General features: G+C 38.4%; 15 protein-coding genes across 19 annotated transcripts; 11 read left to right on the top strand and 4 right to left on the bottom strand.

Annotated features, from left to right (window-relative positions):
- The first annotated feature begins 293 nt into the window (after positions 1-293).
- LOC141903923 (ER lumen protein-retaining receptor 2) lies at positions 294-5,487 on the top strand. Its single transcript, XM_074792306.1, has 4 exons — positions 294-426; positions 2,369-2,628; positions 3,081-3,333; positions 3,591-5,487. Exons 1-4 carry the CDS (start codon positions 336-338, stop codon positions 3,623-3,625), a joined length of 639 nt encoding a protein of 212 aa, XP_074648407.1. The 5' UTR covers positions 294-335; the 3' UTR covers positions 3,626-5,487.
- Positions 5,488-5,925: 438 nt separating this feature from the next.
- On the top strand, positions 5,926-14,681 carry LOC141903727 (uncharacterized). Of its 2 annotated transcripts, none has more exons than XM_074791985.1 (5): positions 5,926-6,228; positions 6,821-8,075; positions 10,002-10,062; positions 10,580-10,623; positions 12,433-14,681. In XM_074791985.1, exons 1-5 carry the CDS (start codon positions 6,095-6,097, stop codon positions 13,984-13,986), a joined length of 3,048 nt encoding a protein of 1,015 aa, XP_074648086.1. In that variant the 5' UTR covers positions 5,926-6,094; the 3' UTR covers positions 13,987-14,681. The 2 variants fall into 2 exon arrangements, with proteins under 2 accessions (XP_074648086.1, XP_074648087.1); XM_074791986.1 differs by having other exon boundaries at positions 6,128-6,228; positions 6,825-8,075.
- Positions 14,682-16,548: 1,867 nt separating this feature from the next.
- LOC141904503 (hairy/enhancer-of-split related with YRPW motif protein 1-like) lies at positions 16,549-19,818 on the top strand. Its single transcript, XM_074793093.1, has 4 exons — positions 16,549-16,676; positions 17,195-17,296; positions 19,051-19,147; positions 19,241-19,818. The coding sequence occupies exons 1-4, from the start codon at positions 16,626-16,628 to the stop codon at positions 19,816-19,818; spliced, it is 828 nt and encodes a 275-aa protein (XP_074649194.1). The 5' UTR covers positions 16,549-16,625.
- A 2,081-nt stretch (positions 19,819-21,899) lies between these two features.
- LOC141903114 (alcohol dehydrogenase class-3-like) lies at positions 21,900-25,213 on the top strand. The gene is made up of 8 exons (XM_074791083.1): positions 21,900-21,986; positions 22,272-22,515; positions 22,975-23,062; positions 23,186-23,318; positions 23,705-23,921; positions 24,147-24,277; positions 24,705-24,979; positions 25,075-25,213. Exons 1-8 carry the CDS (start codon positions 21,966-21,968, stop codon positions 25,097-25,099), a joined length of 1,134 nt encoding a protein of 377 aa, XP_074647184.1. The 5' UTR covers positions 21,900-21,965; the 3' UTR covers positions 25,100-25,213.
- Positions 25,214-25,727: 514 nt separating this feature from the next.
- On the top strand, positions 25,728-28,338 carry LOC141903867 (uncharacterized). Its single transcript, XM_074792222.1, has 3 exons — positions 25,728-25,878; positions 26,059-26,274; positions 26,518-28,338. Exons 2-3 carry the CDS (start codon positions 26,115-26,117, stop codon positions 27,570-27,572), a joined length of 1,215 nt encoding a protein of 404 aa, XP_074648323.1. The 5' UTR covers positions 25,728-25,878; positions 26,059-26,114; the 3' UTR covers positions 27,573-28,338.
- Positions 28,339-33,050: 4,712 nt separating this feature from the next.
- LOC141903153 (uncharacterized) lies at positions 33,051-37,208 on the bottom strand. Its single transcript, XM_074791154.1, has 7 exons — positions 35,208-37,208; positions 34,997-35,133; positions 34,472-34,631; positions 34,293-34,388; positions 33,810-33,941; positions 33,621-33,725; positions 33,051-33,305 (listed from the first exon to the last, which is right to left on the bottom strand). The coding sequence occupies exons 1-7, from the start codon at positions 37,159-37,161 to the stop codon at positions 33,124-33,126; spliced, it is 2,766 nt and encodes a 921-aa protein (XP_074647255.1). The 5' UTR covers positions 37,162-37,208; the 3' UTR covers positions 33,051-33,123.
- Positions 37,199-43,895, top strand: LOC141903154 (transmembrane channel-like protein 7). The gene is made up of 17 exons (XM_074791155.1): positions 37,199-37,510; positions 37,818-38,232; positions 38,357-38,426; positions 38,509-38,590; positions 39,015-39,364; positions 39,703-39,866; positions 39,955-40,102; positions 40,405-40,566; positions 41,169-41,335; positions 41,414-41,516; positions 41,606-41,700; positions 41,782-41,895; positions 41,984-42,059; positions 42,265-42,395; positions 42,480-42,647; positions 43,266-43,344; positions 43,424-43,895. The coding sequence occupies exons 1-17, from the start codon at positions 37,480-37,482 to the stop codon at positions 43,493-43,495; spliced, it is 2,427 nt and encodes an 808-aa protein (XP_074647256.1). The 5' UTR covers positions 37,199-37,479; the 3' UTR covers positions 43,496-43,895.
- Positions 43,896-44,079: 184 nt separating this feature from the next.
- Positions 44,080-45,647, bottom strand: LOC141903155 (large ribosomal subunit protein bL27m-like). Its single transcript, XM_074791156.1, has 3 exons — positions 45,523-45,647; positions 45,076-45,257; positions 44,080-44,404 (listed from the first exon to the last, which is right to left on the bottom strand). Exons 1-3 carry the CDS (start codon positions 45,572-45,574, stop codon positions 44,195-44,197), a joined length of 444 nt encoding a protein of 147 aa, XP_074647257.1. The 5' UTR covers positions 45,575-45,647; the 3' UTR covers positions 44,080-44,194.
- Positions 45,648-45,779: 132 nt separating this feature from the next.
- LOC141903806 (uncharacterized) lies at positions 45,780-50,437 on the top strand. 4 transcript variants are annotated; one of them, XM_074792128.1, is made up of 12 exons: positions 45,780-45,976; positions 46,150-46,223; positions 46,445-46,504; positions 46,975-47,040; positions 47,183-47,271; positions 47,349-47,473; positions 47,574-47,682; positions 47,894-48,090; positions 48,576-48,654; positions 49,032-49,136; positions 49,706-49,826; positions 49,963-50,437. In XM_074792128.1, the coding sequence occupies exons 1-12, from the start codon at positions 45,915-45,917 to the stop codon at positions 50,001-50,003; spliced, it is 1,128 nt and encodes a 375-aa protein (XP_074648229.1). In that variant the 5' UTR covers positions 45,780-45,914; the 3' UTR covers positions 50,004-50,437. The 4 variants fall into 4 exon arrangements, with proteins under 4 accessions (XP_074648229.1, XP_074648228.1, XP_074648226.1 ...); XM_074792127.1 differs by having other exon boundaries at positions 46,445-46,558; positions 48,579-48,654; XM_074792125.1 differs by having other exon boundaries at positions 46,445-46,558.
- A 722-nt stretch (positions 50,438-51,159) lies between these two features.
- Positions 51,160-55,989, bottom strand: LOC141903505 (uncharacterized). Its single transcript, XM_074791625.1, has 6 exons — positions 55,866-55,989; positions 54,739-54,842; positions 53,983-54,111; positions 53,266-53,393; positions 52,582-52,733; positions 51,160-52,396 (listed from the first exon to the last, which is right to left on the bottom strand). Exons 1-6 carry the CDS (start codon positions 55,885-55,887, stop codon positions 52,368-52,370), a joined length of 564 nt encoding a protein of 187 aa, XP_074647726.1. The 5' UTR covers positions 55,888-55,989; the 3' UTR covers positions 51,160-52,367.
- Positions 55,990-56,673: 684 nt separating this feature from the next.
- LOC141903749 (CDP-diacylglycerol--glycerol-3-phosphate 3-phosphatidyltransferase, mitochondrial-like) lies at positions 56,674-61,560 on the top strand. The gene is made up of 9 exons (XM_074792026.1): positions 56,674-56,783; positions 57,650-57,857; positions 58,039-58,116; positions 58,199-58,479; positions 58,789-58,970; positions 59,260-59,645; positions 60,012-60,237; positions 60,707-60,789; positions 61,152-61,560. Exons 1-9 carry the CDS (start codon positions 56,722-56,724, stop codon positions 61,269-61,271), a joined length of 1,626 nt encoding a protein of 541 aa, XP_074648127.1. The 5' UTR covers positions 56,674-56,721; the 3' UTR covers positions 61,272-61,560.
- A 455-nt stretch (positions 61,561-62,015) lies between these two features.
- Positions 62,016-64,615, bottom strand: LOC141904050 (protein SPMIP2-like). Its single transcript, XM_074792500.1, has 5 exons — positions 64,346-64,615; positions 63,826-64,049; positions 63,638-63,696; positions 63,481-63,548; positions 62,016-63,123 (listed from the first exon to the last, which is right to left on the bottom strand). Exons 1-5 carry the CDS (start codon positions 64,485-64,487, stop codon positions 63,074-63,076), a joined length of 543 nt encoding a protein of 180 aa, XP_074648601.1. The 5' UTR covers positions 64,488-64,615; the 3' UTR covers positions 62,016-63,073.
- A 264-nt stretch (positions 64,616-64,879) lies between these two features.
- Positions 64,880-76,835, top strand: LOC141904025 (phosphatidate cytidylyltransferase, photoreceptor-specific-like). Its single transcript, XM_074792465.1, has 11 exons — positions 64,880-65,033; positions 65,530-65,678; positions 68,312-68,408; positions 68,775-68,951; positions 69,230-69,349; positions 70,073-70,155; positions 70,235-70,391; positions 70,817-70,951; positions 71,456-71,590; positions 72,101-72,204; positions 72,612-76,835. Exons 1-11 carry the CDS (start codon positions 64,953-64,955, stop codon positions 72,745-72,747), a joined length of 1,374 nt encoding a protein of 457 aa, XP_074648566.1. The 5' UTR covers positions 64,880-64,952; the 3' UTR covers positions 72,748-76,835.
- A 464-nt stretch (positions 76,836-77,299) lies between these two features.
- On the top strand, positions 77,300-80,525 carry LOC141903474 (proliferating cell nuclear antigen-like). The gene is made up of 6 exons (XM_074791593.1): positions 77,300-77,716; positions 78,213-78,313; positions 78,709-78,776; positions 79,172-79,316; positions 79,799-79,969; positions 80,292-80,525. Exons 1-6 carry the CDS (start codon positions 77,496-77,498, stop codon positions 80,366-80,368), a joined length of 783 nt encoding a protein of 260 aa, XP_074647694.1. The 5' UTR covers positions 77,300-77,495; the 3' UTR covers positions 80,369-80,525.
- Positions 80,526-80,962: 437 nt separating this feature from the next.
- LOC141903901 (calcium uptake protein 1, mitochondrial-like) lies at positions 80,963-86,948 on the top strand. The gene is made up of 12 exons (XM_074792276.1): positions 80,963-81,021; positions 81,423-81,728; positions 82,056-82,206; positions 82,530-82,695; positions 83,064-83,101; positions 83,290-83,398; positions 83,500-83,582; positions 84,107-84,301; positions 84,777-84,920; positions 85,064-85,172; positions 85,765-85,854; positions 86,320-86,948. Exons 2-12 carry the CDS (start codon positions 81,448-81,450, stop codon positions 86,484-86,486), a joined length of 1,533 nt encoding a protein of 510 aa, XP_074648377.1. The 5' UTR covers positions 80,963-81,021; positions 81,423-81,447; the 3' UTR covers positions 86,487-86,948.
- The last annotated feature ends 27,777 nt before the right edge of the window (positions 86,949-114,725 follow it).

Here is a 114,725-nt window from a genome sequence, read left to right as displayed (position 1 = left end):
TAACTCTATGAAGCTGGCCCTCTGGATGCGATGGTGCGTCGTATGCTTCCATCATCATAACCTTGAACTTAATGGCGTCTATTTTACAAGCAAAATTTAAGTTTTGCGCTCATTTTTCGGAAAAAGTGCGGATCGTGTCGGATTCGAACCTTCCAAAGTGTTGAGGTACCTAACCCTGAGCCATCTGAAATAGTCAATCAACACGATTCCATTTGACAACCGGTGCCACGTGCGTTTGTTTACTTCCGCCTATACCCATTGAATTGTGGGTGGCCACGTAGACTGGCCGCCATATTGGAACGTGGAATAGTATTGCTGTCAGAACTCGCGTCAAAATGAACATTTTTCGGCTCGTTGGCGATCTTTCTCATCTTCTCGCTATTGTAATATTGTTGATCAAAATATGGAAGACCCGTTCGTGCGCAGGTAGGAAACTGTTACTTCAAATACCGCAGAAATTACTGAAAATCACTAAATAATGAAGCCGGTCGGCCAACTCAATCAAAATAAAATAGTTTATTGCTTGTTTCGTGTGTATATGTTTATTGTTTTCGGGGTGAACTGTGCTATTACTGTCCTGACCGCATAGTGATATGATAGGAAGGTTTTTGAACTATCATATTTGTGATTAAAGCTGCTAATTTTCTGAGCTGAGTGACTCCGGAGGACTTGTGTAGTAACTAGTAACTGCACCAATACCACTGGCAGCGGGCATATTTTGTTCAAATCAAAAGACGATAAGAATTAGTGAAGTGGGAGACCAGTGCAGGGTCACGTTTGTGAGCTAAAACCTTTAAAAGTAGCTTATACACAATATTTGGGTTGAGCTTTTAAAGCTTACTCTCGAAGTCTCAAATAAACCAAGATTACTATAATCTTGCTTTTAATTAAGTATTGAAGTCAGTCATATTAGTTATGCCCTTATTTTCTCTGAATTCTTGTTGTTCTATGTCTGTGTGATCATCATCTCTTTCCTGCACCAATGTGTCGAGTTTGCGTTATTTGTGCCAAACCAAGACTGAGAGTAACGCAGTAATTTATTCAAAAGCTGATTGTGCAAACCTGAAGTTGGAACGCATGGGTTTGAACCTGTCAGGGTGAAACACCCTTTATCCATCAAGACACCAGGACTGGAAAATTTGTCCTGTCGTTCAGACCGACAAACCGAAAAATTTATGTTGGGCTAGGCCTTTAAGCTAGTCTTAGTTGTAGTTCTAAAGCTCTTCTTTACTCAATTTATGACTATAGCTGAGTTTCATAGATTTGGAAGCAAAAAATGTATCAGAATTTAATAGGCCCTACAAGGGTTTGTCATTACTTTATATCAGTGTTCTACACGCTCTCGAATTTGAAAGGGGCTGCATTCAGAGAAAGGTTGCCCTGATGAGAATATACTTGTCCCGTGCAATCGGACAAGTGCTTAGATCGGACCCTGAAGTCTATGAAATTGGACCCACATTTACGATTTACCCGGAGGGGGGGAACTTTGATACTAGTCTTTGAAATCGGGCCCGGTTCATTTAGTATCGAATTGCGTATTCACTCCTCTATAATATTAGATTTTTATGCCCAGTATTCTATTGATTATGAATGAGAGTGTATGTATCTGATCACAGGTACCGGTAGTTGACTATAGATAGATGGTTAGTTAGTGTTAGCAGCTGGTATTCATTTAGAGCCACGTACATACTTCCACGTGTGACACATGCTCCGGTTTTTGTCAGGTTCCTCAAGATGTTACAACCGTCTATTTATCAATTAAAACGGCGAGTCTAAATACAATATTTTATTAGTCGTGTCCCTCATAATGCGATATTTATTGAATATGATAATTCAGTCTATTGACAGTACCAGCATCTCTACCGAGTGTCGTCCTATTGATTGACCTACATGTGTTACAGACGCTGCTACTTAATGTACTCTTCGTATAATTGATATCATTGATTCAATCATTATGAAGAAATTAATCTGAATGTTTATTTTTTCCAATCCACGGATGTCATATTCCAAAAACGGTCTGAAATCTTATATCATATATTCATACAGAAACAAAACAGCCTCAAATCCGATGTCTTGACTGCGTAACTGAGTTCTTTGTTTACCTGTAATTCAAAAGATGTCAAATTCAGTTAATTCCATTATCAGCGGATTAATGATGACATTACTTTTAAAGTCGGTCCTCGATATTTTGAAGTCCTAATTTGTTCTTCTGATTCAGTAAACTGAACGTTAAGTCGTCATTTCGATAGGGGGTATTAAAGTCGTCTTCATAATGATCATCCGTCTCCCAGCCATAACAACTTTAAAAGCGAGTTCAAGTCTATTTTGTTTTGGTAATTTATTGATCGATTTGCTCGAATTATTTCAGGTATCTCCGGAAAGTCGCAGATCATGTTCGCGATGGTTTTCCTGACGCGATATTTGGATCTGATCACTAGTTTTGTGTCGGTTTACAATACGTCCATGAAATGCGTGTTCATCGCCTGTTCGCTGGCCACCGTGTTTATGATCTATTCCAAGTTCAAGGCGACGTACGACAGCAATCACGATACCTTCCGCGTAGAATTCCTCGTTGTTCCAGTCGCCGGTTTAGCTCTGCTGGTGAACCATGATTTCAGTCCACTTGAGGTAAAGCTAATGATGCAACCAGCTATTCGGCAGGGTCCCTACGACTCCTTGTGTTTCCTCCTTAAAAACTCCTTCAAAGCAGAAAATGCTTTTACATGTGTTTGAAACTCCTTTCGATCTAAGCAGAATTAAAGATGTTTGTGTAGTTTGTAGTTGTACAGACTATCTCTAAATCGGACTTGGTTCGGGCTCATGTGTCAAAAGAAAGTTTGATTTTGTGATTCATTGTGAATTGATTCATTTATTTACAGGTCTGTAATGGGCTCGAGGGTAGTATTAGAGGGACAATACAAAATTTACAGATTTAAATTATGTACAAAATTATGATCATGCAGGACTTCGGCAAAATATTTTGTTCCTTATGCACACTTTCGCCACCTGGTGGATCGGCAATTGCCACATTCAATTGCAAATTGGATTGTATTAATCGTGATGTTTACGCTGTGTTTCAGATTCTGTGGACGTTTTCGATCTATCTGGAATCGGTGGCTATTTTACCGCAGTTGTTTATGGTCAGTAAAACCGGCGAAGCTGAAACGATCACCAGTCACTACCTGTTCGCGCTCGGCTCCTATCGAGCCCTCTACATTTTGAACTGGGTTTATCGATATTATTTCGAGGGATTCTTCGACCTGATAGCGATCGTAGCCGGCTGCGTTCAGACGATTCTCTACTGCGATTTCTTCTATTTGTATATAACTAAAGGTAAATATACTACAATCATCCGTAACGAGTTATCAGTGAGTTCATTTTTACTGACCAGAGTTTTGACTACATTTGCATGGTTGTGTCCCTTGATGCAAATTACGCAGATTTTTTGTGAAAATTACTGCAATTTGAGATATCAGGTAGTCTAGACTGGATAATACTGAACTAAGACTATTATCAGCCCCCCCCCCCGCCACTACAGTGTAGTTGTAATTGGAAGCTATAATATTTGTTGTTTTTTTTTTTCGTTTCAGTTCTGAAAGGCAAGAAGCTAAGTTTACCAGCATAAACTTTTGTAGCGAATATATATATATATATGAAAATTGATAAATGCAGGTTTTAAAACAAATGACCGAGAAAAAAGCCTAGTCATGCTTCAAATAGCGATAAGCGAAACAAAGTAGCTACCAGCGCAGGAATGATTACAGGATGAGGTACCACGTACTTAAACAACTACACGGGCAAAAGATGACAAGATTTAACGAAATGAATCTCGTCAATTCGTCAGACAAGAATCATAGCAACTGCTGCTGTATTTTTAGCATGACTAGTTATAGTTTATAAGCAGTGTCTGAAAAGTTCGACTACTACTGAACTTTATAATTTATATTTCCGAATCTAGATCATTCTTATCATTACATTCGTTCGTCATGTATATAAAATACATTTTGACCATTAGTAGAATATTTTTTTTTTTGTTTTCGTTGCATGCGACTTGTAGACAAACGTTGTACGTTACTGACTTATAACAAAAAACGTTTCAAAAATGATATTGATCTGTAACGAGAGATCAAAACCACATGTAGAATTAAATGATGAGAGAATAGATCCGCAGTTTCGGATAGTTTTGTCGATGCTGATTGTCGTTACCTGAACTGTGGCTACGCTTTTGTTATGGTCAAAATTGATTTTCTTTTTTCATGGGTGAAAAGTTTTACATTTTCTCTTAAAACGCATTCTAACTTCAAAAAGAAAAAGATTGGTCCATAAAAGATTATAATTATTATTATTTGATAGTTATTGTATTTTTGATGAAATTCAACATGGCGTTTAACTATTGAATTACCGAGAAATTTCATGAATTACTGTGCAATTTATATGTAATATTTGGAAGTTCAAAACTGTCATCAGAGGTTTGAGTATCGGAAGCTGGAGGATCGAAATAGCCATGTTTAACACTAGACAATACTGACATCTACACTGCAGAATTTAGAACAACCTGGTTTGATAATGATATTAATAATGAGAATTTCTTACGTAGCACATTCCTACAAATTGTGATCACTGCCCTTTACATCAGTATGAAATAAACTTGCACTGGTAAAATAGTAATTAAAACATTTGGAGAATAAATGTTGGTTTCTTCAGCTATTTGTAGAAACGGTTGGAAGCTTTGAAACCAAATCCAGTAGTGTAGACATTATGCGTTGTCAAGTGTAGACTGGCTGCTGAAATAGTGTCATTTTTCACACTGATGTTTTGTGTTTTCTGTCTGTATGTACTAATTTTGTACAGGAAAATGTGTACATAGCATATATTTGTTAAATATACAGCACCGCTGACAGGCTGCGTGTCGCCTGTCACCAACAGCACGGCTGACAGGCTGCGTGTCGCTTGTCACCACCAGCACGGTTGACAGGCTGCGTGTCGCCTGTCACCAACAGCACGGCTGACAGGCTGCGTGTTGCCTGGGAAGACTTTGTAAGCTTTGAGTATGTGTGTGAATGTTTTACGGGGTGTAGGAAATCTTTCTTTGTGACTATGATATATACCATCATAAATGTGTTGAATTCGTTTATAACTTGGAACAATCTCACTGGACGATGTTCTATTAATTGGCTCTTTAAATCAGGTAATTGAAAATCGCATTCTATCTTGCCCGATATCAAACGAACTATTCGATTGTAAGCTTAAGATTAAACATTAAATGTGTATCATAGAAATTGTTAACATTAGTTTAAAGGGGTATGTTTTATTTGTTTCTGAAAAGTTAGTAGATTCTCTTTTCTCCTGATAAAGTGTCTTCCTCTTTTTGAATTTTCTTTTCTCTATCAGCAGCACCTCAATGATGTATTGTATAGAGCGCTCTCTTTCATTCTGTTCTAACCGTTATTCATGTCTCGTGGAACTTGTGAATGCAAAAATATATTAAAGATTTATTATATATGTTTCGTGTTGTGTGTTCAATTTCTTCTGTTGTTTTTTTTTTGTGAGGATTTAATGGAATATATCAAGAGAGGTGCTGATGTGGAATCAAACTGACGAAATATAAATGCGTCCTCGCTCGCCATGGCCTGGTAGCCTCCATTCGAAAGTACGTCATCGCGATGCCGGTCAGTGGGAATACGCGCTTAGAGACTGGTGCTGCAATCATTCGACATGGATCTATCGGATCATGACCGTCATGTGCTGCCTTAGTAACTGTTGGCGGTGAATGTGCGAACTAATTCATTACTCGCATGCCACAGAATATTTACTATAGACTGGTTACCGGTCTGAATGGGATAAGCAACCAGTCTAACATGACTCATTGGATTATTGGGAAATCCGGAAAGGAATTCCGGGGAGGAATGCTATTGCGTCAAAAACCTTTTTTAGTCTTTACTCTTATTGGACGTAAACTAGATAAGCTAGAATAATCGTCGTTTGTTGACTCAGAAGATATGAAGCGTGAAGTAAAAGCGTAGAGATTTTTCAGAATGAATATAATTTCGGATAATTCAATAAGGAAGGGTCTAAAGGAAATTCTGCCAAAACGATGGCTCAGAAATTGTCGTTACATCGCGATGAAGGCAAATCCGAACGAGAATGGAAAGTAAAAAATCGCCGTTCAAAACGCAATAATTCTTCAATAAATGAGCGCAAGACAAAGAAACCAACTTCATTATTACGGTAAGATATAATCGTATATTGTGAGTTATTCGTATTGAGCTGTCATTTTATCTTATTTAAGAATTTATGCCGGCATAAAGGTGTGGTCTGTTTTTAATCCAATCACAATCAATCGATCGTACGTGTCGTAGGTGTATATTCACTCCTAAGCCCAGCTGATTACAAATGCTTACAACCAACGATTTGGCAACTAACGTTAACAAAATCCATCAGATTTTGTTCTGATTCTTTTAAACCAAATCAAAAACCTATGAATAAATTTTGAAATGGAAAATCTCATTCTTCACCGTCACTGAGTATAGGCTAAATAAGGTTTTCCCTAAAAAATATAGCTAAAGTCTATCTATTTTTATCTGGGATCAATATTTTTGATCAAGCTTTTGAACACATCTCAATTTGGTCTCAATATGACCAGTGAAACTGCAGTGCAGAATAAACCATTGTTTTTATGTCCATTTTACACTGTATTGAAGGATTGCTAAAAGTCTTCTTTTTCTCATATTGAAAATGATCGGATGAAAATAAGCAGACTTAAATATTTATATTCATATTTCAATGGGACATGAATGAATGTGTATGATTTTTGTTTCAGAAAGTTGATGGTTAAACGGTACAAGGCCGATATGAATACATCAGTTCAGGACGTTTATATCGGGAAATTAAACGCGCGTAGTTTAGTGAAGAAAGACGCTAACGGACGCCCGATCGACCGCAATATCGTTAAAACATTGAACTGTCAAAACAACAAATTGAACTCCTGTCTTCACGAATTCAAAACTTTCAAACAACTGCGAGAACTAATTCTCGAAAGTAACAATCTCTCCGATGATGACATTAAGACTCTGGTCGTGCCGGAAACGTTAAAAGTTCTCGATCTATCGACGAATAATTTAGTCAGTTTACCGATGAATAGGAATCACGGATTGCGCAATATCGAGAAGTTATTGTTGAAAGGAAATAAGATCGACGCCGAGGATGTCATCGATAATCTCCACGGTTTTAAAAAACTGAAACATCTCGAAATCAGTTTCGCGAAAATCGATCACATCCCGCTGCACATTCGCCGATTACAGAGTTTACAGTTTCTCGATATCACCGGAAATGATTTACCGGAGAACGAGTTCCCGCAGTTTATTTGCTCGTTGAAGAATCTGAAAACGCTGCGTATGGACTACTACGGCGAGGCGATGGAATTCAAAGAGAATGTCCTCGAAGAGTTCCTGCAGGAGCGCGTACGCGAATTCTGCAATCTGCAACCGAACGAAAACCACGAGATCGTGTGGAGTTACAGTCGCGGCGCGGCGCTGCAGTTCATGAAAGACGGGCATAATTTGGAAAAGAAAAAACAATGGCCGGATAAAAAGGTTTTGAAGCTGTGGTGCAATTCGGCGATGCTCGGCGATCTGAAACCCGAGGATCGAAACACGATGAATTTCTATCTGAAAGTTTTGAAAGGTTTACGCGACGCGACGCTGCTGTCGTTGTGTACGAATAACTTTTCTCACATGCCGAACATCGGTCAGTTCGAGAATTTACAAGAACTCGGACTCTGTCGGAATAACTTCAAAGAAATTCCGAGTCAAGTTCGCGCGCTCCCGAACCTCACTCATCTCTACATCACCGAGAATTTCATCGATCGAGTCGTATTTAATGAGGACGATTTCGCGAGTTTAAAATTCCTCGATTTGTTGGATAATCCGATCTGTTACTCGTACGAAGCAGCTCTGGCATGTAAGGAAAGTCGCGTGAAGTTGGCGCTCGGAGAGAAGTGTCAAGTGAAAGGTTTAGACGCCGTAATCGAAAATGGATGTGATTTGAACATCGGAAACGACACAGAAGAAAATCTGGTAAGAATTTACCGTCTTCAATTGGCCGATTGCTGGCGTGGTTCCAAGAGGAGGGTGTAGGGGGCTAAAAATGTCAAGTTGCCAGGAAAGTGAAAAATGTTTAACTGATACCTAAGCTCATAAACTTGTGCTCCGTATTTCCAAAAATGAGTTAATGTTTTCCAATGAGTTTTCTTTCTGATTCCTTTTAATTGTATGATATTATATTATTATCTGCTCGAACTGGTGCTTTTATACTTGAAAATAACTACATGGCCCCTAATATCCCGGAAACCTATACAACAAACAGGTGTATAGCTATACTTGTGGCCTCCACCGGACATCTTCAGTAGGTGAAGGACCCAGTCTCGACGGGGCATCCAAGTTCCCGAGATCCCACGTGGTTGGTCTCAATGGTCTACTGGAGATCAAATATCAAATTCATACATTACAAAATGCTTCTACTAAATTCATGTGTAATTAATCAAAAAGTTCTGTGTTAGAATACAATTAATGGTTTCCGCAGGTTTTTCTCTGATTATTGTTGCTGTGAATTCTATCATATCTAAGTCAATCTAACGTGGTCTATCAATGTATGACGTCAATTAAACTCAAAGGTCGTTAATACATACAGCCTATAATCATTACTGCTGTACTTCAGACCTCGTTGTTAGGATATTCATCATTTAGAAGTCTTTCCATTTATTTCAGTAAGTTGGCGGTGGGGAATTTGCCCAATCCTCTTTAACTAGGATAGATGTTGTTTTGTTGCAGAGGCGGATCCTGGACTAAACATGAGGGGGTGGATTGCAAGGTTAATGTTAATCAGCTGTGTAGCTGCTAAATTGTTTTTGGACCGGACGGGGGCCTAGAAAATAGAAGCCTCCGGATGCATTTTCCTGCTTTTAACCGATGAAATTTAAGAATGATTTGGAATAGTCGAGTTAAAAGGAAAACAATTTTTTCAGAGGGATTCGAGACATCCAGGAATCCCCCTGGATCTGCCCCTGGTTAGAGACTACTTTTCTTCGGCATAGGGCCCTAGCTCTACTAGCAGTCTGTCTTATCTACGAGCAATTATCTAAACAATTGCTCGTAGGTCTTATAGAATGTATTGTAGTATTGGAAGGGTTGATAGGTGAATACCTACCATATAGATATCACTCTGCACCGTGATATTTTAGTATTTTAAAAGCGATGTTATCTTTATCATTTTTGCTCAGATGGAAGTATTTCTTGTATACGTTTCGCATCACAGTTCACGGAAATAAGAAAAAATCTTCGTTGTTCGTTGTTAACTTCTGCGTAACTAATCATCGATTTTCTTCGTAATTCTGTTTAATACACTCGATTTTTGTTCATTTACGCAAACGAGGAATTGATTGAAAATATCACATGATGTGCAAGAAATGAGAAGTCATTATCATAAATAGTACATTTACGCGAGCGAGCGTGTTAATAAATAATTTTAATGAGGGTTGTTTTACGTAGGTTTATTGGAGTCGCTGTGACCCTGTTAGTGTTTGTGATACAGGATGCTTTATGAATGTCTGATAATGTTGTACGTCGTACAATAGATTTGCTGACATATATTCCTATACTGAACGGATATAAACCGGTGTCGTGTTTTTACTGGTTTTATGTTGACAAAGAGAAGTATTTTGAGCTATATATATGAGTGTTTCGACTTGTTCGTGAAGTAGGAAAGTTCTGCGCAAATCCAGACTAGATATTTTGGGACATCATTCGGTTATAACTAGATATTTTGGTACACGACAGGACATCCTTCAGTTAAAACAAAAATCAATAGGTACGCGTAGTATAAGTTCAAAGGAAGATTGTAACGGAATGAAACTTCTAGAACTTTGAGCTAGTAGCCGCTTGATTTCATGTTGTAACATTCAAAAAGTTCATGAGATTAAAGCTTCATTGTGTTTTATTTTACAGGATGAAAATGGCAATAATAATGAGGATGATGGTGATGATGATTTGATAGATGAATTAAGTGGTAAGTGATCAGAATTAGAAACAGGCTGTCTATGATTGGCATTGAGTTTTCGTTTAAATATTCTCGTTCGACCTACTAAATATTGTTAAGATCTAGATCAAGGTTGGAAATAATTCAGCTTCTATTGGAATAAATGGGAGGGAACAACAATATGAGCGTTTCACCACCGTTTCAACATGTTACACTATCCAACCATTATTGAATAGCCTTTTTATAAATCACGGGAAAAACCCATTGACAATCCAAGGTGTATTGACAATCCTTCGTAATTCTCACATGGGAAATTCCCAAACAACATGCTGTGACTAACCGCAGGGTCCGATCTGGCATTCTTGGAAAAACCACCAGCAGTAGAGCAGTGTTGACTTGTAGTGCGCGGTGTGGTGAATAGTTCATATTATTGATACTATAGCTATGCAAACAATCCTTCATTCGTGGTGATATCTGTGCGTAGTAGTGTCGAAGTTCCGTGGTTAAATATTATTCATTGACGCTTGGAAATTATTCATATTTTCAGGAGAAAACGCGCACTCATCGGACACAATGAAACCTATGATTAAGGTATGTAAAACTCGTAAGTGCTGAGTGTCATGGTGGACTATATAAACCCACTGTAAACCCACAGAGTCGTTGGAGAGAGTTATTATTATGAATGACGCATCTGTTACACATTGACGTGTCTGATGTAGTTGTCTGATGTAGTTATTTGTTTAATATGTTTATTTTTTGCCAATCTCCCATTGCAATATGTTTTGAATTACGGCACGAGTTCAAGGACTCGGAATGTTATTGCAGCCATCGTGAACCATAGTATAATCATATCTATCTAGAATATTTCGTTTATCTATATATCAGACGGTTCATTTAGCGTTTTCCTGTTCTACTATTTGAACTATAAAGATCAGTGTCATGTCTGATTATCTGCATTTATAAATTTGATATATTATATATTGAGTCAACAGTGATAAGTTATAGATTACTTTAAAACCTTAACAGCCTACAGGAATTGGTTATTAGAGAGGCTTTGGCATTCCAGTGGTGACTCCAGAGCCTTCCCCCTTTTCTGACCAAGTGCCTTTTTGAAAATCCACTTTAGGCTGCATATATTTTGTAACAAGAAAATGAACTAATATTGACCCCTCACAATCAGGTTAAACCCACACTACTGGCACTTTGCGTTGTTGGGTTTTTATGAAGAGATTTTTACTCTGGAACTTTCGACGAGGAATTAATTAAGCGACAGGGTAACCGCAGACCGCGTATGCTGCTCTACTGTAATGACCTATAACTATCTCTATTTACTTTCATCGAAATCAGAATTGATTCGTCGTAGAAAATGATGTGATTCAACGTTCATGTGATATCGACGGCAGCTCGAAAAAATAAAAGCGATTCGCTCTCGATATGCAGATCTCCCAGGGGCGCGTTCTCTTGCGATTAATACACTTAATACCAGTCGATACTTGGAATTAGAAATAAAATGTTTCTATTGTAAACACGAACAGTTAATTAAATGAATATAATGCACGTAATACATATAAATGCCTTCCGCTAAGAGCTCTGAAAATAACTTCAAGTCGTAGAAGGACATTTTTATTAAATTCCATTAGAAACAACAACAGAAGTTCTTCCATTATTCCCCCACCTGTTTCTGTCTACTGTTTAAGGGTTTTTTCATGCCTGCTGCTTAATCTATCTTATTATCAATAGCAAATTTCTAGAAAGTAGTTATTCTTGAAAGTGTTGAAGAACGCAGCTTCTAGGTCTAGCATTATCTGAATATTAGAATGAAAGCCTTTTTTAGAACTGATATTTAGTCCACAATAATCAGTCGTCCTGTCTGGTATCACCTAGTGGTAGATAATATCCCATTGACTCTTGTTTTTTTTTTTTGTTATAAATAAAAGGAAATGTTCATAGTTCATAGTCCAGATAGTAATTGCTGCATTGACTGATAAACTTTGAAGCAAATGCTACAGCTAAATGAAGAGTAATGTTGTGTGTGAGTCAATGTGCACTATGTCATCAATATAAGCGTTTAAAAATAACAATTGTGAATTTAGGCGTTTATTTTGTGATTAAGTGTACTTCTTCATAACTCTTATTTCTTTTTAGATAGATTTTAACAATTGATTTTTTGAGACCATACATACTACATCATCGATATATCAGTGTTAGACTGGTTGCCGGCTAATTCAATTCTTCAATTATCGATATATTCAAATCCAAAATAACTTCATTGATCCTTTATATTATCACATGATTGATATTGTATTATGTATTGTCGACGATATTACGCAATATTTGTGATATTTTTGAAGGCGTTGATAAACTTTCAAGTAAATTTTCTATATTTCTGTCTCGTTTCAGGATATAAAGGGTGTTCCTGTAGCTGTAATCCGGTCGGCGAAATTATGCGAGATCAACAAAGATACTCGTCGTTCGTTAAAGATGAGATTGGATCGTACTACCGGTGCCGGCACGGCTGCTAACTGGGAAGATTGGGCCGAAGGGTTAGGAATACCGGCCGATTATATCAGCTATATTCGCGATTTCCTCGTCAAGAAACAGGACTCAAGTCCGACTGATTCCGTGATCGAATGGGCGTTAGATCAAGACGCCGATTTTACCGTCGGTCAGGCGTACGACGCGCTCGTCAAATGTAAGGCCGCGGCGAAACAGTTACTGGATGGCGTGGCGACGGTGCTCGCCGCGAAAAATAGATCTGAAATACAGCGTTTCCAAAATGAGCAGCAATATCATCAAAATGCTATGGTGCATGAGTACGGGACGTCGCAGTACCCCGGTGCGGGGATGTATCCTCTTCAATACGGATACCCTCCGTACGTTAATCCCGCAGATAGAGGCACGTTCCCGCCTGGTCCACCTCCGGCGAGAATGCCTTATGAAAACTTTCCGTATAGCTACCAGCCACAGATTCCCCCCGGTGGCCAATACCAGTTCTACCCGGTAAATTACGGCCCTCAGCCGGTTCAACCACCTCCCCCTCCGTATTCAGCCGGAACAGCAGAAGAGAGTTTGCCTCCGAAGAAAGAATGTCTAACATCGGCTCATAAAGATATTCCAAATATTGCGTCGTTGAATCTATCAGTCAGAACGGGGAGCACATCGAGTTTACAAGGTTTAGAGAGATGTGAAGAGCGGCCGTCTTTAACTAACTACTGCGCTCAACCAACACCTTTACCAACACAAGGTCATCTAGCTAGTCAACCAGCTAGTGTCCAAAGATATACCGGACCGCCTGCCCCGGGCGGTTACGGGCCACAACAAGTCGCTAGTAATCAATACGCTAGTCATCATGGTTACAGCGTAGACCAGCAGACGGCTTATAAACAATACGATATGAACACCAGTGTACGACGCGTCAGTGAACCGGCTCAACAACAACATCATCAGTTCCATCCTCAAGTCGCCCGGGCTCAAACATTCCATTCCATTAACCCTGAACAACCAGGCTCATACCATTCACAACCCACAGGTAACTACCACCAGCCGCCGACTGGGTACCAACCCCAACCGCCAAACACCGGTTACCAAACGCGAACGGGTGCCGCCTATCAACATCCTCATCAAACTGTGGTCGAACAGCGAGGAATTGAGTGCAGCGATGAAGAACCGTCGGTCAGAACCAAACAAGATCGTAGTTTATCTCTACCGTCAGAACTCGGGTATCCGTCGATGAGGAGTCCTGAAGAATCGTTGGAACCGGGATTCGGACCGTCTGAACAAGCGGAGCCAGCAACGCAAGCGCCATCTACAACAACTACTAGTACAACATCATCCGGTCACCGTAGCTCGGTTCCAGAATCGGGCGATGAGAGTCCGTTATCTATGTCGGATATAACGTTACTTAGAAAAGTTTCACAATCCGGAACAGATCAGGTGGATAAATGCGTCGACTGACGTTGTAAATTTAAGGGAAGAGACTTATTTCCTAGATCTGATCCGTTGTGAGAAACAATGGGCATTTTGAGTGAAAATTTCAATTTTAAAAGAGCCGTATATGTTTATTCTATGTCTAAATATTTTATGTTGAATATTAATCGAATAGAAATGTTTAATCATGCGTTTGTTTCATTAATGATATTGAATTGGTTGTATGAAAATGTTTTATTTGTTATTAGTGCTCGCTATGTATGAGACGTGAATTAAGCCTTGTTGTTGAACATTCAAAGCGCTTACTAAAGATGCTTTAATGCGTGTACACGTTATTATTGAATGTGAATTGATAATGAAGTATCAAAAGGCTGTTGAAGATCGAGTTTCATCTATGCGTTGATTCGATTTTTTAAATCTGCTGAAAGTCTGTGTTGATTGTTAATGAACACTTTCTATGCACTGTCTTCATGTCTTGGATTATTTAATGTGAATTTTAATATGGCGACATCGTTGTACATGTATAAAATGATGTATATTTCCGCTAGATGGCTTCCGGGTGAAAACATTTTTGCATGCTTTATCATCTGCCATAATATGTAACCCTCGTATTTAAAATGATTGTCATCTTCGTTAAGATTATGTGTAATTTTTGAAATGAAAATATTGATCGAAAAAAGTTGAAAAAATCATGTTCTCATCGTGAAAATACAAAACTCATTTCTCATGCAAAAATCTCGAGTTTTAGTCTTCGAAAATTCTGACGGTCGATTGTAGTTACATCATATGGTTGAAAATGATTTTCCGGCCTTTGCTAACTTCTCTTGGGAAGTGACTCCAACGCTAGACTGAACGCCCTATAATGATACTTACAGATAACTGACGCCTCTGCTTGATGTCCTCCTGATGTAAAGGTTGTTCCGCGACTATTACGTATGCTTACGGAACACTTCATGCATATTAAGAATGACAACACCCACTTGGCACAAGAGGAATATATACGGCCAAAGATAGTTTGGCAAAACTTTGGATCATGCCCCTCCCCATCCTTTACCAGATGGTGCCGCTCTGTCAGGACCATTGAGATAAATTTGAAAAAAAAAATTAAACGCGCCTGTCATCACCTACGCTACAAAAGGTTACAATCGTATCTATTTACTATACTGTCCAAATTTCCACGTGCTTTATCAACCTGTTTAAAACTAGTTTTAATACCATGAACCTTCCCCTCTTCAACCCCTGATGGTGATCGATTTGATTAGACATTTGCTGAATGGCACAAACGATTAGATAATTGTACACAACGATTCCGCCAGAATGGATTAATGATGTTCCATTCAATTTCGGAAGGTGGACCGCCGGTGGATTTAGAACCAAGCGTTTAATTTAGCTCCAAGTTTTTCCTTCAGGATTTGATTCAACTGTAACTCAAACCTCACGGGCATATAGAACCTGGTCTGGGAGACATTCACAATAAATCTAAATTTCTTATTTAATCACAGTCTCACTGATTCACGCACAATGCACTCCAGCCACGGACACCGGGAAGATGGCCATAAGCAACGATTGTCTCATGCATATTTGGGTCATAGGATCTAATTATCTAATGCGATCAAATCAATGATGATAAGAGAGGAAGAGCTGGATGATGTGATGACGCGCCATGCGGTGTGCGCAGTGTGCGTTACCATGCGTGTTGCAGACGATAGCACGTGTCTGCTACAACGTCATGCATTTCCTTCTCAAAATCAATTATATTTTATTCTGAAATATCACAAAACCCGGTTGCCGAGTTCTGAGTTCTGAGCGCTGTATCTCGTGTATTATGAATGATGTTGGCTTACGTCCAGGCCGCTGGAGACAGAAATACTAGTTGATATAAAACAAAGGGGTCGCCTGATGCAACTTTGCCAACGAGCTGACGTCGGCACCTGATACTTGGGGGGGGGGGGGGGAGTTAAGCTGAGTCTCGTTAGGGCAGTCGTGTAGAACATAATTAAGTTTGTGTAGCGAGGTTTAGAAAAATTCCACAAAAAGAAACGCAAGTATAGTTGATAAGATCTCACGTGTTATTTTTTCGCTGTCCATTCAAATGCGATATATAATTATACGTCAAAGTAATTTAGGAAGCACGTTCTATGTTTGTCACGTGTTCAGAAGCCAGAAGAGACCGATTTCAATCACTGAGAAGAAACTCAGAGAACCTTCTCAATAATGAACTAAGATGCGCGTGAGGAGAAAATTTTTCAAGAGAATGAGAAAATTCTATCGGAAAATGTAAAAAAATAATTTGCGGCAACGCGTCTTATTACGAGCGACGCTTCGTAAATGGACCACCTTTAACGACACACGTGACACTAAGAGCTGTTAGTTTCATCGCACGTGACGGCGCCCAATCGCTCACGTGACTAAGATGGCATCATATGCGCAGACGAACGGCCGTCGTTCGAACACGCGCCACATATCCAAATGTCACTCGACGTGTTCTCTTTGTCCAAACACTGATCCCTCCCATCTCAAACATTCGATCAATATATAAATCACTTCAGTCGAGAGATCTTTCCACATTTTAATTTCTGACGATAGTTGAGTTAAGACCGCAAAGCGGATTTCTCTCGTCTTCTGATCTACGGCCGTAACCGCGAAGGATCTTATAAACCTTATATATGGATGAAGTTTTCCAAAACATGGCATCTTCAAGGAAAAAAGACAAAATGGTAAGTGCACTAAACTGTTTAATTTAAATCATTTATATATTTAAGCGAATTTGAACACAGCACTTTAAGTGTTATTTCTTAAATGTTACTCGGTATTCGGTACAATTCTAAATCCTTGTAGTTTTTTTCACCTATTTAAGTTTTTAAGTGTGACGAGTTTATACATTGTAATCCTGGTTTCACAATCAGATTGAAGTCGTTGAGAATACGATGTTCGCCGCAAACAACTAATTATAATTCAAATTTATCAAACAGGGCCCAGTTTCACAAAGAAAGTTAAACTCAAATTTTTGGTGTAATTGCCATTAGTTACTTCATGTTTTCAATGAGGACAACAATTCAAACTTAACCGTTTTGAGCTTAAACTTGTTCGTGAAACTGGACCCTGGGCAACTTCCGTAGAGAATACCTTCACGCGCGCAACTTAGTTGTCGATGTCAGGAAGTTTACATCGATATTCCGACAATATATTTCTATCAACGAACGTTTGAATTTTCATATCTTGTTGTTTTTTTTAGGAACAAACGTCACATAAATTGATTGAAAAACGTCGGCGAGATCGCATAAACAATTGTTTAGCGGAATTAAGTCAATCTGTACCCGCAGCATTCGCAAAACAGGTAAGCATTCTTCATTGATTTTATCATACGGCACAACTATCTTTTATATGCTTTAAGTAGATTCTTATGGATTCGGAATCCATCGTACTAATAAGTAAAATCCCACTGATGATTAAACTATTCCTCAGACAGTAGTTTCGGAATTTTGACTAAACCCCCATCATCAGCTAGAAACCGAAATTGATACCTAACTCTAGATACTGAGAATTATATCAATCAGTCTACTGTCAATCCATCGTACATTGCCTCTGCGCACAAACCATGTTTGAATTAGTTGGCTCCCCAGTTTGATTGGGACCACAGGCAACCGCGGTGCAACTTCACGACCCACGCCTTGAAACAATACACGACGCGCGTTCCCCGGGTGGCTACCTAACGTGTTTAAAAACGCAGCTCCTGTGTCTGATGACGTTGATCAGATTACAGCGCCAGCGTAACCGCCGTTACGGTCACGTGCTGATACGTCTGCCAGTCACGTGACCGGCAATCACTAGGCGGAAACAAGTGTACCGGTGTTCGTCGCTGAAGCACGTTTCAAAGTCTCTTTGAAATCTATCTCTTTGTATAGAGTAGCCATTGTTTTTTATCCATTATTAAAGTTGCTTCAGAGAATAAGTGGGTCCGAATGTTATCCGCCCAATGAGGTTTTTTTCTCTCATTGGTGAGATAACGTACGAACGATTTATGAGAGGTTGATACCAATACTTGACAACACGAACTCCGAAGATTTTACAATAAGAATAATGCCATCAACATGTCTTAGCCCAAACACAAAACATTACATATTTGTTTCTTGTGTTGAGATCCGGGAAAACTTGAGCGAAAATCCGCTATAAAAATCTAAACAACTGCTATTGTTTTAGTCCTGAGGTTGAGTGGTAGTATTCCACCCGAAACGTAAGGAAAAGTAACAATAGAAGATCTTTTAGATTTATATTGTGGGTTTCCTCTCAATGACATCTCAGATATTTGTAAATCGTATGGTTCTGTATAATGTTTCAATACGTATTTGCATTTTCATGAAGACATCCATGTCAATCTGTGTATCTAACCGTCTAGATTCACCTACGTATTTACCATACACAGCTTGTCGAAACTTTGCTTTAGGGGCTGAGATTTACAGTAAAGATTATAAGGCAGCATCTTCCATTGTCACTTCACCGGCTGTTGTATCTTCAACAAACAATTCATGCGCAACAATCATCGCGGTTTGTTGTATCGTATATACACGACGCAACATGTGGCGTGAGACGCCATTCAAAGTCAATCATTTAAGCAGACACGGCTTTTGTGGACGTGTTAAATCAAATCAGACTTTTTACACGCTATTTTGGGCCCGCATCCGCGAAAGGCGTTCGCTTTAACGACGACTTATATCATAGAACAGCTCGGGGTGTTATTGAATGTACGTCTGTCATGAAAAGCCTAGTATCGCCACAGCTTGCTTTCTCTATTGTCTTTAGTCGATTGTTTCTGAAAGAAATATCGTGACGAAACATAATTATGTCCTAACCGAACACGTGCCTCACTCTTCATCCAAATTGCCACGATAAATATTTCTTAAAACGTAATGCTATACATACATGATCCAGGGTGCTGGGTTCTCCTTGGAAGTGCGCTTAAAGTCGTGTCACTGACGATTTGAAAAGAAAAATACTGACGATTTCTAAAGAATTTGTCGTGCCTACTAAATCGAATCTATTTAAATAGGTTCTCAATTTTCAAGCTGAAATGTACGTAATTTTTATTTCTAGTCTTCGGGAAAATTGGAAAAAGCAGAAATTCTGGAAATGACTGTTGAATATTTGAGGGCGATTCAAAATACAGAAATCGGTTGTCGCTTTGAAAACGGTAAGATTTATAGTTGATGAATGAAAAGTATTCGAAACACGTAAAGAAAAGATTTCTTATTCTAATAAAATGTTGGTTATTTCTTCGATATAGGAGAATGGTTTGCGGCTGATATCTGGGCAGATTTTATGCATCATTACCAATGTGGATATAGCGATTGTATGCGAGAAATATTGCGTTACATGACTGACGTCGAAGGAGTTGTCGCAGACGATTCCAGATCGGTGCGCATCTTGACCTATTTACAAACTAGATTCAAACCTGATAGCTCAGTGTCGAGCGGTGCAGCATTCCGGGATACAGTGGCCAGAACTACGGCATCGGAACGGTCGGGATTCGTTTTACGCCATTCTCGCAATGTCCAAAGACCGGGACCCTATAATTTAGTACATTCTCGTGCGCCAGGTAGCAGCACACAAACCGACCCTAAGGACGTTATTAAACCATCTCCGCAGATGCCAACACCTGTTCTACACGGAGCAAGACTTTCTAATAATTCTGGAATTTTGGCTCTATCAGCCGCTCCATTCCGACCGTACTTATTAACATCATCTGCCCCATCCTCACTGCCACCTACCCCGCTTCAGGTGGGCTTAACGTCGTCGAGCTTCGGAACAGTTTTGTCAGGGTTAACTGCATCATCGCACCATGTAACCACAAGTAGTAAATGAATAAACTGTAGTTTTGGGCCCAGTTGTGTATAGTTTCAAGATCTTAATTCGTTAAAATTGGCCTGTATGGTACTTGGTCCCTGGATAGTATAAACACCATTCTAGATAAATATAGTTCAGTCTTCACTATAGATTCGTAGTCGAAAAGCAGCGGTAAGCTCAGTTTCTAGAGGGGTTGTAAGGGTTCAATCTCAGACATGAAAGGGTAGGGATGAGTTAATGGCTAGTCATAGTGTAAATATTCCATGATGATGTAATTTATAGATTCTGGTGTATGAATTTAAGTGTAAATAAACTAATAGATAACAAGAATTTAACTGTTGCATTTATGATTCTTATTCTTTTTCTTTGCTACTCGAGCATATCTATACCATCTCATCGAGAACTGTTGTCGGAGTATCAAAGGAAATGTCAAATCACAGGAGTCGTTTATATTGCATTTCATTCCGAAATTCCGAGGATCGCGTTTTTACGGGAGGAAATGTAATACTGCTTCAAAATAATTATTGAATGGATACTTTAGTTATATTTGGGGAGGGCATGTCTGGACAAACTAACTTACTCCAAAGTCCTTAAAATTATCTAGAAAACAATGATACGCGCAACACCTTAATAATGTTACCAAAGACTTAAGATCGCACTGAAGATCCGAACATGGATTTACACAAGCCACTAGACCAACGACTTGCCAGGTGTTTTTTCTATTCGTTTTGATTTGGTGTCCCTTATAAACCCATCACTACTCCTGCCGGCAGCGAAACAGGGCTTGATTTTGAAATCGGAAATCGAAGTATTTTAGATATAGATGCGTGATCGGCGGTCAAATTTACAGAATTGTTTGAATTGACCTACACACATAGCGCGCGGTATGTGACCAGTCGGGTATTGGGATTGTGTGTCCAATGCGCTTCTACACCCTAATGCCGAATTTTCAGATACAGGTTTTGCTTTCCAGAACAGATGGGAGTATAATATTGTCATGAAACTCAATTAAAATATTTTTGTACAGCATCTTTCAAACGGATATTCAAACAGCATCATCCAAACATATCAACAAAGCACGTACCATTATGATTCATATATACTGACTCAGTTAATGTTTTGCAGAATAGAAGGCACTTTTGGCGCTTACAGAAGAAGTTCCTATCAGTGATTGAACCTCCCTGGATGCGCGAGAATATACGTGAAACCTGATATCTGAATGGTTTGACGTGATTTTACCCGATTAACACTTGATTATAGGCAATAAGTTGAATCTGTCATTCGCACGCGTTTAGTCTGTTTTGGTGAGGTTGCATCCTATTAATATCTCACAAAGAATTCATCAATAAGTTGATTATGAAACGGATCAGTTCCGCTGTCTGTTGACGAGCTAAGGTGACACGTGATGTTGACAGTCGATATCAGAGACTCCAATAACACAAGTACTGGTGTCAAACACAAATCGATTTGCAGCTGAAGTGGTGGATTAATCGCAAGCGCGTACTGAGAAATACAATCAGCACCCGAATCCCAACATTATAAGTTAATTAATACGATTTGAAAATTCCGGCCCGATCTTCTGGTCCAAATTAACCATTGATGACTCTGTCCAAAATCTCTGAATGAGAAATAAAGTCCGAAGTGTTTCCTGGCCCGCTAGTAGTTAAGATTCAACGTTTCGGCCTATTGAGATCACAATCGCAGTAGTTTTGCTTCCAAATTCTAGCTAGGACTCAAAAGCACAGTACCGTAGAACGTTAGACATTAATAAAACAAGAAATCAGGAAAAAAAACTCTGATCCGTATTCAACCCGTCTCGATCCCCGGGTTCCGAGTGTGCCGGGCGGCTTTTTTGTTGGAACTGATGCCGAGACTCGAGAATAGAGATTTAATGGTGGTAACTGGCGGCTATGATTTGCCATTTACCCGGGTCGCGTCTTGGATAAAACTGGCTGGTGATTTGAATCGACCACACTCATTATGCCACGCCGCGTTCATTGACCGCCGGGAACTCATACTATCGTACAATAAATAGCTATTTGAATTGAAATTATGGTACCTACCATATTAAATTCAATTCAAAGCTCGGACGCTGGAAACCGAGGTTCTCCACGTTCTCGCTTCAGTCGCCATCTATCGGTCAGTTGTCACTTTTATACCGCAAGATGTCTGACACAGTTGGAAAGGTAAAAAGACTCCAAATAAATATTGATAAATCGGCTTGAAATCACTTTGTCATCGTGTGAAATCTATTTAGAAAGATAAAGTGTAAATTATTGTAGCTGTTTGAAGTTCTTCGGGTAATGTAATTTAATGTAGAATGCCATATTGGATACGCCGCAAACTCCCCAACCCAAGCAAGAGAAGGAGGACGTTTGTTTGAATGTCATTGTGTCATTGTCAACTAATCGTCCATAGCTGATTATATGATATGAGGCTCATATGTTTTATAACCGGTATTCTATTTTCAGCCCATTCAATGCAAAGCTGCCGTGGCCTGGGCGGCGAAGGAGCCCCTGGTAATTGAGACAGTCGAGGTCGCTCCGCCGAAAAAGGGCGAAGTACGAATAAAGATTCTGGCGACCGGTGTCTGTCACACCGATGCTTATACGTTAGGAGGCTCTGATCCAGAGGGACTGTTTCCTGTCATCCTCGGACATGAAGGAGGTGGAATAGTTGAAAGTATTGGAGAAGGTGTCACCTCTGTGAAACCAGGTCAGACTGAATTATTTCTTATCTCCGGTTTAGACCAGTCAGACTGAAATCCTTCTTATCTTCAGTGCAGTTCAATCCAGTATTCATAGGTCTTATCCAAATTTGTACAAATTGTAGCTTGTGAAATGAAGTATTCTATGATAAATAATAATCATTATCAAAATTATCTACAAAATGTTTTATAGAGCATTGATTTGATCACAGGGGCTTGTAGTTGTAGTTTTGGGTTTAGAACTGTAGCTTAGATTGTCCAGTATCCCAGGTTCTATCCGGGATACTGGATGATCTAAGCTACAGTTCTGCCCCAAGCTTCAGCTAGCCCCTGTAGATTGGATAGTAATTTGTCCGCTTCATATATTTGAATGTAAATAAATTAGCTAAATGTTATTGACATGTTGTGAAAGCTCACAATTACATTTTATCCTTACCACGTTTTTGATATAAATTCTTGTTTTATAGGAGATCATGTTGTTCCATTGTATATTCCCCAATGTTACGAATGCAAGTTTTGTAAAAGCCCGAAAACAAATCTTTGCTCATCAATCAGGTAAGCTTCCTTTAACTATCAAAATCAATTCTGATGATATTCCCAGTAGTATTTTCAATACTGGTCTTTGACATTAACCTATTATTCTAATAGCTTGACCTGAATCTTTTTTTAAATTGATAGGTCGACTCAAGGGAAGGGGGTTATGCCGGATGGAACATCTAGATTTACTTGCAAGGGCAAAACTTTGTTCCACTTCATGGGTACGAGTACTTTCAGCGAATATACAGTTGTAGCTGAAATATCTGTAGCGAAGGTGAATACAATTTAACATTTAAGTTGAGTTAACTGTTTCATTGATTTCGGCTGGGATTGATGTGAAAATTTGGGATAAGTGGATGATCGATTATCGCTAAAGAATGTGAAAATTTCTGGAATAATCGCAAAGATTTGTGAAAAAATTCAAGAAAGTGTTAGTGAAAATATAATATTGATTGCCTTTTTATGCAAAATACCTCGGAGCTCGAATGTTGATAAATTCTATGAACAATTTTGAATGTTTTAGAAATTTTGAATACCTGAGCATGAAAAAAAATTGTGAAAGATCTTGAAAAGTAACGTTAAAAAATGTAATGGAAGCATTACTTTTTTTTCACATAATTTTTCCTATTTTCCAGAGTTACGTAAAATGTATATTTTTAGGTAGCTGAAGATGCACCTTTGGACAAAGTTTGCCTGTTGGGCTGTGGTATTTCTACCGGATACGGCGCTGCATTAAAAACTGCCAAGGTCGAGAAGGATTCTATTTGTGCTATTTGGGGCCTAGGAGCTGTCGGTCTTGCGGTTGCGATGGGTTGTCAAGCTGCTGGTGCTAAACGAATAATTGGAATTGATATAAACACTGATAAATTTGAATTAGGTAAAATAGAACTACAGTCGAGTCTGCTTTATTTGTATCACTTGCGCGACCTGTGAATGAATGAGTGGAATACAAAATTCATGAATGCTACATTTTAAAGCAAAGCTGCTTACCTGGCAATTGTAGAAAAATTCATATAGACAGTTCTTGAAAATCGGCATCATTGAGCATGTAAACTTTTTTTAGCAATTTTTATAGCAATCCGAGACATATTCTTTATTTCAGGAAAGAAGTTTGGTTGCAATGAATTCATCAATCCCAAGGATCACGACAAACCGATTCAACAAGTTTTGGTGGAAATGACAGACGGTGGTTGTGACTATACATTTGAATGTATCGGTAATATTCATACAATGGTAAGGGATCGTCCATTCTGCCGCCTGGAGCCTGCAACCTCTTCAGACATGTGACGCTCATTGACATTCTTACATGCATGATTATCCACACTTCACATGTGTTCACATGGATTTTAAAATGAACATCAATTGAACTACAAACTCCGGACATTAGATATTAGATAGCACACTTTGAAAAACTGATCATCCACACTTTTCATGTGTTCATAACTTATAATTATTATCATTATTAAAACTTCACCTGAGACAATTTTAATCGAAAATGAACTTCCAACACCACATATTAGATAGTTTATCAGCCCACTTTCAAAAACTGATCGTCCACGCTACACTTGTGTTCAGTATTCTAACAGGAAGATTTTGATTGAAAATGGACTACAAACAGAAGGCATTTAATACTGATGATTTGTCATATTCTTTTCCGCAGAGAGCTGCTCTGGAAAGTTGTCACAAAGGTTGGGGCGAATCAGTGATAATTGGAGTGGCAGCTGCTGGTCAAGAGATATCAACTCGTCCATTCCAATTAGTGACCGGTCGAGTCTGGAGAGGAAGCGCTTTCGGTGGTTGGAAGAGTCGAGAAAGTGTCCCAAAATTGGTCGATGAATACATGAGCGGAAAGCTGAAGGTTAACGAGTTTATTACTCATGATTTACCTCTGGATAAAATCAACGAAGGTTTCACACTGATGCACGAAGGAAAAAGGTAAAAATTCGACATTCACGCACTGATTTACTTTATGAAAATATATATATATATATGTATATATGAAAACTTGGGCATCTTTTCTATCTTTTTAGCATTCGATCAATTGTCCATTTCTAACGACTAAGGAATCGTGATGGTATTGATGCTCTAGAAACTATCTACAACCAATCAATTATTTATCGAAAAGTAGACAATGTCGAGTGATGAAATAAATTGATTTATTTCCATCAATTGTTTGTTGTTTCCTAATTTATCGGTGATCAGTACTTAAGACGTTCGACCATGGATGATTTTAGTCAATGAGGCATTTTTATTAATTACTTGTTACTAGATTGAAAATCAATTAGGACGTAACACAAAAAAATTAATTTAGTGAGTACTGCATAGATCTGGGGGTCGGATCCGGCTTAATCGATAGTCGTTATTGAGTTTTGCCTATAGCCCGGATTTATCCCGAATTGAATGTAGTCCGAGTGACCAGCTCGTGCTGCCATCTGTGGGGAATTGGAAGCACCGTTCAGTGCTGCCATCTGTGATGATGCAATCAGTTTTGAGCCGAATCACCGTATCCTACAGCTTCAAGAAAAAATCCTTAAACATATGTTTACGAGGCAAAACACTTTTACAGTTTTGGGAACTTCTAGAATATATATGCTAAACATATCAAGATGAATCGTACTTGAAGTCATTTCTAGAAATGGTCTATTAACGAATTAAACAGGGTTTAACGATTTCGACGCGGACAAATACAGATGTGCTGCGCCCAAGTTCTTTCACTTCCTCAATCTCCATGAAACGAAAAAGAATCCAGATTTATCAACTTAAACGCGTCAAGATGATTCTTTAGTGATTGTTTGCACCAGCAAACTGTGCAGAGCTATGCCTTGCACCATGGAGTAAGTAATCGTAGTAAATTTATCCGGTGTTATACCTTAGATTTGTCTAAAATCACCAATTTGAAGTTGACCTATCTCGCGATTTAACGAAAACATCGAAGTTCAATTCAATTAAAATTTATTTCAAAATCTTAGCTTTCAGCGCGATTCTAAAGTTATGATGTCTTTGTTCTCTTTCAGCACCTTACAAAATGCCGTTGCCTTTGCGCCTCCAACGTTCACCTTGAATAAGGGAAATGAGTTTATACGTAGAGAATTTATTAGCCGGGGCTCTGCCCCAAACCTCGCTTAAATGGGACCCTCATCATGAAGATGCTCTGAAGGCCATCCCATCGATCACTGGTCAGAAAGTTCCAGCCAGCGATGATTTAATGACCAGTGATCCTCGTGATGCCGGTATGTATTTAAACTAAACCACAGTTTGCAGACAGTAATATGAAATTTTAAGCAAAAGTCAAATTTTTAGTTTAAGCAAAAGACAAGGTTCTTACAGATAAGGGGAATACTTAATATATTTAATTATTAAATTGAATATCTTCGAATGGTGAAATCAGAAATAACTAGTCATTTAATCCAAATGAAAAATGTAGTAGGTTTAGGATAGTGCCGTGACTTGTCATGTGCATAATGTATTTTCAGGATTAACTGATACCGATTGGCTGGAACAGCAGTTCGATTTGAGTTTGTTCGATTCACTCGCCGACGTACAGCATTACGACAGCGCCGAAGATGAACAGCTCGACCCGGAACTCGCGATCGCCGAGTCGACGATCGATGAACAGCTATCGTTCATTAACTCTCTACCGGTCGATGGTATTCTACCGTTACTCGCCGGTTCGCCAGCAGGTGGCGACTTCGAGAAAGTCGCCCGGGAGTTAATGCAGACGATTGCCGAGCAGGATTTCCTATCGGACACGTGTTCAAGTTATGATTCAGCTGATTCGAGTTTGTTACCACCGTTGAGTCCGTGCAGTTCTGGATGGAACGATAGTTTTTCTCCGCTGTCACCGGATGAGACGGTCTTCAGTTACGCTCCTTCATCACCCGAGGAGCTGCTCCTGAGTCCTGGCACTCCTGAGGAGCTTCTTTTAAATCCGGGTACAAGTGAGGAGCTTTTCCAGAATCATGGCACTCCTGAGGAGCTTCTGAATCCTGGTATATCCGAACCCGAAGAGCTGCTCCTGAATCCTAGTGCTCCTGAGGAGTCTCACGATTTTACAGCTATCAATTCAGTTGTTATCACCGATGTTCCTCTAATCCGTGTGGATCCGGAACCTGTTGTAATCCAAGTGTTAACTGATCCGCCTTCTCCGTCGTTCAGTTCTTATTCCGACGATTCGAATGATCCCGATTTTATTCCCGCAATTCCTACTCCGTCGAATAAACGTAGAATCACGCCATACTGTCGTCCGGGCGACGTCAAAGTCGTCGTGCCGAAATTGAAATCGGCGACGACGAAAACCGGCAAGGCGTCGCCGGTCGATAAAAAACAGCGCAAGAAACTTCAAAATAAGAACGCGGCGACTCGGTACCGCGTTAAGAAGAAATCGGAGGCCGAATTGATCGACGTCGAGTACCAAGAGTTGACCGGTCGTAACGAGGAGTTGACCGAACAGGTCGATCAGTTAACACGTGAGATTCAATACTTAAAAGATCTAATTCACGAAGTACAGAAAGCAAAGGGTATCATTTAAGCTTGGTTTTTGTTTTAGTTTAATTTTGTAAATAACGAAATTGCGGCCGCCTGTCTCTTTTCCAATTTGTCTAATTCTATTTAATCGGGGAACCGGGTTTGGATTTTAATTATTTAATCGATTAATGAATGAAAATTGAATCGGCAGAAGATTCTTAGTGTAGCATTTCGATATGAGAATCTTAGGTCGGATTCATGATTCATATATTTTTAATATGGTGCGGTTTCTTTTCCGGGCAGGTTGCACAATTATGTATACAGTAAACCCCCCCAAAAAAATCATAAAAGAAATAGAAAAATCCGAAAAAAAATTATATCCATATCATAGTGGTTAAATCATCAGTCATGATCTATTATATTGAAAAAAAAATCGGAAAATGTATTTTCTGATGGCGATTGGATCTCGAAATTGATAATGGAGTTTATGAAGCTGATGTGGCACAGCTGAAGTGATTGTTTTCCAGAGATTGATTACGAGATCTAATTTCCGAACACTCTATGATAAGATGTGTGCACCATCTATTCATATAAGAGTTTCATAATCGTATTTAAACATCATGTCATCTTCATTCATCTATAGAACATATAATAATCGATGTAGTATAAACACAGTGAATTGTATCTGGTATGAAACCACCAACTGTCAGCCATACAAAGCTTTGTCTAGGCCCCTAAAAATAAAAGCACATATTGTTTTGGAATATATTTATTTTGTTGAATTTTTGGGCTGAATACATGTATTAATCCCACTAGAATATGAATGTTTGTTTTTTATTTGTCGGGATCAATTTCTCTTGGTTTTCACTTGTCAGGAGGTCTGCAGATTACTCACGAGATCTCTGAGGACGTTATTTGCTGGATATGTTAACTATCATGTGTATAATTTCGGGCTTTTTGGGGTAAATGCTAATTGAAGAGGATAAGAAGTGTGCTAGGTTCGAATTTAGATATACGTTTCGTATCCGTGTACAGAATCGACCGGCCCAGGGAGTTTGGTGGCAGCACTGTACGGTCCCCAAGCGGAGGTTTTGTGAACTAATATAATTATGGCCGAGTTACTCGACTCGTCTCGAAATCCAGATACATAGTCATGTTCAATTCTAAATAAGATTGAAGGTTACAGAGCAGGGTGAAGTTGAATAAGCTTACTTGTGTCTATTTAAACTACCCAGGTATATTACGTTAGTTCACAGAAATTCCGCTAGGGGACCGTACGGTGCTGCCGCTAAACTCCCTGGTGTTTTTTCTATAAACTAAAGTGAAGCCCGCGTTAAAATATGAATTGTGAATAGCATGGGACCAGGGGGCACTTACACCAATGTCCAATATTTGGCCTACCTAAAGAAATCTTTTTAATGAGTTTTTCGAAAGCAGCGAAAACAGTGCAATAGCACTAAGGCTAATGTCAACAGGTCTACAGAGGGGGCCTGGCTATTTATGTGGAAGGTCGAATTTACACGTGGTAATACTACAGTTGACGGATAGATGCTACACAAATGATCCCAGTCACAGCTGTACTGACCCTGCATTGGCCAAGTGTCCACCAAGAGTGAGCAGCACCTTCACACACAGGGCCGTAGGAACGGGGGAGGGGCACTTTGTCTAGGCCCCTAAAAATAAAAGCACATTGTTTTGGAATATATTCATTTTGTTGAATTTTTGGGCTGAATACATGTATTAATCCCACTAGAATATGAATGTTTGTTTTTTATCTGTCGGGATCAATTTCTCTTGGTTTTCACTTGTCAGGAGGTCTGCAGATTACTCACAAGATCTCTGAGGGCGTTATTTGTTGGATATCTTGTTCTATCATGTGTATAATTTCGGGCTTTTTGGGGTAAATGCTAATTGAAGAGGATAAGAAGTGTGCTAGGTTCGAATTTAGATATACGTTTCGTATCCGTGTACAGAATCGACACTGATAAAAGAATCGGCCCTGGGAGTTTGGGATTCGAACACGCAAGCTCGAGCGTACGAGCGTAGTACTCTAACCACTGTACCAACGTAGTTTGGTGGCAGCACTGTACGGTCCCCAAGCGGAGGTTTTGCGAACTAATATAATTACGGCCGAGTTACTCGACTCGTCTCGAAATCCAGATACATAGTCATGTTCAATTCTAAATAAGATATGAAGGTTACAGAGCAGGGTGAAGTTGAATAAGCTTACTTGTGTCTATTTAAACTACCCAGGTATTACATTAGTTCACAGAAATTCCGCTAGGGGACCGTACGGTGCTGCCGCTAAACTCCCTGGTGTTTTTTCTATAAACTAAAGTGAAGCCCGCGTTAAAATATGAATTGTGAATTGCATGGCCGTAGGACCAGGGGGCACTTACCCCAATGTCCAATATTTGGCCTACCTAAAGAAATCTTTTTAATGATTTTTTCGAAAGCAGCGAAAACAGTGCAATAGCACTAAGGCTAATGTCAACAGGTCTACAGAGGGGGCCTGGCTATTTATGTGGAAGGTCAAATTTACACGTGGTAATACTGCAGTTGACGGATAGATGCTACACAAATGATCCCAGTCACAGCTGTACTGACCCTGCATTAGCCAAGTGTCCACCAAGAGTGAGCAGCACATTCACACACAGGGCCGTAGGAACGGGAGAGGGGCACTTTGTCTAGGCCCCTAAAGATAAAAGCACATATTGTTTTGGAATATATTTATTTTGTTGAATTTTTGGGCTGAATACATGTATTAATCCCACTAGAATATGAATGTTTGTTTTTTATTTGTCGGGATCAATTTCTCTTGGTTTTCACTTGTCAGGAGGTCTGCAGATTACTCACGAGATCTCTGAGGACGTTATTTGTTGGATATCTTTACTATTATGTGTATCATATTGGGCTTTTTGGGCTAATTGAAGAGGATAAGAAGTGTGCTAGGTTCTAAATTAGATATACGTTTCGTATCCGTGTACAGAATCGACACTGATAAAAGAATCGGCCCTGGGAGTTTGGGATTCGAACACGCAAGCTCGAGCGTACGAGCGTAGTACTCTAACCACTGTACCAACCCAGTTTGGTGGCAGCACTGTACGGTCCCCAAGCGGAGGTTTTGCGAACTAATATAATTACGGCCGATTTACTCGACTCGTCTCTAAATCCAGATACATAATCACGTTCAATTCTAATTAAGATTGAAGGTACAGAGCAGGTCGAAGTTGAATAAGCTTACTTGTGTCTATTTAAACTACCCAGGGATTACATTAGTTCACAGAAATTCCACTAGGGGACCGTACGGTGCTGCCGCTAAACTCCCTGGTGTTTTTTCTATAAACTAAAGTGAAGCCCGCGTTAAAATATGAATTGTGAATAGCATGGCCGTAGGACCAGGGGCACTTACCCCAATGTCCAATATTTGGCCTACCTAAAGAAATCTTTTTAATGAGTTTTTCGAAAGCAGCGAAAACAGTGCAATAGCACTAAGGCTAATGTCAACAGGTCTACAGAGGGGGCCTGGCTATTTATGTGGAAGGTCGAATTTACACGTGGTAATACTGCAGTTGACGGATAGATGCTACACAAATGATCCCAGTCACAGCTGTACTGACCCTGCATTGGCCCAGTGTCCACCAAGAGTGAGCAGCACATTCACACACAGGGCCGTAGGAACGGGCGAGGGGCACTTTGTCTAGGCCCCTAAATATAAAAGCACATATTGTTTTGGAATATATTTATTTTGTTGAATTTTTGGGCTGAATACATGTATTATTCCCACTAGAATATGAATTTTTATTTTTTATTTGTCGGGATCAATTTCTCTTGGTTTTCACTTGTCAGGAGGTCTGCAGATTACTCACGAGATCTCTGAGGACGTTATTTGTTGGATATCTTTACTATTATTTGTATCATATTGGGCTTTTTGGGGTAAATGCTAATTGAAGAGGATAAGAAGTGTGCTAGGGTCGAATTTTGATATACGTTTCGTATCGGTACAGAATCGACCGGCCCAGGGAGTTTGGTGGCAGCACTGTACGGTCCCCAAGCGGAGGTTTTGCGAACTAATATAATTACGGCCGAGTTACTCGACTCGTCTCTAAATCCAGATACATAGTCATGATCAATTCTAATTAAGATATGAAGGTTACAGATCAGGGTGAAGTTGAATAAGCTTACTTGTGTCTATTTAAACTACCCAGGTATTACATTAGTTCACAGAAATTCCGCTAGGGGACCGTACGGTGCTGCCGCTAAGCTCCCTGGTGTTTTTTCTATAAACTAAAGTGAAGCCCGCGTTAAAATATGAATTGTGAATAGCATGGCCGTAGGACCAGGGGGCACTTACCCCAATGTCCAATATTTGGCCTACATAAAGAAATCTTTTTAATGAGTTTTTCGAAAGCAGCGAAAACAGTGCAATAGCACTAAGGCTAATGTCAACAGGTCTACAGAGGGGGCCTGGCTATTTATGTGGAAGGTCTAATTTACACGTGGTAATACTACAGTTGACGGATAGATGCTACACAAATGATCCCAGTCACAGCTGTACTGACCCTGCATTGGCCAAGTGTCCACCAAGAGTGAGCAGCTCATTCACACACAGGGCCGTAGGAACGGGGGAGGGGCACTTTGTCTAGGCCCCTAAAAATAAAAGCACATATTGTTTTGGAATATATTTATTTTGTTGAATTTTTTGGCTGAATACATGTATTAATCCTACTAGAATATGAATGTTTGTTTTTTATTTGTTGGGATCAATTTCTCTTGGTTTTCACTTGTCAGGAGGTCTGCAGATTACTCACGAGATCTCTGAGGACGTTATTTGTTGGATATCTTAACTATCATGTGTATCATATTGGGCTTTTTGGGATAAATGCTAATTGAAGAGGATAAGAAGTGTGCTAGGTTCTAATTTAGATATACGTTTCGTATCCGTGTACAGAATCGACACTGATAAAAGAATCGGCCCTGGGAGTTTGGGATTCGAACACGCAAGCTCGAGCGTACGAGCGTAGTACACCCTCTAACCACTGTACCAACCCAGTTTGGTGGCAGCACTGTACGGTCTCCAAGCGGAGGTTTTGCGAACTAATATAATTACGGCCGATTTACTCGACTCGTCTCTAAATCCAGATACATAATCACGTTCAATTCTAATTAAGATTGAAGGTACAGAGCAGGTCGAAGTTGAATAAGCTTACTTGTGTCTATTTAAACTACCCAGGTATTACATTAGTTCACAGAAATTCCACTAGGGGACCGTACGGTGCTGCCGCTAAACTCCCTGGTGTTTTTTCTATAAACTAAAGTGAAGCCCGCGTTAAAATATGAATTGTGAATTGCATGGCCGTAGGACCAGGGGGCACTTACCCCAGTTGTGGGCCCGCAGTTGCTTGTACAAGATCCCCAGCACCCTCTGAATCCGCCTCTGCGACCAGACCCTCCACTAACTATATGATTCACAATTTACGCGAGTGAAATGAGGAAACATTAAATTATGAAAAATGTACATTTATTTATGAAAAAATCTTCCAAAGGTGTGTGTGTATATACAAGTAATCCAAAACATAGTGAATACATCGAGACCCAGCATCAAAAACAATAGTCTATTCTTTGATGAGGTTGTAAAGTTTTTTAATTTCCGTAATATCATCAACGTTCGCCGGAGTTTCTAAAATCATCGGAATATTTGTGAATGTGTGATCGTTGACAACTCGTTCAAATCCTTTCAATCCGATTTTACCACGACCGATATTTTCATGTAGATCTCTGTGACAACCGCAAATACCTGAACAGACAAAATAAACGTATCAGACAACATTAGGTATAGGCTAAACAAAAATGATACCTTGTTTCTCCGTAGCGGCCGGGTCATTTTTGTAAAATATGATAAAATTTATAAACAGTTCATTTCTATAGCGGCCGGGTCTGTTATGGTAAAATTGATCACGATTTTAAAAAAGGTAATGTATAGGGTAGGCCGGCCAGGTCAACATTTAAGCTCAGCAGAGCGGAGAAACAAGGTATCAATTTTTTTTAGCCATAACAGGACCAAATTCCGCCAATTTCTCTCAAGTCTATCTATTAGTTTTAATTCACTTGCCCACAGAATCGTTAAGATGCAGCGCTTTCAAATATTTGAACCCGACAGTTGTCTCGAAGTCATGCATCATCTGTTTGAATCCAGATTCTTGACTGAGATCGTATCCTTCAATAAGAAACAATCATTTCAAGGCATTTTCGATGTAAACGGTTAAAAATAACAATTACATGTACTAACGCGACCTCTTACCTGCTGCCATTGCATGGCAAGTATCGAGACAAACACCAATACGCGATTTATCAGTGATTCTATCAATTATTTGTTTCAGTTCAGTAAATCGCCCTCCTATTGTATTACCCTGACAGCTCATATTCTCTAATACTGAAAACATTGAGAAAAGTTGACGAAGTACCGACCGGTAATCTAGCAAGGGCAAATTTAGGCGACTATAGTCCACTCCCTTCAAAGTTCCATAAATGATCTGGAAAGTTCTTTTTAATCTAAAAGGACATTAAAAGGACAAAAAATTAATCGAAATGGGTCATGATGAGGGCCAGAAAAGCCAATTTTATCCTAATTTTTCTGTGGAAGGCCACCAGAATTCCACACCAATTTTTGTCCTTGTAGCCCTTACATTGCCAAATTTGTCAAATCATAAGTGGCGCCCATTTGATCCTTGGAAAAATCCTAAATCCACCCTTGTGTAGTAATAAGTCAGTATTTCCTACTCGCCTACTGTAACTGTAGACGTTTTCTCCAATGCTAAATTAATACTGCTTGCTATTTTATTAATACATTCTTCTGTACTGATCTCACCACACGACGATCCTATCAATAAACAAATGAGTTTGATTAACATTCAAAAGTCATGTATGGCTCGATCCTCAACTTCTCATTGAATGATCTATTACCAGGATGTAAATTATAGAGCGTTAAACCCAACATTTCACATCGCTCTAATTCTTCCAATAATAAAGTTCGACTCTTCGCTAGTATTTCCTCATTAGGAGCGCCGCAGTTCAATATGTACGGACCGTGTGGAAGGATAAATGAAGGCTTATAACCGTGTTCCTGGAATTATCATCATAACAATTGAGCAATCATAGGGCACTTAGAATTATGCACGGTAATGTATAAAGAGTAAAAATTGAGTCGGGGGATGGGAAAAATACTGATACCCAAGTTGATTCAGGGGCGTCTTTTCTAATCTTCGAATACAATGTAATGTCAAAATACATGCATGCAATTTTGAAACTCATCCGCACAGGAATTGCATAATTTTTCTTTGTATATACTGCATATATGCATATGCTTCTTCAAAAATAACCAATGTACTGAGGGACAGTTATGACATGGCTGCTTTATCTGAAAATGCCCTTTCTTTTCTTCTGGGTCCCTGCCTTCCAAATTTTCTAGATTCACCCCTGTGATTTTACCTGACAAGCGATTTTAAACTTCTCGGCTACTTTCGGATCTAAAGGTTTTGCCAACCATCTTCTCTGCGATCTGAGGAATAGTGCAAATGCTCGGGCTCCAATTGTTGCAGCATTTTCTACTGCGTTTACTATACTTTCTGTAAGAGACAACGACTGATGAAAGAAATGAGAAATCAATGCAACAAGCACTACAGACAAACGGTTTACTAACTAGAAGCAGAAACATGGGCTCCAATAAACATATCACTTCTTGTTACAATCTTTACATCAGTGCAGCCTGTAGCCATCAGTTCTTCACTCTGTTCCTCAATCACTTTTTCACTCTGTTCCATCAATTTTTCAGGCAGATTATCTCTTTCTTTACTTCCCTTTTTGGTAATTTTCTCTGTTTTCATTGGTTTAGTGATTTCACCAGGCTCCTCAGTTATTTCTTCGTCAGATTCTACTGCCATAGTTGGCTCCTTTCCTTTCCTTTTCCTTGGTTGACGAGTGACTGGTGGTCTATCCACCACACTGGTAGAATCATCCTGCAAGTCCATGGATTCATCAGTCATTATTTCAATCTTTATATCACCGCAGTTTGAATTTATCGGTTTTTCACTCTGTCCATCCTGTTGTTCTTCCAGCAGTTTCTCACTCAGTTCCTCAATCATAATCTGTTTTTCAGGCTGGTTCCTTCTTTCTTTGGTTCCCTTTTTGGTGAATTTCTCTATTTTCTTGGTTTTTATATGTTTTGACATTTCATCGGATTCCTCGGTTATTTCCTGCTCATCAGGTTCTACTACTGCTGGCTCCTTTCCTAAATTCCTTTTTCTTGGTTGACGAGTGACCGGTTTATTTACTATACTTGTAGATTCACCCTGCAAGTCCATGGATTCAATCTTTATATCAATGCAGTTTGAATTCATCAGTTTTCCACTCTCTTCAGTTTGTTGTTCCTCTATGAGTTTTTCACTTTGTTCCTCTATCAGTTTTTTGGACTGGTTCTTTTTCCCTTCACTTTGCTTTTTGGTAACTTTCTCTTTCTTCTTGGTTTTCTTAGGTTTTGTGATTTCACCAGATTCCTCAGCTATTTCCTCTTCATCGGGTTCTAATATTTTTGGCTCCTTTCCTTTCCTGTTCCTTGGTTGACGAGTAACTGGTGGTTTATCCACCGCACTGGTAGAATCATCCTGCAAGTCCTTGGATTCATCAGTCATTATTTCAATCTTTTTATCACCAAAGTTTGAATTTATCAGTTTTTCACTCTCTTCATTCTGTTGTTCCTCTATCAGTTTTTCACTCTGTTCCTCAACCAGTTTTTCAGGCTGGATCTTTTTTTCTTCACTTTGCTTTTTGGTAACTTTATCTTTTTTCTTGGTTTTCTTAGGTATTGTAATTTCCTCCTCATCAGTTTCCACTACTGTAGCTGGCTCCTTTCCTTTCTTTTTTCTCAGTTGACGAGTGACTGGTTTATCCACTACACTGGTAGATTCATCCTGCAAGTCCACAGATTCATCAGTGATCTTCATGTTACCAAAGTTGGAATTCATCAGTATCTCTCCCTTTTCCTCAATCAGTTTTTCACTTTCATTTTGTTGTTCCTCTATAAGTTCCTCAATCTGTTTTTCAGGCTGGTTCTCTTTTTCTTTATCTCCCTTTTTGGTTACTTTCTCTTTTTTCTTGGCTTTCTTAGGTTTTGTTATTTCACCGGATTCCTCAGTAACTTCCTCACCAGGTTCCACTACTGTAGCTGGCTCCTTTCCTCTCCTCTTTCTTGGCTGACGAGTGACGGGTTTATTCACTACGTCGATAGTAAGAGTAGTATATTCATCCTGCAGTAAGTCTAAGCAGGATTCACCCATTTCTTCAGTCTGAGGTTTTTTCTCCTTCCGCCTCGACATAACTTGTGGCTGTGATTCCTCAGGTTTTTCAGGCACAGATTTTACTTCCAGCTTTGGCACGTCATCTCCCTGTTCCACAGGAGCTAGAGGAGGAGGCTCCTTTATTTTCCGGCTTCTCGTCTTCTTCGTTATTGTTGACATTTTCACCACCGTGACGTCAGTTCTCTCCTTTTCTAGCTCAGTAGATGCATCATCAGTGTTAGCATTACTATCTTCAGCGTTCTGGATCAATTTAAGTCGTTCAGATGCGCGAGTTCTGGTCACTCTCCTAGTAATCTCCATAATTACTCAGGCGATCGGAACCGCCGCGCGTGGAGGGACATGACAGAAAAACGGACGGCTTCGTCTAAAAATAGAACGGGACATATGGGAATAATGGACGGCTGCGCCGCGCGATCTGTCAAACTGAAGGTCGCTGTGAATAACTTCCTGTTGTTTCATTTTTGTTTTGATGACTATTACCTGATTACTGGAATGATAACTACTGTCACTCACAATGGCCAACAAAAGAATTACATTAGGTAGGTATTTGATATGTTTGTTGAAAGACGAAGAGTGGCCACACACAAAATTGATAGCTTTTCCTGAGAGTATCGGATTATGATGGTGAAAAATAAAAAAGCAGTGACAAGTAAGTGTGGTGGTCTGAAAAGCCTTCTTGAAATACACGGCAATTTATGATGATGAGGGGTGTGCGGGCTGGCAACTATACTTTGAAAAATGACCCTCAAATTTGGTGATCATACCCTCAAAAGCCCCTCAAATTTCATATCGATGGTCCTGTAGGAACCATGGAGAAACGTCTTAGTAGTCGGCCAATTCATTGAGGTAGAATCAAACAAACCAACAACAGGGATAGTCTTTGAGGAAAGCCCGAGATCTGTATTAAGATACAGTGAAGAACTATCTGTAATTCAATAATTGGTATTCTTCTTCAGAAAGAAATGCCGCGCTGCACGATCGTAACGCGGTTACTTTAGGTCAAATCACGAATCAGCAAGATTTACTGGCATTATTACCGAGTCATGGGTTCGGATTCGATGACGATGGCGAGTTACTTCAGCGTGGCGGAAACATCCAACGAGCGGGCGCGACGGTACGTCGGCGTCGTACGACTAAACGCCGACGCGCCAGTGAGTCAATTTACGCGACGATCCGCAGCGCGAGTCGACAGTCGACGATCGACGGAGGAGGAGAGAGCATCGAGATGGAGACGGCGTTCGGAGCGGATGTCGAAGAGCAGCGAGATGAAACGGATTTAGTCGACGATGAAGTAGACGAAGATGAACAGTGGAATCAAGAACAAGCCGTTAAAGATATGGCGACATCTTTAACGATCAAACGAGAATTGAGGTTTGATTAAACGATCAATCAGATTTGCATGTATTTGTCTAAAATTATCTGAAGAATCAAAATCAAATATGAAAGACTCAACATTTCGGACTCTAAAATTTAATGATGTCATTGTTATGTAAAGGATGCAAATACAGAATGCCCCGATGAAGAAACTGAAAGGTGTTGCTGGTGTGAAACATAGGAATCGAGTGGTAAGCATCAGATCAACAAAAACTAATCCTCATCAGTTAGTGAAGTGATTTAGATTGTACAGGTTGTCTTTCTATTCTTCAGAAATGGCAGAATTTTAAACGCGATGCAAAAGATGCTATGTACAAACTGAAAGTATGGAATAGTTCATTTAAAGCCATTGAAGGTACCGGATACCTAGAGGGCAGAAGTATTTTCATTTTTGCAAGATAACCTTCAGTTGTTAATTGAAGAGGTCCCACAATTCGAATTTATATGAAATAATTGATTAAAGCGAAACCACAACGTTTCAGCTGTTGATTAATATCTGATTCCACCTGATGATGGCTGTTAGTCAACAGCCGAAATGATGTAGTTTCGTTTTGATAAATTATTTCATAAAAAATTCGAATTGTGGGACTTCTTCGATCATGTACAGTGTACACAGATTAGAGTGTTTCATTTGACTACAGCCTTCAGTTGTGTTATCACCTGAGAATTACATTTTGGTTAAGCCCATGATTTAAAATCCCACGTTTCAAGTCTCTTAAATAAGATAAGTCGTCAGAAAATTATTAATGTTAAATAATGATGATTTTAAACATTTCCAGGTGGATTCGGGATGGGTGTCGGTTCGTTCTTCCGATTCCTGAAATGGCTGTTTTTTCTGAATATTTACATCTCCGTCATAATGATCGCCGTCGTTCTGATTCCGCAACTCATTTTAAAACCGCACAATTTCCGCGAAGCCGTCCGTCTTAGCACCGGCGATAATCTGACGTCGATTTCGGCGGTTTGGAACGACTCCGCGACGGCGAGTGCGCTTACCGATTACAACACTGAGAACATCTCGTTCGTCGAACAGTCGGTCGTCTGTTCGAAGAAATACGAAGATTTCATCAACAACAAGACGCAAGTTTCAACTACATTCGATAAAGTATTGGATCTTTTGAAAGGGACGGTAAGAACAATTAGAAGAACAGCGCGGAGCAAAACGTGGAGAATAGATAATAGGATTAGATAAAGCCCACTTCGTACGAATTCAAAAGATTGAAAACGAAATTCATTGATCAAAAATTGTGAGAAACAAAACCTGGAATCAGTTGCGGGTTAGAATTAGTTCACAGCAGGCAAATCTTAACGCGGAACTGCAGAGCTGGAGTCAGAGTTTCAACCAGATTTGATACATTTCTCATTCATGTTTCAGACTCTCTGTAGAGACCATTTTTCAGTAAAAAGACCTAATGCAATTTTCCCTGAAAAGCGAAGATTTAATACGTGAATGCTTCTGTCTTTTAGGGTTGGTTGGAAAGAACGATTTTGTTTTACGGTTATTACTTCAATAAAACCTACATCGACCAAACTATAAAACAGGGTCACGTTACGGTCTATAACATGCCTCTCGCGTATCTGCTGGCAACTGGGGCTTATTATCTAGTCAGCTTACTTCTACTCGTTATAGCGTAAGTTTAAAATAAGCGATTACTGAATCATATTTTATTCAGATCTGGGGATCCGATTGTTTTGTTGATTATCATCTATCTCTTATAGAACTGGTTCAGGATTTAAGAGTATGTTCATCGTCGAAGGTGACACGTACTTTAAATATGCAAATACAGTTTTCTGCGGTTGGGATTATTGTATGACCGATCTGCAACTGGCCCGGGAGAAACAGGCAAAACTTCACCGTGAATTTACGGTAAATTTAGTTTTCTTGAAACCATTCATAAAATGCCACTTTCAAGGGTGTGATTGATCTTAAAAATGTAAAAGATTCTTGAAGCTAAAATTTCTGTGAAAATGGTGAAAAATATGTTAACAAATTTTCAAAAATGTATGAAATTAGTTCGCAGAAAATCTTGACATACTTTTTTGCTTATTTATTTATACTTTGAAAATTATTAGTTGCAAAAGGTGGATTTTTCACAGTGAAAAAGTAAAGAATGATAATGTGAATAGATGTGAAAATTCCACTATACACCAATTTCACCAATGTTTCAGATTGATATGGAAATTGAGCGTTTGCAGGAAGAAAGAGAAAATCGAACGTTTGGAAAGAAACTGAAAGTGATCATCACGCGTATTTTGATCAATATGATCGTTGTAGCTATTCTCGGAGCAGCTGGATATCTCATATTCTGGGTTAATGGCAAATCATTAGAGGTTTGTATATCATCTACTGGAATATTTTCTTAAGTCTCCCTGGACAAATTGGACAAATTGGACAAATCTCTCATTAATTACATTGTGAATTTAACCAATACTCTTATAAAACGTTTGCAGTCAATTCAAAATAATGCAACACAATTGATTTCCAAAAGATCACATAACACCATTTTTGATTCCTCATCATTGGTTACCAGTTGCTATTAGAATTGAATATGAATTATTGATACTTGTTTTTAAAATTCTTCATAACCAATGTCCATTCTACCTAAAATCACTACGGTCTCCTTACGTAGCAGCTTGTTATCTACGGTCTTGTCAGGATCCTACTGTTTTAGTCAAGCATGTGCAAATAGGAAATTATTGAAGCTTTTAAGATCACAGCACTCTATACCTAGAACTGTCAGGGAAAGCCCGTCTATTGATGCTTTTAAAAGTAATCTTAACTTTTTAGAAGAATTGAAGTGTGATTATCTTTTTTATATCTAGTTAATATCTCAATATTTTATGTTAATGATTCTTAAGTTATTCGTATGTTAAGTGGCGTGAGAAATTAAACAATCATTATTATTATTATCATTACTATAATTAAATTTCAGCTGTTGAAAGAACCGAAACAAAAGTCTGAAATAGTCTTGCTATTGATAGAGTACATGCCCGCTGGCGTCATCATGATTTTGAACTTTGTAATTCCGATGTTATTTTTGAGTATCGCCGAGTTAGAGGATTATAGCCCTGAAGCTGAAATTCGAATAACTCTCCTCAGGTTTGTAGAAATTTAGATGTCATCATCTATTTACGTATTATGTACAAGAAGAATCTCATGAGTATGATTTTCTTTCAGGACTGTTTTTCTGAGATTGGCATCGTTAGCCGTTCTTATCGCGTCCCTGTACGGACAAATCACCGGTTGTAATAAAGAATGTGGCACTTGTCCACAGCTGAAGGTTTGTCTGAAATGTGTATCTATTCACTGATCAAAAAAGTCCATATTTTCTATGTGTTATATTTTTCATTTACTGTCAATGTTTTTCAGTGTTGGGAGACTTATGTCGGTCAATCGTTTTACAAACTTGTCATACTGGATTTTGCTGTGCAATTTTTGGTCACAATTGCATCTTTCATAAGATAGTAAGTCAATAATACATACTATCATTATTTCTTAAAGCGTAAAACATATGCTGCATGATTTAATGTTCGCAATATTCACAGTTTTGTGGTATCGAGACTCGAAGACAAATCAAAGTTGATAAAATGGCTGGGTAAAGAGGAATTCGACATTCCGAAGAATGTTCTGGATATTGTTTACGCTCAAGTGCTTTGCTGGTTAGTCGACTTGTCTATTGAAATGTTGATTTATGAAGATATAAAGGCCTAGAATACGGCTATGAAAAAAATGATGTTGCAATTTTAGGATTGGTGGTTTCTTCTGTATCTTAATACCAGCAATTACCGTGTTGAAGCTATTCTTGCTCTTCTACTTGAAAAAGGTAAGACTTTCGTTCCATCAGATATTCTTAATTGATAAATTCATATACCAGGTATTGATTTCGAAACTAGTCTAAAGCGCGCGCTACAACACAGTTAATAAACTATGTACAGCTAACCAGTGAAGATACCGTCACTCACTTGATTATCAAGTGAGTGACGGTATCAGATACCAATACTGATGATAATTTTGTGTTTATTTTGAAGGTGACTGTTATTTATTGGTGCGTATCATCTACTAGAACTTACAAAGCTTCCAAATCGCACAAGTTTTTCCTGTACATTCTACTGATTTCGTATATACTGACGTTGATTCCTGTTGGTTATAGTATCGGGCAGTAAGTCACCACTTATCATTTTCATCCGTTTTTAAACGATTCCATCCCCATATTAAATGATGAATTGTTTTTTTCAATATTTAGGATCCCGCCGTCTCAGGGTTGTGGTGCGTTCAGAGTTTACAGCTCACCCAATCACACGATGTTCGACACTATCGAAAATACAGTGAAAACACTGCCTAATGTCATCGGAAAACCGGTCCAGTTTCTCGGTTCTCCTCATTTCTACGTTCCTCTAATCATTCTTATGTGGTAAGTATCTGCCGCTAATTCTATTCATATATGGGTCCAGAAGTCAATCCTGACTGTTGCGCAAGTCGTAGCCCACCTCTAGGCAATGACGTGCAGAGTAAGATACTAAGTTTTGGGGTTCTTGGAATTTTAAGGGCATTAAGAGGCTTAATTCAAGTTGGGAAAAAAATCTTACTTTCTCAAGCATCTGCCTAGCAGGGTCCCTACTGACAGATTAGTCATTCCTGGATATACAGAGTTTTCAAGCAGAAAATTCCGTGGAAGTGTCCGCATCCCTTTCATATCGCAATCAGTGTATCGTAGACTCCTCCTTAATTGGTACTGTTTATCTAGGTTAATTTGGTGGATGTGTAAGCAAATATCTTTTCTATACACTACATGTATATAAACTCAGTTACCACCTAATTGCGTAATAAGAAATCCTGGTCCCAACTGCGACGATTTAGGCCTAGTTTCCTATAGAACTACAAACGTTTCTAATTCCCTATTTCTCAAAATTGAAGGAGTTCCAGGTATTTTGCTCAAATAAGAGGAGTTTCAAGCACCTGTAAAAGCATTATCTGTTTCCTGTCCGATAATTGCATTAAATATTCATCATCTCGTAATTTTCTACTGCAGTTTATTAATGTACTATTATTATGCGGTATCTGCTGGACGAAAGAGAATGATCGAGTTATTGAAAGAAGAACTCGTTTTGGTAAGATCCTGTTATTCCACAACATCTAAGGCATATTTCATTTTCTTAATAAGAGAAACATTTCTGTATTTGATTATAGGAAGGAAAAGACAAGCAGTTTCTATTGAGCAGAGTCAAAGATGTTTTGTTCGACGGTAACTCGCAACCTTAAAGAGATGTACTCGCGCAACTTGTACTTAAAGAAAATTAAAACGATGTGCAAGTTTTATGCAAGTTGTGCCAATTTGTACACAATAATAATAAACTCCCTAGTAAATATGTAATGATTACTACCCGGTATGTATGTTATATTTATTCAAGAAATGTAAATATTCTCTTTGCCTTTATATATACGTGTACAAAATAATGGATATACGCGTTATTTTTTCGATGCTTATATTATGTGTTTGATTTAACTAATAAACCTGACAAGAGATTAAAATATGAAAGATATTTATTTAAACCAGAGAGTTTAAAGTTTACGATGATGAATACTATGTATGCATTATTTTTGACAGTATTAAAATTGAGATTTTTTTGTGATTCTTTATAAATGATTTCTTAATGCAAATAAATGCGAATTAGATAAGGAATTTAACAGCCTTTTAGTAATATCTTTTGAAAGCAATTGGTGATCCTGATTATTTGAAAGGTTATCTGTAATCGTGATATTTGTCTTGGCTATGGTTGCTCTGTAATCGTAATCTTCACCCCATTGAATAGAGAGTATTTATCCACTATCAAATTGAGTTGAATGTGATGAAAATCAACTAGCAACGATAATGACAGTAATTGATTGACAAACAAATTTATGACAATGTTTCGTATAAGATAATGACGCTACTTGACAAAGATCTAGAGGCCAAACACATCACGATTCTAATGAAACAAGTTTAAATCGTCCAACTTTAGTCGAAGGATGTTCCAATACGTGAACGAAGTGCTTTTTGATGACGACGCCTTGTTCATTGACGGGTCGATATAACGGGCTGTCCGGGAACGGGGACAACGTCTCCTCCGATATCAACACTCTGCCGTCCACGGTCGCTGATAATCCGCAATACCTCGGATCACAAAAAACCTACAAATATACCATCAATCTTCTATTATGATGATTGTGAGGGTCGATCATTGAGTAACCGTGATCCAGTAGCCGTTAGACATCAAATACGTGACTATCTCGTCATGGTGGATACGTAGAAGGTCTAGGACGATATAATTAGTTCAATATCTATGCTGTGTCAGTTTTAATGGACAAATAACTTTGGGATATTAAATTTTATCTATGATGGCATTTTGAAGTCGGCCAGAGTAGACACATGCACCATTTTATGATACATTGTGGTACTAGAATATAATAGGGGGATTGATAGCATAGCATGTTTACAGGATTTACAGTTCAACTCAGGGAGCTGGGAGTGAACCCACCTCCCTCTATCTAACTACGCTCAACTTTAACTATGCTCAACTTTAATCCTGTTTAAGTTTATCAACATTTCATATAGCAACTTGCTGGTATTAACGAAAAAAAAGAAAATACCACATGTAAAACCATTATCAGAAAAGAGTTTGCTGCTTGTCTCCATCACCTGAATGTCAGGGCACGTGGTGATCTTGAGTAATACTCCTTGCTGGAGGTTTAGGTCTCCACGGGTCGGGTTACCTACACGTTGCTTTCATGAGTATTTCACTAGTCATTCAATTATTACAATCAAGAAAATAACACAGACTACCATCGGGCGAAAAACTTACATTCTCTCCAGGCCAATATTTCATTCCTAATTGTTTTACTAATAATTGACCTTTGTGAACTAACTGTCCTTCTTTCACTCGTATGCCTCGGTTTTTCCCGCGTGACGTGTGTTTTTTATTTCGTGAACTGCCTCCCGATTTTTTAGACGCATATCTAACGAACTGATTACCAAACATTGAATCTGGAATGAAAAATGTTGCAATTCGTAGACAGGTTCAGCTTCAAGCCCAGGATCATATTTCTAGAACAGGTTTGTGTCCTTTAGGAAATCAAAATGAAAATCAATACTATTTGTATTCAATGTCAAGTTATTTCAGTTCAGGCCCATTTTCGTTTTTGGCCCATGACGTGTGGAGGATTGGATTTGTTGGGGAGGGCAAGATTAGATCCAATTGTTCGAGATTATTGAAGATCAAGTCATCATTTCACTATAAACTAACACCCACCTAAATTCAGCGTATTTGATAATACCAATCGTGATAACAATTGAAACGACATTATTAAGATAATTATCTAATAATTAAAATAAAATATATTTTAGAAGGATGACGCAACGACCTTGAGTATCGATTCCGATTTACCATCAGCTGGTGCTGCCATCTAAATATGTATTTGATTTTGGAGGGTAGCTCCGAGAATATCCAGGGAACCCAAAACAAGGGAATCCATATCGCTAGATCTCAAGGTCGTTGAGCCGAGTGTTTTGACATTTCATTTTTTGGCTTTCATTTTTGTAGCAAAAGGGTACAAGTAGTAGAGCGGGACCGAAAAAAAGGATCCATACTCATGTGCTGTGGGCTGATGTGATATCCTGTGCTGCTGTTGTTCACTGCTTAGAATGGCTGAAATTTCCCTCAGAACAAATGACGGGGTGTATGATCCCGGTGATACACTTTATGGGTACGACTTTCATTCACTTTGAGCTCAATCAATATGGTTTCTTTCGTCCCGTTCCCGATCTGATTGTCTCGCAAGATTTACAACAACCCGGAAATACCATCATAGCCAAGATAAAAATGCCTGTTTATAATTCATTAAAAAGGTTTCATAAGTTTGTTTGTTTTGATTTTCAGAATGATTTATTTGAATGTGCATCAGCCGATAGCAGGCCAGTGTGTGTCATTAAGTTTCAAGGGATATGAAAAATGTAAGCGAAGCCTGGTCATCATCGTACAGGCATAATTCCATATCTTAAATTCACCAAGTCTTGGATAAGCTGGGGGGTTCTTGTCGCTAATTCGAGCTGATTGGAATCTAAAGCTAAGGCCTCGGAATGCATAAATTTCTGAACACAGCTGGATAGCCGTGTTTCCACCATTTGCCTTTGAAAAATGTTTTACGTATTCCAAAAAACCTTTTTCGATCTAGACAAAGTACGAGCGCCAGTGATTGTTGATGGAATCGTCAAGAAATACGTGCAGAAAAGCGGTAAAAGAATGTTATTGGACTGTAGCGATGTGACTGTATACGAAACAAATGACGGTAACATTACAATTCGTAATACAGTAAGCTTCGTTTTTGTCCGAGTTGGTCATGTCCAAATAAGGCAAGGAAGGTTTACTGCACTCAATTCTATAATGTAATAATCAATCAAAGGCTAGAATGAATTGATACCTTGTTTCTCATTTCTGCTGGGCTTAAATGTTGACCCAGCCGGCCGCCCATCTGCCCTGTACGTCACTCAATTTTTAGAATCATCGTCAAGCTAACCATACCAGACCGGCAGTTATAGAAATGAACTGCAAATCTTATTGCAGTTTAAAAAATGACCCTGCCAATTAGGAGAAACAAGATATCGTTTTAGCCTAAGATAATATGTTTTTATCTATGATTTACCGGTTGTAATTTTGAATTTTATGCGCAAACTGGAATTGAAGAATGTAATATTATCATTTCAGGGTGTCCAATACCATTCGGTTGTTACATGTTCCCATTTAAATTTAAACTAAATCTAGATTTGCCAGGTGATTCTTTTAATTTTTCTGTAATTTGATATGTCCGATATTTCTCTGCAGAAAAGTACTGCTTAAAAGATTGGTCACGCAGGCCAGATTGGAACAGCTTGATACGGATAATTTAGGACTGACTCAATTCTTTTAATCGTAGGTTCATGTAGTTATACATCTGGGTCATCAAATAGGGTAGTGGTTCAATATTGCGTAATAGCTCAAGTTGTCGGTTGCGGCAGAGTGAAGGTATAGTTATGATCGTTTAGGGCAAATTTTTGAAATAATTTCTATGCGTCAACACTATTGTTTATTTATCTATTTAGGCGAAACAAGAATTTTTCATTAACCAACGAACTGAAGTTGCACCGACGCTGTCAAGTTCGCAGACATTCGGGGTGCGAAGTTGGACAAATTTCTTCAAAAAACAGTTTGTGACACTTCGAACGAGGTAAACTGTATTTAAGTTAATTCTACCTGAAATCAGTGGACCCGATTCCATCGTTTCGTCGATTCGGCGTGGATTGATGACTATTGTTTTTATATTTCAGTATTCTGAAAGGAAATTTTTCGACTGACGACCATATTCTACTTGATATCGGTTCAGAGGAAATAGAGTGTTTATCTAATAGACCTTCCGATCATGAGATTTCTATTCAGGTAAAGAAAAGCAGTTTTCATTGAATTATAATAAAAGATCGAATCGAAATTGCATCATTCCGACATAAAGATGGCTGTCCTATTTTTGTTATGAATTACGAGGCATGTAGAAGGTTGTACATGTGCGTAGTTGAATAGCTACACTCAAAATAAAACCCACTACAAACAGATTTAAAAGATATTATATGTATATGGTATTTTCGATTGGCAGGTGTTACACGATGTGAAAGTGATTTTACCGCGATGGCGCAGTAAATCAATAATCAATCTGGAGTCGTCTGCTCTCAGCGACGAAGATGATGACGAAATAGTCGACGAAAAGAATTTAGCCGAGTTTGTCGACGTTGTCAAGGAAATGCCGGTGTGGAGCGAAACATTACGCAGTATCGACATTGATATCTTGAAAAGGTAAGCACTTAATGTTAACTTAATGTTGAGGGGACTGTACCTTCTACTGTGGCAATCGAGGATTCCGTTTGTGGCAAGTGAGGATCCACCAGGTTGGCTAGTGAGCGGTAGGACAATAATAAGAGATTTCTTCTGTTTCGATTGAAATCTATCCGTAATTTCTCAAATCCTACGAATGACAAATAGAACGCTCAGATCAATCAGAACTAGAATTCTACCCTAAAGATCGATAATTGTAAACTAACTAGTAAAGACTCCAAGGGCCAGTTGGTTAAAGATCACCAGTGTATGAATACCATAGTAACATAGGCCTATGTCAACTATGTATTCACTGGTCAACCAATTTTTGAGCAACTGCAGCCCCTGGGCCCAGTTTCACAAAAAGGATTAAGGCCTTAATCGATTTAAGATAAACTAAATTGATGAAAAAATTAACTTTTTATGAAACTGGGCCCTGTCGATTAATTTCTGCCACTGCGTTTCAGAAGTTGTAGAATACGCATTCCTATCGATCAGTTCAACGGTTCAGTCGTCTGCCCGAGCACAAACGGAAAACACATTTTAGTAAGTAGAAGAAACTCGTCATATCATTCGTATTTCGGTATTTTCGAATTTCAAGAACGCAGGTGTTAAGTTTATATTAGGATATTTTTCAATGTTTGAAGTCAATTGAGTCACATTTATCCAAGAACTGTGGAACTTGATCGTAGACCAGTTAAATTCTTGAAAACACTAACTTTGTACCCAGTAGTTAAAGGTGAAATTACCTAGGTCATTTTGAAGTCCACTTGGTCATCGAACTTTAGGCTAAAAACAATAATACCTTTCATCTCCTAATCGGTGAGGTCATTTCATAAACTGCATTAATAATTGTAATCAGTTCATTTCTGCCATGCTGCGGTTTTATGTATCATCTATCTACTTAAAATCTATTTTTCCAGTCCGATTATAAATTGCGAACAGAATTTCGTCTATCTGATGAGAATCCAATTGTTGTGATTCTTCCCATTCCGAGCATTCACTGGTCACGGGATGCTAATACACAGGTTAGTAAAGTACCGTAGTTACTCAAAACATTCATCTAAACAGAACAAAAATCTCTTTTTGATGTCAAATACCGGGGTGCAAGATTAGTTAGTTACCTAATCGTTGGTGGTAAGCTTAAATCGGATGGGTTTATACCAACCTTTTGGTTTGTGAAAATATCCGATCGTGAAACTAAACCACAGACAGACAGGGTGAGATTCATGTGAAAAATACCTGGTAGCGAAAAAGAAAAACATTGTGCTTGTATTCTTTTGCTCCCCTTCATTTTAGGATAGACCCATTTAATATGGAACTGCAGTTTCATGGACTGTGATGCCTTGTGGTCATGACAACCAAGCACTATATTGCCCACACTGCACTCGGACTAACGCTCTGTAGTTGCGAATTGTCGAGATGCATTCCGAGGGTTTTTGTATGCATCCATCTCCTGACCTATCACTTTTCCGGGATAATGATAAGGGCTAGTTGAAGAAACAATTTCTGGTATTCAGACTACCTCCTGGTCCTGCGCCTGACCAGTGATATCAAAATCAAATTAATTTTTCGTCGTCTGAAATTGATTTTCTAGTGGGCTAATTGGACAAAAAAAGTGGAAGATTGGTTCTATGGTTGTCAGATGGTAAAAGGCGATCAGGCGGTAAGACCAACTAAAGCTAAAAGGGTTTGTGCCGTTCCTGAAGACGAATTAGGTACGTAAGTCTTACTCTTTTCAGCTCGGAGGTTGCTATGAGTTAACAGGTCCCTACACAATCGGCCTATACTCGGTAGTTGCTTAAGATTTCTTCGAACGACTCCTTTGAAATAGCATGTTCTTTTCTATTTCAGGTACAGCATTTACAGGATATCCTGGGTTGCAACCAAACTAACAGAATTGCTGCGGTGAAATTAATTATCGTCAAGGTGCTGAATTAAAGTATTCATTTGTATTTAGGCTAAAACAAATGATACCTTGTTTCTTCTCGGTCGGGTCATGTAGTAAACTGCAATAAAATTTGTAATCAGTTTATTTCTTTAACTGCTGGGTTTGTTATGGTACACGTTAATATACAGGGTATATAGGAACATGGCTGGGTCAACTTTAAAGCTAAGCAAAAAGGAGAAATAGGGCATGAATTTTTTAGCTTATGCTTTAAATGCATGAAAGAAAATACGCGCTAAAGAAATACTAAAACTTAAATTTCCATTCATGGGGTTCATTTACTTAATGACACGCACAGAGATTTTTACTCAAAATAGAGAATTTTAGGTTATTTTGTTAAGAGATCATGAATGGATGGGACCAATGATTTTTTGCTTATCCGGTGCAGATTCAATGAATTGTATTAATACATATGTCATTTCTATGGAAAGATCTTTGTCTTATATCTTCATTGATTGATGGAAAAAAGACTCCAGCCCGAGAGGACTTTCAGATCTACTGGCAGGTTATGAATCTACAGCCCTGAACTTCCCCCCCATCAGAAATTCACTTTTGATCACACAATTTGGAAGGAATAGTGATAAAATATCTGATGTTTCTAGAGTAAACTCTGCCTCATTCGGTAGTATTTGGACTGCTAATATTTCACTGATTTTGGAATCAAGGAAATAGGCTTTTTCGAAATAAATTTCTGTAAAATTCACAGACTTGAACGGCAGACTGATGATATCAAGTAAGGCAGAGTCTATTGTAGTTTATGTTCGATTAGAATTATGTGGTGAAGTCCTGCATGCATGAAGATGAAGCTATTGATCAAGAACAATGCAGTCCTGGGCCCAGTTTCACAAAAAGGTTTAACTCTTAAATCGATTTAATTTCTTCATTAATTCAGTTTATCTTAAATCGATTTAGGCTTTAATCCTTTTTGTGAAACTGGGCCCAGGCTGCAGATTGATAGAGAGATACTACAGCACGTCTAACTGAAGGAAAAAGGTTTCAGGAAAATCTGACACGGAACCAATACAAGTGAACCAGTCTCATAATTCAAACTTCTAGAAATTACGTCATACTTATTCATATCAATCATAATATTAATATTATTATTATAATAATAAGTTTTAAACACTAGGCATTTACAAAATGAATGTAATTGATAATATTATTAGCACAGTACGAAAGTGAACATCGCGAACAACTATTGATGAACGATAACTATTTCAGTCGGCAGTCAGGCCTGTACATTAAAGCATAATCATCCGCATGATTTATAGTTCAGTAAACCTCGCCTTACTCATACACGACAAATTCTGACTTTTGACCGACTTGACAAGAGTTCAAAAATTGCCTCAAAAAGTTGAATAAACACAGTTGAGCCCGCTTGATGCGGATCAGTTTTATCCAAATTTCGATCTCATTCGATCAGATCCATCTAAACAGAATGCGTGTAAAATATCATTTTAATCGGGATTTCTCGTAAACCAGATGAATTTCATCTGTCCTAAAAAAAAATGATTCGAATTAAGCGGGTTCTACTGCTGTACATTGTAACTAGTTACATTTACATGCAGTAAGATTATGAAACTGTATCAAATCATACACGTTTTGGACTAGGCAAATCTTAACGTAGGTTGATAAGGGACTGTTGGGGAACTGCAACACCAGCTATCTCGACATTGCCAAAATCAGTTGATTATCGATCAACTTTTAACTGGATTTTTAGGCTCCCGAATGCATAAAATATCACAGGACCCACCAAATATACGTGAAATTAATTTTTATACTAAGTGATCGGTAAAGTCTTCGTTAATAATTGATTTATTCAAGAGAAACTTTCAATTGATTTGAACTGAAATGTAGGAGAAATTGATCGACGAAGACCCGAGTAACTACCAGCAAACCTGGAAGTGGAATCGTTAAATGGAATCCTTGATTGCCACAGTGGCATTAACAGTTCCCCTTAGCCATTTCTCCTTATGTACATAGATAGCTGTTGAAAATCCGAGAAAAGGTTTGTATGTACTTATTGGACAGTTCTTAAGTAAATTCCAAAAGGGTCGGACTAAAATTACTCTTGAAAACACTTTCAAGATTCAATGACAAGATTTTTCGACACAAAGTTTTGATGAAATTTTTTCATCCGTTTTCGGAGGTCACCGGATGATGTTGCGCGCCGTTCGAGGTACAAGTCCTACACGGCAGAACAGAATCAAACTGCAGCTTCACGTGTCCCAATATTACGACGACGTCACTTTCAATGTTTTTTTTTCATTCGTTTTCAATAAATGCGGCTAAACAATGTTTTCAACTTTCATCATCGTTTCCCTTTTTGCGCGTCTTTCACTAGAAAAAAAATCGAACATCGCAAAATTGATAAAGAATCTGACACTTCAATAATCATAGGACTCTTGCTTATTTTGTTCAAATTAAAGCAGTTTAAAAGCATTTTCTGTTCAGGAGTTTTTAAGAAATCAAGGAGTCGTAGGGACCCTGCTGTTTACATTATACGCTATTCCGATATTTCTTACTTTTTTTCTCCTCGTCGCGTTTCTTCGCTGCATCTTCTCTCTGTTTTCTAATGATCGCTAACCGAGCTAAATCGGCGCGGGCCTCGTCCGTTTTACCTTCGGAATGACGTTTCTCGTAATCCAAACGCTTTCGCTCTTTTTCCAGCACCTCCCTGTAAAGAGATGATATCGTCGAAGAAGGTTACACCTTTTTGACGGGTTGTTTTCAAACGCGGCTATACCTCCTCACCGGATGGTGACACTGACCATACATTAACCATAGAGTTAAAATCAATCAACTTTGAAATGGCTTCCATAATGAGATGCCAGAAATACATAAAAGATTGACTTTTTTTCTCAGTATTTGGAATTTTGCTTGTGGTGTTCTGTTAAGATTGATGGTGTTTCTTTCAATGGCGAGGTAGGAAGCCTGCAGCAGGAAACCTGTCACAGGCAGATCCAGAGGCAATATTCAAGGATCTTACCAATTGTCTAGGTTAAATCAGATTTATTCATTAAATGCGCCCGCGTGCTCTTTCACCAGAAAATAATCTTTACCAGAAATTTCTACCAAACTATTTTTTCAAGTCCTTTTTGACATGCGTTGTTACCACCTACGGATGATATCTTGGGTCTTACGAAAGTCTCACAAGATTGACCCCCTAGATTGACCCAGCCTTATGCGTATGGTCAGGATTAACATACCTTTCACGTCTGGAAAGTTGCGCTTTTGCGTTAACATCGACTTCCGTTGCCTTTTTTGCATCTTTAGTTTTTACTCGATTTGGATTTTCAATTTCTATAAGATGTGAAACGCCTTTCTTTTTATGAAGCTAGAAAGATAAGACGTTTTAAAATTGAAAATGCCACTCGTAGTAACAGTCGACGTTTAAATCAACGCCGTCAAATTCAGTTCACTCTCTTTAAAATCATCTGATGCTGTATTTATGAAATCGTGTAAAATTTATTGTAAAAGGATACGAATAATGAAATATTAATCAAAATCTCTTTATCAACTTAGAATTGAATCTTCAAGTTTGCTGAATCTAAATATTATAAAACAAGTTTCCGAGGTACATCAGATTCAATTCTCCTCTACATTTATTCATACCAGTAATTGATGTGGGAGAATAGCTGCAGCGCCATAAACCAAGTACTAGCGGTGGATTTTCCCTTGCCATATTGAGTGTTACAATAGTTGAGGTGCTCTTATTAAAAATTTAAGGAATAATACGCTACTGTCACAAGCACCATCTTGTAAATCGAATCAAAGCGTCTCGAGGAGCGTTTGGAACTCGCATTGGCAATTTGAGTAAATAAATAGATGTGGAAGCGAGTTTGGGAGTGATACCGGACCTCTGGCAAGCGAGGATGTTAGTTACTGTACACTAGTGACACCTGGTGGATCGGTCAGAATCTTACCTCCTCATCGCTTTCATCCGAAGAAGATTCTTCGCTCGAGTCCGATTCAGTTTTCTTCTTCGCCGCTCCTCCTTCTCCGGCCTGTTCTTCCTCCTCATCTTCATCATCAGTATTATCACCTTTTTTCGCCTGAAAAGGTAGAAAAGAAATTTTAACCCCATCGGTAAGAATTCAAGTGTATCCTTAGGAGCGTTCACAGAAGACTGTCCATAAAGACGTCCAATGTCGAGAGGGACGGGGTTTGTGAACTTGAGAATTTTGTGGACGAGGGCTGTTTGGGTGTAGACATCCTTCCTCAAACCAGTGAGGTTCACTCCCACGTCCCAGCTCAAACGGATCACCAATGGGACATCTTTTATGGATAATAATAATGAAGACTATCTGTCTTCTCTACTGACTGAGTTCTAGCGCATTAGATGAATGATTCGACTTCGAATTAAAGAAATAATCTTTCAAAACAATGTCATCATCATCAAAGTCTCCACCAGCTGCTGTTCCGGTCTTGGGCAACGTTGACTATATCTCTTTGATAGAGATAATGTATGGAATACAAAATGTTATTTTGCATGCTTGGTTTTTTGCAAAAGTACCTTCAGATAAATGGGCATTTAAAGATTTTAAAGAGGGTTTTTTGAGTCTCAATCCTCCTTATCCACAGTACCATTTTACAGAACTTGACAACAATGAAGAAGAAGTTGAGACGGCGACTTGTCACTCGCAGCCAGTCAGAGGGCTATGGACACGCATTTTACTTACCCTCCATTCTAGTTCTTTTCTTCGTAACTCTGCTTGCTGTTGTAATTCTTCCGCACTAGTGAAGTGACGTCTCTGACCTTTATGCAGACCTTTTCGTCCTCTACCTGCATTGATGTAATTAGTAATTAGTTTTTATCTCTAATGAAAGATGGAAGTACACGTCAAACGTTGTAACAAATATTTGTATTGGTATTTAAATATTAGTAACTACCGATACAGACGCATCATAGTGGCATGCCTGTTAGTTACTGTCAGACTGTGGTCATCCTCGCTTGCCAGGGGTCCAGTATCACTCCCGAACTCGCTTCCACCAGCGCCCCCTGGCCTCACGAAGCGTGATTTCATTACTGGTGCTGTTGCGCATGACGTCATATATCGATTTGCGAAATACTTCCTTGTTCGGTAAAACGTTCGCTGATTGGTCCATTTAACGGGAAAACCAACAGAAGTCTACTGTCGGTTTGTCACAAGCGCTGTGATTGGTACGACCGGATTCTGGTCGGCTAGTAACGACTCCAACGACTCGTGAGGTCAAGGGGTTCGCGGAACAGCTTTGGCGTAGTGGGTTCGAATCCCTTGACGGGTGAAGATGGACTGTGGTGGAATTTTCTGAAAATGTTAATTTTATCCCCAGCGCTTTTTTGGGTATTGTTAACTAGTCATCACTGCCCGAAAGGGTTTGCCCCATATCCTCACAACTTGGCACATTTAATTTGTTTGACAGATTGAGTGAACTGACAAAAATGCTCGGGGAAGAGATTTTTACCGAGTAGATCAATAATGACCAAGATGGCGGCACATTCAAACACAGAATTTGATGTCCGTCGTATTTTACTTCAGCCTACTTTAGTAACAGAACACCTAAATTACATTTGTTTACATACGCCACATAAAGCGCTTTACCCAGTAAACTAAAACTATCAGTTGGTTCTTAACAGATGCACCTCATTGTTACCCTCACCCATTAGTCACCCTATCGCTCTAAAACGGTTTCTTTCGATACTCAACATCGTCGACGATTCAGACAAGTTTCTCTTTATTTTAGTAACATTCATTCCGTAAATTCTTAAATGCCAGCTTTCTAAATAATAAAATTCTATGTTGATAATTTAAAACGTCTATTTTACCTCCTCCTCGTGGTCCCGGCATTATAGACTATTCTCGAAAACGAATAAAAACAGGTGTAAAAGCAGCTGGTAGCGAAAAAAAGCGTTCCAACCCAATGACGAAATCACCATTGACGCATGCCCGTAAAACAAGACGGTGCTGCCCCCTATCACTATTGAAAGATTATCAATATCTCTATTTCCGAAACGGAATATACAGCAATGGATAAAATTTCTTAATTTTATGTGCTTTATTTATTGTCGGGATAACAAAAATTCCAAAAATTCGAATCAAATGTAGCAGTAATATCGTAAATCCGGATTAGGATTCTTGAATGGCATATAATCCAGAAACCAGATTTCTGCTTACCCTGTCGCCAGAAAAGTTGGAATTATTGAAATTCCAGAAACGAAATGTTTTAAAACAGTTTGTTTAGCAGTTTTCAAATTGTTTTTAATAACAACATTAAGAAAATGAATATTTCTTTTTTTCAAAGTTATACTGTTATTGATTTGGCCCTGAAATAGTGTTGATTTTGGGTTTATTTTTGAAATGGTTTCAGCATTATGGTTTCAGGAATAGGATTTTTTTTATGAATAGATTATGCATCAGCTCTTTACCAAATCTCTTCTAGAGCCTAATATCATTTTCATGCTAACGCGTAATTAGAAAAGCGTAATTCGTAAGTCGTATGGCCCTTGAGGAATTCCATAGATTCGCAGACTTTCTGTGTTGAAAATATATATTTTTGGGAAATTGATAAATTTTGAATTGAAAAATCGGTGACGAAGACATTATCAGGCATTTTTTCAAGGTCGTCGACTGTACTAAATTTCGATACTCAATATTTCCAATTTTCGCGAATTCTTTTCCTAAATGAAGTTTCCACCACTTTCTGAACAACGATTAGGTCATATTATACAGAAAATCCCAAGATTGTAAGGATATCTTCATGTTTTATTTGATTCGTTTTGAAAAGAGAAGCCAGATTTTTCCCCGTTTGTTTTAAAGTTTGATACAAGATTTACAACAAGAGTCCTGACGACGACCTACGTCCCTTTTTCTTGGCTTAACCAACCAATGACAATAAAAGAACCCGAGTCTCAAAAGGGCCCAAAAAATTTTTGAAATTAGTTAGTCCATTTTTTTCTTTAGGCTACTTAAAATTGTATGTATAGGAGAGGGATGGGATATGAATTAGTAATAATTTGTGTTTACATAACTTAAGGAATGGCCTAATCCCTTCGCCTTACCTTTCAAAATTTGCTGAAAATTTCAAACTAGCAAGTTTCCTAAAAAAAGCAACCTATCACCAGTTTTTGATATCAGTCCTTTTTAGTTTGGTCTCTAAAAATGCCATGTTAGGCTAAAAACAGAACATCAAAGTTTGTTCTGATAACCCAGTTCTTCATCAAGATAAGATAATCATATTTAACACCTCTTTTAATGTTTAATTGATAATTTTTGACGAACTGTATTTTTGCCTATGTAATGCAGTCTAGCGCAACCAGTAACAAGGAATAGAGTATGATATGTCAACAAGGCTCAACATATACCTATTAAACCAAAAGTACTGATTTTTGGTTTCATGGTTTGGCTAAAATGTGTTGTTGAATTCAATAGTAGTTGTGTTTAAGGGGAGTTATTCGTGCAAAACAAGTAAAAACTCTGCTTAGGTCAAAGGAATTTTTTTAGATTTGATGATTTGCATACTTGAAATTCTAAAACTTCACAATCCTGTCCGGTTGAGTCGCTGTTTTTGATGTAAGTGATCTTCGTTAGTTCAACCTGCAGCCATTTATAGTTTCAGCAATAAAGTGGCAGTTCCTCTGCGTGAAGTCCAATCGGAATCGGAGAATAATGCGATGATGGCCGCCGCCTCGGAGGTGCGGCAACAGCGCCAGTCTTTGAGAAATTTCGGATGGATCGGTAAATTAACGCCCTGTTATGGTATCTCTGGAAATAACGTCGCAGTAATAGCTGATCCTAAAGATTTCTATAATAAACTGAAGGTCAGTTATTTTCTTTAGCTAGGCCCCAACATGTTTTCTCACTTGTTCGTACTTGGGGATGCTAGGTCATTGCGGAGTCCTTACAACTCCTTGATTCCTTGAAAAACTCCTAAACTGAAAATTTTGAAAACCTTTGTAAATTTTAACTAACTAACACATGGTTGATTTGATTTGTTAATAGGAAGAGGCACAGAATGCTAAGAAACGAATTTGTCTCGCGTCATTATACCTCGGCACAGGCAAATTGGAGAAAGAAATGGTAAAAGAAATCACACTTTATTTCGAAAAATTTTCTTTCTCTAATTTGATTAAGAATTTTCTCTTTGATCGTTTGGATTCAGGTTGAATGTTTACGCGAAGCCGTAAATAAGTCCAGCGACCCGGATTTCAAGTTAACCGTACTGTTGGACTATACGCGCGGATCGCGAGGCGCGTTTTCGTCGCGTTCGATGTTCTTGCCGATGATGCGGGAATTCGGCGACGACCGCGTTCAATTGGCGTTGTATCACACGCCGAACCTGCGCGGATTCTGGAAGAACGTTCTACCGGACAGATTCAACGAAACGATCGGCGTTTCGCATCTTAAAGTTTATCTGTTCGACGACAATCTAATCCTGAGCGGGTATGTACATTAATGACGCCACTTCTTGAAATCGCTTCTTCATTCCTCAAAAACTCACTCCTCTGAATTGAGGAAATATTTTCGTGAACCCCAAATCTCGTCTTGATTTTAGAAAATACACTTTACTCTGAAACTTCTAAAACAATTTCCAAAAAGTTAATGTATTCCATTCAGTGCCATGATGACTATGTAATTTCAATTGTCACAATGGCATCTTTTCAACGGTATGCTTTTGAGCAACTGGCCCCTGAAATGCTGGAACCTAAAACGTCTCATTTCACGCTGTTTATTTCTCTGTTGTGATTTCAGCGCGAATTTAAGCGACTCGTATTTCACGAATCGTCAAGATCGATACGTCCTAATCAAAGATTGTCCGCAATTAGCGGATTTTTTCCACGGATTAGTCGACACGGTTTCGTCGATGTCGTTTCGAGTTTTGCCCGACAATTCGGAGGTGATGTTCGACCCGACTATGCCACATCCTTACACAGGTCAATATTGATGATATTCATTTTTTATGCAGTAAAATTCAGATTTCGTCATTCAAAAAAATACGAAGCCGACACAAAAACCAGTTTCACTGTTCTAACTGAGTTAAGATTTGACTTAGAGTTGACTCATTAGGATGCACCAATTTCAATTCGAAATGGAACAGAACTCTAAATGAAAAATGCTTTTAAACATGCTTGAAATTCCTTTTATTTGAACTGCTTAACTCTAATTCGCAACGGGACATGTATTTTTGAAATCTAGCTTTTGCATTTGGTGTTTTCTTTCCAGAGGCCGATGGGGGCGAAAATTTCAAATCCGAAGCACAAAAACGGATACTCGATTATGTCGCGAGTAAAATACCACAAAAATCCATCGATTTTCGTGAACAATTAACTATCAAATCGGTGTCTGAATTAGCGGCCGCGGAACAAACTGTAGATGATGATGACAGTGGAGAGACAAGTGGAATAGACACATGGGTTTATCCGCTGATTCAAATGGGACCGCTAGGTATCAAAGATGATGAAATAGTGACACGCGTCCTAATGAGTTCAGCGTCGGCAGAGTCGAGGCTATACCTGGCGTCGGGTTACTTTAATTTGACTTCTGACTATATGAATGTGATACTCAACAATTCGAAAGCTAAATATGACATCATAATGGCGTCTCCTCAGGTATGAGTATAAATAGTTGTAACAGGGTGCCTACGACTCCTAGATTCCTTAAAAACTTCTAAACAGAAGATGCTTTTATAGGTCCTTTAAAACTCCTTCAATTTTTAGAAATCGGCAATAAGAAATGTTTGTAGTATAGAGTAGACTATGACTAAATCGACACAGTTTGGACCAGGATTTTTTACCCAATTTGCTCCCAATTAGGCGCTTAATAAATCAAAAATCGAGTTTACAGACCACTGAATTACCAATTCTCAAAATCTTAATACACAATTTCTGATTCAAAAACTTACAATAGTTACATTTTCAATTAGATGTGTAATTATGATAACCTGGCTAAAGATGATTTAACAAATTATTTTCAAGGTTAACGGGTTCTACGGTGCTAAAGGTCTCTCAGGAGCTATACCTGACGCGTACACTTATATAGCGAAGAACTTTTACGAACGCGTCTGCTCGCTGGGTCAGACGACACGCGTCGAACTATACGAGTATTATCGAGATAAATGGACATTTCACGTGAAAGGATTGTGGTATTATTTACCTGGACAAACGCTTCCGACTCTAACGCTTATAGGTTCTCCAAATTTCGGTAAGTTAGTCGCCAGGGGCTGGTTTTATGAATCATTTTCAACACCTTCAAACCTGAGGTGTTAGTTCCAGGGTGGCATCTGACCTGGAAATCTTGAAAAATCTCAGAAATATATTCAGAGACTTTGACAAATTTTGCAAAAAAAATAACGCTGGAAAACTCAGGGAATTTGGATGTGGTTGACCGCGCATTTCTCTATCAATATTGAATTCATTAAAATGAATGAATTGTATCATTCGAAAACCAAAAAATTCCTCCGATTCACTCAGAGAATTTTGTGTTATAACATGGAAAAATCAGGGAAAATGTGAGTTTGCGAATGGGGGTGAGGAGATGAAGGAGATAATCAGCACAATTTCGTGTACATACGGTACTTCATGAGCGTCCCTAGCATACCATGTGATGTCTACAAAACTGGCTGAAAATACCATGTTATGATTGATGATAATTTTCTTTGTTTTTGTAACAGGTTATAGATCAGTATACCGTGATTTAGAAGCACAAATAGCTCTCGTTACGTGTAATAAACAATTACAGCTACAACTCAAACAGGTATGTGTGAATCAGGAATAATACACCAGCTGTACCTTTCACCAGAGTTTCCAACAAAATTGTATGTTTGTTGAGAGACGGGTATTAAAAGTAATCCCTACCTAGATCTGCACCCGACCTCTAATTCTTGTATCATATCATATCTGCATTGGTACTCAAGGCCCAGTTTTATAACCCAGGGGCTAACTCAGTCAATTCATTTTCAATTGAGTTAGCCCCCGGGTTTAAGTTAATACCAGTCTGTAAAACTGGCCCCTATCATTCAAGACTTAAACCAGTAAAGGACGCTGCAATATTTGATGGTGCCGTTTTATAAATTCACTCTGTCCGCTCTCATACTTTCTACGTCTGCTATATTTCAGGAACACGTAAAAATGCAGAATCGATCGCTACGAGTTGATAATAAAACGTTCGAAAAACCGGAAAGATACATTCCTGTATGGGTGACTTATGTGACGGACTACATTAAAACATTCTTCTAGTCGTCAAACGGATTCGCATAATGAGGAATCCAAAAAAAAAAACGTTCTTGTGAAAATGTGTGTGAATTTTAGACATTTTGATGTACGGTTGACCTCACTTCATTCGGATCAGTTGAATCTTGATTTTGATCAGTTCTGATCTGGGCTGAAATGTATGTAAACCACGATGTTTAATCTGGATTTCTCATGAACTGGTTCAATTTTATTAGTCATGAAATGGTCCGGATTAACCGAGATCTACTACTGTACTAAATGTGTGTAGGAAAATTTTTTATTTATGATTTTTTTTAACGCAATAAATCAACCATGATATTATATTAGATTTTAACCTAAATCAAATCTTACTTCTTACGAATCAACTTTTGACATTTTGTAGCGTTTGCAAACACCATTTTACATAAGAAATAGCTTTATGAAATTTTGCCGATATCTTGAAATGCAGGGTTTCAAGTGCCAATAGAGGATTTGCACATTATGTCATAATTTGTCTGCCAATAAGTGGAGACATACCACACGTAACAACAAAAGATCATCAGGGGATTTACAAACTTCGAGGGTTTGTCATATGTTGATGACGGAGGTCTTGCTATTGTTTCCCAACCAATTTGCAGTCGGTCACTTAAAACAAAAGCATATGACTGCACGAACTCTGATTTCTGTGACCCAGACGAAAATCAACTTAAAACCGACTTCAACTTTCTTTTCAAATAATGATTTTATTTTTGGTCAATCATAAAGCACATTTTTGCGTAATAATTACAAAATTTGAAATCATTTAATCATGATTCATAAAAAAGGTGAACGACCGAACTTAAGCGTCGTGTGAAATTGTATAGCAAAAACAACAATTCATAGAAAATAGGAGAAAAAATCACAGCAAATTAAAACGATATTTTTATCACAGTCTTAGAAATAAATACTGGAACTACTCTCAATCTCTAAAATCAACACACACACATACATATAATTCAAAGTTTAAATCATCGATCAAAAGGCACTAAATGTTTCGATTTTTATGGTACATTCGATTTATTATCTTAAATTTCATCTGAATTTTTCATTCTAAAATTGTTGCCAATCTCGTGACAAAAAAATCTAAATTTGAATGATTTACCATATAGAAGATTTAACTCTTAAATGAGAAAATCTGCAAATTATCTGTTCTCTTGAACCCAGTTCCACAGTTGTGAGAAGGAGTTGAGATTATTATCTGGACAGCTCTAGGCTCATCCCAGTTCCACAGTTGTGAAAGTTGAGATTATTAGTTCCATTTTGAATTATTCAACTGTTTTTAGTTCTATTCTTAACCAATAACTATAGAACTGGGTTCTGAAGTATGTAGTAGTGATATTTTAGGGACTGTCCATAATTCATGTACGCGCAAGCCCTCTTTTACCCACTCTCCCCATGTACACAATTTTAAGTATGTACATTAGGGAGCAGTGGTCAATTTTGACCCATTGGAAGAGTACGTACTTTACGAATGGTCCTCTACCTATATTTCACCCTCCCCCTAAATTAGTAAATTAAATTGATAATTTAATTGTCTATTATTATCCACAGTAAATAGGTATGAGCACATAATCAGTATTGAAACAGTTAACCCTAATGACTAGCGACCATAATTAAAATGCATCTAAAAAACCATCAACACCAAAGCCTAGAAATATACAATTATAGCTATTAGAACTACTATTCTTTACACTCTAAATATTTGTGAAATAACAAATGAAAATTTCATAAAACTTTTCATTGGTAAATATTGTGATTGGATTGAGAATATGAAATCAATGGAAACTATTTCAGGCACTAGGTCTCGCTGTGTTCGGTCTGCCATCTGTATCGTAGAGATCTGAAACATTATGGCATAGATCATTTTACACAGGATTTAAAACTAAAATGGACAATACTTACTTATGTAAAAGACTTAAAGGAAAGCAAGATTTCTCATGATAAACTTATGATTAATTTTACAAAATAGGTTGAGGATAAGTACACTGGTCAAAACTGGCTGGAATCGAGGCTGGTTGTTGAGTCATGAATTGAATCCAAAAGTAGCATTAAAATCTTAAGACTAATATTAGTCTTAAGTTGTTAGATTGTCTACTGAACTTAGATGGTCTTAGACTGGTAGTGCGACTGGCCCTAGGGCGTTACCAGGCAATAGAGTGATACGGATTGAATCGGTCGGTAGATTTTTTAACCTTACCACATCTGAATCCATTTGTACCGTAACCAACGCGATATGTATCCTCTTCAGATCTCGGATCCGGATACCTGCCAGAGAGATTTATATATAAACACATTGGAATATTTATGAGATTTAAAAACGGTATTCAGGTATCCATCAACCCTATATAACTTACCATGGATTCTGGTAGGCATGAGTATAGCGTTGTTCACATTCCTGTCTGAAATCCCTCAACTTGAAACAAAACATAGAACATCAACATCAATATTATTAGCCTTAGACTGCAATGCGGTGATCGCCTGGTAGATGTGAAATCAGTTACTGTGAGGCCCCTGAAAATAATAGTTTATTCGATGACGATACCTTTATCTGATTACCAGTTTGCGGAACTGACCAATCGGTAAGCCAAGGGACACCCCAACCTATCGAGCCTACAGCAGCTGTTTTAGGTCGAGGAGCTGGCTGACTTCTAGGGGCGCGCCATAAATACGATACGTCGCTGGTGCCTTCCGACGACATAGTTCCTTCTCCTACGTAACGATGTTCCGATTCTATCTTCATAACGTGATTCCGCAAGCCATCGGGACCTTCGAACGAAAAAAAAACCATAGGCCTATTGAAAAATCAGATTTTCATAGGAGGCACGTGGAACAGCTTGTTCACTGTTTTGTGGCTCCTAACCTTACTGCCCCAGAAGCTCATTGAATAGATCAAAATTCAATAACTTTCTCTGAGGAGAGCTACACAACAGGACCAGTTTCAGTTGATTTTGTGATGTTTTTGAAAGCAGAAAATGATTCAAAACTCGCTCTATTTCTTGGTGGAAGGTTGATATACAGATACACAGCAATTAGTAAGTGATGGTTACAAATAAAATAGAGACCTGAAAATAGCATTGCACCAGTTCCAATTCTATCTGTACCATATACAGAAACCCTATCCCACTGTTGTTCTTCATCTTGATTTTCTTCCTGTGGTCCACCAGCAGCAGGGTCCTCCGGATTCGAATTTTGACTGTTCATCATCTTTACAAGTACGAATTAATGTTCAGGTAAGTGATAACGTTCTTTGTTGGGCCTGATTCGAGCTACGAAAGCGTTTAATTCAGTTTCTAGAGGCTTGCTAGGGGAGTATCAATATCTACATGTAGACTGACATTTTACAGGCGCGTGTCACATGTAAACAAGTCAAATGTAGCTAACGACGGCATACGCGCGCACGCGATTATTCGACCAATTTCAACAGGAAAAGTTGTAAGAGAATATTTAAAATAATTTGAAGATTATGAATATATATGATCAGTTTAAGATAATAAACTTTCGAAAATAGATCAAAATTAGATTAGAAATGAATCTGATAAGATATTCTTTATTCTCGCGATATTCGACGAGATGTCAACAAAATGTTGATAATCCGTGAAGCGATGTGATTCGATCTTGTTCTCTCTCGTTTTTTGCCGTATTTGAACGAATTTGTACCGGGAATTCGAGATGACTGATGTTAGAAGAAGAGTTCAGGATGATAGCGGTCTGAAGGGTAGCTCGGAGAAACTGTCAAATGATGCAGATGCGGTAAATATAGCTATTTATTTGACCTACCCCTGAAAATGTAGTCTGTTTCACTTCCGCTAAGTTTTTTCGATTGGTTTTTTTCGATTGATTCTGGAATTCTCTTCTGAAAAGGATTCGATGGGAAACATTTTAGCAAGGTGTATGGGAGTAAATGAAGTTTAATTTCTAGGATCCAAGAATTTTTTAAGCAAAACTATCTATTTTACTTGTTGTGGTGTCTTACTCTTGAACACTGACTTAGGCTAATAAATAAGGCTAACATAACAGTTAAATTGACTAATATTCTAATTTTAACAGACCAGGGCAGGTCCTACCATAGAATAGGGCTTCAATCACTGGTCCATATACCCATGGCTACAATTATTTCATCATTGGCTCTTAGGTTTTAGGGTTCAGGGAAAGTGCATTGTCAGACATAGTGCTTCAATAAAGCTGGAATTTTTTACTTTCTTACAGGGCCAAATTCATTGACCTAATAATCTATTTTCTTTTCTAGGGCAAGTCTTCGATGCAAGAACAAGAGGAGTCTGGGCAGGATCCGAATTCTCCTCCCGGGTTAGATTTGAACGCGACCAGCACTATACCACAGGGAACTGATAATACACCCGAAATACTTAACTCAAGTTTACAGGGAATTCCTCCGCGGTAAGTCAGATAAATCAGCGCTGCGTGAATTCCTGATTTAGGGATTGTAATTAAAATCAGTTTATTAATCAGAAAGTCTACTGAGATTAAAATCAACGGCAATTTAGATTCTGATAAACCATGAATAGTGTTTTTAGAAAATAATTAATAATAGGCCTAATGATTATTATTAGTATTCCTGAAGGCTCTGAAGCGCTTAGGCCTAATAGAATTTAAGAAATAAATAAATTTAGGCCTTAAAATTTAATTGATTTTACACGAGAATTATTTTCAATCCAAATTGTCTCTCTACTACTGCCTGTTGGGTAAAAAGGGTCTTTGAAATGATATTTCATCCTCTTTGTAAAATAAATTACCTCATCAATATATATTCCCAAACAGAAATATTGTTCTGCAATGAAAAATAAATTGCCATTAAAATGCATTCCTGACAATGATTGTCCGTTATGAACAGTAGATTGCCTCATCAAAACGTATCCCTGACAAATATATTTCATCTATCAAAAAGCAATATTTCAAAATTTTGAAAAAAATTATGTCAAGAACTCTTGTATCGATATAGAGCTATAGCCTATAGCCTATAGACAGTGTTTTCCATGCGCTGGCATTTTAAAGGGGTTGCATTCATTGTTAAGTGTATGACATCATGGTGGCTCAAGTAGCAAGGCTTTTGATCCCCACAAAAATTAAGCTTAATTTTTGTGTAATCTTCTATTTTTCACATTAGCTCAATATTTTGCAAAGCAATTATAAGCATTGGTAGAATTAATTGAAATCCACTCTGGTCGGGGCAGCAGATATTCTATAAGGGGTGGCTGATTTTCAGAGGGGTGGATGTTAAAATGAAAGGGGTGGCTGCCCTTCTAAAATCTGTTGCTGAGCACACTGATGTAGCATTTGATGACGCGATTTCGTTAATTAATTTTATCCCAAAAGAGACGTCTGACCTATTAATTGAATTTAAACAGATAGCCCTGGATCAGAAATAGTCTCAGCCCGGTGGTTTTCATGGCAACTGTTTGAAATACCGACAGTATATGTCACAGTGTGTGTAAACATCGTCTCTCGGGAAATAGCTGCTAGATAGAACTACCGCAGTTACCGTGCATATAAAACATGACAAATATTGACAAAAAACTAGCAGTGAAATACTGAGGGCATCTGCTAAAGATGATAAGATCCATGAATAAAAACAGTTTGAAATGTTTCCTTGAGCTGATATACTTATTCTACGTTTCGATATTTATAATCATCTTAACCCTTTCAGTGCGTCTACACCGCAGTGCGGTGTATAAATCAGTGATGGATTTTGCTAGTACACCGCACTGCGGTGTATTGATGTAATTAGTAATTTGTAATTATCTCTATTGAAAAATGGCAGAAAGTGTCAAACATAGTGAAATACTAGTAACTAACGATACACCGCACTGCGGTGTAGACGCACTATAGTGGTATTCCCATTGTTCAACACACTAGGGTGGAATTTTTGAGAATTTTCAAATTTTCTCCAGCACTATATGGTATTAATTAGTCAGCACTGAAAGGGTTGAATCAGGAATGAAATATAAAACCGTCTTCAGGAGGAATGGTATGAAATATGTTGAAAGTTAAAAGCTTCTGTGTTGTCAAATCTGGAAATGTGTGATGCTGGACCCTGTCGATCATCTAAATCACACTCACGCGCTGAATGTTAAATCAATAAGTCCTGTTAAGTACCCACCCCCTCCGCCCCCGCCCCATACTCCTTCGATAAAAAGGTCCCAAATTCTGGTAAAACCAAATGTATATTATCATTATTTCAATGGGATTGCATCCTACATTATCATCATAGAAAATAAAGGTTATGCTCTGGTAAAAGGATTTGTTTTTTTATGATACGTGTGTCTCGAAAGGGAAAGCTATGATTAGGTTTGAATACCGCTGTCATTCACTGTTCGATGATTATTGCGTTATTGATTGATAACACGCATAGCCTGTCAGTGCGTACACGTGCCATGATTGTATTGAAAGAGAATAGAATTTGATGATAGTTGTAAATTGATATAGATGTGTGTATTGATCTAGCATACAGCTAGGCATTCCTCTACTCGCAGTCGTTGTTACATGAATACAGCTGCAGCCACACCCACCCTGCTCAAAATAATAAACTTCCTCGGGTTCGGGTACAGATCCAGGGTGATAAGGAGACCCTGTTTCTTCTATGGAGAAAGTTTCGTCGACTATTTCAGCTTTTTGCTATCGAAAATAAACTTCCTCGGGTTCGGGTACAGATCCAGGGTGATAAGGAGACCCGAACTTTTTCCAACGATAGGGTCGATAATTCTTCACATTTGTATCATTGATAAATTGAGCACCAGAGGCTCTCGAAATACAAAACGCATGAGGGGGGTCGAGAAAACCTGAGGCCCAATACTCCGTTCGATTTCCCTGACCCTATCCACCTAAATGATTGTACGTTCAGGTCAAATGAAAATGATACAGCCTTTCTTAGCTACATTTTACGAACTGTGTTTAATTATTTCGAAGAGGAAATAAATCCATAAATTCCTACATTGCGTTATTTCGACGATGAAGTAAATTCCTGATTCCTACATTGTATTAATTCACAGTTGAAATTTCGCTTTTTTTTTTAGATGGAAAAACTGGATAATTCGAGGAATATTCAGCTGGGTTATGATATTTGGATTCGGGTTTGTTATTTATCTGGGACCGATTGCGCTAGTTCTACTGGTACGTATTCAAATAACGACAACACATTATTCCAGAGTAAAAAAAACTTATCCTTGATTTAAGTTAATAACTGTGCATCTACACCGCAGCGTGGTGTATCGTTAATTACTATTAATATTTCACTAGTTTGACAAATGCTTTCATCTTTCATTGGAGATTAAAACTAATTACTTATAACATCCATACACCGCGATGCGGTGCACTAGCAAAGTCCATCACCAATTCATACTCCGCACTGTGGTTTAAATGCACTGAAAGGATTAATACTCAAAAAATCTTCAAATTCTGGAATGACAAATTATTTGATAATTTATAGTATGGAACTGCGATTTGTCGATTTTCTCAGTGTATTTGTTTCTATTACAGGTTTTAGCGATACAAATCAAATGTTTTCATGAGATTATCACAATCGGTTACGTCGTCTACCGATCTCATGATTTACCGTGGTTCCGTACGTTGAGTTGGTATTTCTTAATCACGTCGAACTATTTCTTCTACGGAGAAAGTTTCGTCGATTATTTCAGCTTTTTGCTATCGAAAGAGGTACGTGTTGATAACTTTTGTTAACCTTGTCGTAGTCTGACGAAAAAATGAGAAAAACCACCATATTCAAATACCAATTTCGTAAAAGAATTTTTCAAGAATTAAAAGACAGTGTTTCAGCATCCAAATAGCATGCCTTTTAATTTTCGATCTTAATTCTTGATTTTTGAAATTTTCAGCGTTCAGTTTGGATTTTGATTTTAATCTATCCTTCTCGTCTGATTCTGCAGGTTATTCTACTAATAACCGAAATGTTTGTCCCTTTTCTATTTTGGCAGCATTTCCTATTACCCCTGATGACCTATCACCGGTTTATAGCATTCTCGATGTACGTCGCCGGATTCGTCTGGTTCGTGTGCAGTCTAGTTAAAAAACACTATCTTCAACAGTTCACATTGGTAAGAAAAAAAAACACTAAAATCACAGTCATTTAGAAAAAACATTCAGTTTAATCCCTATAAAATCGAAAGCATGAGGATGCATATGATTTATAGGCCATTTCTGCCTTGTACATCGCTCAGCCATGTGTTTCATTATTCAAATCTAGTCATAAATGGGTTATGTTTTGGGAGCAGATGCGCAGCTATTAAAACATGCAGTACTTTAGCATTGATTAAACATATACCATAGAATATTCCTATTTATATCAAAACAGTGTGTTTTAGTTACTGAATGGTGTAGGTCTGATATAGTTTGTGGTCATGAACTATGAATACAGTTAAATTCTGTGATAGAACAATAGGTCTTTGTCATAGTATCGAAGGGTAGCATCCTTTGAACATCTGTTTCACTCCCCCTGACTTAGATATGGCACCTGACTGACCTGTTAATCCATGAATTTCCTGAATTTCTTTAATCTTTAACCCGTGGGCCACTTGTGCTACATGATCTGTATGACATTATCCTTATATAACTTCCAAACTATTTAAGATAGGGTTTTGAAAAACGCTTTGCGTCGTCTTCGCTTTGTAGTTTATAGTCATAGCTTTGAAATGGTGACAAAAAGATCCTTCTATCATCTAGGAGGCACTAATGAATATCTTTTTAAGTATAGTAGTGTATACCTATATGCTTCAGAAGAAAATATCTGAAGTAAAAATGATTGGTCGTCATATTTTCAGTTCGGATGGACTCACGTAACTCTGTTGATAGTCGTTACTCAGTCTCATTTCATCATGCAGAACATTTTCCAAGGTTTGATCTGGTAAGATGATGTTAGTTGAATTATTTCTAAGGTTAATTGCTCGGTTGATTCTTGATTTATTCGTATTATTTCTCGTCAGGTTCTTGTTGCCGGTATCGATGATTATCTGTAACGATATCATGGCGTACATGTTCGGATTTTTCTTCGGTAAAACTCCGCTCATCAAGTTATCGCCGAAAAAAACATGGGAAGGATTCATCGGTGGAGCCGTGTCGACGATTCTCTTCGGACTCGGGGTGAGTTTTACATCTCCATAACGATGGACGTACCGGTAGGGGCGATTCTCTTCGGACTCGGGGTGAGTTTTACATCTCCAAAACAAACGACGTACCCGTAGGGCGATTCGCGACTGCTTGCAACGCAACACGTACAGTTGCGACTTGGAGAGACGATGGCCTTGTACATGCGCCATTCGCGTTGGTTGAGAGTACATACGCCATTCATGTGCCATTCACGTAGGTTATGGGTCTAAGTGACGTAATTGTTTGCGGATGGTCGCAGTGGATCTTTTCACTGGCAGGCGCAAGGGTGTCCTTTGGAGAATTTATCCCAACGAGTTATTGAGATATCGACAGTTTTTCAGAGACGGGACAGTAAGCTCGCGTCTGTAGGCGCTGCATTTACTATCACTTAATTGCGGTAATTATGTTGATATTTTCAGATGTCATACGTATTGCTGCAGTGGAATTTCTTCATTTGTCCGATTGAGTATTCGGCCAAATTGAACGCGTTATCGATGGCCTGCGAAATACCAGCTGTGTTCAGACTAACCGAGATTCAAATACCGAAATTTCTCGTAAGTGAAAACATGGAAAAAAAGTCCAAAATATTCTAAAAAAAAAAAAAAATTAAAAAGCCTAGTTGTCGTAGTGTGAAATTCCGAGTTAATCATCTCAAGAACTTATAAGGGATCATTCATTTATTACGTACGCATAAAATTTGAATTTTACAGTACGCAATTGCACTGACCCCTCCCCCTCCCCTAATGTATACGTAATAAATGAATGACCCAAAAGAAAAAATGATACCTCGTTTTCCCTAGTGGGCTGGGTTCATTTTGTAAACTACAATCAAATTTGTAAATGAGCGGAAAGATGGCCACCCCTCCCCTAATGTGTACGTAATAAATGAATGACTCCTAACGTTACAATTGTCAAATGATAATTACCGAAATTTATCACGTTTACCAAGTCTACTACGAAATCAATTATCAATGAAAGATCATCACTGGTCAAACATCTGAATTACTGATGTTACGTATACCGGTGTATTTTGATGCAATTTACGTTTTGTTTTACAGTTCTTTATTCCGATGAAAACAGTCACTACGTATCCATTCCTGTTGCATTCTGTAGCGATGTCGCTGTTCGCTTCGATAATCGGCCCGTTCGGTGGCTTCTTCGCGAGCGGCTTCAAACGAGCGTTCAAAATCAAAGTAAGCGCCTCCTTGATTGATGTTACCGAGGGTTTGATTGATATGAAGAATGTGAAAAATTTGTGAAAAATTCTAAATATTTATATCTGCTTTTATGCCTTTTACTATGCAGCTCATAATTTATGCACAAGCTATGTTAAAAGTTCATGAAATTGCATTCCACAGATTGTGATTAGTAACTGCTTATGTTATTGTGTACCTTGGCATTATATGAAATGTGAAAATTTGGAAAAATCATTCGGAAGTAAATGTGAAAAATAAATCCTTGGTTTTTTTTTGGAAAAAATATGAAATACATGATGTTTTAGAGAAATATGAAAAATCCTGAATTCATCCATTTTTCCCCTTTGTTCGAATTCCGTAGTTTTTAGAAACCTGCTTCTAATTCGAGTGAAAATGAACTCTGATATTGATAATGCCTGTTAATCATGCTAATCTCGTGTTATTATATCCCCAGCGAAACTGCTCATGGAACATATAAAATGGATTTTCTTTCTGAATTTTATTCAGGATTTCGGCGATACGATTCCCGGTCACGGTGGATTGATGGACAGATTCGATTGCCAGTTACTCATGGCGACGTTTATAAATGTATATTTCAGCAGCTTCATAAGGTACGAACATTCTGAATACGAGCCGTCCAATTTATTGGAGTTCTCAAAATTTGTAACAAAACATCCCTAACAATTGACGAGCCAGATTCATAATTCATATGCAGTCAAACTTGTTTAAGTCATCATAAGTCATCTCTATCTTTTGAGTGCTAATAATGGTGTGTATTTCCTATTCGGTTTACTAAGTTTATAACAAGTCATCAACATAATGCTTGTTCCCACTAAGATGTCTCGAGCGGGTTCGACTATTTTGTACGCTAAATTCCACTAAATTTTGCTGGAAAGGCGATGGAGGGGGTTGAACGTGAGCTAGAATTAGCGTGTGTACCTACTAGATGGCCTTATTAGCGGTAGTTTTTGCTGTTTTTCTCGAAATTTCAGACGTGCATTTGTTTATGTATTTGCAGAGCGCCGAGTCCCGGTAAACTATTACAGAACGTATTCATGTTGAAACCCGAGGAACAGTTACAGTTTTACACGATGTTGACGGAGGCGTTAACGAAACGTGGCGTTCTTAATTTAACCGACAACGTCGTCGCTTAGAGGCGGAGTTGAGCGAGTATTCGAATATTTGTAGGTTGTGACGTTCGTTCGTTGTGGTCAGTAGTAGAACAAATAACAATGCAATACACACATGTACCCAGTTGTACGCAGTAAACATTACCAAAATAGCCATGACGATTATAGGTGGAAGTCTCGGCCCCCCTTCCTCTTGATGTTGTTTTAAGGATTGGCAACTATAAAAATAATACTTATATCATAAATGTACCGTAAGGTTGGAGGTATTTTAAAATTAACTGATGTCGGTGTTTGAACGATTGAACATGTGTCTTAGAAAACTTTCGGGAATAAGGATAAGCCGGAACCTCATTACGACGAAGTGGATATCAGATATATGTAAATTAGGCAGTTTACTTCACTGTATTATATTAATAACTATTAAACTTTCATGGAAATCACTGATACTTCAAGGGCACAGAACCAGTTATCTGAAGTTAAGCTCAGAGGGATCGACCGGATCAGATTGTCGTATCGGAACAAGACGAGTCTGCGATTTTTTAATCAGGGACCTTTTCGACGTGAGTTAACAACTTGCGACCGCGCGGTGGATTGATCGCAGACTGATTGTAAGCCGAATCGCAAGGATGGAACAACTTCTTTTTTCTACAACCAGTTCGGATTGTTGATCAACGATGATTGAGTAGTAATCGACCTGAGTGCTCTTACGATCGAAGCAGTGATCAGGTGTCACGTGTTGTGTTGTATACTACCGCTGTTCTTACGACGATCTAGTCGAGTCGTAAGTCGACCTGAGTTTATCTGAAGAAGTGACGAATTGGTTATTTGACCCACTTGCACTTGAATTATGAATATAGTCACCCATAGAAACAAACCATACATTAAACCAAACCTTAACCACTTTGTTTCTATGTATTAGTGATTTCCCATGAAAGTTTAATGAAGTAAACATCCGATGGCTTCATTCTAGAGAAATTACCTAATTCTGTTAGACGATAGATAATCATGAAATCATGAAAGTAAACGTAATGTAGATTTTTGTCGTGTCACCGCCATATTATTACCGAACAATTGTTCGTCATTGTCGTCGTCGTCGTCCAAATCAAAATCTGAATATTGTGATAAACTGGTACTAACTGATACTGATGATTGAATCTATGAAATCTTTTGGTTGTCTGGTTATTTCATTATCAATAATTCTTCGTAGTTTCTTCGTAATTTTGCCTTAAATCTATTTCGATATCTCGTATATGGCATAATATATATTGGTATATATGTATATGTTTGTGTTAACTTTCAACAAAAATGCTATGTAGCTGCTTTAGTAATTGATTGTTTTAGATTTTAACTACGGAAAATCATAGATATTTGTTAAATGTTGATACTTAACAGTACAAAATTATTGCCAAAAGGGGTCATTCATTAAGTACGTACGCATCCATGGGAATCAAGGATTGGCCTCTCCTCTCTCGTATGTAGGTAATGCTAAAAATTGTGAACATGCGGGAAGGCGTCAACAATTTGCCTCTCAAGCTAAGTCAGCCAAATTTTGCGTACGGACCTGATGGCTGGTCCATATGACCTGAATGAGGCCAGTATTTTGGGTCTGTATATTTTGTAGAGCGAGGTTAACACACTTAACTACCTGATATAAAAATAGTATTGTTCTCAGGGGTTCAAGTAAATGCCCATCCTCGTTGCATGCACTTGAATCGTGGTCTCGTCGCTGCAAATTTTAAATCTTTGAATTTGGTTTCAAAATGTTAGATAATAACATGTGCCATCTCGATATATCCTGAGGCAAATTTTTCCCCGAGGCAAGTGAATTCAGTGGTTGTGATCGCGTTGACAATTTTGAACATTTTGTTCGTCGGGGCATGCGATAATTCGAGGAAATCAAGTGATCTGGGTTTGCAGCAAGCCCGCAGCTGGGCTATGTACTGATTTTGGGGCCAGAAATACTCGTAATTGACTACCGGGAATTTTATATTTCTCATTACCTGGCTTGTAAAAAAGGTCGCCTACAAGTCATTAAACATCGTGTATAATTGACATCATGATATTTGCGATTGCGTTTTAACATTTTACCTCTACGTAGCATTGTAAATTTATGTACCGAGTATTGTAAATTTGTGTATTATAGATTTGTGTATTCAGTTTTAGATAGAATGACAGTTTAATGATTATGTTTTATTGAATTTATCATAGCTTAATTTATTCTTATTATTGATGTAAGTTAACAAACATTATCAACGCATCTTATCAGGTTTTATCATTGAAAAAAAATGCAGTTATGTTTTTTAAGGATTTTTGAGAGCAATGGGGCAAGCGAGGATTCCACCAGGTGTCGCTAGTGGCACTCGGTTACTGCGCTTCAATTTCTTCTACATTTCACTAAAATTCGTGTCAACTTTTCTTGTTAGTAAATCAATTTTCAGTGAAATCTATACCACATGCACTGAGTGAGAAAGTCAATCTTAAAGCAATTCAATGACTTTTTTGATAATTTTCAGATTTGGTAGCCTAAAATTAGGTTCAAAAAGTCATTGAAAATTCATGGATTTTTGCTCCAAATGTCCCATTGTCACATTCTGACTGCAGAGACTGTGCTGCTCCAACTATCCCACTGGATGATGTGCTTATCATTATGACAACTATTTAATTCATTTTCAAATAAATTTGGTGTAGATTCTTAGCCTCCGACATTAAAAAAATTAGGCAAGTCATGTCGCTAAACAGATAAGACCAATCTTGGGAGACTGAGTTAAAATCCGGCAGCCTGGTGGATCCTCGCTTGCCACAGCGGAGTCCTTGATTGCTCCTGTCAACTGTTCAATCCTCATTGAATGAAACGATAATCAAACTTTATTTTAAAACATCGAATCTTTTCAAATACGACGTAGAACGGCATCGAACGGCTGTAGAAACAACATCGTCATTTCGTAGTCGTTATCGTTGTGGTTAATGATCAATTATTTTTTACTTTGTTTATCTTTATACTTCTTTCTATTATCGAATTATGTGATACATGTACGAAATGTATTAGAACAGATGACTGATGATTTTTACCAGCCCTGGTCAGATACAAGTCGAAATTACATTAATCCTCGCTTTAATCCAGATCAATTGAAACCGTGTAATGATCTTATCTGGTTATCATTAACAGTGGCCGATCTAGAGGGGGGTTCAGCAGGTTTGAATCCCCCCACCCTTTTTCTGACCAAACCCTTTTGAAAATAAGCACTAAATAATGATATGCACTAAAATTGCATAAAGATGTAGCTAAATTTTCAAAATTTTTCTGGAGGGTACCCCACACCCCCTGCAAGCACTTTGCGTCTGCTGGGACACCTGCCATTACTATACAGTGCCCTATTCATATGAGGTGAACCTCCTTTCTTCTAGCTTGGACCAGCCCCTGATTAACAGACCATATATACAGTACACTGTGGTGATGAATGATTTTTCCGAATTTGTCAGAAAAATGTTTCAACGATTATTAGAATTGAACGGATCTAATTGGAGCTGAGCCTATGCCATTTTAAATGTGTGTAAAGTATCATGGTGTTCGTTCCTGAATTCTTATAATCGGATTAGTTCCATTAATCCCAGATAATGCGGATTAAGCAGGTGCTCCTTTCATGGCGTGGTATGGGCGAGTTCAGGTGACATTATATAATGCACTCTTTCGACTTACATCTGACTCGAACCTGTTTACGTTCATCAATATGAATAAGGGACTACAACTGTTCTGGGTTATAAAACATTTCTTAATCGCTTTGAAATTATGTTTTAATTGGTGCTGCCTTTCTAATTATGTATGGTCCGCATCTAAAAACCACTTCTTGATATGCATTTTATTTCGAATTTCGTCGCTATGTATTTGACAATGTGTTTGTTGCACGTAAATTTATCGTTATTATTGAAATGCCTGAGAGTCCGGATGATATTTATCATATGAATGCTTCGATAAATCTATTCTCTTGCAACTTAAATTTTACATGTAAAATAACGTGGTCTCATCCCATGTGTGGGATTTTTGATGGGCCAAAGTCTTGAATTAGCACTGTTTTTGTTTTAAAGACAAATCTATCATGTTAATAAATAGAATATTAATTTATTGTCGAATACAAAAAATATCAAATTTTCTCGTTTTATTCTTTATGAAGGAGGAGGCTTTTATACAACTATTCTGGTGTTCTTTCTTGAATTTATATACGTCAAGACTACGACAAGTACAGAGACATGAATCTGAGGGTTTGTTTATTTTCTGTAGAAACACGGTACCCTACCCTCTAATTTAATTATTAGCTGCTAATAACCAATACTTTGAGATTCAAACCAATGAATTCACACAGAATATAATAATTCTATTTGCCCAAAAAAACACTAGGGCTACACACTTATACAAATCTAACTTGTTTTCCAGGCTACAGAAATTTAAATTAGAGTAATGAAATGTTCGCGTGATCATGCTGGGATTCGAACCCGCATTGAATGCGACGCAAAAATCATGAAAATGTGGGATTCGAACTGTGTTTCACGGCGCCTCATAATAACATTCGCGCCATTACAAGCCATTGGCGGGAGTTAGCGGGACATTGCGCCAGTGGAAGAAAGACGGAAGATTTTTATCATTTCGCCGTCCAAGATATCCATCATCATCCGATTTCTTCGTCGTTCTGGTCGCGATCTGACAACTAGTTTACATCTCGTCGACAATAAACCGTCTTTTATTCGCGAATTCGAGTGAAACAACCGAACTAATCAACATGTTCGAAGCGAAAATAGAAAAAGGAGTTTGGTGGAAGAAAATCGTCGAATCGGTCAAAGACATTGTCACCAATGGAATATTCGACTGCAGCGAAACGGGAATTAGTCTGCAATGTATGGACTCGTCACATATTTGTTTAGTGAATCTGTTGTTACGATGCGACGGTTTCGACGATTTCAGATGCGACCGAAATGTAGCGCTCGGTTTAAATCTGGAGAGGTAAGAATATAGAATTTTAGGAAACTACGATTTTGAAAATGCGTAGTTTTCATATCATAGCCAGGACCTGAACTTAAATTTATCAAATTTTTATGAACTGAATGAAGCTATGATTTAGTAAGGGTTTGATCTCATTTTCCAAACCAATTTCAATTCAATTATATTTTTCAATTGAAATGAATTCAACTACACAAAAATGTCCTTCACCGTTAAGGCCTTTGAATTGATTCTTCTGTAAATAATTTAGTGGTAATGAATGCGGAGCTCCTTGACGCCGCAGTGGTGTGGCAATAATAGTAATAGAGGGCTCCACTTGTCAACGGCGCTGAGGGATAGGATTCACTAAAAGTGAGCGGAGATTTTACGTCGTGGCAAGTTATCTCCAGATGTTACCAATACGTAGTTGTGCATCAACCTGCTGCGGCAAGCGAGGATTCCACTCGTGGCAAGTGAGGCTTGTAAGTAAAATTGATGTTTTTCTCGATTTGTTTTTTAGTTTGGGGAAGTTGATGAAATGTGCGAATAATGACGACGCTGTAACGTTAAAGGCTGATGGCGAAAATAGTGATAATCTGACGTTAATGTTCGAATCGCCCAGTAAGTATACACCCGTGACCCGCCGAGACCCCACGGGCTAAAACATCAACGAATAAACCCCTGTTTCGCTCCCGGCAGGTGTGGTGGGTCTGTCAGGGACACTCAATCAAAAAATCAAACGAAATTTACAGACCAAATAAATAACAGGGACAATCCCTATTTTAAGATTAAAAAAACATCAGTGAATAAACTACTTACTTTTTTGGGGAAAAGAATTGTCGGCCTTATGTGTGAGTAACTAAAATTTGGTGATCATACCCTCAAAAGCCCCTCAAATTTCATATCGATGGTCCTGTAGGAACCATGTAGTTCCATCGGCCCCCTGCGTTAGTCCCACTGTGGGAAAGGAATCATTCGACAAATTATTCCAACTTGATTTGATTGTTTTTTGACAGATAAAGAAAAAGTCAGCGATTATGAAATGAAACTTATCGACATCGATCAAGAACATTTAGGAATTCCGGTGAGTATAGAATTTCTAGAACTTTGAACTAGAACTCATGTTATAACCTACGACTTAGCAGAAGGTCTTGATTATTTATTGTTGTGCACAGCAAAGGATGCGACTACTAACTAGAATTCAAATTGAGGAACGCTTTCCCTACTCGGGAAGATACTGTGATGTCATCGTGGAAATCCTCTATCGTTGCTCCCAGGGCAAACTTCGGTTATCTGAATTAGTCGAAATTCTAGGTGACTGGCACCGAAATATACGTGTTAAACCGAACTATAGCGTGTTGGATTATCAGTTCTGCCCATTAGTCTACTATAAAAACTGAATTTCCTCCTGGTTGACCCTCACTTGCCACTGTAGAGCGAGTCAGTCACTGTATGTGATTAACGGTTGTATATTTGTAGGATACAGATTACACGTGTGTCGTTCGAATGCCGTCTGCTGAGTTTCAGCGAATCTGTCGCGATCTGTCTCAAATCGGGGACACAGTCGTCATCAGTTGTACGAAAGAGGGAATTAAATTCACCTCGTCTGGCGATCTGGGCACCGGTAAGCAGCTTTCCATCTTCACTGGTTAAATTAGTGTTTCGAATTGTAATTGGGAAATGTTAGTGTTGAATTGAGGATTCGATAAAAAAGAAATCGGAAAATTCAGATACACTCGGTTCCACCATAGTTGCCAGTTGAAATTTGATTCGAGCAAAAGGGGTAAAAATAAAGCTCGAGTCTGATCCAATCAAAAAGGAAGAGATGACAATTTCCCCTTGGATGGATTTGTTATGAGATATTTTTTTGGGACCCTGATCTATATAAAGCCGTGCAGTCCTTGACACAGAGCTATTCATTTTGCCACTTACCAAATCACGGCATTGGGATCTCTGTCTATTTCACTAGTGGGTGGCTCCTACAATATCCAACAGCATTTCGATACCATCCATTTTTCCGACGGGGTGGCTCGATTAAGAATGACCCGGGGGGGGGGGAAACAATTCTTAATAGTTGGTCATGTTTTGTCACTTATATATTTTCAGGTAATATTACATTAGCTCAGCACGCGTCTGCTGATAAAGGTGACGAAGTTTCGATTGAAATCAAAGAAGCGATTGTGCTGAATTTCTCGTTGAGATATTTGAATTTCTTCACGAAAGCGACATCTTTGTCGCCGTTCATTACTCTGTCTATGGCTCCCGGAGTTCCTCTCGGTAAGTACGGTAATTCATTACCAAAAGATGGGAGATTGACCAATAGAATGGGAACATTTTGTCCCGGGCACGAGATAAACCTAAAATGATTTTAGAAAGGGGTCATTCATTTATTACGTAGGCATTAGGGAAGGTGGAGGGGCCAGAGCAATTGCGTACTGTAATGCTTAATATATATAAAAAAATGGCCGATTTTGCGTTTGGGGGTTGAAAAATTCAAATTTTATGCGTACGTGATAAATGATTGATCCCAAAGTAAATTTATTGAGTCACATTTCTTGAATATTGATTTTAAATCATCTTGTATTTCTGTTTCTTGTAGTTGTCGAATACAAAATAGAAGATCTCGGACACATTCGTTACTACCTGGCTCCAAAACTCGATGACGAAGACAGTTAAACTCAGACTCGAGAAAAAGCCCGATTTAGAATTTTGAACCAAGAGCTTATGAACTCTTTTAAAAATTAGTAATCATTTATAAATATTATTAAGAATTAATTATGATCTGTAAAAAGTATGGCATTTCTACTCAATAAATAACAGTGCTTGTATTCGTTTTGCAAAGATGTCTTATATTTGATTTACTTGATACTCTCCGAGAGGATGAAATAGGAAGCATCAGATCACTTGATTTGGCACATCGGGAGCTAGATAGTTAGGGAGAGTTGAATTTTGAGGTTCGGTAAAACCTTAAAGGATTCATGGCTTATTGTGAAGTGGTGATGACAGAATTACCATATTGGGATATAAAGCGAAGCGCCACTTAAAATGAGCTTTCTTTCTAATGGTCAACTTAAACCGGTTTTATGAGGAGCAAGTGACACCACTGGATGGAACTGAGGTTCGTAGATCGAAAGCCTACACGACAAAAAACTGAACTGAACTTGAACTTATATTTATTGCGCCGTATATAACATTTATACATAGGATATACGACAGATATGTGGTATTTACCGTAAGGTGCTGCCACCACACCGAGTTGACAGACCGTGACACTAACCCGGAAGTAACAGAATTGTTTACCAGAGAAGTCAAAGCTAATCTACTATTTGGTGAATTTCTAATCAATTACTGACGATTTAACCACGTTTACGGGTTGAAATTAATGTAATGTTTTGATGGCTTCAATGGCCAAATTTCGCAAACTGCAAGTTGTTCATTTTAACCGCTTAAAATCGAGTCAAAAAGTGGAACCAAACTTGTCACTTCTTGATCCTCTCTGAATCTGATCAACCTCATGCATGAAGAATTATGATAGTCATACACACCGAAAAATATTAGATATTTAAAAAAAAAATCTATGCCCTTTTCCCTTTTAGAAGCCAAAATTTCCTTTCAGTTTGATTGAATAGATGGGTACTCAACGTTTTGAGGCCAAGGGTCTTGCGAAAGTTACGTACAGTAAGGCCCTCTTTTGCTTCATCAGGGAACTCATCTATTTCTCTATTTCCAGAGAGTCAGAGAGAGAGGCTGTGACGATGTTGAGGTCAATCGTACAGCACAACAGACGCCTGTTGAGACCGTTACTAACGGAGATTAAACGTCGACAGACTCTCAACCCGAATTCACAACTTATCGCTCCGTTGATATTCGTAAAGTGTCGAGATTTCTCGACTTCGTCTCCGATCCTCAAGAAATTCCGCATGAAAAACGGCTATTCGGGATTCGCTCATCCGAAAAAACGAATCGCTTCTAAATGGTCGTATATTTACGCGTTTTTCCTCGGTTCAATGTTCGTCCTGTGTCTCTGTGGTGACATGTAAGTAGCTCCTCTCTTCTAATTATTGTCTGTTATTTTACTTATTTGTCTAATTACAACCAGTGGAGTTTTGCAGTCTGAATGAACCATCATTGATCTCACGATTCAAGTCCCAGCAGGCTATAGTCTATGATCTAGCCGTTGTTAGATGGTACCCAGGATACTGTAATTCTTTGATTTTGGAACCCAGCAGCTTTATGTAATTAACCCCTGCGTTGAATAGCGAACCAAATTGAAAACCCTTAAATTCTAAGATGGATTAGACGGATTAGACGTTCTTCTCCTTTAGTCTCGCTTGCGATGTGACTGTTTATGATTTCGTTTCAGACCGTCGTTGATCAGGAAAATATTCCCTGAAGTGAGAGCGGCGGCGCCACCTACGTCGGCAGACGCTGCCGTCGAAGGTGAAGATCGCAGCGAGGAGGAAACGGTCGACGAACGCAAGAAGAAAAAACGAGTCGGATTCCGTGATAGAAAGGTTTGTGTATGAAGAATCTGAAAATGCTATCTATAGATTTTTTTTTTGTTAACACCCTCAACCCGCTAAGCGCCATGCAGGGCATTATAAGCGGGTTCAGTGTTTCTTTTTCCCAATGGGGAGAGACCAGAGAAGAACCTTCGACCAAGAAACTCTGTCGCCACCAGGGTTTGAACCCTGGATTGACGAGACCAGTGACCGGCGGCTTAAACCACTCGGCCACTGCGCATCTCCGCTATCTATAAATCAATTTTGAAAAGTTCTCTGGCCTCAACAATCTGATACCGTAGCAGCCGTAATACGTTTTAGTATTTTTATTACAGATAATCGGCTACGAGAATCGAATTCGAGCGTACTCTACTCCCGATAAGATATTTCGTTATTTCGCGATTTTATCGGTTAAGAATCACGACACCGGCGAATGGGAGGTGTTCATGACTCCCGACGACTTCGTTCGATCGATTACACCCGGAATTAAACAACCAGAAGGTAAAATTATCGGTCCGTCCTGCCAGGTCCAGGCTGCTTCATGTGGCCCTCAATAGTGGCTGGGCCACTTAACTGGAAATGAAGGAAAAGTCAGTGAATTTTGTAATATAGTTAGAAATTAGGGAAATTTGTTGAGATCGCGTGTAAAATCAAACCAGTTTCCCTCTATGTCTTACGTAATTGAGTGTGTTATTTAATTGGATTCTTAGCTAGGGCTGTTAGGGAAAACAACGTGCATGTCAGGGAATAGCGAATTCAATCACAGATTTATACATCGCACTGCTGTGTAAATTTACTGAAACGTACCTTTAAAAAAGTGTCCTTTATCTTTGGTTTCTCTTGATTGGTAATCGATGTTTTTATTTCAGGTTTAGGACTCGATCAGTTCAAAAAATTTGATGCTAAGGTAAAAAGATTCATATATAAATCATTGATTATCTTATTTGGGACTTTTTAGTATTGTTGACTTCAAATTTAAGCCAGGATCTTAGCCCGAGTTCGGCATTAGTTCAAATTGATCGCTTTAAAAACTTTTTGAAAGAAGAAATGAAATTATCGAATTTCTTTATTGTTGTTTTCGATTAATTTTTGTAGAAGGATCACGTTGAATGCAGCCTCGGTGAAAATAGCATATTCTCAAAGTTAGGCCAACACGGCCTCATATCATTTTCAGATTACATTTTCTTGTTGACTATTCTATCAAGTAAGCCTTACTTACATATTTCTTAAATATCTCGGTGATTTTCACTTGATAATCTTTAAAAAGATTTCGTGATTGAAAAGATTCATCGTTTTTTTTTTCAGCTCCTCAAAGGATGTTCGAACTCGCTTTCCGGATGTTCGATTTTAACGGTGACGGAGATGTCGACTACGAGGAATTTTCAAAGGTCGGATTTTAAATTTTAGATTAATCCGTTTACCTTTTCAGACGATCATGCTTCACACAGCATCCGGAAAATCGGGGAAAAATGTGGGATTTTGCCGCTTTGGAAATTTTTGGGTATTTCATAGATTTCCCTCTAAACACGTTGAAAATGTCAAATTCTTGGTAGTATGGTGACCCCTGTTCATTTTTTTTTGGCAAAATTGAAAAATGACCGTATGAAAAACTCGTAAAAACCTTTTGGACTAAAGAAGGGTCGTGGGAACCACCTGAAATATTTCTAGTATTTTTAGATGAACTTTTTAGCCTTTGCCAGACAGTTCCACAGAACTTGGCAAAGTTGACTCTTTGAGTTAAGCCCAACGCAGGTTAACTCAGGAACAGGAAACAGAAATATGTTTCCGAGGATTTCCCTGCGTCAATTAGATAAGTCAACTCGGATAATTCAAGGAAAGATTTTTTTGGACTTTATATCCTGTTTTGTTATGATTGCGGAATGAATCATTAAAACAGTGCGTATTGTTTCAGGTCCAGACGATCATCCGATCTCAGACTAGTATCGGGATGCGACATCGAGACCACGCGGTCACCGGTAATACGATCAAACCGTTCAACTCGGCGCTCACCGCTTTCTTCTTCGGTAAAGACCTCGACCAAAAACTTACGATCGAAAAGTTCCTCGAGTTCCAAAATCAACTGAAGAAAGACGTGCTGAAACTCGAGGTCAGTTGAAATGTCTCAGACAAATGTCAGAAGTTTATTCAGTAGCAGTCGCCTCATCAGAAACTGATACGTTGATACCTGATAAGACTGTATAAACCCGGTTATATAATGCTACTCCTTATTGTGTTTCTTTATTATTTCTGTTTCTGTGACCTTCGCCTCTCTTGCTCCTCTCCTTCTCTCTCATTTCTTTCATATCTAATAAGTCGTTATTAGATGAGAATGATTACATACCATATAAGTACTGCTGGCACATTTAAGGCATGTTTTTACGGATTTGAAACAAAAAAGACAAAATGTATTCACTTACTTTCCTTTCTCCTCTCTTGACGTTTAGTACCTGTAACATTCTCTTTATTGTGTGCCTCTAAATTTTGATATTTTCTCCCCAAAAGTTTCCAAATTATGGAATGAAAATATGAAGCGTGTTTTTATGAAAATGCGAGGTATTAAAGCATTCAGTTTTGCTGTTTAGTTCGACCGAGCGTGTCCCGATGAAAACGGTATGATAACGGAAAGCGATTTCGCCAGTTCGCTGATTACGTACGCCGGATTCTCCGAGGTGAAATGCACGAAAATGTTGAAACGCGTGAAAAAGATGTACAAAGAAAATCCGCAAGTACGTTATGAAGTTAGTCATGAAATAATCATAACTGAGGAGTGTTGGCTGCCGATTGATTGACACGTGCTTTGAAAATGTCTTTTCTTCTTAAAGTTTTCCTGGCTAGAAAAGTAAATATTTTATCATTCGCATTTTTTCAGGGAATTTCATTCGATCAATACTTGAATTTCTACACGTTTTTGAAGCATATAAACGATGTCGACACAGCGCTGACGTTTTATCACGTAGCTGGTGCTTCTATTGATCAAGGTATGTATTCTCATCAGCTTATAATGAACATGAACTCTCTCACCTATTCACAGTTTAGAGACCCTACGACTCCTTAAAACTCTTTCTGAAGGGAAAATGCTATAAAAGATGCTTAAAACTCCTTTAATTTGAGCAAAATGCCTGAAACTCCTTTAAGACTCCTTCAATTTTGAGAAATAGGGACATTTTTGTCTAGTTTTTAGTTATACAGTAAACTATGCCTTAATCGGTACAGTTTTTTTACCCAATTAGGCGGTAACCAAATTAAGTTTAGTTGTGTAAAGAATAGAAATTCGCATACAAAACCACTGAATTAATGGTTTGCTGAGATAAACAGCACCGATTAATGAGGAGTCTACAGTAATTAGGATATGAAAGTGATACGGACGCTTCCTCGAAATTTTCTCCGTAGAAAATCCTTATATCCAGGAATGAATGATCTGTAGGGACCTGGAATAAGTGCACTTTAAAGGATACAGCCCCCCCCCTTAAAAACTCGCAAGCATTTTTAGCTTGAATACAACTTCAATTTTCAAAGTATTCCTGGTTAGAACACGGCAACCTCTCTTATACATTTCTTGTATTATTTCAGTAACGCTAAAACACGTAGCGAAGACTGTAGCCGGGATTGAACTGAACGATCACATAATCGACGTCGTTTTCACGTTATTCGACGAGAACAGTAAGCAGCGTTCTTGAATCGGCACCGCTGACCTGGCAATCAGAAAATAATCAGGGAAAAACTCGGGGAATTTGAGAAATTTTGCAAAAGACCTGGGCCCAGTTGCACAGTCGTGACTTAAGTCCAGTGGTCTCAAATCTTAAGACTGGTCTTAGGTTGTTAGATTGGCTATAGAAGTAAGTTGGTCTTAGACTGGTCTTAAGTCTAAGCCATGACTATGCAACCGGCCCCTGGAATTCAGATAATTCATTGAATTCAGATAATGCTATTGACTGTGTGCTTTTTCGTCAATACGTGTTTCACTGAAAAGTGAATGAATTTAGACCTAGAAATATCTTTGATTTACTCGAGGGGAATTTTGTGTTATCACGTGGAAATATCAGTGGGAACTCAGACTATCTATAAATGGGCGGAAAGTTGTCATCCTGATGTAATGATATAGAGATTTTTCTAATTAATTTTCAGACGATGGTCAGCTGAGTAATAAAGAGTTCGTCGCTGTGATGAAACATCGTTTGATGCGCGGACTCGAGAAGCCGAAAGATACCGGACTTTGGAAAGTGATGGACGCCATGTGGCAGTGTTCGAAATCTCAACTGATCGCGGCTGTTATGCCTGAGAAATCGTCATAGTTCAGAATCTGTCAAAAATATGCGAAAAATCTGTAAATAAGATATTGTAAATAGAAATAACCTCTACGTATAGTGATTGTGTGATTAAAACTACAGTAGACTACAGCTTACCGCGCCTCCGATATCACGAGCCTCACCCAGACAATATCTTTAAAATCATTTTCTTAATCGGAATCATGTGATGATGACCGACTGCCCCGCAATTCACGTATCTCGGAGAGAAGATATTAGCACTACAATGTCTGAGGCAAGCACAGTCTACTGCTTTAGTTTTTTGGCTGAAACTGAACGATTAAGGATTTGATTACTGATCGGTTTCATTGAATTGCTGGCTCCGCATTAGTTGCACTACTTTTTCATATTTTTCTGTATAACTTATATATAATTACTAAACTGTTTAAGGCACTTAGATCTTATGTATGAGGTGCAAATATTTGTTGGTAAAAACCTGTTACGTTTTTGACATCAATAAAGTAAAATAACGTTATATATTCTTTCAAGTTTTTTTAATATTCTCATGGTGGCACGCTGAGGAAACTGACTTGTCTTTAAAGTATCCAATTCAGTATTTCGTATACACTATTATTCAATATTTGTATCTATATATAGTTTATGATGCCAAACTGATCTATTAAGGGCATTGAGTGGAAAAAGTATAGAAATTCATAAATCACACAGATCGAAAAGCAAGCGCCCACTGAAGCCGTCACGCAGCAGCCTGTTGAAAAAATCTTCACCCTTGAACCTGGACTGGCCTGATAGAATTTGTGTGCCCCGTGTTGTTTTCCCTGTATGGAACTAGTCGATATTTCTAACCGGTTCAGATATTTTACTATAGTATATTTCTCCACACTTCCGCAAAATCTGAGTCAATGTTGTGTTGTTTTGTGAGAATAGATTTCTATCCACTGTTAACAATTTATGATAAAAGTTAAATCAATTTTCCAATACGCGGCAAGACACGATCAGTTCCAGATGATTTTCGGACAGGATAGGTAAACGCTGGCAGTTAGTACACTCTCAAAACGAATGAAGTAGGCTTTTCCTTCCACTTGTAATTCTCACAAGCTAGACATTTTTTCGGCAAATAAAGATTTTAATCAGTTTAAAGCCGTGAACGCATTCGCTTCCATGTGACACGGAGCATGACTGACAAGTAGGTGCAATGGACAATTCTACTATGGAAGACGGCATGCCAGTTGCCAGTTGCTAGTTACCATTTGCTAGTTGGGCTTGTTGCCAATTGCTAGTTGTCAAATGCCACAATTGCTAGTTGAAGATTTTTTCGATCCGTTCACGCTAGCGCCACCTCAATATATGTTTCCTTAAAGATATTTACCATAAGGCAAATCTATCACGTCAAATTAAATTTGATTTTAAGTAAAATCGTATAATTCATCCTGGCAAAATCAAATTTGATTTGGTCTAATCTTTGAATTTAACACGGTAGGCCTATCAAATTCAAATCGATTCATCAAATCACAAATCGGAGGTGATTTCATACGCTTTGAATGAAGATGGTGGACAAATATTTTCGAAAAACTGATAATAACTGGTCACAACTTATAGAAAAACTGAAACTCATTCATAGGAAATAATATTTCAATAACCGGGGTAGTATTTTCTTGTCAGCCGTTTTGAACAAGTCGTCAAATTCATCCTGTTGTGCAAATCTTAGGCGAATTTATCACGTCAAATCAAATTTGATTTTAAGTAAAATCGTTTTATCTTGTCATAATCAAATTTGATTTGGTCTAATTTTTGAATTTAACACGGCATCAAATTCAAATCGATTTGTCAAATCATCAAATCAAGATTTGATACGATTTGAAGATTGTGGACTCACAAATTTTTTTGTCGAAAAACTGATATTAATGTCAAAACTGAAAGAGAAACCTGAAACCCATTCATGGGAAATAATATTTTGAAAAGTGGGACCCGCAGTATTTTCTTGTCAGCTGTTTGGAACAAGACGTCAAATTCATCTTGTTGTGCAAATCTTATTTGATTGGATTACACGTGACTAGCAAATTATGATTAGGAAAATCAAATCTGATTTGACAAGATAAATTCGCCTCTTATTTGATTAGATTACACGTGACTAGCAAATTATAATTAGGCAAATCAAATCTGATTTGACCAGATAAATTCGCAAAAAAAGATTCTTGTTTATATAGGGATATTGGCCTATCATCCATCCTCCATCAAAATTAATTGTGACAAATTGTGGCAGTCCGGCATTGTATCAACGGTGGTCGTGATTTTATTGCTGTCATCCACTAGGTTCTGTAAAACTCCCCACCTAGCCCTGGTGTGACACTGGTCCGGTATACTACAAGGTGGGATTCTGGCAGCGCGGCTCTCTCGGGTCGTGTCTCGGATCTGCGGACTGAGAATGCATGAAATTTTTTATAGCCACAAACTGGCTACGCCCCTCGAATATCATCACGTATAGTTAAGGAAACCATATAATATTGGGCAGTGTTCTGTGTACAAATAATAAGTTTATATACCAAAGCGTTGATTTATTTTTTGATGCCATAATTTTAAGGCCCGTTAAAGCGATTTGACTAATGAGTAGAATATCTTGATTTTCACATATAGAGAATTGTGCTTCCATGTAGGTGATCCTAGCTACTAGTTAGGCCTATATGAAACTTATATCGTAGTATATTGTATCCATAGAGTTATGAGAGGTAATACTAGGAATAATGTAATATATAAAGGAATAAATAATAATGGCCAGCAGTAATTTTGATCGTTTTAATTTTGTTTATAGCTGTTTTAACTTCTTTCATCGTCATTCATATCATTAGGTTGAGTGGCTTTCATACTAATGATCACTTAACTTCAAATCGGGGTGTTCAATAAGGAAACTATTATTTAGGTGCAGCAGTGAATTTGTAGCACTTTTTTAAGTGAGCCCATAATCTCACCAGTAAAAAATTCCTGATGTAAATAGTAATAAATAGTACAAAATACAGAGAACATAATTAAAAAAAATAAACAAAAATACATAACAAAATAAATAATATAAAAAAAACAAATAAAACTAAGTAATAAAAAAATAAACAAAACCAACAAACAATAAGTTAATATAGGGCTCCGTCATCAGGAATTTTTTCCCATCAACTTAATCTAATTATTAAAGGTTCTTCTTTCATAGAACAACCTTCTCCGTGTTTCCCAACCTCTTGAGATCTTTTCTGTTGTTGTTTTTAGTGTTCTATCGGATCAGTTAGTAATAAACAAAACAAATAACCATAAACCTTAACTAAATCAAACACACTAAAAAATAATTGATTCGATAGAATGCTTCGAATAACTGATGAAAGATCAGGCGTCCTTTTACCTATATATCACACCCTATCACTGCTGTAACTGTTAATTGTTTTAGGGATAATATCTGGGAGATACATTTTACTCTTTTTTAGAAAGAATGTTAAACAGCTATGAACATGATCAGTTATCGATAGTAAAATTATTGTCATGTTTTCCCTGAAATAACATTGAATTAAATGAGTGAACTGATAATGTTTGAAAATGTTTAGTTAAGACAAGGTGCAGCGAAAATTCTAGTTGTCTAGTAAAAATGATGTTAATGAACATGAAATTTAGAACGTTAAGTTAATTCTAAGCTTTCCAGGATGACTTAGTAGGATTTGTCTCTTTTATGTTGAGCTGTTTTTAAAGTGCAGTTCATTTGTTTACTAGGAACTTACAAGTTAATTCCTCGATTAAATACCTGTCATTTAGCAAGGTGTAATTTTGTCATGAGAATAAAACGACACATACGTGTTCATTATTCATCTTAAAACTTTTCGATTGGTCAGTTCAGTTTATAGCAACCATCAAACTGAGGTCCTATCAAATAAAGTGGAGCAGTAGTTTTTATAAATGAGGATATATGAACAGTGTTGATTAGTAAATTGTCCTGTTTTGATTGTCAGTTTTACAATGGCTATATATAGTATATTTATTTTTCATAACTCATGCATACAATGTTGTACAGGTTTTATGTGCGCTGGTTATAGAGGTTCCAGTGCTAGCCAGCTGGCAGTGCTTAGAATTAAGGCACTAGACCATTTCAAATATTGAAAAAAGTAGATAATTGTAGATATTTTAGCGATCAGTTATTTGTGATTTACCTAGCTATATTCATATGGATAGTTGAACAATATCTATATCATGATACTCAATATATCTTAATTAAAAAACCTTCAAAATACTTTTCATTAAACGAAACAATGTGGAGAAAATAACGTTGATAATGTTTGAAAATCTCGGCAAAGTTGGCAAAACTCTAGTTATCTTGTAAAATAATGTTAATGAAAATAAAGATTGATTAGTTAATTAGTTAATCTCAAGCTTTCCACTGTGAATCTGTTGGTTTTATCTATGGTTTTAATGCTTTCATGTTTTTCGAATACAGTTCACCCATTTGTTAATGAAGGACTTATACATGATAATTCCTTGAATACAAAGCAAAGTTTGCAAAATTTCAGTTTTCTTGTAAAAATAATGTTAATGAAATGAAATCAGAGATTGATTATTTGAGAGAGTGAATTTGTTTTATGTCCAGTTTTAATGTTTATATGTTGGAGATATGTTATGCAGTTTTTTTTTGTATAAATACAATATCTTAAATCTCTCTTACATTGTCATTTGAATAGTTGATATGATTGAATGCTTCATATTTCATGAAATAACCAAGTGTCACTTATGCCCAGTGACTTCATGAATGTCAAATTAATAGTCTTAGACATTCAGACTAGTCCTAATTGTTGGTGTTTTATGGATCAAGGTTTACAATTCTGTGTGTAATTTTGTTATTTTCCTATTGATTCAAATTGTATGAATCAGTTGCAGTGGAAATGTTTTTGGTGAATAAAACCTTGAAATACCTTCCATGATGTAGTATATTAAAAAGCTAGTATATTAAAAGCTAGTAATCTTATATTTTGGATAATCTAAGTCATTAAAAGGCTAATGATAATACCTTGTTTTTCCTGATCGGCCGGGTAATTTCATAAATCAATGAAATTTGTAATGAGTTAATTTCTATCTGCCGTGTCTGTTATGGTTAGCTTGATCATGATTTAAAAAAAAGTAATGTAAGGTCTAAGGTAGATAGGCGGCCGGCCAGGTAAACAATTCATTAAATCTTACGCTTTCCAGGGTATTCGGCCAGGTATATCTCTGGTTTTAGTGCGGGGAGCCATGCACTCTCACAGTTTAGAGTCCATGGTTGTGTGCTATAGACGTTTCTCTTTTAGAGTCTTTGCTTGGACCATGGGCGTATAAACTCTAGTTTTTAGTTTATACGTCCATGGTTTGACTGTTTTTGAAAAACAGTCCACCTGTTTGAGGAACTTAAGTTATAATTCCTCGAGCACACCTGGCATTTTGTATAATTGTTGTATGAGAGTAAATATAATTGTTAGAAACTCTTTGTTTGCTTAGTTAATTAGCTACTCTGAACTTAATTAGTTCACCAGTCAGTGGTTGTGATGCTACGTTCTGCCAATTTTTAAGATTCACTATGCTTGGATTTGCATAAACTAACACGAACTGACTCTGGCAGTAGACTCTTGGTTGCCAGAGACAATTCACATTAGTGTATGAAAAATCCGCTAATCCACGGTACATCCTTTGTTCAGCATCTGGACCACTCTGAATCAGTATCAGTAATTAGTGGTTTCGAACCCGGGACACCCCTGTACATCCTCTATTCAGTATCAGGACCACTCTGAATCAGTGTCAGTAATTACTAGGTTTCAAACCTGGGACACCCCTAGTGTACATCCTCTATTCAGCAGTAAATCATCCATGATCCCGACCTTCTAGTTAATCACCCAATAGCCCGACCCTACCAGTAAATCACCCATAGCCCGACCCTGCCAGTCACCCCAACCCTAACGATTTGGAAATTTCACCCATAATTCATTCACGTATCCATTTTTCTGCAAATTTTGCTCTCCTAAGCTCGGAATACGTTCATTTGATGAATCTGGTTATGAACAAAATATAAGATGTTGTGCTTCATTGATGTATCGTTTGTTGGATTTAGACGCTGAAATCACCACGAGCTCTTCACTTGAAGTTGAAAGGTAGAGGATTTTTGCCCATCCTCCCCCAGGGAGGGATTCGAACCTGATGGCATCGAGATTGGCACGGTATAGACTGGTTGCCTGTCCCTTTCAATGGAGATTGAAGATAGCGACAGAATTGAAGATAGAGACCGGTAACCAGTCTACTAGATTTGCTTTATTGATAATTACTGTAGAATTATCCTATAGAATTCCCCTTTCGGGTTTCTCTGCCCCTCCCTAAACTCAAATGCTAACTACGGCCCTGCCCTTAAATTCAAGCTGAATGTGCACAGGTACTGTACCATTTTCTCGCCATGCACAGTCATGCAAACAGACTGTATTACCTTACTGGTTATAATGACTAGTCTGATATCTGATATTAATTCTGACCTTTCAAAACAAGTAAAATGAACACGGATGAACTTACGTAACACCTACAGCTACACCAAATAAAAAAGGGATAGTTCTTACGTATACAATTCCGTGAAGGTTACTAGACTTGTAAATTGACGATCTGTGGAATCATGTTTGGCTGCGAGTGGTTATAAAAAGTTTGAAAAGTTGCAGTAAAATTATACTGCACAGTACTCTGATGTCAGCTGCAGATACTATTCTGACACCTAAAAAGCAGGCTTGGAAGATCTAATGACATGTGCAAAAACAGAGCGTCTGAGGCAGCCGATCACTTTCAAATGGAAACTTAATGAATTAAGGTCATTCCCATTGGCTCTTCGAGTTTTATTTCAAAAAATATATCCATAAGACTGTGAGTCCATCCATGAGTCCACGCAACATACAACCAATCCCTTCTCCAAGTCCGACAGAGAACAAGGGCAGGGGAGTCACATTGGAACCAACACGGCAATCTCCATATGGGCGCCGACAGGGGTGGATCCATGGACTACTGTTGAGGGTAGAACAACTTACAAAAAGGGCACAATTCACGACAACAACGCGAGGGGTCTTCCTCGAAACATGAACCACTTTATTATCTTACGCAATTTCAGGGCAATAAATGAAGTACTGATGCATTATAGTGCTTTCTAGAAAATCTACCGCTTTGAGATTAGTTTCCAGGCGATAAAGATGAAATCGTGAAGAATGGTGTGTCTTTGTGTTGATGATTATCTGCCTCTTCTTGTAAAAACGTACCTTTTTCTATTTTCATGGGACGTGTAATCGTTAGTGGTATAGGCTCTATGATCGGTTGCCCATCAGATCGTAAAGCCTACCATTAACGATTAGGGTCAAACTTGGCCCTCCTTGGGGAGATGGGCTTAAATCTGCAAAATATTGCGTATGAAAATCGAGTCACGTATCATACATAATATGATGGGAATTTAAGATGCATCGGGACAAGTGTTCCGTTCAACAAGTCCTGAACTAGTTATTGTACGTAGTAATACTAGTGAAATCATGGACTCTTGTTAAACCAAACGGTAAAACAACGAAGAGTCCATGAACCAACCACTCAAAAATCACCCATAGTCCATGATTTCACTGTAACAACTAACTGTTCTGACGATGCGGCCAAAAAGGTGTCCTCCTCCTCAGTGTATGGGAAGAGTGGGCAAAGGGTTCTGCACAATCTCCTGTCTACCGGGGAAAGATGCCACCAAGCTTCTACACTCCAGATGGTAAATGTTTCTTGACAGCGTTTGAACGTCCTCGGCGAGAGGAGGAACAAGGAACTAAACAAATATTCTATATGCACGTCATTTTTAATAATATATTTCACAAATATAACAGTATTTTTGATAGCGCCGACATTTTTTTTTTACACTCTGCACATTGCAATTTAAAAACACTACATCATTATATCATATAATATATATATATATTCTTATACATACATATATATATATATATATTTATATTTATACATATGCATCACATAAACTGTATTAGAGAACCGTTTATACAAATCAACATAATCAGTAGAATAATTATAACAACTATCAACGAAAAATCCAACTGGAAATAAATGCAACGAACACTGTTTACAGTTGAACTGAAATCTCTGATGAAAAATAGGTGGGTTTAGAACCCGGCGAGGAAGACAAAATGACTCCGTATTACGTTTATATAACATAACAAAGAAAGGCATAATGATTAATCTTGTCATTACCTTCATACTAAAAAAACACCCCCGTCCCCCAAAGTCAAAATGAAAGTACAAGAAAACATCATTGGGGTCCTTTTTTCGGTAACAGAAACGTTGCATAAACCTCCCGGTGTCAAATGAGTGGCCCAAGGCCAAATTCAAAACAAACCGTACAATAAAAGAGAAGAACTGATCTTATGCGATAATTATGAAATTAAGTTAATTAATTCGACATTTTGCCGCTTCTAAATTAAAGTCAAAACGAAATGACCCTATTATAAGGATTGATACCCTGGGATTTAAAGGTATTTTAATACAGTTTAATTTTGCTATTAATTCACTATCTGGACGGGGTCCATTTTGTCACATTGAGGTAATCGTGTTAATGAGGGTATCCTATCAGATATTCGCGTTGAAATTGTTAATGACATTTCATACGTGAAAACCATGCGTATAATAAGAACATGAGATTAGTGCCCGCGTGTTTTCAATTAGTTTTTAAAATCTAGACCCAGCACTAAAAAATTCTAAGGCTCTTAATGTACAAGATTTAATAAAACCCTGATCACTTTTTTTTAGTAAAAACCTGCGGTACTTACGAGTCGTCACAGTATACGGTAGACTCATTGCTTCTCTCGGTATCAGGTCAACTAGGAAAATCAATTTCAGGGCTGCATCCACAGGGACTTATGAGACTTCTGTATGACCCTAGAAACTTTGACCGCCCCCTATCTATATGGATACATTTTATGTGAAAAAGGTTGTTGGGAAAAAAATATCTGAAAATGGCTCATTCTGTAAAAAACATAGGCCCAACTTTTGTTGAATATTCTGCAAAACTTTGTACGCAATAAATCAGCCATACACAAATTTGGTTTAGACCCTCAGAGAATGGCCCCAGATCCAACCCCGATTCTGCCTTTCAGATATCCCTGAACCTAGATCAACACAGTTGTGCATTACAATTTGACTTTGAGTTAACTCATCGAAAATGAACTAATTTCAACTCAAGCGTCATCACTAACTCACAACTGTGAAACTAGTCCTGATTTCAATTCCAGTTATGACGCTACAACTGCGAAGGAGCCGAGTCTACCGTCCATGTTCCAATCGAGAGTTTGATTTTCCATTGCCGGATGAGGTCAGTTTAGTTTACAATACTACTTTTTACGAAGATGCATAAGACTCTGATGAGAACAAACATCAAACCATACTCAAACCCAAACTGCAGAGCCAGCAAAAGACGCCAGCGCAGCTCTTCTCATAAATTCTCTTTTTCTAAATCACAGTTTTTAGGTTTTTCGCAACATCTCTAAGATCACCTCGATGTAGACCTTACGTCTTGATCGTACACCAGGGCCAGATCCAACGACTATTTTGACGGTCTTTCGGCACATTTTAACGAAATATCTGATGACATCGAAAAGGCATATAAATACTTGGAAGCGTATTAACGTCGCATTTGAAAACTCAAGGTTGGCTGAAATGCATTTTAAAGCACTACTGAGTAGTCCTTGTCCGACTGATAATGCGAAAAGTTTATATGATTCCAAATACATAAGGCAGTAAAAAGTTGGTTCATTCAGAAAAGGGCAACTCAAAAACATTTAAGCGTCTTGTACAAAGCCTACTGGATCTGCGCCTGTGTATTACACTTCTTACCGACTTTAGGCACATTTCAGGTTCGAGAATGAACGTACAAACAATTACTTCTCGCACATATAATATTCATATATATATATAAAATATTAGACTCTATAGTAGATTACCTTGTTATTCATCAACAAATCACACAAATTCAATGACCAAAAATTAAACATCTGATAATAATAATAATAGTAATAATAATAATAATAATGATAATGATAATAAGTGAACACCTACAATATATCATCAAAGATAACAGCAACTTTCAACAAACATTTATTATAGAAATAGAAAAGCCACAATAGGACGTGGTGAACGGATAATGTGTATATGATCAAAAGCCCACTCAACAGATTTATGATTGAAAACGAATAATCCATTTACCAAAAAATTAAATTTTTCATTTTCAATGATGAATTCACAACCCTTTCAGTGCTGACTACCCCGGTGTGTTGAATGGGCATACCGCTTTAGTGCATCGACAATGTGTAATGTTAATTATTAATATTTCATTATGTTTGACAGGCGTTGCCATCTTTCAATACAGATAAAAACTGCTAATAGCATCGATACACCGCGGTGCAGTGTACTCGCAAATTCCATGACTGATTTATACTGACACACTGAAAGGGTTAATGTTATCTAAACTACAATTCGTATAAAGCAGGCTTTTGATTATATAAACTATTACTACAATTCATTTTTCACAAGATGCATTTTCATCGTTACTTAGGTAGCGAACAAACTCTACTGATGTCAACTTCACATTCTTATCCTAATAACGAGTTGTTTTTCTATCTATTCGTCCTTATCTTCACATTTCTACATATAGATATATACATGGTTTTCATATATAAGGCATGAACATGAAAACTCAGATATGGCTTTTTTGAAAAAAACACGAAGCACATTAGAAAACATTTTCAAATTCTTATTTCAACGATATTCAGTATTTCAACCTGGTAATAATATAAATCATAATGATAATAATAATAATAATAATAATAATAATAATAATAATAATAATAATCATCGTAACGTACAGTTTTTGGAAGCATCAACAGCACCTTTTTAATCCTAGGATATACGTTTTCAATGCAAGTTCATTATCCGTAAAACTTGAAGCTGAAGCCGACTACGATCTATATTGAGTAACAAACAACGAACACCAAAATATTGGTTAAATATTTGCAAAATTAACGAACAGAGTTTAGCCATGTAAAACATCTACCGACAACAAACTATCAGTTCGACTACCGGTACATCATTTTCCCCTGGACGCAGTATTGGTGGTTTCCAAATGGAATTTTTTTTTTGAAAACACGAACAACTAAACCGATAACTAAAATCACAAGTCGACCCTTTGCATGAACAATGGGGACGTAATCACTTGAATTAGAGTGGGCAAATTTTCAACATATCGTCTGTTAGGTAATCGGCTCAGTACTGAAGTTGTTCGATTTCTAAGTAAGATTTTTTTTTGGAATACACCATAGAAGAAACGATAAATAATAGCCCAACCATTTGAATTTATACTTTTGTGACTAACTGGGCCCAGATTTCGGCGCTGTCACCAAGCGCTAGATTTACTTCGAATATTATCCTTCGAAAACTTAGTACACGATTCACCAGGGGGCGTCGTCCGAACAATCATCGATGAATAGCTGAGAACGGAGTGGAGCCGAAGCTAAGAGCATTCATGGAATTACTGGCCAATAGTTATTCGGAGAAAATCAGCAAACGATTAAACCTACGTCATGAATGCTCCAGTAACAAACGTTATCTATCGGCAACTGATGGACAACAAATTAGCGCGGCGAGTTTTATAGAAGCCATATTCGTCATGTGCATACAATTTCATCATCAACAATGAATACACAGCACCAAATGTTATATTATATCCATAACAAGCTCATACTCTGTCGTTATATTCATACAATTACTTAGTAAAAAGTCAGATTAACACTACAAGCCCTGTTCGTCATGTCTTTGGATCGTGTTCTTGAGAAACTTTTTTTTATCACAGACCGTTTTAAATTTATAGTAAAAACACTCAGTAAGAAGCATACTATATTAATAGACGTCGCTCTCTCTCTCTTGCTATCTCTCTATCACGCTTGTGTGTCATTATTTCAATACAAAAATTACACCGATCATTTCATCGAATATCATAACAAAACATTTCCCCTATTCATATAGATAACATCTTTTTTGGGCAAAAAACAGCGAACACCGATTACAGAAATTAACTGATCAAGTTTTTGAGCTCACGACAAAAATATAACAACATTAGACGTGAGCAAGGGTTATATTGTAGTATTTCAAGCAGGTAAGGTCTCCCAAACTAAACATTCAGGGATCAATGACTCCTATATCTCGTCTTTATCATCCTCAGGTCTACTACGACCTAAAATCAATGAAGGTCCATTCATGAAGTACGCACACACAGAACACCACTTTTCCCAACGCTTAAAATCAGCAACTTTTGGTGTAAGTATATATTTCAATGAAATTTCTGTTGTAATAACCTCAGGGGGCCATAAAATTAGTTTCACTACATAGTCTTTCGCAATACTGATTTTTCTTTAATGAAATGTCAAGTCGTTCTGTGAAATGACCTCTAGTTCCGTGATATGAACACAATCCCCCTCCATTCGATAGTAGTAAAAATATCACATGTATTCAATTCAAAGTCTCACACTGTTCTGTTTTCACCATGGTGGATCATCTCATATTCAACAACTATCCCTATATTATAGACAACAAGTGATTAGCTTGACTGACCCTGGAAGTTTGTGAACTATTTTGTTATATATATATGGCAAGTCTTCAGCGCTGTTTAGCAAACGAACTATAAAGCCACAAAGCCACACGATCTCTAAGCGATAAGAATAGGATGGACAGTTAGTTGGTATAGTTTTCATACAAAGTCGTCCAGACAAAATTTGACGCCAATCACTATCAAGTTTAGAACGCGATGTATAATATTTCCGAATACAATGAATACTTTTCGAGACAACAGGGAAATATGATTATTGTAGCCATTTATAGTTTAGCTCAATACCCGAGTGACTGTCATTTTGAATCTCCGCCCTAAACGGATACAAAAAAGAGAGACATGCGCAAGAGAAACTTTGTCAAGAACGTCAAAAATTCATATCAATTCAAATTAGACATATCCTGATGAATAGCAAAGGCTATGATGTTAGAGAGTGCTTCTGGATGAAATAAGTACATTTCTGAAGTACATTTTGTAAAGTTTGCCGCCTTCTTCGAGTAAGTATTTCCCAGTTGACGCTTCGGTAAATGTCAACAGAATCTTAAATTCAGGTAGAACCAGACACAAAGTTTCAGGGACGGATCCAGAGGGAAACTTCTCTATGACCCTCAAAAGTTTGAGTGCCCTTTAAAAATAAAGGTGAACTGTCAAAATAGACACAATTTCTGAAAGGGAAAACTAAAAGGGTACTTTCCGTCAGACAGTTGCACAATTTTGTCGGAAATTCTGAAAAATGCAATTTCTAAATTTCTGCCAGAATGCTTTTTCAATTCCTAATTTGCCCTAAAAAAAAACTGTGTAAGATTTAAGAGGTTTGCTTATTAACCAAACTTCTATATCGGGTTGACTCCTATGTTCATCCCTGGATCTGCCCCCTGAATTCAATTGGTAAACTTGCCAAATTTACCCCGCACTGACCTTCATATCAGCTGATGGCAAGTCATAAAGGATAGTGAGCCTGATATGTACGTACAGCACAAACAGAAATATACAAGTTGAATTGCCAATAGAATTCTTAGACATTTGATGAGGATATGTGTGAGACCTATTACTATTACATTGTTACACAAAAATATGTTCATATCATTTACTTCTAAAATACATTCAACAACGAGGGCAAAATATACATCATTTTTAAACATTTGTTTCATATCTACACATAACATTTCATTTACACACTTTTGAACATCCTCCCTCGGCAGGATAGGGATTCAAACCTGAGGGCATCGCGAGACTCTCTGGCATGGATGGCACAAGACCCTGCCTGATGGTTTGTATTGCCTGTTGTGAAATGGCTGTGGTAAATCCATGGATATATATATATATATATAAATGATATTTGTACCGTGGCGATGTTTCTGGATGCTATCAGGTTGAAATCCCTGCCGAGGTTGGATGACTATTCTAAACACACCAATGATTAGCACAGGTAATAACAAGCATATGCATATTTTTTTAAAGTCTACATTCTCTACAAGTTCATAGTTTGGCTCTTAAAAAGTAAAATGAATGACGTTCCCAAATACTGTTCAATTGAGGAAGAAATCGGAAGCAACTTTCAAATTATCAAACACGGTTTTTACTGAGTTTCCTAAAGATTTTCAAGTGAATGCGATGGCAGTAAAACATCGGACAAGAGCAATTCAAGGTTCATCACAGGCCTCGAAATGGAAGCAGCATTTCAAAAATAATTTTGAATACATATCTTTGTTCACAGGGGTGGATATAGGGGTTTTTAATGACAGGGTTCTCAGGAGTCAAGGCCGAGGCAAAAGCACTTTTTTATAATAAAAGTAAGAACTTTTAAAAGGCAGAAGTGACATTTTTCATAACAAATAATTGTAAAAGTAAGCACTTTTTGATATATTTTGCGAAAAGTGAGCACATTCTAAGGGCCTTACTCACATCTATTCAAAAGAAATCACTGTTAGGTACTTAAGGAAGCGCTTTGAACCCTGTGAGAATATCGCATAAGACCTTTAGACAACCCTATTTATTTCTAAAGACACTTTCTGCACTTACTTTATAATGCAAAGGCACAATTTTGTCTCCACTGCCAAAATGCCCGCCTTTTAATCAATTTGCCCTAAAAAATTCGGCAAGACCCTCAGATGCTGCCTCCCTGGAGCTCCTCCCCCCGATGTGTGCGTTCATTTTACCCATATTCCACCAGCACGAAACAGAAGTCATGCAAAGTTCTACGTTTCGCTATACATCGTAAGCCATTCTGAAATTCTTCACAAACCCCTGAGACGATACTGACAATCATACGACTAAAATCCGTCCTCCGTTGAGAGAGAGATATAGATAAGGGGTGAACATTGACGGGAATTACTGAACTTCGAAGTAGAATTTTAGAAAAATATGCATACGGTTCATCAGTGGATAACGGTCTAATAGTAACACTATCTTTACCCCGTTAAGATATAACTTACCAAACTAACACTATCGTCAGGAAATAAATTCTCGATTCTTGTAGCACTATGTAGCAAAATACGTTTCGATTCTCTTCCAGTAAAAACGTAATGAAAATCTAGGGATCGATGCAACAGTCAAACTAGGTCAAGTCGTCATCGGATGATAAGACATCACTTTCATTGAGTCCTGACTTGTTCCGATTCAATTTACTGAGTAAAACATGAAGATAGACAGTACTTTGAAGGTTAACTAGATTTCTTCAGAGTACTAGCTTTCGCTACTAGTGCATGTAGTAGCTTCATCACTAATTTACCCGATGAATCTTCTATATGCACTAGAAGCGAAAGCTCGTACTCTAAATAAATCTAGTTAACCTTTAAAGTACTGTCTATCTTTATGTAACACTGATTCGACACCAGTTCAACGCAACTTCTCTAGAACGCATCACGATTGACCGTTACTAAGTGTAAGTCATTGTTCGGATCATTGACCTAACAACTGTCCCGACTATGACGACATCACCGAGTTTCACTGTGCTCATTATCTATATTCATGCTGTATACAAAATATCTAAAAAATATACTCTCTAAACGATTCATATAATACGTCATTTTAATCGTTATTTTCAAGATGGTCGGTTGAAGGAACTAACTGCCCATTCTGTATACCGCACGCCGATTCTCGGGTGTCCGAATTGAAAAAAAAATAATAACAACAACATCGGGACGAACACAGTTTTGGCAGCGCTCCCTATACGAAATGCACTCTAATACATATCTGAAACACGTAGGAATTTGACTTTGAATAAAAAACAAAAATGCATGTTCTACTAAACTATAGTACAAGAAAATATCGACGTACATAAATGCTTAGAACATTTTTTTTTTGAAATGCAGACAACTAGATAACGAAAAACACAATTCGCACACCGCGTGATGTGCGTTATCATTTCATGGTTATGTTTTTGGCACAGACAGTTTTAACTCACGCGCACAGGGTACAACGGAAGGTGATAAGCCCCGAATGCGGGATCGGGGCCGAGGGTACCACGGAAGGTGATAAGCCCCGAATGCAGGATCGGGGCCGAGGGTACCACGAAGGTGATAAGCCCCGAAAACAGGATCGGGGCTCAGTTCGCCGAACTGATTCACCTTTAAAATGCCCTCATATACACGCACATACTTCAACCCCGACATTTCTATTTCTATCGCTAGATGGCGTATCAGACGATCATTCAACGCGAATATAAATCGCATCCGATCAAAACGGTCGCGTAAGGTCGAATATCGTACCGCCGCAAAAAAAAAGTAGAGACGAATTTACGAATTTGAACGGCGGGTGAAAACATAACGAGTTTCATAGATTATAAATTAACAATGTTCATATAATTTACAAACAGTAAATTGTCGTTTTTTTTTTCTTTCAAATATATCACACGGTAAAAACAACAATTCGATTCGTCAAACGTTAAATTGGTTAAAATTTGTAGAAAGCAACAAACAGCGCAACGTCGCTACGACGACGACGGCTACGGCAACAATTCAAATTCTCGATCGCGTTAATGATAATTAGAACTCTCTCAAAATCACAGCTAATTAACGTATATATCATAAACGATAATCGTTATCGACATTATCACTTCGAACGACCTTGAGATCTCTACTAAATACTAATAATTCAATAACAACTGATACTGGAAATAAATCTAGATTTTCACAACACCGGCTAAACCGGGCATCCCTTTCAACAACCACCCCCTTCCCGGCCCGTGGAAGAGTAACTTATAAGCCTATCACCTCATTAGTCAGGTACTGAAATTATTGTTCCCACAGTTACACATACATAAAATTACCAAGTAGTACATGGGTGATTTATCGGAATGGGGCTTCGTAAAACTGAACAGATATCACCTTACTAAGAGAGTTTTTAATGGTAACTGGCTGATAAAGATGATTTTCAAGAAAGTGACCCATGTGTAAGGAATTCAAATCCCAGATCTATGCTCCACGAATTTCTTATATATTTCCCGGATTAGAGGAATTTCGATCCCAAATATTTTAAAACCGCGAAATATGATTTCGAAATCCCCGATTTCCCGGTACTGCGGGAACTATGTAAAACGTATAAAAAATAATGAATACGGTCTCCGCGGGATATTCCGGCGCGGGTGGTCTCCGCGGGAAGTTCCGGCGCGGGTGGTTTCCAATACTTGTTTTTCTCGTCAGTCAGTGTAAAATCACCGACGTTCATTTGCTATGCTCTAAAAAATGCGACGAAAATTCGTACTTGTCTTTCGCGTGGAAGCCGCACAGACTGCACATGTACGGATTGTGCGGGTCGTGCGTACCGCGGTGCAGGTAGTACATCGCCGCGTCGATGAAATAGATCTGACAGTGTTCGCAGTGATGCGCTTTGCCTTTCACGCGTAGATGACTCAACAGTTCGTGCGTAGAGTAGTCGTTCAGCGCTTTCAGCGGCGGCGGAGGCGTGCTCATCAACGAACTGTCGACCGACATACGCCCGCTCAGACGCGAGATCGTCTGGTCCAAACTGAGTTTCTCGCGCGAGCCCGAACGCGATTTCTGCCCGAGTCGTTTGATCGGGTCGGTGATACGCGGTAGCGAGCTGATCGTGCGCACGGCCGGTACGACCGCCTGCTCGGTCGACGTTGTGTGCCCGTCGGGCGCCATGCTGTTATTATCGTCCGTATCTGTATTCGTATGCGGGCTCATATACCCGCTCTCGGCCGACTGACTAGAATTGAAACGATCGCGGTCGCCGCTGCCGGAGCCGCCGTTACGCTGTCTTACGTCGGGTGAATCGCCGGCGTATTCGTGACTGATGAACATCACGTCTGAACGTTCCGCTTCCTTTTTCTCGAGGTAATCGTTCGGACTCGACATTCCGGCCGGTCGCGTGTCCATACTCTCGTCGTAATTACCGATATCTTTCGACGACGAATAAATCGGACTGTCTTTCCCGCGTGTCGGAGTGGGAGGCGACCGCGCAGCCACGGGAGCTAGCTCCGACGATAAAGACGTCGTCGGCGAATGCAACGAATGCCGACGTTGTTGCTGTTGATGATGAAGATGATGTTGTTGATGATGATGATGATGGTGGTGAAGATGATTCAGATCGTTTTTGTTGATTATTTCTAGTTCGTTGACGACGTCTGCCGTTTCAAACGACGAGCTCGTTTTGTGTATCATCCAAGCAGACGCGTCGATCGGTTTAGCAGACGACGTCGTGCTGTAATCGGTCGGGTGTTGCGCCGAGACGTTCGCGTTCTGGTATGCCTGCATGTAGCGCGTGATCTGCGACATATCTCCGAACGTTTGCGCCGCGATCGCCGCCACCGACGTGGTTGACGCGGACGGCGCTACGACGGCAGACGCCGCTCCCACCGAGAAATGCGGCGGTAACGAACCGGTGACGCTGAGCGCGTTCGCCGTGAAACTCGCCGATTCACTCGGTCGGAACACGGTTCCGTTGTCTTGAACAGCCGTCGGGATATCGAGTAGCCTCCGATTTTGCCATTGTCGTTTGGTCATAATGTTATGGTTGTTGAGTTTATGACGGTTAAGCGATCCATTCTGCGTGAAACTCTTCGAGCAGTATTCACATTTGTACGGTTTTTCGCCACTGTGCGTTCGCTGATGCAGCTGCAAATATAAAACCAAAAAATATAGATTAGTCAAAGTAAAAAGAGTAACAGTTGAAATAAGTTCATTTTCAAAGTTTTCACACTGACTTGTTCTACGATTGAAGTGAGTGAATCTGAGAAATTTCTAGGTTTAAGATGTAACGGTTCATTCATTTTTCATTGAATCACGTATTGATAAAAGAAACGCGTGGTCAATAGCGTCGTCTGAGTTTTCCCAAAAATTATGTTTAATAAATCGCCACCATCCATTATCCAAGACACTCGGGACGAATGTCTTTTCAGCGGATAATTGAGGATGACGAATAACTGAACATAATATCGACTGTTAAACGTTAACAATGAATGAGTTGATTCAAATACAAACGACCGATTGTTACCGTTTCCGGGTTCCTCGTTAATAGACGAGACCGAATTCCGAGATGATTTATAGCTCCCTAAGGCGGCGTAATTTTCATTCGAATTAAATTGACATTCGATCTTCATTGCTTAATAAGACTTAATTAGTATCGAAGCCGCGGTTGATTTGTTTAGATCATCAATCAGGTCTGGCGAACAGTGCGGCTATACTCTATCTATCAGCAGTCTATGAATGCCGCATGATCGGATACTACTACCAGGAAATCGGCCATTTTTCTATGTCGTAATATTTTTGTCATCACGCAGAATTGACAGATTGATGTCACAGAGTCTGATACGAGCCGCGGTCGCGCGCAGACGATTCGACCCGATTCAAACCGGCCCAGACGAGACCCTAATTTGGTCGGCATCTAATTTCAGAGCTCGTTTCACGTGGTCTCACTCCTTACTGAAACGCTATAAAAATGATACCGTGGCAAGTGAGGCGAGTTAGTTCCAAAACCATGCTCGGTTGCGCACAATTATTGGACCCTTGCTAAAATTTGGTACGGGCCTGGTGCAACATTTTTTTGTTGGGCCAAATTTGGTCAGTGTCAAATAGGGATTTGGTGCCACTACGAATGATTGGCTTGGGCACAAAAACAATTTGACACTGGTTCAGGTAAAACAGCGTTTCATTCAATAAACCTTTCATGCTTCATGTTTCAGGTTTCACAGCGATGAGCACAGTCAAGAAACAAGCCGGAAAAACATTTCTGTTTCGTGTTAATAAATGCCGTGTGCAAAAGGCTAATCATCAGGTGGAATAGGACGACAGCTGAAGAAAAGTTGTGGCAACCAATTGATGAAACACTATTCCGTATTGTGACGATATATAGAAAATACCACACTAATAAAACGAGAAAGATGAAGTCCGAAAAGTTTCCTTTCAGCTAATGATTTATCAATTCGACATTTTGACTATATCTATAGTCATCTTCAGGAATATATATAAAAAGTGTTTGATTTTCAGTCTTCAAATTGTTGGATTTCTATTTATTTCCATTGTTCACGGATAAACACGTTTCAATCTCATAACGATGTCACAAATGCGTCGAATGCAGCATCGAGAACATTTTTCTGGAAAATCAGACAATAGCGACACATTTTCACCGAAAGACTTGCGGTTTTTTGGTTGTTAGAAATGCTCTCGAGACATGACACCGGGCGCTTATTTTCGAGCGCGGATAATTTCCGCCGTAGCTCGCGCGTCGGAATAACACAAACCCCGCGAAGATAAAAAGCCGAATTTTCTTTCCAGCTCTCTTTTTGCGGAGAATATTTTCGGATCAATGATGCTGATGATGATGATGATGGTAGAGATGGTGCTGATGCAGCAGCTGAGAGGAGCCGTGTGTGCGTGTGAGAGTACCTGAAGCTTACCGGAGTAAATATCTCTGCAGCTCAACATTCCAGCATCATCGGGGGCCGAGATGCAAACGCTACTTATTCATCAATATATCATTGATTTCTCACGAAAATAGCTCCTGATTTTCTTCACGTCGATGTTGCATACGTTTACACCGACATTTCAACTCATCGGTTCAGAAGCTTCGTGCCAAACTTACAGGAACGGATACTTAAAGTCTGCTTATTAATTCAGGGTCCCCACGGATAAGTCATTCCTGGGATTCAAGGAGTTTTAAAGGAAAAAATTTTCAAATTTCAAGGAAGTGCTTGCATCAATTTCATATCCTAATTACTGTAAACTCCTCCTAAATCAGTATTGTTTATCTCAGTAAACCGTTAATTCCAAAGTTTTATAAGCAAATCTTATCCACTAAACTTGGTTTCTAATTTCGGCAACCGCCTAATGGGGTAACCATGTCCCTGGTTCGAATTGTACTGATTTAGTCGTAGTAAAAAATCTTAGTTGCCTATTTCTCAGAATCGAAGGAGTTTCAAAGAAGTTTCGGGCATTTTGTTTGAATTTATGGAGTTTCTGGCACCTTTAAAAGCATTTAAGGAATCAATGAGTTGTAGAGACCCTGCAAAATAGTTGAGAATTGTTCTTCAGTAATATTTAGCTCAATTTGGGGTACATTACCAAACTCGGCTCTAATGTGACCCCAAACAAAAATACCGTTCATCCCACCGGTAAACATCGAATATTTCTCGTACACAAATTTTCAAACAATTGTGAAATTCATCACATTTTTTTTCTCTTTTACAAAAAAAAATCAAATTCTATGATTTTTGCGACTTTTTCAATCCTCACATCAATCTTACCCTCTAATCCATGAAATAAACTCTCACAGCCTAATTATCCCGTGGCACCCTGAAGGTAATGTCCGACATTTCAGCATGACTTCGAGCCCTCAGGCGTCCTGCGTGTTTTTGACGCAGTTAATTCCACATACACAGGGTTATGGGAAGTGACATCTTTTCAGAGCAATTTCTCAAATTTAGAACAGATTTTGCGGTCCTTGAAATATTGCTTCGAGCTAAAGAAGTTATCAAGGACTCAAGGAGCGTTTTCTGGTAGACTGATGTGTACTCAATTATTACAATAAGAGCGGCCACTTTCCGCCCATTTACAAATCCCTTGAGTTTTCCTTGATTTTTCCACACGATTTAACAAAATTTCCCGGGTAAATCCTAAGTATTTCTCGGTCCAAAATGTTACAATACATTGATTTTTCATTGAATAACGAACTGATAAAGAAACATGTGTTCAAAAGCATTATCCAAATTCCCGGTTCATTTACAAAAATTGTCAAATTCCCCGGGAGTTTTTCTTGAATTTTTCAGGTTTTCCAGGTCAGTGGTCGCCCTGCATTAGAAGCTCATGAAACAAACACGCGATGTAAATTCTTTGAACGTTTCAAGATTTTAACTGAATCTCAGCAGAAACGCAAATGAAAATTTACTGTTTATCTTTTAATTTCTGTTTCTTAAATGTTAAAAAAATGAAATTAAACATCATCAAATCAGTGAAATTATATCAAAGATGTTGCAGAACTCAAAAAAATGAGAATTCCGCACTCAACTGTGGATTCCACGTGTATCCACCAGGTGTCGCTAGTGTGTATCCAGATTCCATATTTGATTGATTTGACTAATTTCTGAAGTGAGAGGCTGAAAATCTGGATGGAAGTTCAATGAAAATAAAGGCAATATCACGGATAAACTGTAACTGGAAAAACCGGGACAAAAAAACCGGATTACTGATTGGTAAATAATGACATCATCTAAGCGGCATATGTAGCTGGGCACTGGGTCTAGTGTGGCAGGGTTTCGTACCACGGCAAGTCTCAATTACCATCAGGTTCGAATCCCTGCCCAGCACGCAACAGAAATTTGAAAAAAAATACCGACCTAAAAAACCACCACGTACAAGTTATAAGAAGTGAAAGGAATCGGAAAATATCACCCGCGAATAATATCTCTAATTTCATACACAGCGAGCGGTGGGGCTATCATATCACCCTCCAGCGGCGTACAGAATCGTAAAACAATCTCGCTATAGATTGTATAAGTATCTCTCATTCATAAACGAGAATGTTTGAAGTCGTCGGGTCTTTTTTTGAATGAATATCATGTCTGCGGACGGGGAGAACCGACGAACGAATCGTAAAAACTTCCCAACAAAAAATATAAGATAACGCTCATAAAAAGAGAGAGAGAGAAAGAGATGGAAGACTTACCGTAGAACTGGACGATGTCTTCATCCAGGTATATACTAACATACGCCGTCACAGCCAGAGACTATGCAGCAGCTAGCGCTGGGTAACAGCAGCATCGGCAGCGGCGGCAGCCTCTGAGCAGAATGATCCCGGACAGACGCACTGATGGACTGCATCTACCTAACGGCTGCACAACGCTTGCCTGTTGCATGATCAACAGACTCCGACTGAGAGAGAGAGATGGAAGGTAGAGATAGAGAATGAGTGCATAACCACCGCCAACCAGCAGCAGCCGGAGCAGCAGCAGCAGCAGCCGTAGCAGCAGCAGCAGCAGCAGCAGCAGCAGCAGCACACTGATAGCTTCCAGCCTCACTAACAGCATCATGAATCGTTCCCATCAGGGATTGATGAATGTAGGCTTACTATTCAGTGAAGTGAACCCTACCATCACTCGCAATGCCACCAAAATTCTGAATCTCAGATCAGGAAAACTTCCTCCTGTTGTCCTGATCGATGATGATTGCAGATTACGACACAAATTCAGTTGATCATCCCGTCGATTATCTGATCATAAATAACGATTGTGTTTTTTTTTCGAATTCCCAATTAGGACAAAAATTTCGTTCATTGTCCCGATTATCACGAGTTCTGGAACCAGTTGCTCCAAAGATCGTTATAACAAGTGACATAGAGACGATTAAAAACTTCATTGTTATTATGGTATTATCCGCTGTCTAATGTTTAACCAATTTCCGAGCGACTTGTCCCTTGCTATCATTCGCAGCTAGCCAAGTGTGGCAAAAAATCGAACCTTTCTTCAAGATTTCAAAATTAGCATGATATTCATTAAGAGACTTCACTAATTTAAATTGGTGTTTCCAAGATCCCATGTCGTGTTATTGAAAAAAATATATATCGGAGAAACAGGAGAAACAGGAGAAACAGGACGGACGGACACTCGCATTAAAGAACATAAACGTGACATTATCAATTGCCAAACCAAGCGCCACCCTTATGATACCAGCCATCGTTTTAACTTTGAGAGAATCGCAAAATTCTTTATCCTCGTACTAATTTACCTTCAACATATACTAACCATTGATTACTCCAAGGACTAACTATAAAATCTGCCCTTATTTCATATCGTTAAAGATACTGTTAATATAATTCCTGGTTTTTCTCCCGAGTTGAAACTTCTGTCTGATTTTGTCATCCGCGAAAAAAATTCCTTCAGGGTCCAGTTTCACGAAAAAGTTTAAGCCAAAAACGGTTAAGTTTGAATTGTTGCCCTCATTGAAAACATGAAGTAACCAATAGCAATTACATTAAAAATTCTAGCTAATTTTACACCATACTATAATTGTAACTACAACCGTCATTTTCGAATAAACTCTCAAGATGGGTGGAAGGATTCCATTCCAGGAATTTGAGAAAATAACAACCGCAATTGTTTAAATTGAAATTGTGGGTTTCTATCGATGATATTCATCAAGACTGGAAATAGTCTCAACTATTTATTACAAATATCTTCATGCCCCCCGATCAAAATCCCCCCTATCATTTTATCTGAGTCCACCGACCAAAACTTTAAGAAAGGCTCAAAAACGATGAATTCATACCTTGCATCGACCGTGAGCTGCCCCTAAAGTTAGCATCTAGCAGTTGAAAAAAGTTTCTCTTGCATACCTGAAAATTCCATGTGAATCGCCCGCGGGCGCAACTCGGATACCGGCGGTGATCGTATGAATTTTCGCGACTGAATTTCACGAACATCGCACGCGCAAGACTATAAGAAACGAAGGGTGTCGACAAAATAGGAAGCGCGCTAAAAACGCGTCGATAACAAAGACAAATTAAATGTCAACGACAACTGAAACCGGGTCGAGAGAGAGAGAAAAACGTCTTAGACGCAAATTACGTTATTGTATTACGCAATGAAGATTTAATTCGATTCTCGCAGACAAGAAGAGAAGTGACTCTCCCTTCTAAAAGGTGAAATATACCGGGTGACCCTCGGAAAAAAATATGGCAGGTTCGGTGGAAGGCTCGTGAAACGCCGATGAAAGAATGATTCAAGCTGTTTTATCTTGTAATTACAGGAGTGCGCGCCAAGTTCACCAGGACAACTTTCAAACCAATTCACAAATTCCCATTTTTTGCTGATTTTTCCAAGTTATATAAGAAAATTCCCCGAGAAAATATGACGTCATTAAGCGAGTATTTGAAACCTTTCAAGTTTCATGCGGGAGGGCAAAAATAAAGATGAAAGCTGGATTCAGAAAGCTTTATCGAAAATGAACTAAATTTTGACCGAGTAATTGTATCGATGCGCCCATTAGGAGAAACGAGGTATTATTTTTTTGCCTTAGTCGCGACCAGTAGTCAGCTAACTAGGAGAACCGAAGTTCACCCAGTCGAAGGCCAGCTCCAGAAAGGACGAATTATGATATCTGTTCATACGCCGTAAATCGATAAAACGATTATAGTTGACCCCCGAACCATCAGATATCGATACCTTTAAGAGTGCAACAACAGCAGCAGCAGCAGCAGCAGCAGCAGCAGCAACAGCAACAGCGGCGGCAACAACGCTGAAAAATCACAGCGCGGACACGTGACATTCATTATCTGCCGATGATGGCAGGGATAATACGACGAAATGCAAAGAGGAGGAGCACAGGCAGTACGATGACGACGACGACGAGGGGAACGAAGAGGCAGCGATGATGCCGGGTCCAAACATGCAACCAGCCAGCAGGCAGGTTACCATGGTGATGCCTGATAATTTAAGGAAGCAAACGGCAATCTCAATCAACAGGCTTACCAGGAAATACCGAGCTACGTCTCCATCGACATAGATGTGCATAATTTTTGCTGCAGAATTTTTTCTCGTCGGTCTGAACTGCGCACGTGCGTCGTTGACTAGACGCGTTTCTTCTTCAAATGTCGTCCGCGTCAAGCGTAACGACAATGATCAACGTCTCAGTCAATCTATTAATCAGTAGACTGCGCTTGAGTCTGCAAAAATTTGTCTGACTTGAGATTTCTTTTGACTGGAGAGTGATATCTGAGTTGGATGGTAGACTCCGCTCAAGTCTGATCTTTTGACTGGAGAGCGATATCTGAGTTGGATGGTACAGTAGACTCCGCTCAAGTCTGATCTTTTGACTGGAGAGTGATATCTGAGTTGGATGGTACAGTAGACTCAGCTGAAGTCTGATCTTTTGACTGGAGAGTGATATCTGAGTTGGATGGTACAGTAGACTCCGCTCAAGTCTGATCTTTTGACTGGAGAGTGATATCTGAGTTGGATGATACAGTAGACTCCGCTCAAGTCTGATCTTTTGACTGGAGAGTGATATCTGAGTTGGATGGTACAGTAGACTCTCCTCAAGTCTGATCTTTTGACTGGAGAGTGATATCTGAGTTGGATGATACAGTAGACTCCGCTCAAGTCTGATCTTTTGACTGGAGAGTGATATCTGAGTTGGATGGTACAGTAGACTCCGCTCAAGTCTGATCTTTTGACTGGAGAGTGATATCTGAGTTGGATGGTACAGTAGACTCCGCTCAAGTCAGATCATTTGACTTGAGAGTGATATCTGAGTTGGATGGTACAGTAGACTCCGCTCAAGTCTGATCTTTTGATTTGAGAGTGATATTTGTATAAATTTCAAATTTTGAGGAAATGTCTTCATCATTACTAGATCCAAATTACAGTAGACTCCTCCTAAAATGGTACTTTCTAACAAGCAAATTTTTATCCTATACACTACATAAACTTGGTTTCTAATTCGGTAACCCCCTATAAGGGTGAAAAACCCACAAACTGTATGATCATAAAACTAGACAAAAATTTCTAATAGCCTTTTTCTAAAAATTGAAGGAGTTTCGAGAATTTTGTTCAAAGGAGTTTCAGGCACCTCTAAAAGCATTTTCCATTTAAGAGTTTTTAAAGAATCGAGGAGTTGTAGGGACCCTGCACGCGGTAGAGATGCAACTGGGGGTGAAAGCTTTTTCAATCAAAAGAAACAGACAGACCATTGCTCTGCACGCACGCACGCGGCTGGTGGTTTTATAAAACGTTTGTTGCGTAAACCGACAAAATGTTAATCGTTCATTTACAAGTATAAAAATATCGACAGTATGAAATAGATTGAGTGAGGTGTGTGTGCAGGCTCACTTCCCCTCTATCCTCCCTCTCTCCCTCTATCCTCCTCCTTCCTCTCACTCCTTCTCTCTTATACTTTCACTACCTCTCCTTCCTCTCACTCTCTCTTGGGAACAGCAAGAACAGGATTCTGTGTAACGTTGATTGAACATGCTGTAATGCATCATTCATCAATACGCAGCCAGTTTTCACTGAAATATTCATTAACCGATGTATTATAATAGCTACCAATCGGTGGCGACCTTCACAAAAAAAATACAGCAGCAGCCGGAACTAAAAAAAATCACAGCAGAGCAAAGCAGAGTGTGTGCGTATCTTATCTATCTACTGTGTGAAGAGGAAGAGAATGTGCTGAACGCACTGACTGACCAACCAGCTGACTGGTCAACTGGCTGACAGTCCAGCTGGCTGACTGACGACTCACCAACCGGCTGACTGATCAACTGGCTGACCAACCAGCTGACGACTCACCAACCAGCTGACTGATCAACTGGCTGACAGTCCAGCTGACTGACCAACTGGCTAACTAAGTGACCAACCAGCTGACGACTCACCAACCAGCTGACTGATCAACTGGCTGACAGTCCAGCTGACTGACCAACTGGCTAACTAAGTGACCAACCAGCTGACTGATCAACTGGCTGACTGACCCGCTGACTAGCTGACAGACTAACCAACTGACTGACTGACCAGCTGACTGACTGACAGATCCTAAAACAGGTTACAACCTCACCAGGTTATTCACTGGTACAATCAAACTCACTTCACTAAGCCATGTTCACATCACAGGTAAATTTGTTACTTATTATCACTGGCTCAGTTAGACCCAATAGTGATTGACAAAGTTAAGTTTCTATTCATGCAAAGAGAAACATGGTCCATTCTTCAATTTGGAGTTTTCTTCGATTCCCCGAATGATGACAAAAAATTCCCCGAGTGTTTCAGAGAAATTTCTTGGTTTAAATGTTACAATTCATTCATTTTTCATTGAATCATGTACAGAACAAGCGGTCGATAACAAAGTCCGAATTCCCTGAGTTTTCAGATTTTTTTGATACCCTAAGTTATCCAGGTATTCCAGGTCAGTGGCCACCCTATACGGTTACGCGCGCCCTCTGGTGGGAGGATAGCCGGATAACCCGTTCTAATGAACCACACCGGATTTACCGCACGTTACAAACGGGCGAATATCGGATTAAATCATCACCGGCTGATGCGCGAAATATCGGCGCGTTTTTGTAAATTCGCGTCATTTCTGTTCGTTTCCTGCGCATAACCTCGAAACGTCGAATGCCTTGATTGCCGTCGGCGACCGAACGGAAGAATACTGATTACGTTTAAATGA

The sequence above is a fragment of the Tubulanus polymorphus genome, chromosome 4 (genome assembly GCF_964204645.1).
Source record: "Tubulanus polymorphus chromosome 4, tnTubPoly1.2, whole genome shotgun sequence".
NCBI classification, from domain to species: Eukaryota; Metazoa; Nemertea; class Palaeonemertea; order Tubulaniformes; family Tubulanidae; genus Tubulanus; species Tubulanus polymorphus.
Note: the sequence above shows the minus strand (reverse complement) of the source record. Positions and strands in the feature narration are given on the sequence as shown.

Excerpts from the sequence above, each read along its gene's own strand:
- LOC141903923 (XM_074792306.1), top strand. The coding sequence starts at position 336 with ATGAACATTTTTCGGCTCGTTGGCGATCTTTCTCATCTTCTCGCTATT. Across the intron at positions 427-2,368 it reads GAAGACCCGTTCGTGCGCAG|GTATCTCCGGAAAGTCGCAG; the intron begins GTAGGAAACTGT and ends GAATTATTTCAG. Across the intron at positions 2,629-3,080 it reads ATGATTTCAGTCCACTTGAG|ATTCTGTGGACGTTTTCGAT; the intron begins GTAAAGCTAATG and ends GCTGTGTTTCAG.
- LOC141903727 (XM_074791985.1), top strand. The coding sequence starts at position 6,095 with ATGGCTCAGAAATTGTCGTTACATCGCGATGAAGGCAAATCCGAACGA. Across the intron at positions 6,229-6,820 it reads AAACCAACTTCATTATTACG|AAAGTTGATGGTTAAACGGT; the intron begins GTAAGATATAAT and ends TTTTTGTTTCAG. Across the intron at positions 8,076-10,001 it reads ACGACACAGAAGAAAATCTG|GATGAAAATGGCAATAATAA; the intron begins GTAAGAATTTAC and ends TTTATTTTACAG.
- LOC141904503 (XM_074793093.1), top strand. The coding sequence starts at position 16,626 with ATGGATGAAGTTTTCCAAAACATGGCATCTTCAAGGAAAAAAGACAAA. Across the intron at positions 16,677-17,194 it reads CAAGGAAAAAAGACAAAATG|GAACAAACGTCACATAAATT; the intron begins GTAAGTGCACTA and ends TGTTTTTTTTAG. Across the intron at positions 19,148-19,240 it reads CGGTTGTCGCTTTGAAAACG|GAGAATGGTTTGCGGCTGAT; the intron begins GTAAGATTTATA and ends TCTTCGATATAG.
- LOC141903114 (XM_074791083.1), top strand. The coding sequence starts at position 21,966 with ATGTCTGACACAGTTGGAAAG. Across the intron at positions 22,516-22,974 it reads TGTCACCTCTGTGAAACCAG|GAGATCATGTTGTTCCATTG; the intron begins GTCAGACTGAAT and ends CTTGTTTTATAG. Across the intron at positions 23,922-24,146 it reads CACTGATAAATTTGAATTAG|GAAAGAAGTTTGGTTGCAAT; the intron begins GTAAAATAGAAC and ends TCTTTATTTCAG.
- LOC141903867 (XM_074792222.1), top strand. The coding sequence starts at position 26,115 with ATGAGTTTATACGTAGAGAATTTATTAGCCGGGGCTCTGCCCCAAACC. Across the intron at positions 26,275-26,517 it reads CAGTGATCCTCGTGATGCCG|GATTAACTGATACCGATTGG; the intron begins GTATGTATTTAA and ends ATGTATTTTCAG.
- LOC141903153 (XM_074791154.1), bottom strand. The coding sequence starts at position 37,161 with ATGGAGATTACTAGGAGAGTGACCAGAACTCGCGCATCTGAACGACTT. Across the intron at positions 33,942-34,292 it reads AACGTCTACAGTTACAGTAG|TATTAGAGAATATGAGCTGT; the intron begins GCGAGTAGGAAA and ends CAATGTTTTCAG. Across the intron at positions 33,726-33,809 it reads TTGCCATGCAATGGCAGCAG|GATACGATCTCAGTCAAGAA; the intron begins GTAAGAGGTCGC and ends TTCTTATTGAAG.
- LOC141903154 (XM_074791155.1), top strand. The coding sequence starts at position 37,480 with ATGATGGTGAAAAATAAAAAAGCAGTGACAA. Across the intron at positions 39,365-39,702 it reads TGGATCTTTTGAAAGGGACG|GGTTGGTTGGAAAGAACGAT; the intron begins GTAAGAACAATT and ends TCTGTCTTTTAG. Across the intron at positions 41,701-41,781 it reads ATTGCATCTTTCATAAGATA|TTTTGTGGTATCGAGACTCG; the intron begins GTAAGTCAATAA and ends CAATATTCACAG.
- LOC141903155 (XM_074791156.1), bottom strand. The coding sequence starts at position 45,574 with ATGTCGTTTCAATTGTTATCACGATTGGTATTATCAAATACGCTGAAT. Across the intron at positions 45,258-45,522 it reads ATCAAATACGCTGAATTTAG|ATTCAATGTTTGGTAATCAG; the intron begins GTGGGTGTTAGT and ends TTTTCATTCCAG. Across the intron at positions 44,405-45,075 it reads AATATTGGCCTGGAGAGAAT|GTTTTTTGTGATCCGAGGTA; the intron begins GTAAGTTTTTCG and ends GTATATTTGTAG.
- LOC141903806 (XM_074792125.1), top strand. The coding sequence starts at position 45,915 with ATGGCTGAAATTTCCCTCAGAACAAATGACGGGGTGTATGATCCCGGT. Across the intron at positions 46,224-46,444 it reads TTTCAAGGGATATGAAAAAT|ACAAAGTACGAGCGCCAGTG; the intron begins GTAAGCGAAGCC and ends TTTTCGATCTAG. Across the intron at positions 46,559-46,974 it reads TGTATACGAAACAAATGACG|GGTGTCCAATACCATTCGGT; the intron begins GTAACATTACAA and ends TTATCATTTCAG.
- LOC141903505 (XM_074791625.1), bottom strand. The coding sequence starts at position 55,887 with ATGCCGGGACCACGAGGAGGAG. Across the intron at positions 54,843-55,865 it reads GCCGGGACCACGAGGAGGAG|GTAGAGGACGAAAAGGTCTG; the intron begins GTAAAATAGACG and ends ACATCAATGCAG. Across the intron at positions 53,394-53,982 it reads CGGATGAAAGCGATGAGGAG|CTTCATAAAAAGAAAGGCGT; the intron begins GTAAGATTCTGA and ends TTATCTTTCTAG.
- LOC141903749 (XM_074792026.1), top strand. The coding sequence starts at position 56,722 with ATGAAGTTTCCACCACTTTCTGAACAACGATTAGGTCATATTATACAG. Across the intron at positions 56,784-57,649 it reads ATACAGAAAATCCCAAGATT|TTTCAGCAATAAAGTGGCAG; the intron begins GTAAGGATATCT and ends AGCCATTTATAG. Across the intron at positions 60,238-60,706 it reads TATAGGTTCTCCAAATTTCG|GTTATAGATCAGTATACCGT; the intron begins GTAAGTTAGTCG and ends TTTTTGTAACAG.
- LOC141904050 (XM_074792500.1), bottom strand. The coding sequence starts at position 64,487 with ATGATGAACAGTCAAAATTCGAATCCGGAGGACCCTGCTGCTGGTGGA. Across the intron at positions 64,050-64,345 it reads TGGTGCAATGCTATTTTCAG|GTCCCGATGGCTTGCGGAAT; the intron begins GTCTCTATTTTA and ends TTTCGTTCGAAG. Across the intron at positions 63,697-63,825 it reads AAACTGGTAATCAGATAAAG|TTGAGGGATTTCAGACAGGA; the intron begins GTATCGTCATCG and ends TTTTGTTTCAAG.
- LOC141904025 (XM_074792465.1), top strand. The coding sequence starts at position 64,953 with ATGACTGATGTTAGAAGAAGAGTTCAGGATGATAGCGGTCTGAAGGGT. Across the intron at positions 68,409-68,774 it reads CGATTGCGCTAGTTCTACTG|GTTTTAGCGATACAAATCAA; the intron begins GTACGTATTCAA and ends TTTCTATTACAG. Across the intron at positions 72,205-72,611 it reads TATTTCAGCAGCTTCATAAG|AGCGCCGAGTCCCGGTAAAC; the intron begins GTACGAACATTC and ends ATGTATTTGCAG.
- LOC141903474 (XM_074791593.1), top strand. The coding sequence starts at position 77,496 with ATGTTCGAAGCGAAAATAGAAAAAGGAGTTTGGTGGAAGAAAATCGTC. Across the intron at positions 78,314-78,708 it reads GTTAATGTTCGAATCGCCCA|ATAAAGAAAAAGTCAGCGAT; the intron begins GTAAGTATACAC and ends GTTTTTTGACAG. Across the intron at positions 79,970-80,291 it reads GGCTCCCGGAGTTCCTCTCG|TTGTCGAATACAAAATAGAA; the intron begins GTAAGTACGGTA and ends TGTTTCTTGTAG.
- LOC141903901 (XM_074792276.1), top strand. The coding sequence starts at position 81,448 with ATGTTGAGGTCAATCGTACAGCACAACAGACGCCTGTTGAGACCGTTA. Across the intron at positions 82,696-83,063 it reads CGGAATTAAACAACCAGAAG|GTTTAGGACTCGATCAGTTC; the intron begins GTAAAATTATCG and ends TTTTTATTTCAG. Across the intron at positions 84,921-85,063 it reads TGTACAAAGAAAATCCGCAA|GGAATTTCATTCGATCAATA; the intron begins GTACGTTATGAA and ends GCATTTTTTCAG.